The 121,896-nt window shown below is 37.5% G+C and overlaps 9 protein-coding genes across 15 annotated transcripts; 6 read left to right on the top strand and 3 right to left on the bottom strand.

Annotated features, from left to right (window-relative positions):
* The first annotated feature begins 8,938 nt into the window (after window positions 1-8,938).
* On the top strand, window positions 8,939-14,557 carry LOC128030537 (inactive serine protease 35-like). Its single transcript, XM_052618248.1, has 2 exons — window positions 8,939-9,170; window positions 12,225-14,557. Exon 2 carries the CDS (start codon window positions 12,238-12,240, stop codon window positions 13,519-13,521), a length of 1,284 nt encoding a protein of 427 aa, XP_052474208.1. The 5' UTR covers window positions 8,939-9,170; window positions 12,225-12,237; the 3' UTR covers window positions 13,522-14,557.
* Window positions 14,558-14,817: 260 nt separating this feature from the next.
* LOC128030546 (clathrin coat assembly protein AP180-like) lies at window positions 14,818-50,394 on the bottom strand. Its single transcript, XM_052618260.1, has 29 exons — window positions 49,568-50,394; window positions 38,927-39,069; window positions 37,051-37,126; window positions 36,743-36,845; window positions 35,540-35,633; window positions 35,277-35,388; window positions 35,061-35,167; window positions 34,926-34,967; window positions 31,997-32,058; window positions 31,839-31,844; window positions 31,218-31,230; window positions 29,971-30,107; window positions 29,780-29,862; window positions 29,331-29,345; window positions 28,792-28,977; window positions 27,345-27,425; window positions 25,073-25,312; window positions 23,555-23,635; window positions 23,242-23,310; window positions 22,732-22,803; window positions 22,168-22,239; window positions 21,014-21,196; window positions 19,031-19,243; window positions 18,911-18,935; window positions 18,533-18,626; window positions 17,322-17,408; window positions 17,115-17,222; window positions 16,448-16,542; window positions 14,818-16,364 (listed from the first exon to the last, which is right to left on the bottom strand). The coding sequence occupies exons 1-28, from the start codon at window positions 49,695-49,697 to the stop codon at window positions 16,456-16,458; spliced, it is 2,721 nt and encodes a 906-aa protein (XP_052474220.1). The 5' UTR covers window positions 49,698-50,394; the 3' UTR covers window positions 14,818-16,364; window positions 16,448-16,455.
* Window positions 50,395-52,498: 2,104 nt separating this feature from the next.
* On the bottom strand, window positions 52,499-74,924 carry dop1a (DOP1 leucine zipper like protein A). Of its 5 annotated transcripts, XM_052618238.1 has the most exons (39): window positions 74,559-74,915; window positions 73,920-74,050; window positions 72,961-73,153; window positions 72,661-72,842; window positions 72,409-72,579; window positions 71,442-71,631; window positions 71,206-71,304; window positions 70,833-70,932; window positions 70,062-70,171; window positions 67,651-67,765; window positions 67,430-67,550; window positions 67,210-67,329; window positions 67,024-67,135; window positions 66,553-66,582; window positions 65,748-65,981; window positions 63,157-63,709; window positions 62,571-62,842; window positions 62,336-62,488; window positions 62,125-62,225; window positions 61,738-62,003; window positions 59,546-61,643; window positions 58,584-58,695; window positions 57,890-58,072; window positions 57,649-57,774; window positions 57,428-57,562; window positions 57,256-57,311; window positions 57,075-57,179; window positions 56,666-56,732; window positions 56,399-56,543; window positions 56,202-56,281; window positions 55,830-55,939; window positions 55,581-55,730; window positions 55,415-55,476; window positions 55,138-55,290; window positions 54,660-54,796; window positions 54,409-54,464; window positions 54,118-54,282; window positions 53,715-53,844; window positions 52,499-53,351 (listed from the first exon to the last, which is right to left on the bottom strand). In XM_052618238.1, the coding sequence occupies exons 3-39, from the start codon at window positions 73,096-73,098 to the stop codon at window positions 53,049-53,051; spliced, it is 7,440 nt and encodes a 2,479-aa protein (XP_052474198.1). In that variant the 5' UTR covers window positions 73,099-73,153; window positions 73,920-74,050; window positions 74,559-74,915; the 3' UTR covers window positions 52,499-53,048. The 5 variants fall into 5 exon arrangements, with proteins under 5 accessions (XP_052474198.1, XP_052474197.1, XP_052474201.1 ...); XM_052618237.1 differs by lacking the exon at window positions 73,920-74,050 and having other exon boundaries at window positions 74,559-74,924; XM_052618241.1 differs by lacking the exon at window positions 66,553-66,582.
* A 1,353-nt stretch (window positions 74,925-76,277) lies between these two features.
* LOC128030545 (proline-rich nuclear receptor coactivator 2-like) lies at window positions 76,278-80,182 on the bottom strand. The gene is made up of 3 exons (XM_052618259.1): window positions 80,008-80,182; window positions 79,230-79,447; window positions 76,278-79,037 (listed from the first exon to the last, which is right to left on the bottom strand). Exon 3 carries the CDS (start codon window positions 79,014-79,016, stop codon window positions 78,549-78,551), a length of 468 nt encoding a protein of 155 aa, XP_052474219.1. The 5' UTR covers window positions 79,017-79,037; window positions 79,230-79,447; window positions 80,008-80,182; the 3' UTR covers window positions 76,278-78,548.
* Window positions 80,183-82,803: 2,621 nt separating this feature from the next.
* Window positions 82,804-86,009, top strand: LOC128030539 (cannabinoid receptor 1). Of its 2 annotated transcripts, XM_052618251.1 has the most exons (4): window positions 82,804-83,113; window positions 84,315-84,404; window positions 84,655-85,037; window positions 85,130-85,275. In XM_052618251.1, exons 2-4 carry the CDS (start codon window positions 84,326-84,328, stop codon window positions 85,145-85,147), a joined length of 480 nt encoding a protein of 159 aa, XP_052474211.1. In that variant the 5' UTR covers window positions 82,804-83,113; window positions 84,315-84,325; the 3' UTR covers window positions 85,148-85,275. The 2 variants fall into 2 exon arrangements, with proteins under 2 accessions (XP_052474211.1, XP_052474210.1); XM_052618250.1 differs by having other exon boundaries at window positions 82,836-83,113; window positions 84,655-86,009.
* A 2,479-nt stretch (window positions 86,010-88,488) lies between these two features.
* Window positions 88,489-98,524, top strand: LOC128030543 (akirin-1-like). The gene is made up of 5 exons (XM_052618257.1): window positions 88,489-88,856; window positions 95,829-95,975; window positions 97,456-97,590; window positions 97,684-97,755; window positions 97,859-98,524. The coding sequence occupies exons 1-5, from the start codon at window positions 88,652-88,654 to the stop codon at window positions 97,867-97,869; spliced, it is 570 nt and encodes a 189-aa protein (XP_052474217.1). The 5' UTR covers window positions 88,489-88,651; the 3' UTR covers window positions 97,870-98,524.
* Window positions 98,525-101,878: 3,354 nt separating this feature from the next.
* LOC128030542 (rhomboid-related protein 2-like) lies at window positions 101,879-105,877 on the top strand. Its single transcript, XM_052618256.1, has 8 exons — window positions 101,879-102,125; window positions 102,940-103,160; window positions 103,716-103,864; window positions 104,168-104,280; window positions 105,031-105,131; window positions 105,229-105,289; window positions 105,420-105,481; window positions 105,604-105,877. Exons 2-8 carry the CDS (start codon window positions 102,942-102,944, stop codon window positions 105,784-105,786), a joined length of 888 nt encoding a protein of 295 aa, XP_052474216.1. The 5' UTR covers window positions 101,879-102,125; window positions 102,940-102,941; the 3' UTR covers window positions 105,787-105,877.
* Window positions 105,878-108,333: 2,456 nt separating this feature from the next.
* LOC128030536 (gap junction alpha-9 protein-like) lies at window positions 108,334-112,100 on the top strand. 2 transcript variants are annotated; one of them, XM_052618247.1, is made up of 2 exons: window positions 108,334-108,815; window positions 110,023-112,100. In XM_052618247.1, the coding sequence occupies exon 2, from the start codon at window positions 110,031-110,033 to the stop codon at window positions 111,525-111,527; it is 1,497 nt and encodes a 498-aa protein (XP_052474207.1). In that variant the 5' UTR covers window positions 108,334-108,815; window positions 110,023-110,030; the 3' UTR covers window positions 111,528-112,100. The 2 variants fall into 2 exon arrangements, with proteins under 2 accessions (XP_052474207.1, XP_052474206.1); XM_052618246.1 differs by lacking the exon at window positions 108,334-108,815 and adding an exon at window positions 108,846-109,020.
* Window positions 112,101-114,672: 2,572 nt separating this feature from the next.
* Window positions 114,673-121,762, top strand: LOC128030538 (ras-related GTP-binding protein C). The gene is made up of 7 exons (XM_052618249.1): window positions 114,673-115,029; window positions 116,086-116,289; window positions 117,149-117,348; window positions 119,048-119,162; window positions 119,414-119,556; window positions 120,027-120,175; window positions 120,256-121,762. Exons 1-7 carry the CDS (start codon window positions 114,844-114,846, stop codon window positions 120,405-120,407), a joined length of 1,149 nt encoding a protein of 382 aa, XP_052474209.1. The 5' UTR covers window positions 114,673-114,843; the 3' UTR covers window positions 120,408-121,762.
* The last annotated feature ends 134 nt before the right edge of the window (window positions 121,763-121,896 follow it).

Raw genomic sequence — 121,896 nt, 5'->3', positions numbered from 1 at the left:
TTTTTGAATTGACAAAGCTTATTGTTCCCATTATAGACTTTTAGATAGTGTCACTGTGAGGCTTACCTCACTCACCTTACAGTTCACAAGGCCATTGAATTAGCTGAACTGTCTCGTAATGATAAGAGGGATCATGTTTCACAAATGAGCATGTCTGAGAGGAGTGCTCCGGCTGAACCCTGGCCTACAGTAGTGTGTGTGCAAATGTGCAAGATATCTTGTTCGTACAGTATGGTATGTGCATTCTTACAGACTTGGACAAGAGGTTTGGGTCCTCTTACAGAGACGCTTAGTCACTGTGACTACTTTGAAAAGCCAGAGCACTTGGCCCTGATCCAACACATGCCGGGACAAATATGTGGAAATTGCTCATGCATACCAATTACTGTCCCCATATGAACAAATATGTAGATAAGAAACCTATCTAGAAAGCTAGGAACCTGTCTAGGAAGCTAATGGATATTCTGTGACCTTCAGACACTTCCCTGAATGTATGAAGTGTGACTCAAGGGCACCCTGTTCAAGTGCATTCCTTCTAGCCCAAAGTATATAACTTTATCTTGGCCTTGCACAGGCTAAATGTGGGAGATACTGAAGTTAAGTGTATTCGGGGAGTGGGGGACTGACAACAGAGACATACTGTAGTTAGAACACACTGCATTTTAACACTTCATGCTGCATTAAATACACAGCCGTTTCATTCTGAATTAATGTCCTTACTTACAGAACCTATTTTTAGCCCTAAAAAGCTAACCCCTATGCATTCATAGCCAAACACAATATACAATAATACAAATATTATTTTATATATTTTTAATTCATTCCTATGAAATGCTCTTTATTACATTATTAAAATATATAAAAAATGATATAGAAAATGTGACGAGTGGGGCGGGGCCGAGGGATGTGGGAACGAGCGAGGCCGGTGGAGTGATTGGGAAATGAGCGACACCTGCGACCCACCACTGGTCTCGAGTCCCACAGAGGAGATGGAAGGATATAAAACTGGAGCGACGACAGTGAAGGACGAGAGAGGACCAGGCCTGGGCTGTAGTTTATGTTTTGGTTTTTATTTGTGCGCATCAGTCGTCCGTGAGGGGCTGATGCGCTGTTTTGTGTTTATTTTGAATTATTAAAGTTTCATTTGATTGTCCGCCGGTTCCCTCCTTCTTCTTCCCGTAGTAATGAACTTTTTATTATTACAGAAAATATTATAGAATATTAACTAGAGCTTTATCAGTCTAAACAGTATGAATAGGGCATCATTTGATTCTTCCATGTATGAAATGATTAAATATGTCAGAAATAGATTGGAAATTATTTACAAGAACCAGGAACAAACCAGACTCTGAAAGTGCCGGCCTTGAGATGATGTCACTCAATATAATCATAGCTTGCTAAATTTATCAAATATTTATTCTACTAAAAATATCGTAAACGTTTGTTTTTTCAGAGAGGCGTAGGCTTTGTAAATTATATGACAAAAAGACAAACTCTAGCTGTTCAAACACTGTCTCACACAGAGTTACAGATAAATGGAGTGATAAATTGGGCAAGACTGTGATATAGAGAGTCAGATAAAAGCACAATGAGGCTCAGATAGGAGTGCATTCGGTCCATTTTTCATTATGCTCTACACACCAACAGAGCAGGTTGACATTTATATTTACAGGGAAATTTATATTTACTAATTTAGCAGACACTTTTTATCCAAAGTGACTTACAAATGAGAACCAGCACATGCACTTTATTATAAGAGCCAAAAATATTTCCCATAAAATAATTATTATAAATTCTGGCCAAAATGCATAAAAATGTTAAACTGTCAAATGAAAACATATATGAAAAATTTGCTTCAAGTATCAATTATGAAATACATACTTTAAAATATATACATTTTAGAGAATATAAATATATATGCAAAATATGCAAATAAATATAAGTGAAATATATTTAGGTATATTTGGCCAATTCTGTATATTTTTAATATTTTAAAAAATACATCTAAACAAAATATTTTACAAAATGGGGTACACTGCATTGCGTAAGCTAGTGTACAGAAGCAAGGAAATAAATTTAACGCTATATCTATGGAAAATATGTTAAATGCCAATGAAACAAATGCAATGTCCAAGATATACAGTATTAAAGCAGTAAGATACTTTTATTAGAGAGCACAGAAGCTTTTTCTGAACGGTTGAATTATTTCAGTTAATTGTTTTACTGTTTGCTGAACTGTTTCATTCAAAACCATTAATTCTACCTAGCAACAGTCTATAGAAATAGTTTCACTGGACAGCCTTATGCAAACTAGACTACATCATTGCAAAACAAGACAATCTATAAATAATCTTACACAAGCAGTTTAGCAGCAAAAAGAAAAGGCCTCTGTTTCTTTTTTTCTTTATCTATCCTCTTCGCGCATGAAGAATGGCAGTTCCCAAAGTCTAAGCTAGTCAAGCTAGTACTGCCATTATTTGCACTTTTAAAACAATATAGAGAGGATCTAACATCATTGGTAAACATGCAATTTTCTGTGAATACTCTTTGTTATTTGGATCATAATAACAGGGCTTGCTTCCTGCTGTAATTATATTTACAGAGGTGTTTATTTAAAAAAATAGGTTTTGTGGTTCCATACAGGAATTCCATTACCCTCCTATAAAGCTCTATTCCCAGATGTAGGATGTTTTGAGCCCCCTGGGTTTTTTATACAAGACTGGACTCTTCAGACTGAATCAAGGAAACCACAACACTGTCCAGATAACAGCAGGGTGAGAGAAAGCTCAAAAAATTTCCAGAAATCCAGATTACAGAGGATTGCTTAACTTCCTCCCTAACCTCTGAAAACCAACACCTGGTGTAGCTGAACCTGTGATGTATGGTATTACCACACACACTCACATATAGTGTAGTGTGCACCAAAACACCCAGACTTCCAGGATTGAGGAAATTATACTCCTTGTGCCATGATATATATCTGCTAATACAAACTCTCTCAGTGGAGAATGTATTCAGTGAGATCCTGCTGTGGGAGTAAGGGGATCCCTCTGTGCTTATAATGGAAATTGCATGGGTAATTTGGAATAGGCTAGAACTGTGAATTTGACACGGCTTATGAGCTAGAAAGAAATACTGTTTTTAAAAACTTAGCAGTTGGACACAATGCACAAATGTTTAGTTTCACTTAGACAAATGCATAAACATTATGGCAAGCCGTTTTGACTTTTAATTCATTAGCAGGATATGAATTCTTGATGTCAACAATTCAAATTTTCACCAGTTAACATGTTAATTCTTGATTCTACTAGTAATGATGGCTATTTTTGTTATCAGGGATTGCATATTGTTAATTCTTGATATCAACAATGACATCGTCACTTGCCGAAATCACGAATTAAATTTCAACTAGTAAAATATAATTCTTGATATCTGTAATTGTATTTTCACTTGTTAAATGTCACCATAACTGTGCGTTCATACCGCTGGCGTCGATAGTGTCAAATTGGCTGGAAGTCATTCATTTCCAATGTAAGCCGGCGTCGAGCAGCGGCGTGGCGCGACTTGGCCGTTGATAGGGTCGAGGAGAGTTGAAATCAAGGCAATTTTATGGTAATGAGCTATGACGCGGTTGGGCAGCAACCAATCGGAACATGGAAGTCCACCGCTTGAGAGGATTCCAGAAAACACAGCTCCGACTATTAGTTCCCAGCACAATAGAGGACAGGTTGATTATTGCTGTTTCATGTTTGCAACAATCTATGATGTGTCCCTGTTTCCGTACAGGGACATAAAAAATCAATTAAAAGTGATACGTGGACCAAGGTGTCTGAGATTGTTCATTTTAAGTAAAGGATCTTAATATTTCGTCCACAACAATATTTAATGAGGTTAACTTAATAACGTTACCCTCCTTGTGTTAGTCTGTACGAGATCAACAAGCTTGTTTGCTTTGCGACCACTTTAAATACAAAATAAGCATTCGATCTACGTCAGAGCGTCTGAGCGCTCACAAATCTTTCTGCAGCGCTGTGAGCAGAGCGGCAAGAGTGATTTTTGACGCTCTCGATGCCGGTGGTGTGAACGCACAGTAAGCTTTATCATTGTCATACATAAAAAATAACTTTTGTCATGTTTATTTTTGGTTTCATTAAACTTTGTTTTAATGTTTTAATGCATCACATAAAAAATACAATAAGCCTACAAACAAAATGAAAAATAAAACCTTTTGTAAACATTAACTTTTGTGTACAGTTAATACTAAAAACCACTGATTTATATTTTCTATTATAGACCAGTGGTAAAAACAGATATGTAATGTGTCAAACATAGTGTGAACATTTTGCTATATGATTTCTTTTTATATAGTTTCATTTACTTATGTCTATAATTCAGAATAAGTTTTAAGCATATAGTGTCGCGGCAGTTATATACATTTTTATATATGAGTATGCACACTTATATGGGAAAGCCTAATGATGAGCCAAAATCAAACTCCTGGCATCAAGAATTAGCATTTTAACTATATAATACTGAATTGTTGATATAAAGAATTCATATCCTGCAAATGATTAAAAGTCTAAGCGACTTGCCATATAAACACACTGTCTTAATGAAACACATCACTGTGGTGTAAAGCCCAAGTGTCATGATGCTGGACCAAAACCTGTCCAGAAGTTACAGGAAATAGTGCAGAAAGATAGGAAGAGTTTTAAAATAAAATAAAATAAAATAATCGTTGCCATCACCTTTCTTATTTGAAAAAGTGTGTCATTGGTGAAATTTCATGTCATCAAACACAAGGTTAAAATGTATGTACAGTATACTTTTATTTGTGTTTAAAAAATAAGGTATTTGTTTACAGTTTATAAAAAAATGATGTCTTCATGCATGTTTAAATTAAATTAATTGTATATAAATATATGCTTCAAATAAAATAATAAATAACACTAAAAAAACATTCAAATGCTATAGAAACACCCTCAAAACGTCTTGTTCTTTAGTGCTCAGAATGTCATGCTCATCATTGACTATGATGCTTTGCACGTGTTTGGCAGGGCCTGACTGGGTAATTGAGCATGCTATCACACAAACAGGTGATGCAAAAAAAATAGAGAATGAGTCTTCGAGATAAGGAGAAGCACAGTGAAACAAGGCATACACCGTAATGTGACTCATCTCAAAAATGCAAGGCAGGTCAAAGGTCACACAAGGGGGAATAAGAGCTGCTTTTGAACTTGATTCTTTGAAGTGATCTAGGACAAATAGTGAGTCCAGTGTGATTTAGCAATTTACCGCTATATGTAAATACCTGACTTTATGCCAGACAAGTAGCTCATTGTCAGTTATGCAGACATCATAATGTTATTCAAGAACTTAACTTCTGATTTCTGGTATGGATACACTGAATTCTGTATTAGCATAGTGTGTTAGCAAAGCTTTTTTACATTTTTAAGCAAAGATTGTGTGTGTTTGCTTAAAAGTGCAAGTGCAAGTCTCCAGAGTCTGACCGTGTGTGGTTTGTATAAAAATCTTTTAAGATCTTTTAAAACATTTTTAAAAAATATATATTTTTTGTTTCAAGCAACTAACTGGAGAACACTTACATGTCGACTTGTAGACGGTGAGCGTGATTTCACCAAGTACAACATGTTCCTGGATTAACCTCCTTGTTGATCCGGGAACAACATCCCAATCAACCAATCAGAATTGGAATATAACTTTTCAAGAAATATCTGTTTTAGGCTTAAAATCAGGGTTAGGTGCATATACACTCTTATTAATCAGCCATAATTTCCTACTGATTTTAGGAATAAATTATGGGTAGGGTTAGGTTTAGGGGCAGGTATTGGGTTAAGTTTAACTTTGTGGACAATAATGTTGATCCAGGATCATCAAAAGATGTTGATCCAGGAACATGTCTTACTTGGCTAAATCACGGCCGTCAGACCAAGTCTGGGCCTATATCGGAACAGAATGGTTCCATGTGCCAAATCGATGTGTTTGCTTTGGAGCCATTTTTGTTTGATTTGTATTAGCTGTTTGCATGCTTGAAGTGTTCTGCTCCTCTCTTGTGTACGTTGGCAGCTTTGCTCAAGCACAGGGGGTCATGTCTCCTAGAGAAGTCTGTCCAAGTGTCTCAATTTACAAGCAGTTTTGGTGGGCTACTTTTATCAAGACAATGGACATCCTTATAATTTCCTGTATGTGTGAAAAACAAAAATCCTCCATAGGGGAAATGTGGTTTGAACAACCAGATCTTGTAGTTAAAGTACCTAAAATAGTCTTATATATATATATAAGTTGATCGTTAAAATTGTTTCACATCTCTCTACACAAGAAATATCTTTGATGCATAAATTAAATAAAAATATTATCACAGTTTCTGCAAAAAATATAAAGCAGCAAAACATTGTTTAAACATTGATAATGATAATAAATGAATTATTTCTAAAGGATCGTGTGTCTCTGAATTTAAGTAGTGGCTTCCTTAAAATTCAGCATTGCCATAACTGGAATAAATTCCTTTTCAAAATATATTAACTATATTAACAGTTATTCTAAATTGTAATAATATTTCACAATATTTTACAGTATTTATGAAAAAAAAAATAATAATAAGACATTTCTTTCAAAAAAATCTTACTGGCCCCAAACCTTCGAACAGTAGTGCATGTTTACTGTGCTGCTTGTATATGTTTGCTATATAATGACACAGCAGCCTGACCTTTGACACTTTTGAATGTTTCAAAATAATTGCTGTCAACAAATTCAGTGTGGCTACCCTAAAGTTATCTTCCAGCTCGTTTACAGCGCAGAGGGGGACTCTTTAATCTACAGTACATCGCCTTCATCAACTTTCAAAGGATGTTCCTGAGCAGCCACTCAACACAACACTCACGATCACTTAGACTCAACCAAAATGTGTTCTTTAGCATATAAATGGAATCATGGACAGACTGTCAGCAGCGTGAGTGAAGTCCGTTCGGTAAACTGGAATCTGGTCATGGCCAATGCAAACCTACTTGAGAGGAAATTCATCTGTTGTTTTGCCTAAAGACTATCAAGAAGCAAAAAAAAAAAAAAAAGCTGAAACTCAACCTTTTTTTTTTTGAGAGTAAAGAATATGTGTATATCTATCCATCTCTATCCTAATGGTTTAAAATGAACACTATAGTTGCAATATTCAGTGGCACAATCTTCAAACTGCAAATGCATGGACAAAACCTACTGTATAGTTTCACCCCAGATCATCATAGATGATTCTCCTGACAAAGAACCCTCTATGGAACCACTGTATCACACAACCATGAGCAGAAATATGACGTAAGGCCATTCCTTTCAGTGCGAGTTATGGAACCTGCTAGTTATGAAAAGTATCATTCATTTTAGATGTAGCAAAATCAGATCAGCTAGTGCTACAGTCAAAGGGAAGTGGCTCAAGAGCTTGAATCCCTCCACTCTGCCTCCATCATTTTGTGTCAAGTGTTCTGATAAAATAAAATAAAATAATGCCAATGTGCAGAAAAAAATAAATAAATATATTATAATGCACCTTCTATTGAGAGATGATGATCTATGAGCTCATGATGATCATTGTAAGGGCACATCTAAGCTGGAGGGTGGAGTCCACAGTCTAAAGCAATGAGATCCCCTTTCTCTGTTCAGACTTGACAGAGAACCTCACAGGGTACTGATGTGAGCCTACATTGTGGAACCTGAAAGACTGACCCTTTCCCTCAGTCTCTAAGGAAAAAAGAGCAAGACAGAAAGGGGATTTTAAGACTTGTGTTAGCCTATTGAACAAGAATTAGAAAACAGAAACAAGAAAAAAGGTAAAATATGACAAATCACATGGAAAGTCAGTTCTTGCATCTCAATGCCTGTTTCTGGTCCATTACTCTAATTCTATGAAAGGCATTTGTGCACTTTAGTGTGAAGACACACAAGAGTATTGTTTGGTGGCCCCAAAAAATACGACCCATTCAAATGCTTAGAGCTGCTGCAGCTTATTGAGCGGAAACAATTTTGATAGTGCAAACCTTTCTGAATGAAGCAATGATGTTACTTAGAACTATTCTAAAGACAATCAGCACATCTTAAGTGAAGGATAAATAAACACAAAACATTTACATTTGTATACATCAATGACAAAAAGGACGATATATAGAAATGTAAAGATATCTGAGTTCAAATAACATGAATACAGTATCATGAAAGGTTCATAGGGTTACACAATTTGATCTGACAAAACATGCTTTGTCATAAAAAGATCAAAAAGATTTATTGACCTTGACACACTCATTACAGTGTAAATAAATCCCTGTTTTCTTCTTGGTTGCCACAGTTTGATTTAGGAAACAAAGGGATTTAAAATATGAATACTATTAGTTTTATTTATTTTCCTTATTAATTTTAGTCATTGCTTAGGCCTTAAACCACACACACACACACACACACACAAAATCCTTTTTTAATTTAATTTAAACCAAATTCGCACAGAAAGACGGCTTTTGCGTGATTTTTATTTTAGTTTGTAAAATATCTAATAGATGCAGAAAGTGACGTCATTGACCCACACAGGAACCTGCATAAACGTGCACTTAAATTTGAAGGCGTTCTTTTAACTGATAGACCCCCTGCTCGCCTCTTTGCCACATCATGTAACAAGCACAAAGTGTCAGTGATGTGGGAACGGAACCGAACCACATACACGAAAAAAAATAATGCGCTAATGTGCTCTCAGTGGAACGAATCAATGGAAAGCCCCTTCGAATTCTGGATTGAAACGACTCTTGTTTGAATTGTCAAATAAAGATTTCTTCTAATCCCATGATTCATTAAGATCAAGTGCTGAACGCTCTCTCAACTTCACTTTCTCCGTCCATCGATGCAGAGCATGATGGTCCCTCCCCTGTACGAAACTCTTTGTGAAAAACTTGTTGGGACTTTTTTCCTCCCTTTCCCTTAAACGTCAAGTGTAATTCATACCAAGGGCTTTCGTCTGTGAGCTCTCCTTTTCTCGAAGGTGGAGCAGATATGAGAAGAAACGGACTATCAGCCCATCCAGCAGAAAACCCTCTGAGATTAAGTAACTTTTAGACAGTTCTTGCTTAAATAACAAGCAGCTGTTTGCGGATTGAACATCTCCATCAATCGAATGATAGCAGGTAAGGCGCATTTCGCTGCTGCTTTATTTTTTTATTGTATTATTATTATTATTATTATTATTATTATTATTTATAAATGTCTACTCTTTATATTAAAACATTAAGTTTCAAAACTTTTGGCATCATTCTAGCCTATTAAGTGTCATTATCTTTGTCATCACTTTAAAGCATCTCAAGAATAGTTATTGATTGCACAGCTTCCATGAAAAGGGTCTATAATTAAGTTTTTCGTGTGAAAGTTTGGGGATTTAGTAAAGTTGAAAATCCGTTGAATGCTTTAAATATAGACTATATCTGTACATCTGGAATGATAATGACACTTGGGTAGGTTGAAGACCCCTCATCTAAAAAAAAAAATTACTATGAGCCCTTGAGAAACATTTACAGCTTTTTGGGTGGAAAGTCTGATTATCATAGTAAATTTTGTGCAAAGAAGATGATTACCATGCAGATAACTTATACTGTTCATGCAAATATTAATGTATCCATAAATGATTGACGGTGAGTGAAAGACATGGACTTGAAGATCTGGCAACTTTGAATGAATTAGTCTTAAATTTAATGGGACCATTAGCGCCACCGATTGGTTGACAAAGGTGGTTGAAAAGTTAGCGAATGTGCAAGATTGAAATTTCTGTGCCCTTGTACTAATGGAAAAATGGGCCGATGCTGGCATTGAGGGGAATTTTCTACATCTACTACTACAACCAATTTTTTTTTTTTTTTTATAAAGGGGCTTATACATATACATTATACATTTACAACCCCACTAATCTAAGCATGTCACGATTTTTTAAGCAAGTCAGATGTATTTATTATAGAAAAGTCATTGGAAATGTCATAGCAATATTTCAGCAGTGATGGAGGAATGTCAGATTGCAGATGCTCATTTTAGCAAGAGTAGTGTTGAAAGAGAGATCAGATCATATGTCAGACTGAGTTAGCCTGAATCTGTCTGTTTTGCAGACTTTTTAAGGCTTGAACTTGTCTTCCTGGAATTTTTCGGACCTCTAAGTGTTTCACTTTTCGTGGCCCTCTCAAGTAGGGATACATCTGATTTGTCATTGCCTGGATCCATAACTTCCTTGCACACATTCATGCACACATATTTTCCCCTCACACTTCCACTGAGGCCGCACAGTATTGTCTGTACAGATTGATTCTTGCAGACAGAGCGGCTGATCTAGATGATCCTCGTCGACGGCATGTCATAGTGAAGTGGGAGGAGAGGGATTTCAGCTCCTCAGGGAAAGTTCTGGAACACGAATACAGTAGCAATCTATAACCTGTATAACCAGGGTCTGTTCAGGACCCTGAAAGATCCCATACTTCTGCAAACGTGGTTTCTCACTGACATGGAAATCCTGGAATTATAAGGATATTTGGATAAAATTATGTTTTCCAGGCCTGGAAACATCATTAAAATGTACACAATATTTACAAATTCATTGAAAATTTATTATTCATATTTATGCCCTGGTAAACGCAGTCTATATTGTTTAAAAAATCCTTAAACTGCACTCACGAATAAATGCAAAGGTCATAGAAATGCATTGTTCAAAGCTTTGGGAAAATTGCTATCCATTTAAAATCATTACTTTGTTCCCATTATTTATGTCCATGATTTATGTGGTGCTTGATTCCATGTGTGGACCTGCACTGAAGAGTCTTTTCATCTCCACGCAAACCGATGGTCTGCTGGAAAAATAAAATGCACTCATATCTAAAACTTTTTTCCAGTTAGTACCTGACACAAAAATGAATGCATAAGAATGCTGCAGATCACTTTGAGCATCTACTGTTTATGTGTGTGAGTGCATGTGTGTTTACAGTAAATTATCATTGTATACTCTGAATTGCTTTACCATCTGCAGAACCCCAGTATATACTTATTACTGACATTTAGCAAGACAGTAGGAAACGTTTCCAAACCACTGACTCGAGTCAGTGCCGACAGGGTCAATATTCTTAAAGTACCCACCACAAACCTCCCGTCTCCACAGGCAGCATCATTTTCCTCTAATGGCAGATATTTTCTGCTATCTGGTACGATTTAGGGACTGTGTTTTAAATGAGAGCACATTTGTGTGTTATTTGACTCATCTGTTTAGTCTCTAAAGCTAATGCAGCAAATTTGGCATTCATTTTGAACTATTTATTTTGGAATAAAATATTTTTGCGTGTCTCTTAAAAGCAGATTCAAAATTTTGCTTTGGAATCTGTGAGAAAACTATTGATGACTTAACAGGTACATTTGGACTGGATCTAAATATCTATGGAATGTGATGATGGAGAATGAGGAGAAATATACAATATGCACACTCAAAAATGCTCAGGGGTATTGAAAATCCTTATCCAAAGCCTTATTATTTGTCTCCCCCTAGTGGTCATGACTGTAGTAATAAAATCCTCTTGTCCCGAGCCTTCTCCTGCAGGCAGGCTTAATATTATTTTTGGATGCCTGCCTTATATGACACACGTTTCAGGTATTGGATTCTCTACTAAAGAGATGATTAAATAAATAAGATGTACTAAATAATCTAGATATCCAAAATATGTAGTGCTGGGACCAGGATTGTGATCCACTAATGCCCGAAAGATGTATACTGCATGCATGTTATTTACATTCAGGTCAAAATTATATGCAATGACTACTAAAACTTATGAGTGCAAACAAAGAAACAAACAATAAAATGGGGGCGCATGTTCTGCAGGGGGTTAATGTAAATTAAACTGCATGCACACAACTGTACGCATTCCCTAGTGTATGCTTTGGGATTGACTGGAAAGCCAGTCATTGCCATTACTCATTCCTTTGGTTATGACTGTCCTATGCTCTCTGGAAGCAAAGTTAATAAATGTTGTATCAAAAGAAAATAAATTCCCTCCCACTTCATTTGTTTGTACTGAAGAAATTAAAATTTTCACAAGTAGCTTGCGCTGACATTTATGCTCTTTCATTTATACTACATTGACATTTATGCTCTGTAAAATATGTGTTACATGACTATATTTTAAGTGATGTTGATTCTCTTTTCTTTCTGTCTGTTTTAGGGGTCTCTCTGCAATGGGCCCGGTACCCTTAACGCTCCTGCTCAGCATCTCAGCACTGACTGTGCTAGTGTCTGCAGCAGTGGACGATCCCACAGGTGATGATGACTACACATGGCCACAGAGGAAAGTACCACTGGTACAAGAAAAGCAAACAGTGCATCTGGGCAGTTCTGAGTTTTTGGCAAAGCCGCAGACTGAGCTCCATGGAATATGTGGCATTGAGTGCCAGAGGGGTCTCCCAGAGCCCAGCCTGGACGATCTGGAGCAGCTACTGTCCTATGAGACCATGTACGACAACGGAACCCGCACGCTCACCACCATCACCATACAGGAGCTAAACATCAGTGATGATTGGATGAGAGCTTCTGGGTCACGTTCTCGGCGCAAACGAGAAGTCTATGGCACGGACACACGGTTTACCATCACCGACAAGCAGTACTCCTTGAAGTATCCCTTCTCCACATCTGTGAAGATCTCCACGGGTTGCTCTGGAGTGCTGGTGTCCCCCAAACACGTCCTGACTGCCGCTCATTGCATCCACAATGGTACGGACTACCTGGATGGGGTACAGAAACTCAGCGTTGGAGTGCTGAAAGAACGTTCCCGCCAAAAAGGGAAGGGACGGAAAGGGAAAGGACGGAAGGGTAAAGGCAAGAGGAAGAATAAAGAAGAGGAGGAGGACGAGGAGGAGGAGGTAATCAATGAAAATATAGAGATTGGAGAGAAGCAGGAGCGTAAGGGAAAAGGCAAAGGCAGGAGAAACCGTAGTCGCCGCAGCACCAACTCCAAGCAACCCTCGTTCCGATGGACTCGGGTGAAACAGATGCAGGTGCCGAAGGGCTGGTTTAAAGGGATCTCGGAGAACGTTGTGGCTGATTATGACTATGCCATCCTGGAGCTTAAAAAAGCGCAGAAGACCAAATACATGGATCTCGGTGTCATCCCCTCTGTCAAGAATCTGCCTGCAGGACGTATACATTTCTCGGGATTCGATGACGATCGTCCAGACAAACTGGTGTACCGCTTCTGCTCCATTTCCGAGGAGTCCAATGACCTGCTGTACCAGTATTGCGATGCCAAGCCTGGCACCAGTGGCTCGGGTGTCTACATTCGGCTCAAAGAGCCTGGCAAGAAGAAGTGGAAGCGAAAGATCATTGGAGTGTTCTCGGGTCACCAGTGGGTGGATGTTAATGGGATGCAACAGGATTACAACATAGCCGTGCGAATCACACCCCCCAAGTATGCACAGATCTGCCTCTGGGTCCATGGGGACTCCAGCCAGTGTCTGGGCACCTGAGAGACTCTGTCTAGCCCGTCTGACTGCCACGGTCCCGGCTCTCAGCTACCCCTGTGCCTCCCATTTGTGCACAACATAAACTGCTGCATTCATCAACACTAAAGACTATAACACACCTACCATTGAACTTTTCCAGGCTATATTGATACCTTAATTTATTTTATTAGACAACTGTTGTTATGAATTAGTAAGAGCGAATGTATTCCTAGATTCAGTTGTCCTAACGAGAACTAATTCTGTTTCTGTCTTAAACTGTCATTTTAAATTACAAAATGCACTTCAGTCAGTGTTGTTTGATATGGGAGGCATTTGTTTTGTCTGGTAATCTGTCTGGATACCTTGAAGTAGAAAGTTAGATGACTAGTTGACATAAAAAAAAATGTTTATTTGTGGATTTTACTTCCCTTTTTTAATTTTGAAGAACATATTTGAGTATCAATGTGCTGGTGTTCTTTGAAACCTTTTGTTCTTGTTATCATTATTATTAAATGTTTAGATTGCGTGACTTAGATTGCATAAACTGTAACCGGTCTTCATGGGCTTCCATTTAAAATTGTTCTGCTTTTTGTATTACAGTGCAAGCAATTAGTTCTAGGTTTACCCTTCAGTCAGATGCCCTTGTTGACTTTTGGTGCTAATTTAATTTTAAAATATAAAACATCAGAGAACCTGTCAGAGTAACGTCTACTGTAGAACTGTAAGTATGTATTTAATGTAAGACTCGTATTATGAGTTTCATATGATTATGTTGTTCTTTAAACAAAATACAAAGGGTTATTTAAATTAAGATATGCTCAATGATACATATAATTGTAATTATGATAAAGAGAAAAGCAATATAGCTTGATAGAAAATATTAATTGAACATTTTAATTAAAAAAAAAATTATGTTTTCAAATAGATTGCATACTTTTTCAATTTGTACAACTGTTTCTAAATGTGTTTGAGGACCAAATAAACTGAGATTTATATGTATTGGTCTACGAAAACAAAGTAGTGATTATATATATATAAAGACTATATTGTTTTTCCAATTTAGGTTTGCTTTTCATTTTGATTCTTTATTTCTCTGTAAACCTATACAAGATGTTTTAAAGATGGAAAAAGTATATGTATGTATGTATGTATATATATATATATATATATATACACATATAATTTATTATATTGAATTATCATTTTTTTTTCTCCAGAAACTTAAACCTTAAACTTTGCAGTTTACAAAATATTTTTTTTAATTATCAAGTGTTGATATAAAGCTATCCTTGTGAAAACAGACACAGGGGGACAGAGGTGGGCGATTCTTCCCATCAGTGTTTATTGCATCTTAAATGGCTTACATGCACTATGTAGGTCTGTCAAATATAAATAAATAAATCAAAATAAAATTTATTTGAAGAGAATTACAAAAGAGAGATCCAAAGATCTGCCTTTGTCATTTCCATGAGAGATCTAACAGGGAGAGTGAGTTACAGAGGCTCAGCCATATACAAGGCTGTCAATCAGACCTGTCTGTAACACTGTTTAACAGTGATCTCCTGAAAACTTAGAGTCTATCTCTGCTAATGAACCTATGCTCTGTTTTCTATGAAATCAGGTATTTTCATCCAATGTATCTCCTCGATACTCTATTTAGCTGTGCAATCTACAGTACCACCACTCACCAAAAGAGAGAGCATGAATCAACCGTTACATGTAACAAACAAGGGTCAGGATTCATAATACAGTATGAGCAGGAAAGACTGAGAACCAGTCATATGAATGGGTACTTCTACAATTATACAAAATAACACTACATGTACCAGCTTCAGTTTGGATGTCGTACAAGCACAAGTAACTATGAGACTCAAAACACAGCATTCCACGGACTACAACTGTAAAATCTTGGGGGGAGACATCACCAGTTTAACAAGTCGCTGTACATTTGTTATTTCAAGATACTGCAAAAGGCTTTTCTTAGAGATCGTCTGAGAATTGTTGCGCTGAGATTAAGTGAATTAAAATCCAAATTTGCTGAGGTAATTTTCTTGGGGAACTCCAAAGACAGCATGAAAAACCATGAACTGGCATTTAAATTAACTAAAGAATGAAAAAAATACACACACACACACACACATATATCTGAGAAATAAATACCAGTTAAAATACAAAAATTATGTAATCACCAAGACAGGGTCATCTAGAACAGAGAAGCCTAGATATGTTGTTAATTTATACATAATTCATATATTTATTATTTGTAAACAAACATGTCAATCAATGATGGGAGATGACAACAGCATGTCTTATAATCCGAGTAACCAGGTTCACATCAATAAATCGTACACAGATAAAAATTTGAGCAGAGGAGAGACCTTTTTTGGTCAATGAGGATAAAATACACAGAGTACCTTCTGCGAATGATACATTGCACACTGCTCCAAAATGAACATACAACAGAAAGTGCTTCAACAACCTGTTTAGGACCTCTGAACCAAAAAAGAGAATTCCTAGAGGAACCAGAAGTTGAGGGGCTCAACATACACACATCATTAATTTCAGACATATGCATTTTCTTTTAATCCTTCATTTTCATTTACGTGTTTTTCTTAATTTTATTGTGTTTCATTCAAAACAAAGGATAACATTGAAATATGCATATCTTCATTTTGGCTTCTTTTCTCTATGATTCACTTCACGGTTTGTGCTACAATATACACGGGAAGGCTGCGCGGGGCAGAGTGGGCGGAGTTTGGGTTGGGGGTGGGGTCAGTGGATATCTAGCTGCAGGTCCTCAGGTGTCTGGGGGTGTAAACAGACAGCAGACTTCTCTCACTGGAGCTCAGTCTTTGAGAAAACAAATACTGCAAACAGAGCATGGAGAAAATGTCATGGTACTATGTGATTGAATGCTTCATTTAAGTAGCCACTAGAAAGATAATGATACCTGGGAAATTATAAGAAGTCCTTGATATTGAGATCTGCAAGGGGGTCCTTGGTGGGAGGTTTTTTGGGGCTCTGAGCAGCTGGTCCTGGAGACAACTGAGAAAGTAAAGGGTGCATGAGGAAATCATGATGCAAACTGATTTTAAATATATATATATATATTTTTTTTTCTTTTTTTTTTTTTTTAAGAAATAAATACTTTTATTCAACAAGGATGCTTTAAATTGTAAATGCATTAAAAAAAGTGTCAATTAAGACTTTCACATTACACCAGTGTAGTTGTTTTCAACACTGGGAATAATAAGACGAAGTTTCTTGAGCACCAAATCAGCATATTAGAATGATTTCATTACAGGAATTAAATACACTTTAAAATATATTAAAATATAGAACAGTTATTCTAAATGTACATGTAATAATTTGTATTAAATATAATATTTTTTATACATTAACACAAATAAAAAAACAACAACAGCAAATAAAAAAATTAATAAATAAATATTTTTTAAATCAAATGAATGCAGCATTGGTGAGTATAAGAAACATCCTTAAAAAACATTAAATGTTAAAATTGTAGTGTATGATTGAGTATAGTCTTCATTTTTATTTATTTTTGAATCTATGTATCTATCTATCTAAAATAAATAAATAAATATAATGTTATTTACTGGTGCTCCGGGTGTTCCTGTTGCTGCTGGCCCAGTAAATGGTGGTCTCATCATGGACTGACCCATCATCACGGGCTGGGGCATCATGGGAGCTCCTGCAGCTGGAGCCTGAGTAAAAAAATAAGAAATAAAGTATCCATCTGTAAGTACATACTGTACGTGCAAAATACAGACACTCTTTTAACATTTTAAACAGTGATTTCTCACCATGCCAAAGCCAGGCTGTGCTCCCATGGTCGGTGCCATTGCTCCAGGTGGGGCGGCAGCTCCGGGGGCTCCAGGGGCAGAGCCAGACTAAACACAGTCGCAACAGGACCACAATAAAATATACAGTAAAAATATTTTGTGTAGAAACTATTTTCAGAAATTGATAGAAAATTTCACAAATACATAGAAAGGCAAGTACACCGATTTAGTTCAAACTAATTTTACTCAGAAATTGCTAGTAAATTTAAAAGAATAAATTACAAGGAAACAGCAAGTAACATTGAATTAAATGTCAAATGTTGAAGTAGAAAGACTGAAACATTGTTCATTGTTTAAAGATTTGTTTTGTAAAAAAAAAAAAAAAAAAAGCACTATACAAAATAAACTTGAAACTTGAAAGAGATAGTTCACCCAAAAATTTAAATTCTGTCATTAATTACTCACCCGGTTCCAAAACTGTAAGACCTTCACGAGAGTACCACAACGCACACATGTGATGCTGCTGACGTAGAACACAAATGCACTGCACCTTGTTGAGAAGCAGAGGAATGTACACGTATGCATCATGGTACTCTCGTAAATGGCTGCGGTGACTGACTCCGAAAGAAGAAAATCGCTGAATAAAGTCATTATTTTGTTTTCTTTGCACACAAAAAGTATTCTCATAGCTTCATAACAATACAGTTGAACTACTGATGTCACATGGACTATTTTAACAGTGTCATTACTACCTTTCTGGGCCTAAAGCACTTCAGTTGCATTGCTGTCTATGCGGAGTCAGAAAGCTCACGGATTTCATCAAAAATATCTTATTTTGTGTTCCCAAGATGAATGCAGATCTTAAAGGTTTGGAACGACATGAAGATGAGTAATTGTGCTTTTCCGCTGCGTGGTACGGCATGGTTCGGCTCGGAAAGGTACACTTTTTGGGGGTTTTCCACTGGGTACAGCAGCTGGTATCTGTTACGTTTTTAGTACCACCTTGGTTGAGTTTCCAAGTGAACCGTACCGTTACCAAAATATGATGTGTAAACTCTGCTGATCACGGATTGGCCGGAAAGAAACGTCACTACCTGCGTCACTGAACTTGCGACAAGTAGAACCGAGAAAATATTTTAAATCAGCACAGCCAGCAAAGGATCGAACTCAACTGTTTTGAACTAATTTTCATTTTTGGATGAAATATCCCTTTAAGAAAGAAGTAAGCACACCTTCTGAGCGCCAGGTGTGCCCCAGCTAGTAGGGGCGAGCTGAGGGGTCCAGTTAACTCCTCCTGTTAGCTTCTTCTCATTCCACTGGTTGTCCCTGTACAAAACAAACAGCTGTCAGGCAACACACAGTAATTTGTCTAACTCATTCTCCTCAATTTATAAATACGGCTCTAGGGCCACACAAAGTGAACATGATTAAATTGTGCTCCAAGGGAGAGCAAATCAATCAAGCTTCCATAACAGTCCAAATGAATTGTCAATATGGGTCAGGTTGAGTAATTATGTCCGTGAATAGACATTATGAATAAATGACAAGATTAATAGGTGTCTGGAAACAACAGGGACACAGAGATACACTGCAACAGACACTGAACTTACTTCTTTTGGCTTCCTACCCCCAAGTCTACAAGAGAGGAAGAAACAAGGTAAATTAGAGTCGGCAATGATGATGTGTAAAATTACCCTTACATACTCAGTCCGTCATTATTCTATACGTACTTCCGACCAAATTGGCGAGTGAAATGTCTAAGTCTCCTCCAATAGTTTTGATTGGTTGGGCAGCTGCTGTGGGTGCCATTGTTGGGGCCATTGTCGGCCCAGTGGTGGGCACAACTCCAGGTGTCAATTGCATGCTCACTGCACCCATGGGGGTCCCCCCTGTGCTCTGAGGCGTTAAGACTGGCATCAGAAGGTCTCCTAATCCATCAAACACTGGGGATGGCACAGAGGAGAGTGTGTTAATATAGCCAGCAGAGACCATTTTAGCCTAGACTCGATTTGGATTTACTGCTGACAACTTCAGCAATTCCATAATACACAAGTCAGATGTAACAGGAGTAAAACAAAAGACAGAAACAAAATGATATATACATTCATACATACATACACCACTGTTCAAATGTTTTAACATTTTTGAAAGAAGTCTTTTATGCTCACAAAGGTTGCAATTATTTATCAAAATACAGTGAAATATGTTTACAATTTAAAATAACTGCTTTCTATTATAATCTAGGCTGAATTTTCATCATAAAGTTTTCAGTGTCCTTCACAAATCATGTTGGGGGGGGGGGGATCTGGATTATTTGATTAATATAAAGTTTTTATTTGAAATTAATTAAAAAGTTGTAATAATGTCTTGTAATAAAATCTTCACATTTGCTATTTATTAATTTAATGCATCCCTTTACTGTATTACTTACAATACTGGCCCTAAACATTTGAACAGTTCTGTATAAATATATATATATATAAACAAAAAATAGGTATTCATTCATGAGGTATTCAAAACTGCAGTCAGGAATAGTTACTACATGCATAGGAACAGGATTTCCATTTCATTATAACAGGGTTGGATGCATCCTGTCAGACAATGAAGAAAATTTCCTTTTTCCAACACCTCCCAGTCAATGACCCCGAACTTAAATGCAAATGTTTAAGGTCTTTAAAATTTGTTAAAGTGCACCATGTATTTTTTCAGTTTACAATGACTTTTGACTACAATGACAATGACTACAATGAGTTTTACATCTAAACCCATTAAGAAATTTCACTTTTTACAATTTTTTTTTTACATTTAGTAAAGTATCTAAACGTTTGTTCTGTAAAAGTTTGACATTCTCATAATTTTGCATGTGAATGTTATTTACATCAACAAGAATTGCACAACATTTTGTGAGACAAATAGACTAAAATGAATATAACATGACGAAACATTCAAAAATGTGGTAGACATTTTCTTCAAAATACAAAACCTATGACTAGAACAGAAAGTATTTAAAAAAAACAACACTGATTGTCCAGTACACCTACAGTATGGCACTAGTTTACAAAAACCTTTTCTTATAACAAGATCCAGGCCAAAAAGCACAAGTTCAAAACCACTCAAAGTACATAGCACACCAAAATGTTCCGTTACCAACAACACTAAGGCAGGCAATTTATTCTAATGCAGCAATGCACAAGACCTGTAATGTGGGGGTGAAGGGAAAAACTGCACAGAGTTGTCAAAGGGTGACAGTGCTGGAACATTCACACCACCCAAACCCTTCGCCGTGATCAGGTCAAACGATTCATGCTGCAAAGCCCTGAGTTCTCTCGCCAACTCACCATTGGCACAGCAGGAGCAAGCAATGAGCCAGATCAGTGTGCACGGAGAGGGTAATCAGAGACGACAGAAGAATGGGACAGATCATAAAGTTGAGAAAAGCAGTATTACAGCAAGAGAACAAGAATGGACAGAGCACAAAATGAAATGAAAAAGGGGGAAAAGCACAGGGAGAATGCATTTTATAAGCGCTGACACATCCTCTCTGTATTATTTAAGAAGGTCAGCAGATTCAGAAGTGCTCATGCAAGGCAAAAGTGTGCTGAGAAGCAAGCAAGCCTAAAAGAAGAATCGCTGTGTTTAAGAGAAACTAAAAACAGATTTGACAAATAGGTAAGTGTTTAATAGGAGTATAATTATATCATTTGATTTGTTACCTGACGCATCAAAGCCAGCAGAGGGCGCTGCAGTGGCAGGGGCGCTGTCCACCGCCGCTGGTGTGGTGGATAACAGCTCAGAGCCGAAGGCATCAAAAGCAGACTCCAGCAGGTCAACTGGGGCTGAGGATGGCACTGGTGCTAGGGTTGGTGTCACTGTGGGGGCGACCGGTGAAATCAACCCTGCAGACATCAACAGATGAGATGCCAAATCCATAGCACACTTTAAGATTCGTAACAGTTTTTAAATATGTTTGTTATGGTCCATCGTAAGAGCAATATCAAAATATGGTATTTCTGAACTATATTACTTTTAAATATACGTAAACAGTTTTTTAAAAAGTATTCTAGCTAAGGCTATCAATCGATTAAATTTGCCTTACTTAATAAGCAGTGGGGTCCAAAAGACTTCTAAGAAGCTGTGTTGTTTTAGTATTTTTGTAAATTATTTTATTCATGTTTTCAATAAGCTTTTATTGTAATATTATTTTTATTTAATTTGTGCTTTAGTAATTTTGTTATGATCAATTTTAAAAGTATAGTTTTAATTTTAATTTCATTTTTAGTACTTTAAAGTTTTTCATTTTATATTTTGCTGATTTCTTATTTTAACTTCATTTTAAATTGTAACTTATTTTATTTTAACTTCAACTACTTAAATTTATGTTTAATGTTTTTATTTTATTTTTTACAATAATGAATTATTATTTGTAATTCTTTTTAGTTAACAGTAACAACATAATTCAATTTAATATAAACTTCCTTTACAAAACAGAACCGAAGTGAGAACGGAAAAAGTGCATTAATTTAAATATGTTTTCTTTTATTGGTAATTTTATATATATTTATAATTTTATATTTATCTATATCCTAGTTTTAGTTTATAGAAGAATTATTATTATCATTATTAGGTAAATTATACATTTAACAACAAAACATCAATAATAGTAATAAGTAATTATTACTTTTAATTTTATTGATATATGTTGATTAAGCTAATTATTCATTACTATTATTTATTTATTTTTGTTTGTTTATTAGGCATTAACTGTATTAAATTAATAGAACCGCTCTTGGGAGGTGCCACGTCTAACTTCTCCATTTCGTCCTCAACAAAAAAGAGCATTTTCCTAATCAGGATATGTGACCCATACCTCCAAGCAGGTCACCTGATGGTGCTCCAGGAGCAGTGGACTGGGTTTCCCCAGTAGTGTCACCAAACGTGTCTGTTCCAGAGAGAGACGTCCCACAGCGCAGCATGAAGGAGGAGAAGCATTAGTCAGCTTTAAAGCTGCATAAACACTGAGAGAGGGGCAGATGGAGAGAGTGAGCCAAGATCATACAACAAGCAACACTCTCCTACATTGAAACAAACACTGACGGATATGGGATCGGTGTATCTTCCCCCACTTACAATAAACAGGACAGCCCAGCATGCAAATACACTAAACTCAAACAAATATCTCTCTTCCCAACTTCATTATTGTCTGCTCACTTAACAGACGAAACAAACCGCCACTATAACTGAAAAACTGGGTTGTGAAACCACTGGAGTATACTTACCAGTTCATTCATTTAAATATTGTACAGTCAGATAAAAAAAAAAAAAAACCCTGATCGTAATTTGCAGGGTTCTACCACAGCAGAAACCCTGGAATATGACAATATCTGTACTGATCTTCTGGATTGGTGTTTCGTATAAATGAGTTTAGACACACCAAGGAGGTCCAGCACAGGTCCAGGTTCGGCTTTAGGAGGAGAGACAGGAGCAGCTGGAGCAACAAATGAGTCTAAGTGGAATATGAAGAACAATATGAGGTTATTTTGACATTTCTAAATAAAATGTGACATTTCTAACTAAAATCTAGCTAATACTTGCTAATGCTTTGTGTGAAAAACAGACTGAAATGTAAGTTTTTAATCTTCCGTTTATCTGCTGTGATCAAACCATCGACTCTCAAATGAGATTCACTGAAAAGACTCAAAAGAAAATAATTAAATTCTAACAATTTGGGTTAAAATTAGAGCTAAAGATGAGCAACAAACAAAAAAATAAGAGAAAAATAATTATATTTATAGAAGATTGATCATTACTATTATTATTAGATAATATTATATATTTAGGATTAATAATAATGTAATGCATTATTAATTAACATGATTTATTCATTCAATATTAATCATAATATAATAATTCAGCGTAAAAGACAAAACATGCTATGTCTCACCAGACAAGAGGTCACCAGTCACACTGGCCTCAGGCAAAGGTGAAGGACCACGTGAGACAGCGGGAAGATCTTTCAGCCCAAAGCAAAGCAGTAAGAGGAAGTGGAGGAGGAAACGTAAGAGAAGAGAAATCACTAAGGAGCACAAGCATAGAAAGGACACAGAGTCGAGCTTTGGAGGGCGCAAACATGCACAAGTCCACGTTCCACTATGAGGACAAACCAAGACTGAGTGGGCCAAAAAACAGATGAGAAAGAAAGATGAGACTAGAAAAGACAAGATGTTCAACAGGACTACGGGAATCAACTCCTGTACCTGCACCAAATAGGTCTACACTAGGAGTGGTTGCTTTGGGCTCGGAAGAGGAGCTTTGCTCAGGCATAGAATCAAACATATCTATAAACAAGGACACACATATGCGTTACACTTTCAGTCAGAGCATATCAAGACAGCTTTAAGTGAGAGAGAGAGAGAGAGAGAGAGAGAGAGGAAACACCATTTAGACATCAAAACATTTTGTTTTGCTTGCTTTTTTCTATAATCACTCTGAACAAGTAGCACAAGAGCCTACTCAATCAAGTCTACAAATGCTAATGCAAATGAAAGCGTTCAGATTTGGTCAAAAACAGCAGGAAATGATTGCAGGACAAATGTGGTCACTGCAAATCCTGGATTTTTACAGATTGCAGTGCAATTTTAGAGGTCAAATGTGAATCAGTGACATTGACCACCCCTCTTTAATAACAACTATAATATTTTTGATATTGTTATACAATAGCATTATTTACAATTATAGCTATTATTTTATAAATATTTTAAATATTTACAATACCGTTCAAATATTTTTAAGTCTCATATGCTCATCAAGGCAGGAATTATTTGCTCAAAAACAAAGCAAAAACCATAAATTTGTGAAATACTACATTTAAAATAACGTTTTTCTATTTTAATACATTTAACTTAAATGGAATTTATTCCTGTGATGTCAAAGCTTATTTTTCAGCAGCCATTACTTCAGTCTTCAGTGTCATGTGATTCTTCAATATAACATTTTACTGCTCAAGAAACTATTATTATTATCATCAATTTTGAAAACAGTTGCTTAATATTTCTGTGGAAACTGATACCATTTTTTGATAAATCAAAAGAACTGAATTTATTTATTTTTTTACAATTTTATAAATGTTACTGTCAATGGATAGGTTCACCCAAAAAATGAAAATTCTGTCATTAATTAGTCACCCTCATGTCGTTCCAAACTCATTAGACCTTCATTCATCTTTGGAACACAAATTAAGATATTTTCGATTAAATCTGACAGCTTTCTGACCCAAGGCCCAGAAATGTAGTAAGAACATTATTAAAATAGTCCGTTTGACATTAGTGGTCCAACCGTAATTTTATGAAGTTACGAGAATACTTGTTGTGCGCAAAGAAAACAAAAATGGAAAGACAAGAGGATGAGTAATTTATGACTTTTAAATTTTTGGGTGTATTGTCCCTTTAATGCTTTCATGCTGAACAAAACTATTAATTTCTTTGCAACTTTATTTGAACGGTAGTGTACATTTATGTTTACAATTACAATAATTATAATGTTTTTCTGAGATAAATTACTTATTTTGATATGGTAAAGAATACTTCTCAGCACTGAAAAGGTGGTTAATGCCACCATTCACAAACTAGAATGATTCAAAAATAAAATATAAATCTAAATGAGAGAAATCAAACCAAATAGATTCTTAATAATGTTGGGGAACTAGCTCAGCAAGTTAATATTGTCACAATGCAGAGTGAAAGAAGACAGAGGCAGAATTGCAGCAGAAACATTACCACTAAAGAGGTCTAGTGTTGGCGGGGCTGTGGACTCAGTTGTAGCGGATGTGGTTATGGACGTGGTGGTGGTGGCAGTAGTGGTGGGAGGAGAAGGGGTAGTCGGAGCCTCTGTTGGCGAGATGCTTGGCTCGGCGCTGGTAGGGAATGCTGCGGAAGCAACACTCTCTACCGGCTTCATGGCAAAGAGGTCCAGCTCTGGGGCAATGCTTGCACTACCCTCCGATGGAGCCCAGGGGTCTTAATCAGGAAGGATTGGGGGGTAAAAATGGAATGTGGAAGGTTTGTTAAATAACAAACACTGCAAACAAAAAAAGAAACACACTGAAAGCTCATAACTTCAGGACCACTGAAGTAACGGAGGGAGAGATGGATTTTACATTCAAAAGCACACTTTAAGACACCATTAACCTTAGTACTGCAACCACCATTAAAACACTATAAACACTAAATGAACATCCTAGAATAAAAAATCTCTGTAGTTTTTATTTTGTTTTGTATAATTATACAGGTGCTCATCATATAATTAGAATGACCTTAACCCCATGTCTTTAATCGGAGAACAAAACTGTGGACCACTCAGCAGCAGTCCAGTCCTTTTTGAAGCGAGATGCTTCTGATGCTGTCTGTTGTTCAAGAGTGGCTTGACACAAGTAATGCGACAGCTGAAACCCATGTCTTGCATACGTCTGAGCATAGTGGTTCTTGAAGCACTGACTCCAGCTGGAGTCCACTCTTTGTGAATCTCCCCCACATTTTTGAATGGGTTTTGTTTCACAATCCTCTCCAGGGTGCGGTTATCCTTATAGCTTGTACACTTTTTTTCTACCACATCTTTTCCTTCCCTTCGCCTCTCTATTAATGTTCTTGGACACAGAGCTACAGTATGTGAACAGCCAGCCTCTTTTGCAATTAACTTTTGTGTCTTGCCCTCCTTGTGCAAGGTGTCAATGGTCGTCTTTTGGACAACTGTCAAGTCAGAAGTCTTCCCCATGATTGTGTAGCCTACAGAACTAGTCTGAGAGACCATTTAAAGGCCTTTGCAGGTGTTTTGAGTTAATTAGCTGATTAGAGTATGGCACCACGTGTCTTCAGTATTGAACCTTTTCATTATTTATAAATATTTGAACTGATTTTCTGAGATACTAAATTTGGGATTTTCCTTAGTTGTCAGTTATAAACAGCAAAATTAAAAGAAATAAGCATTTGAAATATCAATATCAATATAAAATACAAGTTTCACTTTTTGAATGGAATTAGTGAAATAAATAAACGTTTTGATGATATTCTTATTATATGACCAGCACCTGTACATACCTCAAGATGCTTGCTGTCTACAGAGATACCATTTGTCATAGTAGATTACACAAAAACAAGGAAACACAGTTAGGATGCCATAGGTTGCGGATTTTTAGAGTTCTAGCCTTAATGTGGAAGCAGAGCTAAGTTAATGTTACAATAATAACACATATAAAGGTAAAAGTAATCATTTTCATGTTATATGATAGTAGCTGCATTATGGAAATACAACCACTGAGCTTCTGAGCGCTAAGCTTTCTTCAGACTTCATGAAAATAAAAGTTAAGGTTGTTAAAATGAATCACTGATACTAAAAATATATGCTGGGAGGGAAATTAAAAAGATTAATTTAAGTGTGCAGCTGAATTATTAGTAAGGTTTACATAGCAGAAAGTAAAGGCAAAAAACAGGTTTTCTTGAAAATATTTTGTCCTGTTTTCAAGTAAAACATCTAAGCATCCTATAAGCAAAATAAATTTAACTTGAGAAAAAACTCGGCAAACATTTTTTTTTATCAAATCAAATTTGAGGTTTATGCTTAAAACCAAAAGAAAAACTAAAATAAACAAGTATATTCCCTGAGTATACTACTTATAAGCAACAGTGTTCTTTGTAATGTAAAACGAGACAAAAATGGTGAATACAAATTATTTTTGCCTTTTAAGGAGAGAAAGTATCAATTGTGCCTGGAGAGAACAGTGTGTGTGCTCAGGCAGCAGACAAAATGATTTTGCTGTGATGTGTGGGCAAAAGCAGTGTTTGGAAACTCAAGCAGCGCAAACAAATATTGCATGCACATCTCGGTCACACACATACACACACACAGAGAGAGAGAGAGAGAGAGAGAGAGATTGTAGACCATAGTGTTTGGTGGATTTTATGTTTCCATTCAAGCACCTTTCATATCCAACCATAAATCCACAGACACACACAAATAAAAAGCAGGGTGGATCTTGTGTAGATGAGCACCCACCAGATCCGGCACATGCATCGGCAGCAGCTGCTGAGGCCACACCCTCGCTCGGACCATCGCCTGGGGAGGGCGCAAATGCATCTGGGCAGAACCAGACCAACACAACCCAACAGAGAAACAGAAACAGGGATGAAGAGGCAATAGAGAGAGAGAGATTTTAATGCCAGTGATTACAAGTGAACAGAATCACTCTATATGACCCAAATGGCAGTAAAATGTACCAGTGTGGGCTATATACAGTTTAATTCCTCTGTGAAACATACTGTCAACGCCATCAGGACCAACAAGTGAGTAAAATAAAGGGTTTGGCTTTGACAGCATGGTTTCTATTAGCCAAGGCAGTGATGAACATTGTGGCATGTGATATTACAAACCCCATGTAGACCTGCACATCTAGGTATGAATTAATTCATTTATTAGTTGAGAGAAATAAAAATAGCCTGGGGTTATTTAACTGCTGGTTGATTTAATAAGAGGAATATTAAATCAACAGAATGCACAGATTTGGACGAAATGAGTCAGTGTCCAGAATTATTGTGCATTTGAAGGAAATGCATTAATTCCACACAAGACTTTTGCTTGTACTTTAGCGTCTTATTCCCAGTTTTACATTCAAGTGTCAAAGCTAAAAAGTTACAACTAACAACAACAAAACAAATTATGGATGATTTATTCAGTGATCTGTGTCTGTAATTTTGTTTGAAACTTTTTTAACTATAAAATTATTATTATAGTAAACTAAAACTAAAAAGAATAATAAGAAAAAAAACTGTTACTTCAAATAATAAAAAAAAATATATATATATAAGTATATATAAGTGCACACACACTGCGAACACACACCCTTGAGCAAGGCACCAAACCCCCGTGGTCTGGGTGCGTGTTCACGGTATGTGTGTGTGCACTTTGGATGGGTTAAATGCAGAGCACAAACTCTGAGTATGGGTCACCATACTTGCCTGTATGTCATGTCACGTCACTCACTCATGTTGTCTGCTATAGGCAATGTAAACACTACAAAATATGCATGCTAGCAAGGTAATCTCAAGTGAGCTAATCCTTATTTATATTAGCAATTTGCTTCATAAAAAAAAAAATTAATCAGCTCAGCTGTATAGAAGGACTGATAATAAGTCTCTTTTGGATTAAACCTTTCAGATTGTACTGTTTTCACTTGTATAAAAGCTTCTGATAAATAGATTGAACTAAACAGCTTTTACCTACATGAGGGTGACTTCAGGCCACATTTTGGAAACGCTATGAAAGAAAGGGTTGCCAATATGGCAAAGGGTGTTTACTTAAATAGAAGTTGCTGTACCTTGATGAAGTACCAAAATGTCAGTGACTAGTGACTAGTACCAGTATCAATCTATGTACACAAACCGACCAAATTGACTGCTAAACAACCTATGAACTCCCATTCTTCCCTGGAGATGACCTGACTGACCTCCAAACAGATCCATGTCTGAGATGGTGGCAGCAGGGGCAGGCACTGGCAGCGAGGTAGCGGCCGGGGCAGCGATGGTGTCAGCTGCTGGTTCAGTAGCAGAGGCTGCGGCAGAGGGAGCTGCGGAGGCAGAGTCAGCCTCAGAAAGGGGCACTTCTGAGCTAGCAGCAGCAGCGGCCAGAGAGTCTGGGACACCGCCACAGCCAAGCCACAACCAAACCACAGCATTCAGAAAGACGGAGGAGGACGAGAGAGAGACAAGGGTGTAGACAGGATGAAAGAAAGCTTTTTATGCCAAGATTTTAGCAAAATGACATTATAAAGCTACGACTGGATCAGAAAAGTAGAGTGAGGATTCGGAAAGTGAAAAGTTTGTTCAGAATGTTCCTTGTAGACGAGATGCAAGAGTGTCATGACCATTCAAATTCTGAAATGATTCAAAAAATAAAATAAAAATAATAATCTTTTATGATCAAATAAAAAAATATACATTGGGCAGAACCTGGATGTATTTGCAATCTGAAAATCATTTTACTCACCCTCACCAAGCAGATCTGAAACCAAAGCCAAAAAAGAGGAGTGAGGAAGAATGACAGTCCCTAAATTAGTTGAATGGAGAATTTTTCTTTCTAAAGAAAGTCCCAGCTTACAACTGGGACTTGACAAGCTTGGGCAGAAAAGCAGAAGGGAGGAACATTTCCCATTTGACTGTCATTATAATTCATTAGAGTGCCCACTCAATATACAGTATATTCCCCTAATTGGCCTGATTTGGAAAGAAAATGCTTCCTGCAGTTTAGCTCAGTGGAGTAACTCGTATATAATGGTGATATGAATCATATACACAGATAACAGCCTAAATCTCTTAAACCTGGGATTTTTTGCTCATTTTAACCTGAAATGTGATCACTTGACCTGACATGATAAACCAGTGTTAAAGAATGTAATAAAACATTCCTACAACACAAATTAAGTGACACCAAATTACCTCCCCATGATGCTGTGGGAGCCGCTGAAGCCCCTGTGGTTGGAGCCAACAGATCAAAATCCACTAGATCATTGAAGCCACTACTGTAAAGGGAAAATGACAAGAGAGAGAGTGATGCATCTACAGTAAAGACATTTCAAGGATGCTTGTGTTTTATGTATGAGACATTTTATACATTTCGTTGAACTTACTTGATGGTGGTTGTAGCCGGTGCAGCTTTTGCAGGCTCTGCTGCGGCGGCCTCAGTAACCGCAGCTGCTGCCGCCGTGGGCTCTGCAGTTTTTGCAGGGGTACCAGCAGGTGTTCCATTATTTGTTGGAGATCCCTTCTATATGTGTTATGTTGGGTTTACCATTTATTTTATTTAATGCACAATAACACGAATAATGTCTTATAATGCTGTATAATGTTATGCAGAATAATATAAGCTACTGTTCAAAAGTTGGAGGTCAGTTAGATGTTCGTCTGAAATAAATGTATATTTTTCATTCAGCAAGGATGCATTAAAATGGTCAAAAGTGACAGTAAATATATTTACAATATTAACACAATATTTCTATCTCAAATAAATGCCAAGTTCTGTCATGAAACTCTAGATGGCATATGCTGACAAGTCCTTACCGCAATCTAATGATATTCACAGTGTTAAACTTACTTGGCACAAGCTGATTGGTTCATGTTTAAATGGCTGCTTAGCATTCACTAGAACATCTTGCAACGTGCTTTCAGAGTTCCTCTGAAACTCAACAGCTTGATAAGTGAATGATCTATCTATACTTCTTATTTCAGTGCATTATTGTGTTCGTCAGCTTTAAATTTATAAACTTGCAAACATATGCAGTACAAGTGGTAAATTAATATGAGACCATTAATTATGAATTAGTATAATATATAAACATACTACTACTACTATTAATTAATCAGTTCAAATTAAGTTTGTTTCTGTGTAAAGTTTAATTATTATATAAGTTATAGTGATCATAAACAAATAATGTTTTGATAAAGTGAGTTTATTATGAATATGAGTATTTATTATATTTAATTATCACATTGCTAGTTTATTTATCTGGGATTCACTAGCCCAGAATACTGAAAAAACATCAATATCATGGTTTCCACAAAAATATCAAGCAGCCCATTTCTGTTTTTTTACATTGCTAATAATAAGAAATTATTCTTAAGCATCAAATCAGCTTATTAGAAAGATTTCTGAAGGATCATGTGACACTGAAAACTGCAGTAATGGCTGCTGAAAACTCCGATTTGCCATTAGTGGAATAAATTACATTTTAAAATACTTCAAAAACATTAAAAAAACAATTACTAACCTCAAACTTTTGAACTATAGTGTAATACTGCATAATCACATTTTAAAAAAATGCTTAAAAAATGCTTAAAAAATTAAAAAAATATATTTTAATTTTTATTAATTACTCACCTTAGTCGGTGACCTAGTGATAGAAAATGTAAAGAATATAAGAATGGCTTTTAAAATAACTATTCCAAAACATTAACCTATACTCAAAAGGTTAAATGATGGAATTATAATAATTCATGACAATTATTTTCAAATAGCAGGCAGGTCAACAAGACATTATTAATGAAAATAAAATATCTTTTTACTCTGGTACTTTTTTAATTCTTTCTTGTGGGAAAATATAAACAATTCTAAAATAACCCACACCCCATCAGGCATGCATTGGGGAATGTGTAGTATTCAGTTGCAATACAAATGTGCACACGACACTGAAATTAATATTGAGAAATTGATCAATTCATATTGAGAAATCAATCAATTTAGGGCTGGGGCTGTTAGTTTGTTAAGTTCAGTCTGATTCAGTTTGTACAGAGTGAACTTAATTATAAAGCTAGACTAAAAATGATTCATTCTATAAAGAGAGGGAACTTCAGCATTTTAAAATGCTGAAAATTAAAACTGAAGTTCAACCATCAGTCTATAGAACTTTAAACACCACAATGACGACAAAATCACCATTACAGTACGAAAATAATCATTTTAATCAGTTTACATATAAGTTGATTCTGCAGAAATACTTACTCATCACTGTTAACACAAGGAAAGGAGGTAAAATATTACTCTTTGTAATAAAAGTAGTTATTTTATTAGTAGTAAAAAGGCTTAGCTTATTCAAGAAAAAGCAGAGACTCTCATTTAGTTTATTACTTCATGCTATTCAAAAGAATTAAAGCACTTACACTTTCTTCCCCTCGAGCGTGTTGAGATGTGTCTCCAGAGATTCCAGAAGACTCTCAGGAGCCTACAAAGCCACAAAACAATGCTAAAGTGACCTACCACTAAGGACACAATGTTTCAGACTAAAAAACACAAAAAGACAAGTCAAGCTGCTAATACTAAGTGAAGACAAGAAGAGGACAAAGTGTACTAGAAAATGACTAACACTTTATACGTTTCTAAGACAATAAATGTATACAAGCAATAGACTTGAGGCTTACACTGGTTTGGATGCAGAACACAATGCTTTAGTTCTCGGCCCCAGTGGGGCCCACAATGCACTGCAGCATGCTCACTCATGCATTCAGGCACAGCAAAAAGATTCAGAGCACATTATTTGTTAGACATGCCACATAATCGCTGGTGGGTGTATCTCATGGGTAAAAATGTCATGCAGTAACAGCTAAATAGGCCAGACAAATCATAGAAATTAAAACAATATATAAAAACTGGAAAACTTTTGTGATTAATTCACAAAAAATAGCTAAATAAAAAGACTTTGACCTAGGGCAATATGAAATGATGTGCCGTAATACCAAAGAGCTGCCACCGGATAACAGTCAGTATTAGGAAACATACGTCTGCAGGAAGGTGTGTTTAAACTATCAGAATAGAGTATTTCAGAGTAATATGAATATACATGGCCTATTACTGTTCATCCAGTAATACCAGCAGTGGCAGCTAAACCAATCCTTCAGGGCAGCACTCTCAGACAATTATTCTGGTGCTCTAGCAGACAGATTAGTGATTTGAGAAGCACCTCGGAGGTTTGAGCTGAAGTGTTGGTAAAATACACCAATCCTCTCACCTTAGGTATACCCTCAATATCCCTCACCCCCTTTCCCATTCTCTGTCTCACCCACACACACAAACAAACTCACAGTTAAACACTGTCATACAAATTTGAAATCGAATTAATTTTCCCTGTGTTTTATACTGAGCTGATAAAAGTGATCTTTAAACAATGTGTTGTAGACACAAATGTGTGAGGTTGGGAACCTGGAAAGACTCTAGTGCTGTGTCTTTTTAGTTCCAGTAAGACATGAGAGTTTTTTGTTGGGGCACAAAGGAGATGATTTATCAACCTATGCGAAATGCAGCTATTGAAGGATTTCAATACACTAAATACCTTTAAATAGGAATATCTAAATTGTGTGTGAACTTTTGTGTGAAGATAAAAACATTTTTTTTGAGCTACCCAATTACAACCACTGCCAAATCCAGAACCCAGGCAGTCATGCACGTCTCCATCCAGCATGTCCTAAACTCAGCCGTTGATCCAGAATATCTGAAGTAGACAACCATCCTACCCTAACATCACGCACAGCATGCTTTCAGAGCAAGCCTCCCCCATTTCTGCCAGCATGAAAACCCCTCCTAATCTCATAACAGAGCTTCCACAATCATAAAACCATTAGATCATTCTGTTTTATAGAGTCTGATTAGTTTCACAGTGTTGACATTTTCCATGAATAGGGTGCAAAACAGGAAACTGAAACTACTCAACACAAATTAAGTCTTTTTCAATAAATAGGAAGATGGCAGGAGATTAAAAATGTTATGGATATTTTAGATTTTTAAAAATGGTATAATTTAAATGTGTATTTCCTATAAAGTAAAAAAAAAATATCTGATTTATTATTATGGGTAACAGTTTTGAAAGCGTGTCAAGAGGCAGTCATCACAACAGCATTTGCAAAAAATAAAAATAAAACAATTCATAAATATAATAACATTTAAAAAATGTGTAAAAAGCTGTAAAAAAAAAAAGTTTAAAATATGACTTATTGGGTGGCAAATTGAAACAATATTTGTAAAAATTGGAAATAAATTACTATAAAAATAGAAATACTTTTAAAAAATGGCATGCTGTACGAAAATGTTCAAATTGTACTTCTTGAACTAAATCAAAAGACATATTACATTTATTGTAATATGGTGAAAATAATGTTAAGTATGTGCATAAAAAGCCAAAATGACCCAAAACTTTACAAAAGAAAAACATTTAATTTGTGCTTGTAATGCTTCAATAAAATAAACAAAAAAAAATAAAAAGTCAGAGAACACCAAAGTGCTCCATATTCATGGAAAGTGCCTATTTTCATATTTTCCTCATTTAAAATGTACAGTAGAACCACTGATCTATATAGATCAGTGAGTAGAACCCATTCTTACATGTCACTGTTAAATATTCCATCAGAGAGAAATCTACTGATATTCCAATTGTCAGCATCTTTAAATAGTTCCTAAACAAATTGCTTTATTCTACATATAACATGGGTCTGAATGATTGTGGAAACTCAATTCTTGGCGATTCTTCAGCATTACTGGGATGCAAAAGTGACTGTGGCTTGAGTTCTCGTCTCAGACAGCAAGCATCACTGCTACTCTGCTCATGATCCTTCAGTCGCATCCAAATTCACTCTAAAATGAAATTTTGTGTGCAGTTTATTTGATGAGCGCTAATGAGTATTGACTGCTCTCTCCTGAGCTGCAGGATTCTCCAAAGTGGAGAAAAGCTCCACACACTACTCACACTCTCAGCCTGTGTGATCAATCTGCACCGCTGAAATTAGAAGACAGGTACAGAATCTGTCAATCGGCCTGAGGAGACAGGACAGAATGGATCCCTGGAACATGTGCCATCTGACAAATGCCCTATCATGAGAGAAGAATGACCTCTTATATGTAGCACATGGATGTCTGTGACTGGCCCAGTGGAAGAACAACCTCACAATTGGCTAAAACCACAGGGATTTGAGGGCTACGACACATGCAACACATATTAACACATCACCTCAACACAGACATGCATTGTTAGTACTGACATGGAGAGTGTTGGCATCATGAGGAATGTAAAATGTGGAAAATGCTGTTTAAAGTGAGCCTTACCTGTGTAAGTTCAGGAATATCATTTTTGTCAATTCCCACTTGCTGTTGAAAGACAATGCAAGAATCTTTGAATCACAAATGAAATTTTGATGAACATTTTATAATTAAAGCAATGATATAAAATACATTGTTTACCTCAGCAATTTTGAGGAACTCTGAGACTCTGGTCATTCGTGTCAAGAATCTTTTATAGATTTCCAATGCATCTTTGCATTGTCCTTTCTTCATCTGGAAAAATTTCTCTGAAAGTGAACAAGGAAATTATAGTAAATTATAGTTGTGCCAAATATTGCAGATGTCAAACTAAAGACTTTGAAATCTTAATGCATTCATAAAATTCCTGAGACTTGCCTAAGAGATTAATGATGCCATCATTGTAGCAGGCATACAACTTGATCAGATCCTTGAAAAGCAAAAGGAAGGCAGCGTTGATCACCCCATTGACAAGATCTTTTGGATGAACCTGAAAGTGCAGACTAAAATGTAAGCATGTGACAGATTTGTATCTTGTTAGAGTGTATCCTAACAAGGCATGATGCTAGTCAAGTTTGAACCCTGTGTAAAAGCAGCAGGGATCAAAAACAGCCAGTAATAATAACAGGAAGCAGACTCACATCAAACTCCAGCAGAGCATCAATCTGACTCTGCAGTGTGGGCATGCCTTTCAAGAGCTTGTCTGTAGACATTGTTCTCATCACACCATCAGCACTGAGAAACACACACACACACACACATTCACATGACATTCATTGCAAAGAATACATCATATGTAAGTGAACCCCAAAGAAGACTGTCAGGTATAATACAATTCTTGGGTTAATGATGTTAAATATCATATGATGTTAAGATGTTACATAAATGTTAAGATCATATGACTTTAAGTATTTTTGGGAATTTTACATATCATAATATAAACTTAATTTGTTACACTGACCATTTAAAATGAGCTCGTGAAAACTTTGAAAAATGTAAAGGAAATAGTGACCAAAGCATCTAAAATGTTGTATCTGTTTGCATTTTAATTTAAAATCTTAATGACATCTATTAAAGTATTTGGTGTTATCTAGCCATATAATGTATAAGTATATAGCAGAAATAAATTATACAGACAAATATGACCAAAGAGAGGTTGCCTTTAAGGGAACATGACTAGAAAGTTAACTATTTTTAAGGTCAAAAATGATAACTATAATGATAACTGATTTAGCGGCCACATTGACACTTCAATGTTCTGTTTATTATAAGCACGTGCTGTAGTTCTGTCATCATGCAGGATTCTGTTCGGCTGTCAACATTTTTATTGTTATCACCACACTCGGAAAGTAATTCCGTTGACATCATTCCACAGTTATTCTTTTCAATTTCAATTTCAATGATTTTCTAAAGTATATCTCATTAGTTTCCTTGATGTGAATGGCCATTAGCCTCTAATCATCTGTGGGTGGGTGTTTGAGATGTTAGCTGTTAACTGTTTGTTCAGGACATCTGAGGAAGCTAAATCAGCCAATTTATGTGTTGTAGCTCTTTCACTGTGCCTGAAATGAGACGTTGGTTGCCAACATACTGTAGAGTAAGCAGTCTGTGAGTAATGCCCCATTTTACTTAACAAGGTCTCGCACACAATAGTACCGAGGGAGCAGGAAACTTGGTAAATGTAAGTGCTTTTCTAAAAAAGCATCACAAGTCTCTTTACAGCGGCTAGAGGGTGTCCTTGATTTCCCAGCTTCCCACTCAAATCTGTTATTGCTCTGTAGCGTTCCAATGCACTGGGCACTTGTTAACTCAGGGTACAGACATGTAGCAGAGGATTAATTTACCCTTTCTTCACTCGGCCAAAGTCAAAAGCCATCTGTCTGTAGGCAAACGCTTTCTCGTTCAGGTATCTGCTGTAGCGTCTGATAAATGTTGACATGTCGTAACCTGAAAGTATAAGCATTTATGAATACATTCGTATTCATAGACATATTCAATTGGGCAGGACAACAAAGTTGACAAAACAAAAATTATCAGTGGCTAATTTAAGAACAGTGCACTTAATTATAGCTTACATAACTTTTCATGGTGATTTAATGTCAAAAAAGGAGATTTTGATCAGTATTATTTCACTGCATGAAATAATACTTACCATGAGAGCCAGTTTTGTCCAAAAAATTACTAAGATTGAATAGGGTGTTCCTGGAGGCCAGGTACTGGATGAACCTCTGAAAATAAAAAAATAATTTAAAAAATAGCAGAGGTTTTATCAAGAAAAACCAGCACATTTGCTGCATATAAGCATTGGATACAGCCTGAATCTAAAATCTTTAAAACATGATAAATTTACTTGAGAAGCAAAACTGTATAAGACAAAACATTATTTCAGACAAATATGTTGAATTATGTGTTTGTTTTTTTCTTAGCTAATTGTCAATTTTATTATTATTATTTTAATATAAATGCTGTTAGACTTTTGCTTAAATGGAAAAAAGGTAAGCTTATAGAAAAATAAGCTTAATTTAAGGAAAAAAAATCTTAATTTTTGGTATATACTACAGAAAGCCTTATTATGTAATGCAATTTGTTTCTACAATTTGTTTCATGATTAGATTTTTTCATGTTTTACTTGAAATTGAGAGACAACTGATATATTGCATTTTTGTATCATGAATTCTGGGAAGAAAAAACTAAGTTATATATTATTGTATTTACTCGTGAATGATCTTTTCATTTCTTGCAAACCTATGCCAACATTACACTATCTCAGCTGTGCCATTTTCACGCCTGCCTTTCAGAGTTTAACTGATGTGTCAGCTGATCAATACAGAGGCTTGTGGAGATGAAGCTATATATAACACTTTTAATCATCTAGGTCAGAATATTAACCATTTCAAATATCCATGTGTCAGGGTAAATACATACTTGTGTAAAGTATGAGACCTGTAGAGGCACATAGCCTGATGTAATAGAACACATCCTGCAGACTTTTTCCTCCATAGTGAGAGTATAACAATCACTTCCTGTCTGAGTATCAAGCTAAACCTCTGTCTTTCCTTGCTTTCATTTCCACAATAACAAATTAAACATTGGGGGAAGATTATGGAGCAGCACCTTTGTACCCTCAGAAAAAAAGCAGTCTGGCAGGTCAGTGAGGTCACATTCATAATTGAATAGCTCTCTTTAATTAGAATGCTGGGAGGTGAGCTCATCTGCTATATATTATTGCTATGACATATTTTTCCTCATTGCATATTCAGCAGAATGAAAGCCAATGCTTTTAGGACTAATCAACACTCTGTATTTTACATCCATCACTTTTAGCCAAGGATGATTTTATAGAACCCTCGTATTGAAACACCACAAGATGAACAAATCAGTCTCTTTCTGTTTAAATGTTAATCTAATCATACATCTGTTGCAACATATTTACTCAATTATCCTTAGCTGCAATTCTCCATCTCCATCAAGCTCCCTCATTTCATCATCCATTCTTCTCACTCTTTAAAATCATTCTGCCTTCCACTGCTATCTGCCTTATCTCTCTCCGGTGTCTCTGTCACCACACATCACCAACCTTGACAGAAAGATAAAGAGGGAGAATGTCTCTGCTCCTATTGTGCGTCTGATGGGTGTGATAACAGCGATAAGAGACAGCCAGAGGGCGTTGAGTGCAACAGGTGGTCAGCTGTAGGGATAAGCTCCTCAGAAAATTATTCCAATTCAAGGCAAGACTTCACAAACGTTTGTTTTCACAGTTGATGAAGATTAAATATTATGCAGACCCTGCATTAACGTCTTTCAGAAAGTTGTGCTGATTATATATATATATACAGCCCCTGTGACAACTAGCCCCAGTTTGACATATATGTACAGACAAGACTTCAGCTCAGCATATGCACCACAAACATCTATCCATAACCACACCTGACACTCTGTCTTCATAATAATAATTTCATTCAAAATATCAGGAATTAATACTCGTTTACCTCACAACTATCATATCAAGAACACTGCTTGATTCTCACCTCATTGCCATGGACCATCAGGTGGTGAGTGGCGACCAAAGCCTTGAAGACCACGATCCAGCTGGCATTTCCCGCTCTCTCAAACAGGGTATCAGCCATCTGGGGAATATTGACATTGGACTCCTGGGTTGCCTGGATCAAGTCTGCCAGGGAATATGAAATACAATATTCAGAGCTTATTTAGGTAGTACATCAAACATACTATTAAAAGACATTTACGATCAAAAGGCCAAATCAAGAGAGAGTTCACAACTTTAAGTCATTATGATTTAACTTCTCAATGTAGGTATGGCTATGGCATATAGTATCCATAAAGAGCAGCCTAGGCTTAATAATGCAGATATGAAAGGAACAGAACAGGTGATTTATTTTTACAGCACTGTCATAACATTGAATAATGCAGTGCGATGGGAATTCTGTGGTGCACCAGTGCGTGACAAAATGGCTCAATATGACATCTGACAATGCACCAAAATATTTTAAATGGGAGCATTAAACAGACATGGGGGAAAGCTAGAAAGTGAAGTAGAATAAATAGATAGACAGGCAGGCAGATGGTTAGTTGAAGAGTTAGACGGATATAGTAGACGGTTGGACAGCTAGACAGACCAAGAGACAGTTAGACAGACAGACTGATAGATAGTTACACTGTTAAACAGACAGGCAGTTGGATATTTGACTGTCAGTCAGATAATAAATAGTTGATACAATAGTCAGTGAGAATGCAAGACATGCAGATAGTTACATACTAAAAGTTAGAAAGACAGCTTGTTAGACAGACAGAAAGTTAGACATAAAGACAGACAATTAAACAGACAAGTATACACAGATAGTCAGGTAGACAGAAAGACGGATAAGTTTTCAAACAGAAAGACATATTTTCAGAGAAATTTCTCAGTCCTTCTCTTTTTCTTTCTGTCACACCTTCACTACAGGAGGAAGTGTGCACACACACACACACACACAGATTTCTATCAGTATCTGTCTCTAAGGAGATTCTGACAAAGCAGCCTGCTCTCCTCCTACAGACCACACATACACTACCCATCCTTCATCATGAACTACACATCACAACACATCCTTAAACCACTGTAACAGAGTCTCAATAATTCTAATACCAGTTAATATATGATTATAATCCAATTAAGAGACTATGGGCCCTATTTTAACGATCTGAAACGCAAGTGTCAAAGCGCGAAGCGCAAGTAACTTTGTGGGCGGGTCTCGGCGCTGTTGCTATTTTCCCGGCGGGATAAATGGCTCTTGCGCCCGGCGCAAATCTAAAGTGGGTTGGTCTGAAGTAGCTTCATTATTCATAGGTGTGGTTTGGGCGTAACGTGAAATAAACCAATCAGAGCGTCATCCAACATTCCCTTTAAAAGCAGGTGCGCAAGTTCCATTATGGATTGCTATTATTATGGCGCATTTACCAGGCGCACGCCAGGAGCGGTTCACAGCCGAGGAGACAGATGTTCTTGTAAGAGAAGTGAAAGACAGAGAAGTTGTGTTGTATGGGGATGGGAGAAACCCACCCAAAATACACCACAATGATTCCCGTCATCTCATGTGTTAATATTTTTTTTAGTGTAACAATTTATGATATGCAAAAATAACTGTTGCATCTGTGTAGATTACATGAGCAAAGTGTATGCGCGTTGTGCACGCTATACATTATGGTCAAGCATGCGCCCTTAAAATAGCAGAATGAACAACGCGCAACGCGCCACTGACTTTAGACTAGGTTTTTTCTGGTCAGTGGCGCAATTGTTTAATGGAACAGCAAAATAGCACCAGGGATTGTTTGCGCCGGAACACGCCTCCTTTTTTGCGCTGAACCGCCCAGGGAGCGCAAGTTCATTCACTAGTTTAGCGACGTGCTTCTGTGGAGGGAAAAGCGCGCTTTGCGCGGGTGCAAAATAGGAATGACACATGCGTCGGTGTACAAAGTCAATTGCGCTGGGTGCAAGATAGGGCCCCAAGATGTATATTTCACAATGGAACGACTTGCAGCAGCTTCTCTCACCACATAGGAAATTATTAATTATTTAAAGGCGAAATAGGGTAGAAAAACACCAGGGGGCTGAGGGATGCAGTCACCTTGACTGAAAGAGGAAGGGTACACTCACATTCATGTACAAGAAGAGATTACATAATTGCAGACCACAATAATAGGGCATCCTCTAAAAAGCTTAAAAATTGAACAACACCCTGGTTGGGCACCTTAAAGCACATCATCACAGCCTGCTGGGATGAAATGTGAGATCAGAACCACCTGTCACCTGAACTAAATGATAACAATAAAAACCTAGTTGTGCCCTAGTTCTTTTTCTCACAATATGACATACTTATAGGTATGGATTTAGGATACTTAAGGTCACTGTACTTAGAATTTTTACACTGATGTTTAAATGTTTTTTTTTTTTTGTTGAGAGAGAGAGAGAGAGAGAGAGAGAGAGAGAAAGAGAGAGAGAGAAAGAAAATTGGCTAAAACTAATTATAATAACATATGAGTCATAATATAATAAAGTTTTGTGCAGTAGTATTTAAAGAAAGGACACAGTATCACTGACTTAGCCTTCGCTTCCTAAATTATTTACAAAGAGAGAAAGCTGGGTCGGAGAATCAGTTGCACAGTCAGATATAAAGCGTCTCACGGTTCTCAATTTACACATAGTAGGAATGCTTACACATGCACAAAAAACTTTGAAAAAACAGCCAAACAAATAACTTGCTAAGCTGAAGCACTGCTCACAATATACAAATGGTATCAGAGTGCAGCAGTCACACTGTAAATGCAGTGAGATGCAGCTGCACCGTCAGCTAATATAGCAGACTGAAAAACTACCTCTGAGCTCCCCAACTATTATTGACCATCAACTTGGCCACTTTCCCTGTTCAATAACAGGAGCAAATTACAGTAACGGTGGCAGATGCATTTGCCACACATACATTTGTTTTTCCATTGAGGCAGGACTTTCTAGTGGCTTCTATACTTTTTATTTTGAGCTAATTTTCTATCCCCTGAACCTGTACTCCCCATGACCTTTGTAACTGGTCAAAGTCAATATTCAAAAAGTCTTTCTTTTTACAAAATGATAAAAATACATTTAAGAAAGAAAAAAAATGAATTTGTTGTCACTGTTTTGTAAATCTGAGCAAATAAAATCCCAAATTTATATTTTGATTTATGATCAGAGTCATAAACACGCTGGCTCATACTGTACATATTTTACAGCACTTTATTATTATTCAAGTTATTTACCTATAGTCGCTAATAAATTTACATTCAAACAAAATAGCTTACTTCTGCATTGCAAAATAAGGTGAAAAAATTTACTGGACACCTTGAGTATCATGAAGTGTCCATTAGCAGCAGAGAAATCTCTAGAACATGCACTTCAGACATTCAATTAACCTTCAGAGATGTCATTACACAAGCGTTTTCACCCTGTAAAGGCCATTGTTCAGTAATTGCTTCATGAATTTATACACACTGAGATAGCTATTACAAACTAGGCACCAACATAACACAGGTATCATGCCTTGTGTCAAAATGCACCGAGCGGTCCGTCACTTAGCCAGTAATTTTAACTCTTCTAAAGACATAAGTAGGAGGGGAGACAGACATGCTTAAACCGCCTGTTACCCAGGTAAACCAGGTCTCCTTCGTTGAATATTAAGACATGGCAACATTTAATTAAGCAATGTACACAGCCATGGAGTGAAACAAGAGGCCAGTTAAAAGCCACTTGACAGTGAGTGTCCTCCTAATAGAATAGCTAAAAACTGTAAAAGAAAACTTACTGCAGCTCTGATCTGGGTTCTGACTCAACACACGACATTATGCACAAATGCTATTGAACTTAAGAAAGACTATTTAGTTTGAACTGCAAATCTTCCAATGGGTGATTGACATTTAATCATGACAAGATCGTAAATAAGATTTTTATATATATTGTTTTGCACTAGTATATCAGTGAGCTACAAATCTAGTGGTAGTATTCTGAGTACTGTTCATTCGCTTTAGTGAATTACCAACCAGACATCGGTTATCTGTAATATATTGATAGTTTACAAACACCAAACTAGCATAAGGTGACTCTTTAGAGTTCTTGGTTGAACAAAAATTGTTTGTCCAACCTTTACAAACAATATAGTGTCTCTTCCAACTTTCTAAAGTACAACAAGGGCTTATTATCTACCTGTTTGCTGGTTTCCTGTGGTCATGTTCATGGATTAACCAGCGTCGATTGATCCCATGTGTTTCTTTAGTCATTATAGTGTTAATTATAAAAACCCACCAGTCAAAACCTGGTTACACTGACTAATGTCAGGCACAGGAAAAGGGAAATGTGTAGACTAGAAATACAGAAGAGCAAACCTGATAACTAGACAACTGAAGAGGATCCGATCACAGACCAAGAAAAAATTTCCAAATAAAAGTTATGACATGAGAAGACAATAAAGACACAAAAACTGAATACTAATAATCTAAAGTGAGATAGATTCACATTCGAATAATTAATGGCACAATCAGATATTGCTGCAACAGTGATATTTCAAACAAACACATTTCCATACAGCTCTTATTATTGTAGTGCATGCTCTGCGGCTGGGTGAGTTCTGACTAGGTTTGTGTCCAATTACTCAGAGATTGAAAAATTATGTGAAATGACTGTGTAGTTGCATTCTTTGTTAGTTAAAGTGACTTAATTGTGTGCAATATTGCATGTTGTGGATGCGAGTAACCATTGCTGAGATGTCTACTCCAAGAAGTGTCATTTTTCTATGTATTGTTATGTCATATCATAAAAGCTTGTTTAATGTCACAGAATGCTTCTGTAATTTATGCTGTCAATGAGGTGTCATGTGATACTAAACAAGCTTTTATTGCAAACTTGCACAATGACTGAGCAACCAAATATGGAGCCTGTTAAGGTACTGTACATTACAGTCAGCTTTTTATAACAAATGATTGTCTTAAATATTTCAGACCTTAGATAACCTGGCCATGCTGCACTTATTTTATTGTTTAAGACAAGTTTAATGTTTGCATATTTTTACCAATAATCCCCAGCCAAAGATGCTGTACTACTAGCTGCTTGTTTTTACAGAAATTGACGGTTTCTCCATTTCCATTCTGCAGAGCTCTGCAAACTGAGGAGCGTGATGGAATGAATATTGGTTTTAAGATAGAGTGTGTAATAAATGAGAGCTGAATATGTGTATTTCAAAAACAAAAACAGCCATAAACCACTGCAGATGAATGAAGCCTGAAAAGCTCTATTTATTTATAGGACGCTCCCTGGAGCAAAACAACTTAGAGCCTACCCATGTGCCCTCACTGGCAAGAAGCGTGGCGATGTAGCATCTAAGAAGAAACCAGTATAAACCAGCCTGTACAGGAGAATATCTTCCTTTCTGTCTTAAGACAATTTTGTTAATAATATTAGCAAATATATACAGTGTACATAAACAGTCTACAGTCAAATATATACAGTCTACACATATACAGTCTAATGCCCAAATACACAGAGTGCATACCCCAATAGTTTATTATAAGACTTTATTTTGCTTAATGTTTAAGTGTGATTCAATTAAAATCTATTTGCAGTAAAATCAATATGAAATCCAAACAAACCCCATTTTTTATAGAATAAAGTCTCACCCTACATTTTTAAATGAAAATATACTGTCACTTTTGCTACCAAAAAGTATTTTTAATTTTCTGTCCAAATGACTTGTGACTGTGGTAAAGATAAATAGACATTTTATGCACCTATATTTAGGGATGCATTAATATTACTAGAAGCTGGCCAGTAGCCATTTTTTAAGGGAGTATTAGATGATAGCAAAGGTATAGCAAAGGTACCCAATAAATTAAAATCTCTTATACCAGTCGATAATTTATATGGTATCATATGGTATTTCATAGAATTTGAATGTGTGTAACACTGAAATGAGTCACTTTATGGAAGCAAAATGCTTTGCTAACATATTTCATGTTGACTGAGCATCTGACATAAGATAAACACGAAAGTGCTATTATAATCACAGTGCTCTGTTTTACCTCTCCAGATTAATCTCTAGTCACTTTACCCATTGTAACCCCCTTCCTCGTTTGAAAAAATCTAATCTCAATATTTAGCATGACATTTTTATAATCTCAGTCTGTTTGACTTCTCCTCCAATGTGAGAATCAGTAGCATCCTATGTAGCCTAATCTCTAATGGCAGACTAGGTCAAGATCCTTGCCCCCTGCTCTCCTGGGGGCCTGGCAGTCAGATTACACAGGAAACACATCTCGTCTTGCATTATTTATGGCACAGCGGTGTACTAACAGCACCCATCGATGCCATGTACACGACTGCCAGTGTGATTGTAGCCTGATTAACCCAGGCAACAAATTTAGCACTTTTCCCCATTAAGCAAGCAGCACTACAAACATCTGTGCAATGAATGAGCAGAAGAGCATCTCTCTCTCTACATTCAAGTGCAACCATGTGCATGTGCTTGTACGAAATCATAAATTACTCATTTTGGAGTTTAAAATTAGCATGGACAATGACTAAGGCTCCAAGGACGCAATGACCTCTAAGTCAGCAGTGTAGGGGGAAGGGTGCTGGAATAACAGCAATTGGCAGAATATAAGAATTGAAGGTTTTAGTTTGGCTGCAGTGGTAGTGTCTCTGTCCAGGGTACTGAAAGCACTCTGCCAGCCACTATGACTTGTCGTGATTGGCTGAAAGCTACATTTTAATACTGTGACGTCACAGCACTGCTGATTTGTCTTTGCGAGTGGCATCAGTGCAGCACCATCTTTCACTCTTTTACTTTCACACACTGCAGACAGAGCATCAACAGTGTTGCAACATTTGATTTGTAGTTGCTAAAAGTCATGGACAGACAGAAAGAGCAAGCTAGAGCGATGCAGATGGGAAGAGACAAAGAGAAAGAAAAAGAGTGAGACTGATTCATAGAGATGCACTGAAAAATTCATCTTAGCCAGTATGCATTATTCTCCCTTGAGTAATGTGGTGAGTTTAATGTATCTCATAAGCTAACGTAAATTTTACTCTGATTAAGCTGTAAGAGAAGCTCTTTAAATCAGCACTTTGATTGAAATGACACCCTGGTGGCCTCAACAGCCTCTTTTTTCTTGTGAAAAGATTAACAATTTCCTTCTTTAGTCCCTCCCATCTAGCAGTCATATAACTCCTTATGGTTATTAGACAAAATGAATTTGTATCATAATACTGTTGATGCTTGACTCCCTGCCAATTGTCTGGCCCCACATTGCCATTCTACCTTCAGTATCCACAAATAGTATTGACAGAATGAACCAAATGCCTATGAGTATTTTTCATTCCTTTTTTCTTGACTCATCTATAAATATACATAGTACTGCAAATATGCATCCAATTAGAATTAGATTTTAAACAAAGCAGGGAAACAAAATATATAATCAGCAGCCAAAACAAACATCATGTTTTCATTTAATTTAGAAAATAAGCATCTTAACATTGCTAACATTTGCAGAAATTTCACCTATAAAATGCTGATATAATTGTCCAACAGCACTGGGTTGGTTCATTGTTTTGTGGTACTCTGCCATTTGCATGTTCTTATCAGTATTGGGATTTTTTTGTGAATCTTTCTGCAGGTAACATCAATAAATCAGTAGTAGGTGATGACAAGTGTCTTTATGAGTTAATCGTTGGAATCATTCATTCAACTGATTAGATCAAAATGCCAAATCATTCAAATTGGAAGATGGAAACAAGTGGCTGTCTTTGATTTATTCACTCAACTGAATCGTTCACAAACATTGGTTCAGGGACTAAACACCACCATTGTGTTACTAGAGGATGCGCTACAGTTTTGCTGGGCTTCCTTTGAAAACATTTTCATTGGTGGAGCAAACATAAAGAAACTGGCAGTAATTTACTAGCAGTAAGTTATTCAATATTAACCCCTTATTGTAAATTTCCTAAACAGTTTGTTCACATTCATGTATTAGGACATTTTTTGTTTGAATAAAGTTGTTTCAAGGTGCTATCAAATATCACACAGAGAAATATTTTGGACAAAAAGATTGTTTGTTTATTGTCAAAAGTGTAGCAATGTAATCAAAGCTCACACAAGTCACTTACAAACGGCCTTCTGTGTGAACATGCCAAATCTGAATGAACATTTAATAACTGAAGGAGAAATTTTTTATCCTCATATGAAATTCCTGATTGCATGGATTCCTGTTGAAATTACTGGATTTTGACTGGAAAATTTTATTGAACAGAGGTAATGAGCAAAAAAAGTTGTTAATTTTGAAAAGTATTTTTAAAGTAAAGTAAGACGATGACAAGACAATGATAAGGTCAATAAACGATACATTTTTACTATATCAAAATGCAATATCGTTGATTATAAAAGACGAGATACATTTTTTTTTTTTTAAATCTGTAGCAAAAATCTATTTTTATTTTTGTCAAAAAAAAAAAACATTATTGTGGACTGCTGTATATGCCTCTACCATACAAGCTTTTATGTGTGCGGTTGCCAGATATCAAGAGTTCAAATCCGCAAATCAGTGCTACTTATATATTTTCTTTTTTTATTAGATTAACTATTAAACAGAACGACGAAAATGTGATGAAAAGTTTCCATTGACTAAAACTAAACTAAAAAGCTTAGACATTTAGTCGACTAAAACTTGACTAAACAACAACATAACAAGATTGATTAAATATGATAACTATAAAAGTACATTTGACACCAGGACTAAGACTAAGACTAATTGAAAAGGCTAACAGTAAAGCTAAGACTAAATTAAAAATGGCTGACAAAATAAACACTATAGCAGAACAAGTCCATAGTAAATGTAATGATCTACATGGTTACTGCTAGGACACCTGTGTGAACTTAAGGAAAAATTACTACATGCATCCACTAATATCACCTTAATGACAGTTGGTAAGACATAATTGCAAAATTAGTAAAGAAATGTTAAGTTAGTTCTGAGAAAAGCTCAGATGTTTAAAATGATGCTAAAATGTTTAAACAATCCAGGAAGGATTTGGAAACAATACAAGTGAGGTGAAATAAATCATCTTATAGTCTACACAAAATCAAAAAAATCAAGACAAGCCACGTTATTATACTGAAATGAGTGTACATTACAAAATGGGAGGTGAACTAATGATGAGTCAGAACATTAAATAGATTGCTGAGGAATTGACTCAATGCTGAATGGTGCATACAAAATACTGAGGGGTTTGAAACAATAAATAAACAGAATAAATATGCAGCAAGGGGAGATCACATGGATCGAAACCAAAGAATAAACTTCTAACCATGTGATTTTGTCCCGAGCCACACAGTTGAATTGCTTATCCCTGATTTAACTGACTTGTTCTGACTACCCATGCTCCTCTGAGACAGATGTGGGTGTGTCACAGTGCTTAGGAGTTTGGGACACCTGCCACAAACGAAGACCTTTTGTGATGCTGATCAGGACTGTTTGAAAGCAATTGATTTAACACAATGCACCATATTTCAAAGAGAAAGTGCTCAAACTTCAGCATGAGCCCATTTTAAATGCTTTGTCCTATTTTTCATATAAATATGACATGCACTTTAATACACAAACTCTGCTTGAATTTGAAAGATTGTTTGCCTGTTTTGTGTCCAATTTCTTCCAACTCCTTTTACTACCAGTGTCCTGGGTAAATAACATGCATATTTTGTCATTCCATAAAATTACTTTACATGAAACACAGTAAGACATTTAGAGTTTTACACTATAATAGAATATCAAAGGGGTGGAAAGTCTGTATCAAATTCTTTACTTAATGTTTCTGGTGACATCCTCACCTTTGACCTGAATGAGGAATGTATAATTCAGCAGGGGTGAATCTGAGAAGCAATGAAAACGGACTGGGGCTACTGAAACCATTCCAGGCCACCGGCTGCGTAAGGTTGATTACTTTAGTCTAACTCTGAATACACTTCCTATTATGCTTCCAACATGGAGTACACTTACAGTAAACTTACAGTAAGTAGACAAAAGGTTATAGGGTATATAGTTAGAATACCTTGGCATTCAAAGTACATATTTCTTCCTATATTTTACATGCTAGACAGATGACAGACAGACAGACAGACAGACAGACAGACAGACAGACAGATAGATAGATAGATAGATAGATAGATAGATAGATAGAATTTTCCATATGAATGCATGAAATGCATTCAAACCAAATAAATTATTTTCCAAACAAATTACTTGGAAGACTGAGAAAAATTGTCTGCTTTTTTTCTCAGGCCATACAGTGGACGGAAGCCATGTTCTCTGCTCATTCTGTCATCTCTCTGATTTGTGACAGACACATTGTGAAATGAGTGCCCATTAGTCACAGAGCAATTGCACATCTCCATTCTACAATGCTGACACCAAAACATCACCATAGGCCCATCTAACCGATTCAATGGTATCTGATGACCTTTGAGGAGCCACTGCATGATCATAATAGGCAAAGGGGGCAAACAAACCATTAATAAGTTTATGGGTGAAAAGATGGTAGATATATTTGATAGGTATGAACAAGGTAAAGAAAGGTGTAATCTTAACCTGAACCCACTTACATTCGAGATGTTTTTTTTTAGGTGCCATCACTTCATGCGTGGTCGCTTTACACACCGCACGAGCCACCTCGGATCCCGTGAGGCTGTACTGCGCCGCGGCGATGCGGTCCGTCAAAGTCTGACCCGACATCCTCCGTCCCTCGCGGATTCAAACGCTCTTATTCCCGTGTAAAGAGACGCGTCGAGATGGTCCAAAGCGTCCACAAGAATGAGGCCCTTTAAATCGGATTCTCGGCCACAGTTTCCGATATTAATATGATGTGACTGTTATCGAGACCAAGCTGAGAAAAAGACTTTACCATGGATGATGAGCGACGGGCATATTTAAGGCAATACTAAATCATACTTTGTGTTTACTATAATAAATATTCCAGGTCAACGCCTGAGCCGTGTATTCGCCTCGTGTGGATGCGGGAGCATATAAAAGATGCGTAATGACGATTTATAACGCAAACAGGTATTTATAAAGAGTAAACGATGAGCATTAAGGTTATAGAAGACGATTTTTATGAAGTCTTAAAATATGTTCCTCGTTCTTTGAGCGTTGTATTGGAAGAGGCTGTCACGATGATGCTCGGCTCGACCAGTCGTCCTTCTCTCCTCCTCCAGATCAATGATTAATCTTCCTGACAAACACCGCTCGATGTGCAGTCACCCTAACATCCAAACGGCTTGCGTTGTTCTCCTCATCTCTAAAAAAAACGCTCGCCTTTCTTTTCCTTCACCCCGTGGCTATGTCCAGGTTTGGACAATTGCTGAACTAGGATGATGACACGCAGCGATAAACGGGAAGCCGCGGTCCCTGGCTGCTGGACTCAATATTTATTTATTTGTGCTATCACTCCGCCCCCACGCATGAGTCAGGTCACACGTCATTAAAACCCGATTGCGTTTTACCATCTGCGCTCAATGCAACTAATTGGGCTTTTTATTGCTGTTATAACTAGTGATGGGGATTTTGATTCGTATTCGAGCCTCGAGTCTTTTCAGTCAATTCGCCCCAAAAGATCCATTCAGTGGCTCTCCATGATTGAAAGAATGTTTAATAATCATGAATTTCCTTATCACGTTTGTCATCTGCTTGTTGTGACTTTTTTATGCTACATAAAACAACTAAATGTCATAAATAAATAAACTGTTTTATTTAAATAAAATAGGCTACTTGTCATTTATATTTTGTTGTACGGTCTCATTTTCCACATTCTTAACCCCCTTTCCTTTTAATCTGTTTGTTCAGTTCACACACAAACACTTCGGTTCATTCCGTTCGTTAACAAACGGAACACCGAGCACTCTAGCCGAAATTGTTCGAGTCTAACCACTAAAACACCAATTTATGAACGAACTAGAATCCTTAAAGTCAATGAATCGTTATAGGTGCAGTGTTCGAACTATACCGTGTCCTTAGGGGGAGCCCACTTTTTTTGGGGGGGGGGGGGGGGGGGGGGGGGTTAGAGGTCGTGCACAGGCGCATGCCTCAAATAAGGACTTACAACAGCTACAAGTGTATGCACTATTATACATTATCGACACGAGTGCTTCAAAAAAGGACTTATAATGACTTACAAAGATACATAACAGCTACAATATGCACTATTATACTTTATCGACACAAATTGATAGGTCAGGAAGACAGCCTTGAATGATGTTGCGGTCTCCTCCATTAATTTAGAATTCACCTCAATTACTTTATTTGGCAGAATCGCCTTTTGCTTAGTCAATGCCACTTCAATGGCCATCTTGTGTGCAATGCTGTCCCTGTATTTATATATAATTTTTCGCGACTGATTCTGAGCATTAATCATTAATCCACTCCTCAGACAAGTGCGTGCCAGGTACCTTTTCAGACAGAAGAAGGTTTTTTGCGTCCTTACAAGTTGTAACGAGTGGAAAAAAATGTGGCCCCTTTAAGAGCTGCGCGCTCCCTGTAAAACGGCATGCACTCTGTATGATAATGTATACAAGCGCGACTCGAATCCCCCATGTATGCGGGTAATCTCTGTTTGGAAATCATTTTGTTTTAATCTTGTTTGTTTTGTTTTGGTTACGCTGTGGACGGTGGAACATGGGACGGTGAGTTTTGTCTGGCCTAATAACTTTGTGAGCTACCCATATTTTGTCCCCCTCCTGACACAACGCGTTACAAAGTGATGCACCCCAAGCTTCCATCCTTAACACACAGCCATGTATGGCTCTTCCATTCTCTCCACTGCTGGCTGTTCCAGTTTAACGCGAGAGAGGACTCGAAGCAAGAAAGCAAGAGGGGTTAGGATCCCAGAGATTACTTTTCTTCAGCTTCATGCGTTTTCACAGTGGGCTTGGCTTGAGGTTTACCAGTGCTTTCAGCAAGTGAATCAGTCGTGCGTCATCACTACACAATTTCTTAATAAAACCAAAATTAATTGAACTACCTTGTTTTCTTTTTGCCCTAGCTATGATGCTATAACTGCATAATGGAAGGACTTTGCGCACGATAAATGGCCTCCAACGTTTATTTTTTCTACGAATCTATGACATACTAACATGTGGAATTTGCAGCGCAGCGCCCCCACACCTTCTGTAATCTTTATTGAAGTTAATTAGGTTTTAATCGCCGTCATGCATGAATGAATAATATTTTTGCCATCATAATCACATTACAAAACTGAAATTGCACTTAAAAATATTCACATTGTCAGTATTTTTTGAGACCCCCCAAAATTTCAGATTTCTCGTTTTCAGGGGAGCCCATGTCTTATTAAGGGGAGCCGAGCTCCCCCTAGCTCCCCCGTAGTTCGCACTATGTATAGGTGAATAGTTCACAAACTAACCTGAAATATTACAATCAGCGTGTTTTGATTAACGCAAGTATAGTGTAAAACTAAAGGCTTATTTCCTGGAGTATGTTCAGTTAAATCAGTTTAAAGAAGGGGGAAAAAAACAGCCGTAGCGCACGTGACACACTTCTGATTTATTTATCTCTCTCCCACTTACTCCAAAATGCAACAGTATATTTTTTTCATTATGGGTTTGATAATTTACAAAGCAATATCAATTATAACTGTCCATGTATTATTTTTTTTTCTTACACAAAAGGTTTTTGCTGACAACACTGAAAACTAATCAAAAAGGAAATAAATATTAGTGCAAGTTTGATTAGTTACTGACATGAGGTCTGCTACAAGCCTTTCTGTGGATGAGGGAGTTCAAAAATTTATTAAATTCACATGATATGTCTCTTTATTAGGCAAATCACCACAATATGGAATGGCACAGTATAATAATATCCTATGGGCTCAAACAAATTAAAGAAATAATCACAATGGGCTATATTTACAAGTAAAAGACTTAAAATTAAATAGTATAATTATGGGGACAAATACATCAATTAGAAAAGCAAAAAAATTTACAAACTTTTTTTTTTGTTCTCTTCTATTTTTAAAAGGTGAGGTGTTAGTGTTATGCCATAGCTCAATAGTTTTCACTTTTTGTTCAAGCCAGGTCACGTTTTGATGAGTCCCTCAAGGAAGTCCTTCTCAACCATTTCCTCAATGTTCTGTCTGGCCCGGCTCCAGAAGACTTTCTGGCTCTCCAGCTTGCCATCTTTGCCAGTGAATGGACCGTCTCTGGGAGTAGGGCTGTGATATGGTCCTGAGCGACTGTTGCCTTTACTGCTGAAGACATGACTGAGAAGGTTGAAGAAAGGGAGGAGCTGCTCCATGCTGCGGATCACGTAAAGGGTGAGCAGGAGCTGTCCAGGCTCCCAGGATAGAGTGCGTGTGGAGCAGTCTTCCTCGGGATTTTTCTAGAGTTAATGGAGGTATTCCCATGAGAGTAATGAACATCCTAGGCTTAAGAGCATTAGCAAATCTACTGAATAATCTATAACCGTTATAGATCCTATATGCTAATGATGTGGAATGAATCTCTATTAAAATCATAAGGCAACAATAGGACAAAACAGAACAGCTGTCCATAGTTTAAGGCTGATGATACATTGGGGCAACTTTTTAACCAATGTTGCAATGGCAATGGGAAACCAGATGAGACACATTCTCAATGTGAAAGTGCCCAAGCAACACTGCTTAAAAAAAGTTGCCCAGCAAAACTGCCTCATGTATCATCAGCCTAAGTGTATATTGTGGTAACTGTTTCACGGTTGTATTACCTTGGCCCTTTTTCTCAGCAGTTTGGCCAGTCTGACAACATAGGGCTTGAACTCTCTCTGATGGGTCCCCTGTCTGCGGACCTCCAGTCCAGAGTCATCAGAGGCTTCAGGGATGAAAGCCCAGCGATACCTGTGGTATACAGAAATATTATTTCCTTCATATTAAATATGCTCAATATTTGTGGTGGATTTTATCCATCCAGAAGAACAGAGAGCTCTGGAACAGTCTAAACTGAGGCTTTTGAAAAACATAGTCTTGAGAATATACCTAAACCGACAGAACAGCACTCTTACAAATAAAACCGCTATTGCATTACTTTTCAATGGATTTCAGAGTCTCAGGGTGATGACTCATTACAGGCATAAAATACATTTCAAGCTTTCGGTGTGTAAGGACACCCACATCTGGAACTGAGGCAGACTCTCAGAGGGTAGAGCGAGGGCCAGGTCCAGCAGCTTGCAGGCAGACAGGTAGAGGTTAAGCCAGCGCTGGCTGTTATAGGAGGTAGAGAACCCATTGCCCCCTGAGTATGTTGTCTCAAGCCCTGCAACCGAGGGACCTGAGGTCCTGAAGAAAAGCCAGAAACAACATTCATCAGTATTGCACAAATCACCAATAATCTCTTACATGGAACATGTAAATATCGAATAAAAAGTGACAGCCCTAATTGCTACAGATTTGAATAATGGATACCTGGTGATGTCCTCATCTGCAGTGAGTTCCTGTTCCATAAGTAAGAAAACCTGAACCTGAAGGAGGAAACAAACACGCCTATTGAACTTTGCCAAAAAAAATTGCCAAAAAAGTCCACCAAATAACTATTCCTCTTTAGTTTGTCCAAGTGAACTGCTGTTATTTCAGCATCAGAGCTTACAGATTTCTTGTGAGATGTTGCTTGTGCTTACATGTACTATGTAATTGTGTAAGGTGTTTCATCTCCTTACCAGCTCAGTGATCATCGTGGGCCAGAGTGAGGTCAGGTGCTGGGGGGACATGCGCAGTAGCAGCACTCTGAAGAAGAGGAAGACCTGAGCATGGAGGATGGGCACTTGAGGGAGTCGTAGGCTCTCCACAAGACGCTCTGAAATGACATCAACATATTATTTAGAACTTTTTTTCATGCTGTGTCAGGGTGCAAGTGCAATTGAAGGTTAATTTAGTGTCATGCTAAATGAATTCCCGTATCTCATCAGAAGATGCAACAGCACTTCTAGTGAACAATGTGCTCGAAGTGTCTAGGGATACAGCCCTAGAATATTACAGGCAAGTCTGTAGGACATTGGCAATCCAGAAGCAGAATTTGACACCCCTGATTAAAAGTTTGTGGAAAGAGCTGAGTCAGTTTGAAGTAAAGCAGGAAAACAGCAAAGTGGTTCTCCTGGAAGCACAACTGAACTCATTGAAATCAATGGATGTTTGTACCTTGGATGTCTGGTAAGTACTTCTGGTACTGGTCCACCTCGCTGCTGTAGATGGTGAAGGCCAGTCTTTTGAGTAGCATGGCTCTCTGCTCAAGCTCTGCATCTCGATTGGTGAAGAGACTCAGAGAGCTGCTCTGAGCCACAGCAACTCGGGCTGCACATATACAAAATGTTAACAAGTTCCTCTCTACAAAGCTCACAAAAAAAATGTATGATGATCATAAAGCAATAAGATGGATGCAGCTGGATAGCCCATTTAGTAGAAAGGGAAGACTCACTCATCAGGTCTCTGAACGTGGTTTTGTCATGAGTCATCAGGTGGTCTATGATTGCTCTCCAGCTGAAAGAGAAAGATGCGGTCAACTAGAGGTCACATTGCCCTGTGAGTGGCAGTAAAGCCACTGCAACAAGAAGAAAGGATACGTTGTGCGGTACAGTACTCACTGGCTGACGCAAGAGGAGTCCATCTGGAAAAATGTATGATCCATAAACAAGTCAAAGGCTTCTTTCTTCCAAGCTCTCCGGGTGTACTGATAACCACTGAGGCTGCTCAACAGCTGGATACATGCACGATAACTGGGGGCATTGTGAGCACTGGCGGAAAGGAGAACAGAGCAACAAGCTCTAGATCGCTACAATAATTTTCAATAACAAAATCTAAGACACTGACACTGAATTTTGAAGACTAAATACCTATGGTTGCGTAGGTAGGGCACAACATAATGCATAAGGTTGACCAACAGAGGAATCACTCTCTCCTTCTCATCACTATAGAATACCATATCTAATAGATGAGCCAGAACCTGCAAATACACCCCATGGAAACATGAGCACATTAATTCAACCCACAGAAAGCCAAATCAACACAACAAAACAAATAAAGCAAAAATACAAGACGCATATGGCAGGGCACAACCCTCTGGTGACCTGTGAATGTTTTTTGTGTGCTTGATACCAATACATTTAAATTTCCCTACAGATATTATCTGCTGCACTGGTTGATGAAGATTTAGATTATGTGTATTTAAAGACGAAAAGAGTGTGAATGTGGCATCCTGCCTTTACCTCAGCCAGCAATGTGAGGGCGTGAACGCTGTACACAGAAGGAGTGAAGCTGGAGGCCTCCATCACAGTGAGCATAAGATCTGAAATGCGCATACCGTTAGTGAGAGACTCGCCATACATTCATGCAGATGTGCATTCTAACATGAATCGACATACATGGGATATACTAAAATAAACATTGATTCACAGTTACTGACCTTCTACATCAGCTTCCAGACTTGTCCCGTCCACCATGATCTGAGGAGAGGGTTTGACCTCCAGGTTTCGCCTCAACCATGTGGTCTGTTCTAAGGACGAGCCAGCAATCGTGCCAATGGCCTCTACAATCTTATGGGTCACATCCTGGGGAATCATGGTATTGAGCAATTAAAAATACACATGTAAGAGAAACAGTGGACACCATGTAAATCATTTCAAAAAACACTTTTAATGGAAGTAAGGGAAGATAGTGAATGAAAGGTCACCTGTAGCTCTCGCTGGTCTTTCTTGCTCTCCAAGGTGGGATTCTTCAGAATAAATTCATTCAATACACTAAAGAAAACATTCAAATTAATTTCGAATACTTTTTGTAATCTTATAAGTGTTTATTTATTATTTAACATTAGCAGGAAAGGTTATTTTCATGGCAAAAACAAAGTGTAGAAATGTACAAAGAATACAACAATTATTATATGCAATATTTTCTAACAGCTATCTAATAGATATAGCATTTATATAAGCTTTTTCAGTTTCATAATTGATAGAATTAGATTTTTTTTAAACATCCATTAATGAAGTTTCTCAAAATGTCGCCTAATATATATTTTTTTAAATGATTCCAATTAATTATGTTTTGAAACTGGGATAAAACTGGGCAAGTAAGAAAGCACTTACCCTAGTATGAGGAACTGTCCTGGAGCAGGTAGACTGAGCTGCACAGAGTCCTTTAGCAATGCCAAGAGTGATGGCCAGCTATCAACAAGACTAGACACTGGAATCCTAAAGAAGATTGAGACTGAGAGGTTAATTTAAAGAATACATTTGGTATAAACCGATATTAGTGTAATTCACTTGCCTCTGCACATAGGCATAGAAAAACTGAAGCATGCAGACTTCCAGGGAAAGATGCTTCTGTAAAATTAAGAAAGACAATGATACGTCTTATAGCCACCTTCAAAACCAACAGCAGTGATAGACCGTGATTATAAAGGAATAAAGAGAGTAGTAAGGGTGTATTTGCTATTTACCTTCTCTTTGGCGATGGCTGGGGGTTGCTTTAGGACTTCCTTCACTGTCTGTATCACTGTCTCAGTGCGCATGGCACTTACTGAACGAACAAGTTCCACAAGGAGAAGCTGTTCCTCACTAGCTATGGGAATTACCTAAAACATAGGGACACACATGAAAGATGTTTGTTTTGTAGTTTCAGGCTACAAAATTAACCAATAACTTCTGGTGTAGTTCATACCTTGTTCCTAGATGAAGTTTTAGCCTGCTTCCTTTCATTCCACACATAGGCAATAGCGGCCATGAAGTGAGCTCCATGATTCATTGAGATTGGGCCCAGCAGCTCTAGGATTTGCTGCCTGAGATTCTGTGGACAACCCGTGAAAACACTTCTAGTTAACACAGCACAAGGGCTACAAGCAGGATTAAAGCACAGTCACCACATGTCTTAAGACACAAGTCCATTCCTCTCCTCATGGTACCTTTGTGGATCCTAGGTTGATGTTGGAGGTGGAGCAGGCAGAGGCTGCAGCTGGCCTGTCAGAACTGTCAGCCAGATAGAGGACGCCCCACAGCAGGGTTACGGAGGACATGATGGTGTGCAAGATGGAGAGAATCCCCGCACGGGCCTCTGCAAGGTGCTTCTGATCTACATTTTCCTGCAGCTAAAGAATACATGCACATAAGGATTAAAGGGTTAGTTCACTCAAATATAAAAATTATGTCATTAATAATTCAAAGAATAATCAAAAAATTCTAACTGACCCTCTGATGTCACATGGACTACTTTGATGATGTTTTTCTTACCTTTCTGGACATGGACAGTATACCGTACACACACTTTCAGTGGAGGGACAGAGAGCTCTCGGACTAAATCTAAAATATCTTAAACTGTGTTCCGAAGATGAACGGAGGTCTTACGGGTTTGGAACGATATGAGGGATTAATGACAATTTAAATATTTGTGTGAACTAACCCTTTAAGACACAACTAAGAACTGAATAATCCTGAAAAACTGTAAAACTCGTTGTTATATATACATAAATTATATAACATTAATAATTATTCTTATTATATTTTACTCTTATCATTCATTTTCTTATTTGTGTCCACTACATTCAGCATTTAAGCATTTAGGAGCCATGAAACACAAAGATGGCTAGCTAGCTCCCTCACCTGGTGATATTGTGATGTTGGGTCCAGCAAACAATAATGGATTATGGCTGTCATTCCTTCTAGTACAGTCAGAATCAGGTCAGGAGGGATACACAGTGCCATCCACTGGGGCCTAAAAATACACACAGCATTCACAAACACACACTGGCTTTCCCTTCATACATAAAGTATTACTTAAAAATTCGAATTATTTAATTTATACTCCCTAAAGTGCATTTTAAAACCTGCCATGACATTGTTAGGGCAATAACTGAAGAACTGATGATGAACAGTGCCCTCTTGTGGATGTAAATATACTACCACATGACATCAATCAACAATAACCAAGGTTTTTTTTTTGTCTGTTTTTGATATGTTTGTGATTATACTGTTTATTAACCATTTAAAATAACATTTAAAAGCTATAATCAGGTCCCTGGTGCATCTACAAACCAAGGAAACTTGAAAAAGATTAACCCAGTAACTTTATTTTGGTAAGCCTTTTCTGCATGCGTCTGAGAAAACGAGCGCATCAGATTTTGCTTCCTTGGTGACAAAGGGATCTCATTATAATATTACCGCCCCTTAATATTTACGTTTATACCCACAGCGCTGCCATTTTGATTTCGCAAGAAACAACGGTGTACAATAAACATGATAATCGGAACAAAACAGATGTTTTTTTACCAGGTTAGAGCTGTGATAACACAGTTCTATTCTGGAAAAGGGGGCAGAGAGCAGCAGCTCATTTGCATTTAAAGACACAGGCCCGAAAAACAGTGTGTTTCTGCTTCCACTTAAGCAGCCATTTTCAAAATATAATAAATGATCTATGGGGTATTTTAAACTGAAACTTCACAGACACATTCTGGGGACACCAGAGACTCATATTACACATTGTAAAAAGGGGCATAATATGTCTCCTTTAAATACAAACAGCTTTTTGAACTAGTGTGCTTTGTAATAGGTCACTGGATGAGTACCTGGTGTCTGTGAGGCCCGTCTCATAGCGGTATTGCTGTATAAGGTTGTCAAGGTTTTTGCAAAGTTGAAGTGCAACAGATGCAACTACTCGGCGGAGCACTTTTCCCATGTATGGCAGCGTGGCTGTGATAAGTCCAATCCACTGTGGGTGCATCTTGCAAGCATGGTGCTGATGTAGGGCTCGGATCACAGCACACAGAAACATGCCTTGAGCTGTGATGGGTTGCCCATGCAGGTATTGCAGGGAAGTCATAGGTTGTTGTGGGTTGACGTGCTCTACCTCACCTCCAATCAACTCAAACCCAGCCCCGGGGCCATTAGGTCCTCCACTAGACCCAGTCGACCCAAGACCTCCCTCACCACCCTCATCCACTGGGATCATCACACGGTGCTCCAACACCACCAGGCTCTGCAGCAGACGCAGGAGTTGTGACTGTATGGCACTGCAGTTGTCCAACTGGTCCTCTGACAGATTGATGACGCTGTCTTCTGAAAGACCCTCCTCAACCGCAGCCACATTGGTGCCACGGACACGGTGCTCATGCCACTTCTGTACACTAAAGATGGTGGAAAGCAAACAGTGTAGCACAACCTTCTGCACCTTGCATTTAGACAGTACGTCACAAATAAAGCTCGCAAAGCCCTTTGCTGAGCCCCCAGTGACCTTGACGAGCTCACTGAAGAGCAAAGTCAACACCTCCACACTGGTCAGCTGCATGGCATGGTTGCCTGCCAGGTCCTGTGATGTGGCGGCCACGTGGGCCGAGTAATAGCTGCGCAGAAAATAGAGGCAAAGGGAGATGATGATCTCCAGGAACATGGCACTTCGAAAGGAGTGGGAGTGCGAGTCCTGTGAGATGGGGCAGTAGAAGTCTTTCCCCATGACAGAGACGCGATGGCGTGCTAACAGGTTCTGCAAAAGAGAGAGCTGTGGCGTGTACGTGTTGTTTATGCTGGTGGTGGAGATGGCACTCACAAATCCTGCGGGTGAAGCACGTAGCATTGCTGCAATGGCAGAGAGCGCATGTAGAGTCCGAGAAGAGTCATAAAGCTGGAGATACAACAGCACATGCTGGTATAGGGGATGGATGTTAAAACGAGCAGGTGACCCAGAGGTGCGAGATCCTCCCGTCCCACCATTGGGCGAGCCTATGTCACTCTCAATCTCTGACACCTCCCCTTCTCCACAGCTGTACCAGTTTTCCAGGTCAAGACTGTCACCAAAGAATATGTTGGGTGGCCTGCTCTTCTCGGCCTGATTGGTCTTGCGTCTCTCTTCATCTTTCCTCTTGACCTTTTTGATTTTGGGCTTGGCTCCTGGGGATTTGTCAACAAGACGCTCCATAATCTTGCCCTTTAGGCTAAGCTGGGTGCTGCTATGGCTGCGTTTGCGGTGCGGGTCATTAACCTGGAGACTCTGCTCGTTTACAGTACTGCCACCTCCATCCGGCAGTGTAATGATCGAAGGAGAGGAGCTATGACGAGCAATGCCTTCCCGATGTTCCTCTTCCCCTGAAGCATCGATTGAGGCCACAGCCAGGAACTCCAAGGTACCCCCTGCAACCAGTTCTGGAAGCGTCCTAGGTTGGGAGCTGGAGAAGGGGGCAAGGGTGATGCAAGGCCCACTGGACGTATCAGTGGATGAGTTGGAACTGTCAGAGTCTGTCTGAGGCCAGCCATCAGGAGTTGGTGTCTCAGAGGATTCTTTCTCCACCATTTGCACCACCCTGTCCACGATCTCAAAAAGCACAGCAGACACTGCCTTGTGCAAGGACTCTTCCTCTAATGAAACAGATTGACATATTACAAGATCAGACATATTAACAGTGCTACCACCTCCTTCCAGTTCATCAAAGCTGCCATTGTCTACAGTGGATGACTGAGAGCCGCTTGAATCTGTGCTCTGGGGCTCCCCCTGCTGATCAGGAGGTTGATATTCACCACATAGCTGCAGGTTTTCACTGCTAAGGCTCAAGAGAGAAAGACTGTCACTCAAAGGATTAACTGTCAGACTAAAGGGTTCCATATCATCCAGAGGGAGGCATCTACTACATGCTTGGGCACTCCTGTGGCCATTCCCTGATATCTGGTTATAATCTGCAGAGGAGACAAATGTATGTTTGTTAGAATATACTTGTTTTGATAAATACATGTAGATCCTAAATCTAAACTGCTAGAAGAATCCTCTTACTTTCAGTACAGTCCATATCCCTCATGTAAATAGGTTCAGCACACTCATGTTCTGGTGGGTTGGGAAAGACCTGGGTCCAGTGACGCTGTGCTTGAACCCGTTGTATGGATACACGATGGGTTTTGGGGTGCAGAAGCAAAAGCAGTAGAGGTTCAAGAACCCGAGCTATGTCATGTCGCTGCAAAACCTGGTTCAGCCAGGCCCTGCCAACAGCACTTGCAGATCCATCCCAATAACTGAGACTATCTAACATGATAAACAGAGACCTACAAGAGGAAGGGAACAGTGATGTGATTGAACAATCAGTGAACATTGTCTTGAGATCATTCTCCAAGCCATATTGGTTTTTGCATCATTAGACTTCATCTACCATAGAAGTAATGTTACCTGTCAAAGGTCCGATTAAAAGGGGAGGACTTGGTGATATTCAAGTCTCTGGTTAAGTGCCAAAGAACTGAGAATTTGACATGTGCATCCAGACGTATTCTCTAAAACAAAAGTTGGTAATAGACGTGAAAACCAAATCTGTGCATGTATAATTGTGCAACTCTATGTCAATTGTTAGTGGGGTGTCTGTGGGGTGCATGTTATGACTGACCCTTTCATGATGCATGAGCTGCTGGCTAATAACATCTTCACAAATGCTTGGAGAGGGAGCCAAATTGTGAAGCTGGTAAAAAAGTTCCACACTACGCTTGTGGTGCTGGGGGGTCTCCTCTCCCAACTGATTCCATAAAATAAGCGCTACACTCTACAGGAGAGAAGTGAGAAGGTGTTCAAGACAGGAGGAAAAACTACAAGAGAATGCAAATGAGTAAGGAAATAATGCACACCTTGAAGAAATTGGTTTTCTCTGCGATGTACTTCAAGATACCCTGTGTGAGTGGCGGTCGAATCACCACTGCAACACGGCCCTGGCTAGGACTCATTGGCTGGCTCGAGTCTGGACTTGCCACACGCTCAGCTGTCACCATAGCTACAGACTGTGTGAGTCCAACAAGGTCCATAACAAGTGAGATAGCCACTGCTTGAATACTGAAATCAGCAGCTGAATGGCACGCATCCATCAGGGTCTGAAGCCACAACGCTGGCTGAACACTCTCACCTGTTGGACAAGCATTGGCACAATACAAATATGCCACGTAAAAGGATTGAGTGTAAAACAAACCCTGCATTTGACTAAATTTTACTCATTAACTGCCCCTAATAACATTTGCATTAAATTAATGTATAATCAATGTGAAAAACACAGATTGTGCATTTATGTATGTAAGGAAGGTGTACTGAAGTGACACCAACATTTTTTTTCTTGAGTTATGTTTCAGGGTGGCAGAGAGAATGACGGATAACACTGTCCTGATCAGACCTTGGTAAAGTTAAGAGTTAAAGTTAAGTAATGGCAGCAGAAGATCATTTTACCTGCCCGCTCCTCTTTAGTGGGTGATGACTTCAGGTTGCCCTCAGCAATGTAGACTGGAAAACTGGAACACTCCAGGAAGAGCTGGCAGGCAGCCGTGAATGCCGCCAGACACTCCATCTGCTCAGAAGATACCTGCTCCTCGAACCCACTTGTGCATTTTTTATCAGCCACCACTGTTAGAGTGTACATTTCTGCACTGCAGCTCTTCCCTGCCTCTGTCTGACCACCTGGGGTGATGTAAAGCCTCACTAGGCAAGAAAGAAACTGCTGGAAATGCTCAAGGCAGCACTGCATCACTGGCTTGTCCTGGGGCTTGATGTGGGCTGAACTACTGAACCCAGATTTGGGCTTAGGCTTGAGTTGGACAGGTACATCTTCAGGGCTGGATGCATCATCCTCGGGACGTTGCATGTTAGCCGTTTGCTCCCGACGTTCTGCCTGGTACTGGATGAAGTCAGTGAATCCACTTTCTGACAACTGACTGCTGGAAGCATTCTCGCCATCATCGAATACATCCGTACTGCCAGACACTTCAAGGGAGACTGGTAAAGACTGAGAAAGATAGGGAAGGAAAAAGTTTACATTCATTACTCTGCAGCAACGCATACAGAACACTGTCTCCTGAGACCACTGTGCAAAACCTAAACAGCTTCACAGTCAAGGTAATTTCATTAATTCAAAAGAAATATATTGGATTCATTTTGATATTTTTAGTGGAGGTACTTTGAGTTAGCATGCAGACAGCATGTTATCCTACACGGTTTGCACAGTCAAACAAAGTAAACATGTTTAAAGTTAACCCCCTTAAAGCATCGTGTTTCATCTCAGACTGTTTTTTTTATTTCCATCGCTCATCCACATGTTCAATTGTGGTAAGCTCTGTGCAGTTGTTGTTGTTTTTAATACAAGTATGCATCTTGCGTACACATTTGGTCAGGTAAGACTGTAAGCAGCCTAATTATAAAGTGCTTCCTAAAGGCTGACTATTCGGGAATCCTACCACAGAGTCGATTTTGAAAACGTAGTTTTGCAAATCCCTATTTACATCATTTCAAAAATACTGTACTGTTATATACTCATAGAGACAGCACACATGGCTGCAAGGATTTTATGCTTGTCAAATCAAATGCCATGTCTTGCCCAGAACACATCTCTCGCAGTCCTACACTTTTACATGAAGCCCTTCCCATCACACTGTTGACTAGAAAAAATTCAGACGTCCACAACTAAGTGGTTCCAACCGTGTAGCAGCACAGAGCCAGACTCAGGTGGCAGGCAGTGCACTGCATGAGCCCCAGAGGAGGAAAAGGCGAGAGCTTTAGAGGTTGGAGGCCAATTTCTCCTGAGTGGAAATGACAGACTCTTGGGCCTCAGAGGCTAGATTTGGCTCTCACTAGAGAAAGGAACCCAACTGTGCTTGAATGTATCATCCCTATGCCCTTGCTTGCTCCCCCTGTATGGAGGCACCATCCAGGAAGTCTGGCATAATTTTGATGAATCTTCACTTAAGATAGAGAAACATAGTCCTAGAAAGGTTGCAAGCAGGTCATGGAGCACACACACCCTAACAAACATATGTCAGGAGGAAAGACTATCCTGTCTATTGGCTCCAGAACTGGGAGTCACTGGAAGACACGCATCATCAAGCAAAAGGATGGTTGTTTCCAGGCCAGTGCTTGTATAGTAAACAGGCCATATTTGCTTGCCTTTAGCAGACTAATGCTGTAGGGACTGCTTTCATAGACTTGTTGACAGAGTACTGTTGATATTGGCAGTTACATAAAGTACTGAGTGATGTACAAAGTCAGATAAGAGTACATTTCAGCCTTGAACTCTTAACAATTAAGTCAAGCTACTGTTTAATCTGCACTACATATTCCCTGTGTGGAAAGCCTTAAGACACTGTACATGAAGCACAGGGCAGAGATGAGAGCGACTGTTTTATGTTTCAGTCAAACATCACAGACTGTATGTGCACTGGTGCCAATGTTTTTCCCTAGTTGGGTTTAAATCAAAGCTTCTCAAAACCACTAAAATTCAAACTGGATTCTTTTATTTTTTTATATTTATTTCATCAGTTACCAAGGGAGGCATAAATAGTCAGCATTTACATATAAAAAAAATACTAATAAATAACTCTAAATAACTAATAAATATTCATTACTAAATCAAATGTTCACTGAAAACTCACAATTCTAACAATAAATGTTCAAAGAAATTATAGAAATAAAGGAGGTCCATCCTGGTGTTACCTGCAGGTTTGATTACTGGACAGAGATATTTTTGTAAGTTTTTTTATGTATTTGTTCAAAAAAGAAAATTCTAGATGATGAAATATATTTTAGAGCTGCGCATTACAAAAAAAAACAAAAAAACATTCTATTGACATTTTGATGTATTTTCCAGGTTTGTCCCCAGTCTTTTCATGACTGTATAAACCCTGCATATATATTTTACTTTATTGTGCTTTATACTATGCTTAAGTTTAAAATGTGCTGTTAAAGATGAAATGTATATAGAAAGTCAGTCATATATGTGAAAAGGCTTGGAGTATGTACTCAATGAACATGTTTTAATTGTCTGCTCTCACCCTTTTCTCATCTTTGTCTTTAGCGGTAGGGGTAGTTGCGGTAGAAGTGGGACCAGAGGGCAATACAAGGGGTGACACCAGAGGGGGCTGGACTTTGCTGAGGATCTTCGAGCAGAGGCGCAGACAGTGAGTAATCTCTCTGAGGCCCAGGACCTGTAGGTGTGTGGTAAGAGCAGAAACCATCCGAAGCAGCAACTGAGGTAGGTGCTCTGTCTGGATCTCAATGTACGTCTCCTAGACAGGCAAAAAGAGAGAAAGACATGAGTGAGGTTCAGTTCTAAGTTAATATTAAGGCAGCTGGATACAGCTGCATACATTAAGAGTGATGGTTAACAAAACCGCAACAGCAAATGAGAAGAATTTAGGCTTTATGTGAGGAGTAAAGAGGGGTCACAAGCTTTTTAATTGGTGAGCACATGCAAGTTTATGGTTCTACCTTCTGCAACATCCATAGATAAACATGATGATCAATTTTATCTTAACATTTTAGAAGTATTATAACAGTATATCATTTAATATAGCAGCACAGAGACATTTTCATTTCTGTTTCAGTCCGCTTATCTATTTTCGTGGCATTTCAGATCAGAGTATGTGAGCAGCGTGAAGCTGAAGTGGTGTTTATTTTTATCTAGAGCAAGATGAAGGAATTATTTATTTATTTATTTTTTTAAAGTAAGCAGGGAGCAAGAAATAGAAAACCTGAAGTGATTACAGGCACTTTAAAATGGATGTTTCTGGGAAGGTAGCCAAACAATTAGAGTGAAGTGAAGGTGAGGTGAAGAGGCAAGTAAGAGCAGTACCGTACCTGGCAGATAACCCTCATGCTTCTAGTAGGCTTCGAGGGAAGAAAAAGAGAGCAGAGATTTTCAGACAGACAGAAGCAAGCAGAGGCCAGAAAACAGACTTCAGAAACCCTGATTGGTTCATTCGCAACCAGTGTTAGAGAAACTAAGACTCTAAAACTGATCTCTGAAACTTTCACAAGGACATCAACACACATAAAAAAAATGTACACATGTAGAAAATGTCTAAGCTATGAGGCTAAGACAAACTTAGCCACTGTTTAAGTAGTTTAGTTGCCTACAACTAACATACAGAAACACCAATGGAGATTAGACCATATAAATCTCAACATGTTTACACAAATGTCTGTTTCTGGCTGTCAAAAATTGACATTCAGGTTTTTAAAGTAGAAAATGGGTAATTGGGAAAGATAAGCAGGAATCTAAACATTTCAATTGCTAAATTATCATATCCAAGTGTAAAGTTTACCAACCAAAGATACAATGTCCAACAAGAAGTCCACCAGCTCACAGAACTCAACCAATGAGCGGGCTGACATTTCAGAGCTCACAGTCTTTCCAGGGTTATGACTGCTCTGAGTCCACCTACAAAAAGAGAAAAAGGTTAAGTAAGAATGAAACAAAAATGCATTATATTTTTCTCCCGTTATCCCACAAACCTGCAGCTCTCCTCAAACCAGCATGCAATATAGTCCCACATGTAGTAGGGCTCGAAGGAGTTAAACAAGAGGTTGGCGGTTTTAATGAGCTCTGCTGTTTTCTTGTTCTCTCTTAATTTGCTGAAAAAATAAGACCACAAAAGATAGTTACACTGAAAAAATTGCATTTCAACTGCATAACTGTAAAAACTATAAGTGAAACTATTAAAAAAGTGCGGACCTGCTAAGCTGAGTTTGGTCTTTGCTGAAGGGATTTTGGTTCTGAAGGTCCAACTCCGCTCGGCACTGTGTGTGCAGTGTGCGAAACACTTCGATCAGAACATCCTCTAAGATCGCTGGGCCTAAATAAAGTGGACAAAAATGTATCAAGGCAATTGCAAGCACTCTTTGCATGAGTCTAGGCTTTTCTATACCAATGTCATCATGTAATAACAGCTGTACCTAGCTCAGGCTTGTCGAGAAGGCTGATGAGAATGCGAAATGGCTTTAAGTCGTGCATCAGGATGCTCTCCTCCTCCCCTCCTCTAGCCTTCCCCTGTAAGATCCCCACCATGGCCTACAAACACACAGACAACTTTAGGCATACCCTGACGATAAAATCCTCGCCAGTAAGGGTAACTAAACAACAATGTACAATGTGAAAAACATTTATTTGAAATCTTGCTGAAGTGTACATTTAACAGTGTTATTATTTATTATTCAGTTGCAAAGAGGATTTTGAGATGATTTTGATTAAACATTACAAGGTTTTATATATATATATATATATATATATATATATATATATATATATATATATATATATATATATATATATATATATATATATAGACAAACACACACTAGGGCTGGTAAGCGATTCAATTTTTTTATCTAATTAATTACATGATGTGGTGATTAATTAATCTAATTAATCGCGCATCAAATTTGGAGAAATGATTCTGAAAAGATAAATTTAAAGTCAACAGATTCAGCAAGAATTTTTTTGTTTGATAAAATCTATTATATTCTTTTGACACATGTGAGTAAATGATGATATAATTGTTATTTTTGGTTGGGTAAACTATAATTGTAATAATTTATTTTCTTCATTTTATTATTATTATATCTGTGAAAATATTAAATTATGTCTTTAATGAAACGATACGCTAAATAATAAACTAAAACTGCCAGTAGGTGGTGGTAAATGTCTTAATGATTAAGTCATCGAGTCATTTATTCATTCGTTTAATTTGTTCAAATTGCTGATTAATTCAGGAGTGAAGTAAATGGTTCTTTATAAATGGTTAATTAAATCATTAGGCTTGTTTGACTTGAAGAGCATCATCACCATCAGACCAATCGGTGTGTGTGACATCAAAGAACCACGAGAGCTTTAGAGAGCAGACTACTCCTTGTCCTTTTGAATCGCCCTTGCGGTACTTTGATGTCATACACCGATCGGTCTGTGCAGCGCCACTTCAAAGCCAATACAACTATGACCAATGGTTCAACGTGCTAAATGGTTGACCAAATTGGTTCAAAACGTGGATTAAGAAATGAAATGCCACTGTGGGTTGCTCGGAGATTAACAGTTCTGATTTGTCTTTATATTTTGGTTGGCAAAATTGAGCAAAACAGACAACACTGTGTCTAAAATAACACAATATTAACTTCTTAATGAACTGTTGTATGAGTATCACATTTCGCTCATGTGATTTTGCACTTAGCCTACTTCTCGTGTGATATTTCTTAACTATGTGATGTAAATATGAGACAAAATTTCAAACAGGGGCATTTAGCATATCTTGAATTTTAGCTATATTCTCTAGGCTCCATCACGCAGTAAGTTATTGCTCTGCCTCATATTAGTCATCAATCGATTGTATGAAATGGCAGATGATCCACATGATGGCAGGACAAGGGCGTTAAATCTGTTAATAATTTTAACGTTATTTTTCTCCATAATTAATTAATCGAATTCATCCGTTAAATTACCAGCCCTAATATATACACACACATTAATTAATCAATCAAAATAAGATCTATAAAATTCGTTTACAAAATAGACATTTCTTGCAGACTTAAAACTGTAACTTTAAGTGAGCATTAGATGACAGCAAAGTTAATCTGAATGTGACAAAGTATTCAAGATAGATCCCTTGAGAAAAATAGTTGTCTCCATTATACTGTGAATGCCTGTGCAAGTCTTTAGGGATTTCACATTTGGTCTAACGCATGGCTGCACAGGCAGAAGAACAGACGGTCCCTGCTATAACCTACTACCCAAACAAGGGAGATCCAAACAAGTGGCCCGAAACAGATGGCACACAATCAAACAATTCCCCCTCCCATAAAACAAGAGAGGGAAATGCCATAAACAAAACTCCCCCAAATGAAGCCCCAAGCTCAACCCTAGGGGTAGCAGGATGTTTTAAACACATGGAACTGAACAGGACTGTCCGTGCTTGCACTGAGACCAGTGTCTCACTGCAAACTAAACCATGCACACAGACCATATGGAGAGAAGTGAAGCCTCAGAGTGGCCTATTGAAAAAATGTGTGCATGCACCTGTGTGCCACTGCAGACATAACAAAAACAGTTTGAACTTACAACATAAGGAAACTCAGACAATTAGGAAAACTTTTGAAGTTTCTCCACTGCTTTTGATTTCTCTATGTCTGGGAATATTTGTTTAGAACACTGTGAACCACCGGGTTTTCTGAAGTCCCATTAGTGTTCAGAGGAGCCCAAAACAACTAAATTACCCACATCAATCCAAAATTTGGATTGCACCACTAACACAAAAAATGGGTGATACACGTGTGGCTGCACTTTATATTCTGCTTTGTACTTATACATTTGACTTTACCTGAATGAGCATGTCCTTGGAATAAGTGTTGAAGTAGTGTGTGACGTGCTCTTCTGGGTTACTGAGTCGGGTGCTACGAGGACCTGCTTGCACACCATTGTTATCAAAGCCTGAAAACACCACCAAGAACACAATTAGGACACTGACATGAGCACAAAGATGTTCAGTTTTCCTAGACACTTTTCTTGACTTCCAGAATATGATACCAGGCTACTTGTAGACATACAAACTTACCGCAATGTACATCCACAGTGTATAGACAGCAAGTAAGAGAGACAGAATAAGATCAACCAAACAAAATCACAGCAAATTTATGTTGTTTCTATGAAGTTGTCAAATTAAGTACAGTGTACCCTGCAACTAATTAGTTTGTTTAGTTGTCTTTAGTGAGCAAATTATTTCATAATTGCTCATTGGTTGGTTTTCCAAGGAATTTGGTTAAGTTTGTTTGCGCTAATGTACATCACCATTCAAAAGTTTGGGGTCAATAAGATCATTTTTAAATAAATGAATACTTTTATTCAGCAAGGACACATTAAATTGATAAAACATTAAAGAGATTTACAAAGTACCAAAAATTTATATTTCATTTAAATGCAGTTCTTTGGGATATAACATAAAACGGTAATTTGTAATAATAATTCAAAATTATTATGCAAACACACTTGTTGGCATATCGTTGGAAAGGAATGGCATTTCATTAGAAACAGGGACAAAAATAAAAAGGATGGATGGCATACAGTTTGTGCGTGTGAAGTGTAAATATCTCACCCAGCAGCCAAGCATACAGTCTACGGTTCAGGGACATGTCTCTTCTTAGAACGACATGAAGAGCTGCAGACAGAATTCTGATCATGTCTGGACGAGTAGCCTGAAATGAACAGTAACAGGTACGGTAATTCATCTTAGGGTTTAATTTCTATGTCAAATACTTCAAATTAACATTCCTATTTTCTGACTAGTGAATTACTCATAATTTATACCAAATCTACAAATATCTGTTTCAAAGGTGGACAGGTCAATTTTTGCCACCTGAGAAGCAACACAGCAAGGTCTTTAAAGGTTGGTTCTCGGAGAGAACTATTAGGAAATATCATAGGGACACAATGAGAGGTAAAATAATTTTGAAATCAACATTTGTTACCTGACTCATATGGAAGGGAAAACAGAAGAGGATAAGATCCAGGGTGCTCCTCTGCACTAGCACACTGGAATCCTGTACAGATGTGCTGACTGCTTCCACCTGATGAAAACAATATTATAAACATCACGTTCCTTGTGAGAGAAAAACTCAGTGGTGTGCAATGGTACAATTTCTGTATTTTGAATCATTCATTATTAAGGCTGTTTTGCTTGCATTATGTCTATTGATCAGCGTACCATCAGTTCGATGTCACTGCCAATGATGTACAGCTGGTCCTCCATGGATAGTTTTCTGTTAAGGTGCAGTAAGACGAAGGACACTCCAGGCAAGCGCACAGCAGGGCTGGTTAAGATGCTGCCCCACAGGGCACTGTAGAAGGCAGGCTGCTCCACTGCTGCTGCCACCTTTTCTAGCAGGGTATTGGTCCTTTAGACAACAAATGAAATGGGTTTAAAGATTAATGATGCACAAACAATATATCAGGAAACATATCAGTCAGCTGATAGTAGAGATTGTTTTTCTGTATTATTCAATATAGCATATATTCATATTTGTTGAAGACTATTTGGGAGTATTAGAATGTACAATACAGTTCAAAGGTTTGGGGTCAGTACGTTTTATATATATATATATATATATATATATATATATATATATATATATATATATATATATATATAGTGAGAGAGAGAGAGAGAGAGAGAGATCACATGACACTTAAGACTGGAGTAATGGCTGCTGAAAATTCAGCTTTGCCATCACAAGAATAAATTACATTTTAAAATATATTAAAACAGAGAATAGCTATTTTAATTTGTTATAATATTTTACTATATTACTATTTACTAAATTTTTGTCCAAATAAATTAAGCCTTGCAGATTCTTAAAGATTTAAAAGAAGCATGACATTTTTTTCTTTAAATGGCACAGTAGTGTAAATATTAAATAAACACGAAACTTGTATATTCTAGATCAGGGTTCCTCAAATCTGGACCTCAAGATCCACTTTCCTGCAGAGTTTAGCTCTAACCCTAATCAAACACACCTTAGCATGCTAATCAATGCCAATCAATGTCTTTGGGATGATTAGAAAATCACAGGCAGATGACTTTGATCAGGGTTGGAGCTAAACTCTCCAGCGCATTGGACCTTCAGGGCAAGATTTGAGGAAGGGAGTTCTAGATTAAAAACCTTTTATTTTACCTGTCATAATACTCTGAGCCCTCCTCCAGACCAGGCAGTACACCTGTCAGTAGTCCCTGCAGGCCTGGTTTAAGAGTCTTCCCCAAGGGCAGATAGTAGGTCTCGTATAAACCAAGTAATACTGGCTTCACAGACATAGCAGCATTGGATAGTAAAGGGAAGAGGCCAGAACTGAGGAGGAGGGTGAAAAGGATATATTAGGCACTAAAAGTCACTGTAGCAAAAAATAAATCAATCTTGCACAATCTCTACCTATAAAGGAAAAGATCCTTTGCCAGGCGCTTTGGTCCAATGATCTTGAAGATGATTTCATAGGTCTCCAGGGCCTTGCGGTGAACTCCGCTGGGCAGCGCGGGGTGGAGACATTGGGCCAGACGCTTTCCAATGGTCAACTTCTTGGGCACAACCTGATACTTGCCATTGTTTTGCAAGACCTGTCCACAAAATACATTTAACTAAGATCAGTAAAGTAACTGCTACATTTGGAAGTGCTCCTAAATGTGATCGGGGTTGGGGTTGGGGTTGGGGAGTGGGGGTGGAGTAGAAAAAGACCTTGTTGAGCTTCCCGAGCGCTGAGATCAGATCGGCCCATTCGCTGGAGTACTCAAAGTTTTTAAGGGCCTTATCTACAGCTGCTACATAGTTCCTGTATTTCGAGTCACCGAGGAGCTCCAACTCCTCTGCATTCATCGTCCTTCACAATGGGACTAAAAGCCAACTCCAAGGTCACATACGAACATCACACCTTCAGTGCAAAGAAACAAAGAGAAAAAGGTTTGCACAAAGGTTAAACTCAATCAAAAGGACTGTACTCAAAGAGAAATATTATAGTGTAGATCACATGCTTGATAATGGAAACAAAGAGGTCTCACACCCAGATTCCAATGTACTCAACATCATCATTTACTCATGCTCACATTGTTTTGAGTTTCTTTTTACTGTTCACCACAAAAGAAGATATTTTGAATAATTATGGTAACCAGTTGACGGTAGCCATTGACTTCTACAGTAATTTTTTTTTTAAATACTATCGAAGTCAATGGCTACCATCAACTTTTTGGTTATCAACATTATTCAGAATATTTTCTTTTGTGCTCAACAGAAGAAACCAATAGAGGTTTGGAACAACTTGAGGGTGAGTAAATGATGACAGAATTTTCATTTTGGGGTGAACTATCCCTTTAAGCTTCAGTGCATGGTATATTTTTACACTCAACCAAACACATCGGCCCTGTTCATTGTCACTGGTGAAAATACTGTGAGAGGCTGCTGAATTATTAACAGGTGCGACTCAGTTGCAGGTGATCCACTTTAAAGCTATAAAGGGCAAAGCATAACAACAATAAAACACTGACTGGGGGAGAATATATACTGCCATATTTTTTTACACTCTAATCCGCCCTAATGTTATTTCCCATGTTACTGGAAACATTAATTTAATAAAAAATAAACTACAATATAAATGAAAACATGCATTAAATCGACAGGTTAATCTCCAAAACATCACTTACTCATACTCATATTGTTCCAAACAATAGGACATATAAAGAGCAACCTCTGTCATCATTCACTGTCATTTTCTACACAATAAAAATGAGTGACGACTGAGGCTGTCGTTCTGCTTGGATTCTCCTTTTGAGGTCTATTAAAGAAACAAAATCATACAGGTTTGGAAAACACAAGGGAGTGTAAATGATAGAAGAATTTCTATTTGGGGACAAACTGCACCTTTAAGTTGCACCATAACATCCCACAGGTTTTACTACAGCCAAAACCAAAACAAGATCCTAAGCTTATCAGGCTGAAGCCTGAACTGAATTACATTAAAAAATCCAACAAACTGTGTATAATATCAATGCATCTGGGAGGCTGATTGTCATCGATCAGCTGACACTAGGGAACAAGGATCCATTATGTGACGAGAAGGCCCCTTTGTGACCCTCAAAAGCAGTTAGCTAATGTAAGAATGACGAATGAGTGGTTCATGGTAAACATATCTCTAAATCTTTCCACTTGGTACGATATTTCCCTCACACAGTGAGAATAACCATCCAAACACGATCATAAACACACGCTAACAGCTAAGCTACTGTGCGTTCGTTCGCTGTAGAGCTGCGGATCCTCTCCGGTGAGCTGCTGCCGCTGCTTACCGTTGTCAGTCGGACGGAGACTTTTTGAGAAGTTCTGAGCTGTGAGGGGCTGTCAGTTTTTGTTAGTCTTGTGGGCAGGTGGATGGATGGATAGATAGATGGATGAATGGTTGAACGGATAGGTTATGGACGATGTTACGTTACGGCAAAATGCGACGTCGGTGGTGGGTATACTGACAGCAATACACGCTTTCCCGGATGCCGCTGGCGAGATCACATATCTGCTTTCAGTAAAGCCATCTGTTAAACTGCAGCGTTAATGTTGACAATCTGCGGATGAAACCATTTTTGATGAAAGTCGTTGACAACCAGGTGAAATGTTTTGTTTTGCGCATGCGCGAGCAGTTCCTGGTTAAAAAAAAAAAAAAAAAAGAAATACGTCACTCTTACATAATAAAAGTCCCCACGTTGCATTGACCAGCCATGACGTCACTTTGTAGCCAGACACCGGAAATCTTTTTTTTAACGTTTTTTTTTCGATTTTCGATTTATGAGTAAAATAAGATATGTGGGTAGTATTACTGATAGATAGTTTCACGTTTTGTTCTACAATGTAAATCATACACAACATATTCTTACAGCAACGGTGCTCTTTGAATACATTGTTGTTTAAATGTGGATTACAAACCTAGGAGTTGTAATATACATGTACTACTGCTTTTAGCTTTAAAAAGTCTTATTATTCAGACTATATTGAGTGATTTGAATCCAATTCAAATATTGAAAGGTTGTTTCTTCAATTATCGTCTGTTTAATCGAAACCAGTAATATAGTTTTGTTGCCAGCTGATGGTGCTGTCGAAAAACAAAACAGAAACCACTGCATTCGACGTTGCGCAGTTTTATTTTAAAAAAAGTCTAAAAGTTAGGGTTGAACTGAACCAGGAAATAGTTAATATTGCCCCCGACTTATTTATAACATATATACTTATAATACATTTATTTACCCTTCTTCTTAAATCAGTTTGTGTGTTTTTTATTCATGTACTGTGGCTATCAGGGTAAATCAAATACTTCATGCTAACCATAGAATGTAAACAACAGTGAAAACGTAAACACTGGCATATGTAAATAATTTTACAATAGAGAAGTTGACATTGTCGGCCATTGCGAGTTGGGTGTTCATTATACAAACCCGTTTCCCCGCAGCCCGAATTTTACGTTCGTAATAAACACGGCTTTAAACAGGTTTATTATTATTCTTAAGCAAACACAAACAATTTATTGTATTTCACTTATATGTTGTAAATTTTTCCATCTAATTTTTTGGTCTGACATTAGTACCTATTAACAGATATTTCATTAATCATCTGCCTGTTTAATAATGATGCAATATAAACATTTAAAAAGTTGTACCCAAGTATATTCAAATATTTTCTCAGATTATTAAAAATCATTCTGTTAATGACGTCACAACATAAATCACCTTTATAAAATGTTTCCAATGGGTGCCATCGTCTATGTGAGCAGACACTGAGTTCTAGTCTGAACAGATAATCAGTTTCATGGGCCACACGGTAAATGGTTTCAAAACTCTGGACCAAATTCTGTTGTAGATTACTGGCAAAAACCAATACTTGTACATCACTAAAATATTATTTGTTCACCTTTAAGTGGGGTTAATTAAACTCATTTTTACTGCAGGGTTTGGGTGAAATTTCCTCCAAAATCTTAAAAAAAATATATATATATATAAGAAAAAGGCACACAAACACAGTACTGGGGGGGAGGGGAAGGAATTTTAATTTTTTTTTAGACAACCAAATTAAACAATCTTTTAGTACATAACCAATTCTTACCAAAAGGGCCTTCAGCTTCCATTTCAAGTGACATTTTTAAAGTTGGGATAAATTCATAGCCAATTGTTCAGGTTAACCAAATTTAGGAAAAGGACTTTTACACATTCCATTAAATATATTTACTTTTTACTTTAAAGGGTTAAACTATAATCTGGCAGTTCTGGAGGTAAACGCAGTTTCATTGGCTTCAAACATTGGCCCACGGAGGAAAGACCAATGACTTGGGGCAAATGTAACTGCTTTATGGACTCTGGATAAAAAGGCAAAATAATGAGTTATAACAATTGCAAAAATATTAAAATAATCTTTTTTACTTGCATAGGCAACTCAAAAACAATGTATAAAAGTCCCTTTCGATTTCAAAATGTTTTTTTTTTGCCAATTTTTTTTTTGTTTACTTGCACATAAAAGTTCGTTCTGCCCCTACACGGTGCCTTATATAAAATAAAAGTATGTGCAAGATCACTGGCAACAAATCACACAGTGCAGGGGTTTTGACGCACTATAGGCAAAATTATCTTTTTTTTTAATCAAAATATTCTTCAGCAATTTAAAACAAGCCACGTCCTTAGCGTGACTTTTACATTCAGTGTTATTACTAAAAAATACTTTATATGCAGGTTTCAAACGTTCCTGCACAAATGTACAATATGCTACAACATTTTATACATTTCATTATTTACATGGCTCTATTATACATTAAATCTCATCAGCTTTGTTTTGTCATCTTTAAGATAGCTATTAACATCACGTTCTGCAAGAGAGGTAGTTTCCACCACACTCATAACGAAGTGGGAAGGGGTGCTTCCATGACATATCCACAGTTGAAAAAGCAACATTGTCTGAAACTTTTGAACACAAATGAACAGCAGTGCAAGAATAACAAGTGAGAAAGGGCAGTGTGTGTCAGATGTAAGCCGCCTGCCTTCTTATAAAACAATGTAAACATGTCCTCACTGGACTTGCGCCCTATTTCTCAGTTCCCCTGTGCCATAATACACACATTCCATAAAACAATGCTTGCATCAAAACAATTACAGAGCAAACAAGGCTATGAGATGAGACCAGAGGAAATATCCAGCCTATGTTCTCGCATCATAACCCTCCTCCGTATGTTTGCTCTGTAATCGTTCCAAAAGTACAGCGAAGTATTTAAAAAAAAAAAAATCCAAAAGTGATTTGTCAACCAGAACCTTGATATATGCTAATGCCTTACACGATGATTTATGGCACTTGTAACCAGATCTGGTTAAGCAAAGGGGGGTTTCCAACAGAAAATTGCCGATTGCTTAGCTTTGGTAAACATTAAAAAAAAAAACATCTCACAGTTTTCTAAGCTATAAAATAAGGGATGCAAAAAAAAAAAAAAAAATGCTGCAATAGAGCTTCTGAACCTTGGTGAATTTCAACACCTATAGTGCAATGCGCACAGCGCCATTAAAAAAAAAAGTACAGGTGTTGAAAGCACAAGGTCCATTGTGCCACCTCATTAGGCTTAAGGGTTCGTCAAATAACCTATGTTCACTTAAGTTTGTTCCCCTCCGTATTCTGTTTGCTTAGGTCTCCCTGCAGAACGAAGTCGTGTGGCTTTTACTTCCCAAAAAGCAAAATTAAAATAGATACCTGGAAATGCAGTATGCACTATGACGCTACAAATGCTGCTGTGCTTAGCACCAAGAGGGTTCGGACACTCCCTGCATGATTAAAACTCAAGCCGAGAGTGTGCATCAAACCTCAGCAAGCGAAAAACTATGCGAGAAATGTTCAGAAAGCAAATGGTGTGTGAATTTAGTCTACTTCTAGGCATGGTTGAGAAGAAAAAACACACGGACTGTCACAAACAGCCATCAAAAAAAGAACAAAACAAAACAAGAGCATAACAGAGCAATGAGTTATTAAGGATGACTCCAGTTCATTTGTCATGGCATGCGGCTCCGCTAAAAGATCTCAACCGCCCCATAAGGCCACAGCGACGTAATAACTGGTGGAGTGGTTTCCGTTTTAAAAAAAGTTAGGTGATGGACATCAGGAGAAACATATGCCTGCCAAATGGCCATCACCCAATTAAGATGCAAATCTAAAAATAGCTGTAAAATATATTACGCAGCTGGAGCATTCAAGAGGAGGGCGAGATGCCAAAGCAGAGCCTTCGTTCAAATATTGGCTTAAGAAAGCAGCACTGACAGACCTTCTTAGGCCTGAACCTTCAGGAGGCTCTTTAACTGAAAGGTCATCATCTCACGGTGATCGCAAGTGCCCATGGGAAGAGACACCCAGTGGCTCGGGGGCTTGGGTAGCACACTTGGGGATGGGGGCTCACTAAACTTGGCTCCAGCATAGTTCTGACCACACTGAGCTGATAAAAGTTTGCTCAGATGGGACACTGTACCCTCCCAATTCTGATCATAAGGTGTGGCAAAACGAACTGAGGCGTTCTTCATGTCTACAGCCGCGGCCTGCCACGCCTCAGGAGACCAAGAGTAGTTGGTGCCCTTCTCACCCCTGCGATGGCTGTGGTGATGGGGCACCCCTAAGGCTCCTGAGGAGGCGGAATGCACCACTCCATTCTGGTCTCGACTCCTCGGCTTGCCCCTGCCAATCTGGTGGCTCTTCTTGGACGCTGTGCGATCTGGAATGTTGTATCTCTCGCCACCTCCCATACTGCTTTGATTGGATGTCACCTATGGGAAGACAAAGAACTTGTTTAATTAAAGGGCAAGACATAGATTTAGAATTAAAATGTTTAAAGAGTGCAAACTGCTTTAAAAACGGGCCTCAAATTACGACTAAACGGCCAACGTTGCAGACTGACAATAACAAAGGGCTAGAGGCAGCGCGTCGCCGCCCATCCCCCACGCGCTTCCTCCACTTACCTCACTGTTGTAGAAAAGTTGAGTGCGTGGTTGTCCTCAGTTTTTAATTTCTCTTCACCAATCGGGCTCCAGGTCCTCGAAGTAGTTGATCTACTTCTCGCTGCACATCTGTGTCCAGCAAGATCTGAAGTTTTCATGTGCCAGTGAGTGTTGTTTTGTCGTGAAACCGAGCTGAACATGAATTCACCTCGGCGCACGGTTCTTTAGAAGCCGTGGATCTAACAAAAGAAACCATGTAACGTTAAATTATATAATATATATAAGTTTTTTGCTGAATGCATTCGATTTAAATATAGAGAAGTAACGTTGGGTTTCTTCACCATTATTACGTCGCTATCAAAACTAACGTTAGCTGTTTGTGTAACGTTAAACAGTGAAAATGACGAGAGTAAACAATATGTTCGGGTCCAACAATAATGCATATAATTTGTAATTTAAACAATTATATAATAAACCTACGGACAGTATAATATCTTTTGTGTATATAGTATTACATAAACATCTTACGTTACTATTGCTCTTTTATGCTCAATCAATGTCTTAACGGTTTTTGTCGATTTATAAAAATATATATATAATAATAAAAAAATCTGTACGTTCAGAATTACAGATCATTTCTATAATGTTTCACAAAAAAAATAGCTCCAAATGATTTTAGAAAAGGGTATTAGGTCGTGATTTCTGGCCCCGGACCAAAACAAAGACTCTCGTACTCAACATGGCGTCTATGCCGTCGACGACTCCCTATGTTTATAACTCAGTAAAAAAAAACACCTACCGACTTCCTCGGGCTTTGATGGAAAAAGCCCTTCGTCTTCCCTTGGTACAGTCTGTCAGCTGTAGCTGTTTGTGGGGAAAATGTTTCCCAATATGTGAATCTTTATTCGAATCCGAGGCTAAAGCGGATCTGTATAACTCTCCTCCAGTTTGTCTCCGTCTAACAACAAAATGGATCCTCGACAAAGCCTAAGTAGTTCAGGCTTGTGGTGTGCTGACCAATCAGGGAGCAGAACTGCCGACGTGTGACCAATAGGAGCGATAAACACGCCTGTTGCCATCCTTCCTGCGTCACTGAGCGTTACGTGTTTATGGGGAATTTTGGTTTTCGGAGTTACTGTAATAACTCGAAGGCATAAAAATGATAATATGGTTTCTTCCGGTTGGTTTAATTTCAAAACGCAAACACTTAAGCGTTAACTTACTAAAAAATACATATGACACGTCATATACTGTATAAGTGTATATGCCTGATCAAATTCTATAAACAGTGAAGCAGTTTTTAAAGGATTAGATGTCCAATTTACGTATTCAAGAAGGGTTTATTTTTTAGAAATATTACTTTTAAGGAACACCTACAACAAGGACTCATCTGATCTAGTAAACCTTCAGACACTCCATATGTTGTGGAAAAGATTAAAGAACAGATAAGTGATCGAAGATAAAAGACAAAAAGAACATAATTATGAGTATGTCGAGATGCTGTCAAATCCATCGTATATAACCAAATAAAATATTAGACACTTCGCAGGCAATACCATAATCACTGGAAAGCTGTGAGTGGGATGCAGGAAATAGGCCTAGTAGTCTGGTCTTGAACCAAGAAGAAACTTGGCACAATCTTTAAGAAGTATCACACGCTACCTGCTGACATATGACAACATGTGGATAAAAAACCTGTGAAGTGGTATCTACTGCCAGTGACAATGGGAGTAAAGGTGTTTGAAAAGCTACAGAAATGCTAAAGGTGTTATTTTGGGGGTGTAGTATCTTCATACATCAGAATGGCTTGGAGGAGGCATATGGGCCATTTGGTGTTCTTGAAACTAAATGGGTGCTCAGTTAGATTGTTTATGGCACTCCAACTCTGAGCTGTTAGAGACGTAAACATTATTGTCCAAATTTAAACCTTCCACCTGTTAACCTGTTTCCAGCCTCGTTTTATCTGAACAGTTCTAAAAGATTCAAACTGGAACAATCTAAGCTAGAATAATACAGTATGTAGGCCTATAGAGCTTTGTTGTTTGACAAATATATTAACAAAACATTTTTATCCATGTGACACAGAACTAGGTTTTGAAGCATGTTTGGGTGAGTTATTACATTTTGCAGATATGCATTTCGATGTCTCATTAAACCGTTGTGAAAATTGCACAGTTTAGAGAATAAAAAAAATTTACTATAGCGGTTGAGAGAAAAACATTTAGTTGGCTAGCTTTTATTGAAGTAGACTAATCTTGTTTTAAGCATTTGAAAGTTTTCAATGTTTACATTACTATTTATGCTATACAATTTATTGCTTTTTTTCATTTAAAAATCCTTCATCTGTGGATTAAATAGCCCACTTCTGCTTATTCCTTAAGCAAACCTGTTGCATAATGTTGAACTTGTTTGCCTGTTTAATGAAAATCCGTATTTGGTGACGGAAGTGCACACCCTCTGGAAGCAACCTTGGTTAAGCTTTCCGGGGGCTTGGCCTAGGTTTGTATCCTATGTTTGGAAAGTAGGTCGGGTGGGAGGCTCTTGACGGTCAAACGCAATTTGAGAAGAGGTCAAATGACCAAATTTGACAGTGTTGTGGGAGAAACATCTACATACACACATAAAGCAAATACTAAATATGATACTACTGCTACACTCGAAGGACAAATCATGAAAAGTATTTATTATGCAAATTTATGTTCTAGAGCTATATTATGGTATATATTACTCAACTTATTCAGATAGATAGATAGATAGATAGATAGATAGACAGACAGATAGATAGATAGATAGATAGATAGATAGATAGATAGATAGATAGATAGATAGATAGATAGATAGATAGATAGATAGATAGATAGATAGATAGATACAAGCTTTCGATACATTCTCATACTTGAGCCAATTTGAAGTACTTCACAAGCGCCACCTGTTGCTTAAAAATAACATTACACTCAATATAGTTAGAGAAAATTAAATTTCAAAGCCATTACAGGCATATAATCATTTTTCCGTTTCGATAGCATACTAATGACAATAAATGTTCAGTAGCTATATTGTGGGTTACACTCGCCCAAGAATAAAAAAATCAACATATTTCGTTCTTTATTCATTAATACTGTGTTACTGGGAGCTCAGAGTGTGTTTTTTTTTAAATTTACAGTTCCTCACAAAAATTGCTTAACAACCAAAGACTTTCAGAGAATAAGCAATTACTGGGATGAACATGTAATAAAAATTGTGACAGCTGCAGTGAGAAGTAACCATTATTTTCCTCCACCGTCTGCTCTCCGTGATAAAATTTGTGAAATAGGCCAGCGACAAGATGAGGAAGATGTAGTAAAGAGACTTGTTTCACAATTTTTTACACGTATGTCATCCTGTTTGTGATGTGATACTAGGGTTCCTCTTTGACTGCCAGTTTTCATCTCAGAGAAAAACAGCTTTGATAATACATTTAAGAACCTTTGAGACACACTATTGTTAAATTCTTAAAATGATTAATGACAAAGGGAAGCTGCGGTAAAAAAAAAAAAAATTTCAGCATTTATTATACGTATGTCATCTTGTGACACTATGGTTCCTCTTTGGTTGTCAGTTTTCATCTTGGAGAAAAACAGCTTTTGTACTTTCCATCTCTTTTGCTTTTCTCTCCTCAATAACGTGTTCTCATTACTTCAGTCTTTTTAATCATCTGCTTGCTCAGAAATACAGCGGAATACCAGAATACAGCACAGTGCATTCCCTAACTGCTATCTGGAAGGACGTGATATTGAAATTTTTGTTCTCTCTTTCACTTACTGGGGGTGTGGCATATGCTCTAGTGTTGAAATCAGAGGCTTGAGATTTGCGAAAGACAATATCTGCCAACAGCAGACAATTTTTACCAACAGCAAAAACCGAAGGTAAGAACCCCTTCATATGATCAATGTGTAGGCTATGCAAAAATCTGTGTGAAATTAAACAACTCTAATGTGTGCTAATGAACAGCAGTTTCTCCTTGTCTTTATTAGTAAGACATAGTGTGTTATTAAATGACAAATTTGTTTTTGTGACTGTGAAAGAGCTTTAGCCTGATTACGTTTTTGTGACAGTATGTTTTTTTCAGTGTTTAAGTTTTAATATAACAGCAGCTTCTGAAAGCAAAACTTTTTTTAAGATACACATTGTTCTAAAGCAAAGTAAAATAGAAACTTAAGAAGATAGGAGAAAGTAAAATCATGGCTTTTGACCCCCAGTGAGCCACCAATGGTGAAAATGGTTAGGAAAAAAAACACTAGGAAGAAATATTGGGAGAAACGAAGGCTCTGAGGAGAAGCCCTTCTATTGGAGCTAACATGAGAAGTAGCTTTAATAGAAAACTTTCCAATATTTTCTGAAATTTTAAGAACATTAAGAGGCATCCTAGAGATATCATGGAGCTAATATGAATTGTGATGAATATGTGGGAGGAATAATATTAGTGCTTACTGTACAGAAAGGATAAATAAAGTGATAGTGGAAGGAGGGAAACAAAGAAAAACAACCTCTGTATAGAGAGCAGGTGTTTTAATTTAACTAAACAGATTAGTCTTTATTCTATACCTAATCAAAGAATGTGTCTACCTATTAAGGTAATTACAGAGCAAAAAAATAAATAAATCTTAATCCTATTCTTAATCTTTTTAATGCTCTTTTTTTTCTCTCTAATGGAGAAATGTGGAAATACAAATGATTTGTCAAGCGTTCTCTTGTGTCTTCTTTTGCCCAGCACGGGACGGTATCTAACATTCTAAACTATTTAACAGCTTTAGGTCACAGTTACCAGTAGTTTGTATTCAAAAATATTCTGAATAGACCTGTGGGATAGACTTATTATTTTACATTAAGGATAACATCGCTTCTCTTCTGAATATAAGCCTAATACAATTTTGCTTTGAGACATGTTTGACTTTAAATTTGTTTTGTGAGTGTGGTTTATCCCTCTTAATCATGTCATATTCAGAACTTTCAGAAAATTCAAACAATACCCCCCCCCCCCCCATGTTTCTATTGGCAATAGTCACATGTGGCACGTGAATAATTGTGTCTGCTGTTATTTAACCATTTGTCATTTATTTATTTTAGTTCTGGGGAAAATGCAGACGCATTCGGAACAAAATCAAGAAGTTACCACACCGCTTTATTTAAACGGAAGTACACCAAGCAAATCAACAGGTATTATTTCTCATAAAGATTTTAGAAGGTCTATCTGTGACCATGGCATGTCTTTTCAATTTTTGTTGTGATCTTACAAAAACATAAAAAACCATACTGATTCAAAACTTCTGAATTTAGTTAAAAACTATTTTTAATTAAAATATTATATGTTAAATATTAATACAATTATTAAAAATGACATTCATTGTTCACCCTAAAAAGGGAGTAAATTGATTATTTTAAATAATTTTGATCCGTACTGTTACAGATGCAAGCTTGTGCGACAGCCTACAGTGTTACATGGTCCTGAACATAACAGAGAAGGCAGCTATTAGCTCAATATGCTTCATAGCCGGCCCTGTGACATTCCTGGAAAACATTTTGGTCCTTTTGGTCATTGCAAGCTCCACTACTCTGCGCAGACGGCCATCATATCTGTTCATCAGCAGCTTGGCACTGGCCGACACCTTTGCCAGCTGTTTCTTCACCTTCGCTTTTCTAGATTTCCATGTTTATAATCAGAGGGACGGCCCTAATATCTATCTGTTCAAGCTGGGTGGCGTCACAATGGCTTTCACGGGCTCTGTGGGAAGCCTGCTGCTGACAGCGCTGGACCGTTATCTCTGCATCTACAAGCCTTCCAATTACAAGGTGCTACTCACACGCACTAGAGCCAAGCTGGCTATTGTATTATTATGGTGTGTAACGATTTTAATTTCATTTCTTCCTCTGATGGGTTGGAGGTGCAAAACCAAGTTTGATCCTCCATGCTCTCGTCTCTACCCTTATGTGGATCGTCACTACATGGCCTTCTGGACGGGCTTCCAACTTGTGGTGCTATTCACTATCATAGTGGCTTATGTTCTCATCCTGTGGAAAGCAAATCGTCATGAAACCGCTATGGGTGGACCTAAGTCCGGGAGGCAGAGCGTGAAAGGACAGGCTCGAATGCGAATGGACATTCAGCTTGCACGTACCTTCAGTCTGATTCTCCTTATCCTTGCTGTTTGTTGGCTGCCGGTCCTGTGCTTTATGATGGTGGATGTCACAGTGACCCTTACAAAAAAACAACAACGAATGTTCGCTTTCTGTTGCACACTTTGCCTGGTCAACTCATGCGTAAACCCGCTTCTATACGCCCTACGCTGCAAAGAACTGAGGGCAGAACTGTTTGCATTGTTAGCATGTCGCAAGGCATGCAGGCAACCTATGTTGGGAAACACTAGTGGCCAAAGAAAGCAAAATGGTTCTGGGATTAGCAAGAAGGTTAAAGATCAGGCTGTTAGTGATAGTAATCCAGATACTATTTCTGAAAGCGTAGACAAGCAGTAAAAGATCACATAAATATGATTTAAAGTCCTTTTGTATTAATCATTTTCCAACTTTTAATACATTTGATATATTTAACAAATGTAGTACTGCAGGATTATAATTTAGGTTAGCACACATTGTATTAAATATTATAGATGTATATACTTTTTGTACATTTCAAAATTCCAGAAAACATTGTTTTGGGATATAAAAATGCAGGATATCAAATAAATAGCAGTGAAATAATCAAATGAAGAATGTTTGTATACTAACAAAGAACTTAAGAATTTTGATGTGTGTGTCAGAACTATGGACATGTCTGTGTGTGTTTTTTCCCTGTGACTATGGAACACCAAAAGGGACAAAATAAGGAGGAGGATCTTATAGACTGGCAATTGTTGACCCGCCATCACCTCTGCGTAGTCGCTCCTCCTGCTCCTGCTTTAATTTTACTTTAGCAGTGGTGTATTAAGTACCCGAAAGACATACTCAAGTAAAATTACAGATATCTTACCAGAAGATGACTATTGATATTTCTTGAGTATAAATCTTAAATTATATTATATTTATTGTACTTAAGTATGAAAAGTAAATGGAAAAGGAGAAAATACATGTTCATACACAGCTTGAGCAGCAAGATTGTGTTCAGTTTTAACTCTTTCTTCCATTTTGTATTTTTGGGTAAGAATAAAAAGCACTTCATTCTGGTACTTAGTGTCTTTCATTCCAACATAAGAAAACGTTTCTGGAATCTGCATCTGAAATAGCATACGCAGTTAAATGTATCTCAGAGGGGACATGGACGCATTTAACCTCCAGTTACAGTTGCATAAGTTATGCTTTTAAACATAAAACGTTGAATACTGATATTTATGACATGAAACAAATAGTCGAAATGTTAAATTAAAACCGCCAGTAGGTGGCAGCAGGTGACTGTAAATAAGTGAGTCATTGAGATTCAACTGATTCATGCAAACGACTGATTCATTCAGGAACAAATTCAACCATTCATTCAAAAAGCTGATTCATTCACTGAGTAAACACTGTCCATTGCTCAGAAAGGCATAACAGTGTTGTGAGCTTTGTTTGGAACTATTTACGTTAGCAAAATTGAGCAAAAACAAACAATATTGTGTAGGAAATGTAAGTCATCCTATTAAATGATTATTACATTTCTTTTCATGCTAATATCTGGAGGAAAAAAAGGTACTCTTTGTGTGCTATAGATTAAGTTTACTATATAAAATTCTATAAATATAAAAAACATAGAAGCATTTTTGTACAATTTAAACAAATGGATTAATAAATCACGTGTGTGCACTCTGTGTGATGGTGATACACTCAATAATGTCAGATTGTCGTTAAAACAACAGTACTTACCATATTATCGCAGAATATATAGCCTACTGTATATTGCAAAGTACACCCTAGCCTTGACTTAAGTCTTATGACTTAAGACTTTATTTTGTACTGTAGTAGGCTAAGTAACGAATATGCCTCAGGGAAATGTATCAGAGTAAAAGTATACATTTTAATTAGGAAATGTAGTGGAGTAAAAGTTGGCAGAAATATAAAAACTCAAGTAAAGTAGTCCTACAGATACTCCCAAAAATACTTAAGCAATGTAACAAAGTATTATTACTTTGTTACATTATGCCCACTGATATTTAGGAGAATAATACTTTACTCTGGCTACTTCATTGTAATGCATCAGTAACATTTTCTGGATGTCAACCTTCAGTTTATTTAAACAGTATTGTTTGAGGAGCTCTGTATTGTTTTAGACACATTCATGAAGAGTGTATTAATATATATCAATTTATCTATTTATCAATAAGGCCTACATCATTATCTGCTATTTTTCATGTTTTACTTTTTATGGTACTTTCATTGGATTGGGTCAAAATTGACAAATATTGGCATGCAAAAGAGTGTGATATTCATAAGGAATCAACAGTGTGGTGGAATGACCCCCACTTTGTGTCTCTATACATGTAGGTGGTTTAAATGTAAAGAGACAGTACGGAAATGATTCCTTGTGAGTTGAAAGACTGCTTTGAAAGCTAAAACAAACAGAAACCAACATGCAAATCCTTCAGAAAAATGGCCATTTGCCAAAAAACTATTGCACTCAATAAATGTTGATCAGAGTCAAAAGACTGTAAGGCACCAATCAGGATTAGGTAGTTGGAGGAGTGGGCATATGAGAACAAAGCTTCACAAATTGAAAGTTTTGTTTCTAAGAGTTAATGAAATACTGATCCACAAGGTGTTTGGGTAAATTGAAAGAGTTCAGTGTGCGTGTAAAGATGTTTTAAATGCTATAATGATTATATATGGAACTTATTGTTAATATTATGTTAATTTATAGTAAAAGTATTATATGCAAATAACATGCACATTAAACGTCGTGCAAGAGGCCTGTTTATACAGAAGAAAATTAAACAATGGCAAGCATAAACCTGAGTAAGTATAACTATCACTTTCATTATTTGGATCAATACATCACTGGAAACTATGTTTAAAAAAGAGGGCATCCGTATGGACCTAGTATCACAGGTTGGGATGATTACTACTATAGTAGATTTACTAAAAAAGTAAACGATTTTTATATATGTTTTACATTTATGCACTATACTTTGCACTATACTATACTTTTTTGTTGCTAAGTAACAATTTAAATATGATTTAATGATACTGGGTGAAAAAGCAAACTAGTTTTTAACATAAAACCCCCTCTCTGCGAATGGTACAGTCCTCTGCGTTGTCGCTTTAGCATTTTTGCTACAAATCTGGCACTTTGTGTTTAAACTGGTGCGCGATCAGAGGGGGAGCCAGCAAGAGGCTGCGAAGCACAATAAAACCCCGAGAAAGTCGATTCTGAAAGTATTCGACGCATTTTAATATCGCAAAGGTGTTGTTTACCGTTGGTTTGGTCTATTAAATCAGCGATCATGGCTTGTGGCGCGACACTGAAGCGATCTATGGAGTTTGAGGCCCTTCTCAGCCCGCAGTCCCCCAAGCGGAGGAGGTGCAATCCTCTACCGGGGACTCCGACTGCTCCTTCCCCGCAGAGGTGCGGTCTACGCCCGTCAACAGAGAGCCCGGCACACTCGATGTCGCCCCAGTCCATGGGTGGAGAACACCGGTTAACCCCAGGTGACAAAATACTTGATTCTCGCCATTTACCGTCGTTTCTTTTTCCTTTTTTACATGGTGGAGGGCAATGGGGGGGTTGTTTAATCTCAGCTAACCAGCTAACGTTAGTGGGTAAGTTATTTGAATTTCGACAGTTAATTTCATTCCTCCTTAAGCTGTTGTGAGTAATGATTCGGATGTATAAGGTTGTATCTTGATGGATGTTAAAGTAGTGGGTTTGGGCTGTAGTTAATTATGCAGTTCGGATGAATAGCTGTTTTGAGCTCGGCTAGCTAGGCTGAAAACGGCCTTTAATACAGACTGACTGACACAGAGCTTGATTTAACTCCTATGGCTTAACGTTAGTATAAACACATGCACACACAGTCGTCGACCATTACTACCTTAAACAAGACAGAGTCTTACTACAAACGCATAGCTCTGGCCTGGATGGTTAACGTTTATCTATGCGTTCAGCCAGTTAGTTTATCAGCAGGATTGAACCATTATGTCCAAACAAAGAGGAAAGGTGGGAACGTGCGCGAGCGTGCGATGGCATTATTTCATTTTGAATACAGCATATGACTATGACTTGTGGCGCTCATGGTCTATTTTGTTCAACGACATTGAAGAGCAGACGATACTTTCTTGTGTGTGTGTGTGTGTATATAAATAAAGTTGCACTGCTTTGTGTACCGGGGTAACCACTGTATTTCAGTTTTTCTGTAAGCCGAATAGGGGTGTGAACCTACACTGGCCTCACGGTTCGGTTCGGTTACGATTATCATATCATCGATTTGGTTAAATTCGATATCAAGATGCATCACAATTCATGGACAATGCAGTGCATCCTCAATTTATGTGAATTTTACCTCACATTTACAATTTTGTCTTTAAATACAAGCAGTCAGATATATAAACTCTACCTGACCTGGTTTCTTAAAGGTTTAGTTCACCCATAAATTAAAATTATGTCATTAACTCACCCTCATGTCTTTCCAAACCCGTAAGACCTTCGTTCATCTTCAGAACACAGTTTAAGATATTTTAGATTTAGTCCGAGAGCTTCCTGTCCCTCCATTGAAACTGTGTGTATGGTATACTATCCATGTCCAGAAAGCTAAGAAAAACATCAACAAAGTAGTCCATGTGACATCAGAGGATCAGTTAGAATTTGTTGAAACATCAAAAATAAATTTTGGTCCAAAAATAAAAATTATGACTTTATTCAGCATTGTGGAGGACTGATTTGGAAAGACATGAGGGTGAGTCATTAGTTACACAGTTTTCATTTTGGGGTGAATTAACCCTTTAAAGGTGCAGTAGGGGACTTTTGTAAAAAAAAAAAAAATAGTTTTTTTTTTACATATTTATTAAACCTGTCATTATGTCCTGACAGTAGAATATGAGACAGATAATCTGTGAAAAAAAATCAAGCTCCTCTGCCTCCTCCCACTGGTCCTATTGCCATTTGCAGTTACTGACGCTCCGGGTAAGAAATCAACCAATCAGAGCTGCGGTCCGTAACTTTGTGTTCAAAATGTAGAAAAATGTATATAATAAGCGAGTACACCATGAATCCATTTTCCAAACCGTGTTTTTGGCTTGTCCTGAATCATTAGGGTACACCTATAATAAGTGTTTTTATATTCGTACTATTGTAGATTGCTTCGGGGATACCGCGGCGGAGTAACCCAGTACCTTTGTGATTCTTCATAGACATAAACAGAGAGAAGTAGTTCCGGCTACGATGTTCTTCCGCAAGACGCAAGCAGTTCTGTTTATTAACCGCTAGAGCATCAAAAGTTCCCTACCACAGCTTTAAGTAAGTGGTATTACCCCCTGCTAGTGATGTGACAATTGAACAGAAGCATCTCAGAGCTTGTCAGGCTTTTATTTGTGCATGTAACTTGAATCGATCTGTGGAATATGTGGTTGATCCCTCGTCCTATGAAGGGTCTTTCACGGACTTTTGGCTGCTATATTTTAGAAACCACCAGATAACGCTGTTTTCGAGAGACACACATGATTTACACACAGCCTGTGTCTTCTCCAGGTCTTGCTCAGGTTGTTCATAAAAGGCAAAATGTGGCCAGATGTCGGCTTTTAAAGTAGTTGTAGCATTTTTAATAAAAATGTTTTGCCTTGCCTCCCTCTGGCATTAAGTGCATTCGATTTGAAGCAGCACTGTGCAGGATGAGTGTATGATATCAACTCTGTACATGAGGATCCGTCTGCCGTTCTTGATGTCATACACTGATCATTCTGCACAGCGGTGCTTCAAGCTGAATGCCCCTAATGTATGCTACCACAACAAAGAATGAATGCAACAAATGACTTCAGAAAAGCGTCAGTGCGTTATAATCCGTTATGATCTATTACTAAACCCATACTGAATCGTCCTCATCTGCATCGAAGAAACAATTAATTTCGACACCCCTAAAGTAGAACCTTTTTTTTTTTTTTTTTTACTTGTTGATCTGAGTAGTCAAATTGAATGTGAAAATGAGTAAAAAAAAAAATTGTGCAGAACGGTGATATAAACAGGCCTTAATTCATTCATTCAGAAGTGTTCATGGCTTTTTTTTCCCCCCCTTGTACAACAAGAAGCAGCCTTTTATAATGCCTGAGATCTTTTATTTTATTTTTTATTCACAAAATCGTGTTATAGTATTAGTAACCTGTGTGAATACATTAAGCAGGCTAATGGGGTGTTAGTATGTGAAGTTTGCTGGTGAATCTGTTATTGTTATTCTGAGATGTTAAAATAATTGGTTAGCAATATAAATAATAATTTACATCTGGTGCTAAACTCAATTCCTGGAGGGCCAGAGCCCTGCATAGTTTAGATTCTACCCTAATTAAGTACACCTGATCCAAATAATCAAGTCTTTCAGGCTTATTTGCAAGCTACAAAGTATGTTGTTGAAGCAGGGTTGGACAAAACTCTGAAGGGCTCTGGCCCTCTAGGAATTGAGTTTGACACCCCTGGATTAGATGCAACCCTAATTAAACAAACCTGATTCAACTAATCCAGTCCTTCAGGCTTATTTGAAAGCTACATAGTATGTGTGTTGAAGCAGGGTTGGAACTAAACTCTGCAGGGCTCTTGCCCTCCAGGAATTGAGTTCGACACCCCTGATTTACAAGTTCATTCAGTTTTATTTTCATAATGTGATTTGTGACAAATAATTGTTAAAAATCAGTAACCTCTGTCTTTATTTCATGCCATGTTTGAGGTTGCTACATCCAGTTTGTTGTTCTAAGACTAACATTCAAACACAAATGCCATTTGCTTCATACTAATTAACATGATCATCTACAACACACTGAATCTCAAACAAAGTGAATCATGCTCCCTGCAGGAAACCCCATGGGCATGAGTCCCTAAGCTTGAGGGCACTTCCTGCCATTTTGGGGTTTTTAAATTCCCTCCTCAAAGCCTCAGCAGTGTAATGAATAAGATGCCTCAACTTAGGTCTGCAGGATAAGTCGAAATGAAATCATAATCGTGATTAGGCCAAAACTGAGATTGTCAAGCGTATCTTTAAGGCTGCATTTACACTGCAGGTCTTGATGCTCAAATCCGAATTTCTGACTATATCTGATTTTTTTTTTGACGACCCGCTTACATCATCTTTTAAAAGTGACCCCTATCCGATTTTTGCATTTACACTATACACTGCTGAAACTACCAAAAGTAGACATCCTGACCCGGAAAAGGAAGTAAACGGCACGAAATACAATGGATGCATATGCAAATAAAATTATTTATATAGTGTTTTGCTTTCTACTATATTTGGAAAATTAAAAAAAACAAAAAAATCTGTAAAACTTTGGTCTCATATAGTGGTGAAAAAAAGAGGAGAGCCCTTTATTTCTGTAACAGCCCTGCATTTTTTTTTCTTCGCCCCAAAGACTTAAAAGACATGAAACCTCCGCATTGCTCAACTGTGTGTATCCTTCGGCCTCCATCACGCTAATAATACGTCATGTGATCTCAGTTTGTGGTGTCCACCTGAGTTGACGTCACTTTTTTTTAATGATGTACGACTCTCATATAGTGGGGAATATCCGATTTGTCTGCTTACATGGCACACGCAAATGCACGTATCCGATTCATATCCGATTTATTGCCACATATGAATGAAGCCTGAATCCGATCTGAGAAAATCTGAATCCATGCGGTTTTTTCCTGCTTACACATTCACCGGTCATATCCGATCTGTGCCACATGAGAGGAAAAAATCGGAATTGGGTCACTTGAACCATGAAGTGTAAATGGGGCCTAAGTGAAGCATGGTTCTGTGATCAGCAGTAAATCTCCATCCAAAGGCCAGAGGTCGCTGCAGCTGAATAAACAGATTTTTCTGCTTTTATTGATTCAACGTGACTAAAAACACACAACTATCACAATATTTGGTTTATCTGAGTTTGTCTTACAATTTTCATTATAATACAGTATATAATAATGCAGTGCTAATCGACAAAGACTTTATTTATCACTGCTTCGGATACGATTCAATATTTATTGCATGCCTTATTCTGTGTAAGAAGCCATAATCTCACAGAAGGATTTATTTCAAACACTCTGACATTAAAGTCAGTTTGGAGTAAAAACATATTAAATGTGGTATTTTCACATGCTTACAGATGAAGCAGAAATTACTATACAGAGCTGTAGTTCATTGAGAAGCTACGCAAACTTTGTATGATTATATCATCCGCAATTATTATTATTTTTTTTTATATATACTTTTTTTTGAGTAAGTTGACCGTGAACTATGGCTCTGTGTAGTATATGCTGCTCCATCTGAAAGCAGGTGATGGAGATTTACTACTGATTATAAAACTGCCATTACTGACAAGATACACATGATAATAGCATTCCAGCTCTAAATCAAATCTGCACCCACTTATGCATACCCCCCCACCCCCCAACAGTCCAGTTCATCCCACACCTACATTGTGGAGGTATTATCCCTGTTCTGTGCTTTTGGGCCTTGAATCACTCCCCATCCTCTTAGGAAGCCACTGTTATTGATTGCTTGGTCTGACCATGTAAGATTACAGTTGCTAAGTAACCTGTTCGACCTAGTCTCAGCATCTGATGTAGGCGAAGGGGCTCAACTGTCATTCAAGGGGGCTGGTGTAGCCCAGTAACTGTCACTGACAATTTCTTGCACATTTCTGTAGCTGTAGTATCTCAAATTTATTTTTGCATAATCTGAAAAATTATTTTACACTAAAAATTGATCTCTTTCTCATTATCATGGAATCCAAAACCTGTTAGAATTCTTTGGACTGCAGTAGGGTTTCAACGAAGGATTTTTTGATAATTGATTAATCTGTTGATTTATTTCTTTAAAATAAGTTGTTTGTTTCAACCCCTCCAAAAAATAATAGTAATAATAATACATTAATTACAAGTTATTTTAGAAAAATTTATATTTGAGTTTTGAATTAATACGCACTTAATATTGCGTTGTCTGTTTGATGTACATGCCTGGCACATATTTACTAAAGTGTGGGGTGTAACAGATTTAAGTGACTTACTGATATTTACAGATAAGGATACAGTCATAAGTTTTTGTGAAAACTCTTTGCGCGCTGAGGAAGAAAGATCTTGAGTGAGAGGGCAATCGGGTTAAACTACATGCTTTGTTTGAAGCACTTATATTTAAGTCAACTTGGGTTGTGGCTTTTCTCGCAACAGATTATTTATTTATTTATTTTTTATATAAAATCTTGTTCCACAGAAGGGAGTCATACAGTTTTAGAAGGACAAGAAGACGAGTACCTGCTGAAAGAATAAAAAATTTAGGGTGTCCTATTTAATCGGTCTTATTTTTGTCTGTTTTGGACCAAAACCATACAATGTTCATTAACAGCGCTGTTTTCAACACATCCATCTATTGTGAGGAAGAACCCTCATTACAAGATTATCTACACTTCATTAGTGAGTCCTTTGCTTCTATTATACTCCTTTCTATAGATAACGCTGGTGGAAAGTTGTGCTTGAGCCCTCATAACACCTCTTTATTGGGAACGCTAAGCCTTCCTGTGTTTAAGCAAATAAAAAGCAGATCAGATGAGAGCTATGCTGTAAACACAGGAAGTCCCTTCTGCAGTGGTTTTATGTTGTATCCACACTGCCTGCTTTGTTGGAATGAATTGATATCAAGACAGAGAAGCTGGCACACCTGGAGTTGTCCTCCTTTTTTTCGTCCTTTAGTTGAAGGCTGATGCTAATAGAAGGGGAAACCCTGAGCTTTCCACCCAAGTTAAGTGATGAAAGCGTCCTCCAATAGATCTCCACCCTTGAAGCTTTGAATGACCTACATTCAGGAAGTTAAGATGCTCGCCCTCCAAATACTCATCTTTGTGATAAATTAAGACGACTATAGAAGATCATTTTATAAAGAGTTTAGCTTATGAAAGTCATGCTGGTTTGTAATCGTAATTTTGTGCTGTCCATTTATTGAAGGTTAAGACTAAACACAGTTTTTCTAGAAAGAGACTCAGTATGTTCCCGGTTGCAGTGCTCCCCTCCGCATTGCAGTCCTGTTACCCAGATTTGGTTTCCAGAAATAAGCCTGACCCACCTTAAAGCCAAACCAAACTAAATTTCATACCATTTTATTCCCTCTTGTATGTGTTTGCTTATGATGTTGTCAATGTACCCTTTTGGCTGATTATAAAACTGAACTGAAACTTATTTCTTCACTTTTTCTTTTCATCATGGGATCTGTGCTGAAAGCAGGATATCCTCTGTGCATTGTGTATGTTTGAAGTAATGCAAGTGATTTACTGGTGTCCTCAACTACTTTGTTTTTAAAGATGATTGAACACAAGGAAGTTTATTCCTTGGGATTGATGGTATTCCAGAAATACTTTGGGGGGGGGGCGGGGGGTGACTTTTTTTCTCTCTTAAATTTAAGCTCCGTTATCATTGTTATTAACTCTTGATTGTGTTTATTTGACCCCCCACAGAGCAGATCTTCCAGAACATTCGTCAGGAGTACAGCCGTTATCAGAGGCGACGGCAGTTGGAAGGGGCCTTCAACCAGACTGAGCCCTGCAGCTCCACTGATATCCAGAGCTCCAGTCCTGCCCTCACCTCCCCCAGCTCTCCAACAGGTCAGCCCACTCAAAACATATGGCACTTTTACACCGCATGGTATGGCTCGGTAAGGTTCACTTTTGGGAGGGGGTTTCCACTAGGTACAGTACCTGGTATCTGGTACTTTTTTTTAGTTCCAAGTGAACCGTAAAACCTTTAAAAAAAGTCACGTGACATTCAGCCAAGTATGGTGACCCATACTCAGAATTTGTGCTCTGCATTTAACCCATCCAAAGTGCACACACACACTGTGAACACACACCCGGAGCAGTGAGCAGCCATTCATGCTGCGGCGCCCGGGGAGCAGTTGGGGGTTCAGTGCCTTGCTCAAGGGCACCTAAGTCGTGGTATTGAAGGTGGAGAGAGAACTGTACATGCACTCCCCCCACCCACAATTCCTGCCGGCCCGGGACTCGAACTCACAACATTTCGATTGGGAGTCCGACTCTCTAACCATTAGGCCACGACTTCCCAAAACATGATGTATAAACTGCTGATCACGGATTGGTTTGAGAGAATTGTCACTACCTGTCTCACTGAACTTGTGACACAAAAGACACCTAGATTTAAATCAGCAAAGGATCGAACGCAACTGCTTTGAATGAGCGCACCTTTTTTTTTTTTTTTTCATGAATTGGACAGGAGATATTCACAATAAGTGTTGGCCTTGTGTGTGGTGTGTGAGGCAGGATTCAGTTGTGAGGAAAAACTGGATCAGTCCTCTACTATGTGTGTATGCAAGATTCATTCTAAGCAATGTATAATTTTAAGGAGAAAATAAGTTGATTTTAAATTACATGGCATTAACACATCTCAGAAAAGTTGGGACAAGGCCATGTTTACCACTGTGTGTTAGCCCCTCTTCTTTTTATAACAGTCTGCAAACGTCTGGGGACTGAGGAGATAAATTGCTCAAGTTTAGCAATAGGAATGTTGTCCCATTCTTGTCTAATACAGGCTTCTAGTTGCTCAACTGTCTTAGGTCTTTGTTGCCACTTCCTCTATATGATGCGCCAAATGTTTTCTCTGGGTGAAAGATCTGGCCTGCAGGCTGTCCATTTCAGTACCCCGATCCTTCTTCTATGCAGCCATGATGTTGTAATTGATGCAGTATGTGGTCTGGCATTGTCATGTTGGAAAATGGCATGACATTTCAAAATGTCTCTTTCAACATTTGATATGTTATCTGTTTTTTATTGTGAATAAAATACAAGTTTATAAGATTTGTAAGTTATTCCATTCCCTTTTTTTACTCACAATTTGTACAGTGTCCCAACCTTTTTGGGATCAGGTTTGTAAAACACTGTTCCCCTATATATGTCAGGATTTCTTCAAAATCTCTTCTCGTCTCTTGAACCCAGTCTTGGGTCTCGTCACACCCCTAGGCGATGCGGAATGAAAAAGTTTTTCTTTTCTTATTTAAATTCTACATCCAAACATGTTGAAAGTAAAGTGACATGGTCAAGGATGGATATTCAGATTCATGTATGTTTTTAGGTGCCTCATCATTGAAGAAGGATCAGCCACTGTTCACGCTGAGGCAGGTTGGCTATTTGTGCGAGCGCCTTATTAAAGATCACGAAGAGAAGATGCGTGAAGAGTATGAACAGATACTGAACACAAAGCTTGCAGGTTCAACACATTGTGATTCCTTACAGTAATGTATTAGCTGAACTGACTGAATTATGTTCTTAATGTACTGTTTTTCTTTCTTTCTACTTCAAGAACAATACGAGTCCTTTGTGAAATTCACACAGGATCAGATTATGCGAAGATATGGCGCCAGGCCTGCAAGCTGTAAGTATATTAAATTCTTCTATTTTGTTTAGTATAAAATGTTTTACTGATTTCAGCTGTAATGTGTTTGTCCAAATTCTGATTATTGTCTCTATATTTTCAGATGTGTCTTGAAGAACGTTATAGATGGTACTACCCACCCCTCAGCAGCTGGTTGCTGTAGAACCAGCTCCCTTCACTTGAAATTTCCTCCTTTTGATTCTCTTTTTTTCCCTTTAAAAATGCTTGGGTGCCATGGTCTATCCACATTTAACTCATTTTTTTGCTGAACTGTTACTGATGGCCCAACACCAAACATGCAACTATAGATGCATTCTAAGGAAGTTTAATCTCTAAAAATTTGTGGGAAAAGATGTCAAACTACCGCTGTAAAAAGCTACCCACCCCTCAGCAGCTGGTTGCTGTAGAACCAGCTCCCTTCACTTGAAATTTCCTCCTTTTGATTCTCTTTTTTTCCCTTTAAAAATGCTTGGGTGCCATGGTCTATCCACATTTAACTCATTTTTTTGCTGAACTGTTACTGATGGCCCAACACCAAACATGCAACTATAGATGCATTCTAAGGAAGTTTAATCTCTAAAAATTTGTGGGAAAAGATGTCAAACTACCGCTGTAAAAAGCTTGGCTGATGCGATCATCTCTGTATAATGTAATGTGACTGACCTGCAGCAGATATACCGGACTCTTCCTCTATCCTTCAGTCTGTTTTTTTTTAACTCTCCAACTTTTTTCTTCTTTTTTTGACAAATAAAAGATCTGTGATAAGTCAGCATGTGTATTGAGTTCAGTTTCTTGGAGATATTTTGTAATTCTGTAGGTTTGTTTGAATGTCAACTTGAATTAGTTCACTCAAAAATGAATATTCTGTCATTTACTCACCTTCATGACGTTCCAAACATCTGACGTTTCCTCTGTGGAACACAAAAAGGAAATTTCTAAGAAAATCCTGATTGGCATCTGCTGTAGATTTAATAATAATGGGGCAATGAAGTTGTTAAAACTCCAAAATAAAAGTGGCTCCGTTGTTATTTTTAACTTTTTAACTGAATGCTCTTATTAATGAGAATTAGTGAAAGTTTGCTAATAGACGAAGATTATTAGTAAATTAAAACTGTCTAAAATAAATGTATACAGGTTTGCTCACAAGTAAGCAAAAATAAAAATGTGGTAACTGCTGGCTGAATTGGACAGGAGATATTCACAATAAGTGTTGGCCTCCTGTGTGGCGTGTGAGGCAGTATTCAGTTGTGAGGAAAAAAACTGCATCAGTCCTCTACTAAGTGTGTATGCAAGATTTATTCTCCGCATGTGACAGCTGAAATGGATCTTGCAAAAATGTGCTATGACATCACCGATCACTCTTAAGAAACGTAAAGATGAAATGGGCTACCGAAGGACAAATATCAAAAATATTCAGACTACTGTAGCTTGCAAATACTGTTACTACAACCCCCCCCCCCCCCCCCCCCCCCCCCCCCCAAACACTGTTTCGGCTATAAAAGTGGATCGGTTTTGTTTGTAATGGAAAAGTTATTTCATTTAGTTTTTGTTTTTTAAAGTAACCACCAAGGGTCAAGCAGTAGATGGTGAGCCTGTGTTTAATCAATTAGCCTTATCAAATCATCTTGACTTGCCTGAAATAAAATCTATAGATCTGAAACAGTTCAAGCACATAATGTTTAAACGTTAAATATATATATAGATGTGCATATCCAATATTTTGCAGAGAGTGGAAGATGAAGCGCAATTTGTAGGACGTGGAGGCACCAGTACATTTTTTCAGTGTATACGCATAATTTTTTCTCATAAGGTAAGAGTAATACATCATTTGAAACTGTAAAAGTTCTACTGTTATTTGTGTGCACTCACAATTTTAACAAAGCGTTGTGCTTTTATAAAACAAAAAACAAACATGATATGCTTTCTGCCGTCTAGTCTTGAACTGGAGCGCTTTGCAAAAATTAACCGAAACTCAGCGAACATGCTTCACAGACATGATAAATATATATCTATAGGAAGGGTAACGAAATAAAACAAAAATTATTTCATTTATAATCATAATCCGTAAAGATCCACTTCTCTTTAAAGGCCCATAATGAGGAGATGCTGAGTGAGGATCGGCAACTTCATCCTTGCCAGCTGCGACATTGACTGACTCAGAAAACACTATTTACTAGTAAATAATTAAAACATTTCCACACCCCAAAACTTGACTCTGAACAAAACGAACAGTGATTGGTTGTTTGACATGTCAGTCAAACGGCCTCATAGGCGGGCCTTGGCCAATATTCAGCCGTCAGTCCGAATGTCTGGCTCTGCTACGCAAGACTAGGCTACTTCAGAAATAAGTTTCTCAGTTATGAAGAAATAAGGAACTGGCTCTGATCTAGCACACTTAGAATGATCTGACTGAAATATTCCCAGAAAAGATGAAAGATAGTGGTCGCCTATTCTGTTCGGAAAAAGAGGCGGCTTTTCTGCATTGTTTTTAACTCTTTGTACAACAGTTATTGTTCATTCTAAATCTATTTTTAATATAGAATATGTGTTACATAAATACATGAAATGTAGAATATATAAAAAAGTTAAAGCTCTTCTGCGTGTGAGTGCTCACCCTCCCGATTAAAAGCGAAACTCCGCCTATGGTTTAAGCTGCACCTTATCTTTTCAAATATTGTAGTTAGTACTTTATTTTATTCATGGTTTGTTGTGATTAGAACATATCGTTTTAATTATGAAGGTTCGTTTGGTCGAAGTGTTTAAAATGGATGAATGCTGATTTCGTCACGTGACTTAAGGTGTGTTTTTTCGTTCAACAAAACTAAACACAAAACGATCCCGCAGATGCTTCACATAGAAACCTTTCTTTTACTGTCTATGATAGAAACTGAAGGAAGGAAAACTGGAACCGGAAAATCTGGTGGAAGCCAGTATATCATCCATGGAGAGTGTATTTTAGTTAGTGGTGATCTCAGGTTATTTTACTGACGTGTGTGTGTGTATTAGCATACATTAAAAAATAAATAAAATAATTGGCACTATTTTGCTCCGTTTATTAACAATTTGTATCTGGACTATCCTACGCTCTCCATTGACTTTCTATTGCGGGAAATTGCAATTTCCATAGACTGTATAAAAACAGGTAGTAATTTCTCATTACAAAAAAAAAAAAAAAAAATGGAAAAAGAACAATACCTAAAAGCTGCTATGTGACAATACAGTAAACAAGCTACACCACCCAGAACTACATTTTTATAAGCTGTCGAACCCCCCACCCCCCTCAATTTTTTTTTTTTAATATATTTCTTAAATCTTAATATATTTCTTCCTCTTAGACTCACATAGGGTGGTTAAATAATCATTTTTCGTGGTTACAAATCCTGAATGGTCTTGTCGCAGATAAGCCTATATGTTTCCCTCCAGTGGGCACAGTCTGGCGCAGTTCTCAGAGTAATATCACATGCTCTATTTTTGTGTCCTAAATGCTTGTTTTTTTGGTCGACAGCTTAAAAAACTTTTTTAGCTTGTTTACTGTTTTCCTCGTCACATAGCAGCTTTTAGGCATTGCTCTGCTTTTTGTTGTAAGTCAGAAATGACCAGGAGGCAGCTTCCAAGTAAATGGAAAGCGTTTGGACTCCCAACCCCGGTGGGCGTGGTCTTCAGAGTATGAGGCGTTGCGCTGTCTCACCACGTCAAAAAATGTGACTTCATCAACACGATGTAGATTTTTAACATGGAAGATGAAAATAGACAATTTAGAACTATTGAATGCCAACATTGTATTTTATGATATGCAACACAAATAAATAACTCTAATCTCAGAAAAAGTAGTCTGGGGTTTCATGACCCTTTGCTTCACCCTTTCTTTTCAAATACTGTAGTTAGTACAGTATTTTATTCATGGTTTGTTGTGGTTAGAACATAATATTTTAATCATCGAAGTTTCGTGTAGACTAAGTGCTTAAAATGGATGAATGCTGATTGCGTCACATGACTTAAGGTGTGGCGGTTTGGGCAGGTAGGGTCAACCAAAAATGGGCGGGTCATAGGTTGCTTTTTTTCGTTCAACAAAACTAAACACAAAACGATCCCCCAGACACTTTACATAGAAACTGGAGGAAGGAAGACTGTAACTGGAGAATCTGGTGGAAGCCAGTAACAATCTTCAAGGGAGAGAGTCATTTAGTCCGTGGTGGTCTCACAACTATCTTATGGTTATTGTATATACATATATATTTAATTATTTATTTTTAAATATAGACTTTATTTAGTTTTTATTATTTCAAAACCAACAACATTAATCAGCAGTGATCTGTGCGCGCTCTCAGATAAATCTTCACAAGCCTGAGGTGGTGGATCAGAAGAAAGGGGTAAGTTGATTGGAGTGTTGTTCTCAAATTATCTACATATTCAAAATATTTTCGGGCATAAAAAACTAAAATTTGGCACCACATTTTGCTCCATTTAATAACAACTTCTAAACGTTTATAGAAAGCACGTGCTCGACATGATAAAGCGACTGTTGCGCATCATTTTGTGTCAGTAACCTTAGGGGGTCAGTAACGTTATCAGTGTGCGATATTGACCAAAAATTTGCATCATATTTTACATTTAATCAGTCGGTTATAGTAAAAATACATGAAGGCTGTTACTAAACAAATGAAATCAGTATCAACAAAATTTATCTTTGCAGAAGTTGCATATAAAGTGGCATTCAAACCGAATCATTTAAATGGTTGATTCATTCAGGAACGAAACACCTTCATGTTGCTCAGAGATGTAAAACTGTGCTGGTGTGGTTTGTAATGATTTTTGTTGGCGAGATAGAGCAAAAACAGCCAATATGGTGTCTAAAACGTAAGTCTCTTGATATTAATTTATAGTCCCATGAGGATTATTTTTCATAGAATTGTTTCTAAACTGAAGAGCACATAGCCTGTAAATAATTATATATAGGATGAGTTTGTTTATACAGGAAGAGCTAAACAGAGAGAGAGGGGAAAACTAAATAAATGTGAAGCTGAAATATAAATGCTGGCCTATATTTTAGTATTCTTATGATTTTGATTTTATTTTGCCTAATGCCAAGAATATGAATAACTTTCATCTCAATGAAAAAACTGTAATTTCTCAGTTGATTCTTGTATGAATGCATAGAGACCTTTTTTGATTTGCATTTTTAAGAAATGGGCGATTATGGTATCGAAGAACAGGACACTTTTCCCGTGCAGATGGGCGAGGAAGGTGGCAATCGAGGAAATCCCAAGAGAAGAAGTCGGAGGGTAGAGAATATTCATAAGAATGTTTCTAGGTGGATGCTTCCCGAGGAGTTACGGGAGACGTATTTGGAGCGCGCGAACTGCTGTCCGCCACCTATCTTCATCATCCTTGTCAGTTTAGCGGAGGTACGATAAAATGTTTGCTGCAAAACATTTGTACGACCCAACTCGTACGATTTTATACGGTTTGTCTAAACTCCTGTGTCGGTTAGGTTTAGGGGCGGGGTTAGGTGTAGGTCATTCGTGCCTCACTATGAAAGAACTGAGATTCTCTTGAGTTTAGCGTTCCACTTTTCCATTTCTGTTTAGCGAGTCTTAGCCACAGAGGTTAAAAGGCCAAATTCATCCTTGTTTCCATGGACATTCATCAAAATAGACCAATTGTCACTGACAATAAGTGTCTTGAAAATTAAGAAACGTATGAGACCTGCCATTAGAAAGAGTGATTTTCATTAAGTGATTAAGAAATTAATTTAAACATTGTTAATTTTATTTATTTTGTACTAACAAGATGCATCTAAATATGTGTTAAATTCTGCAAAGCCAATGTTTTTTCCCGTTCTTACCTGAAATGTTACTGCTACAGTAGAAATCAATGACTTTTGAGACATTGGCACAGGTTTTGGACACATTTTTTTGGCAGATGAAACAATGAAGTCACAAATTTTCAATCTTTGACAGTTGGGAGTGTTTATCTACTATGCAGTATGGAAGCCTCAAAAGCAGTGGATAACCCTGGGAACAGGGATCTGGAATAGTCCTCTTACCTATAAACCTGAAAACCGTGGTGAGGCTTGGCGGTTTCTCTCCTACATGTTTGTACATGCCGGGTATGCATTTTGCTTCCTTTCTTCAACTGTATTTGATGACTAATGAATAATTTTGAGACAATTATGGTTGTCTACATGATAGTGCTCAATAAAAAAATTATATTTAGCCCCTTTATTTTGAAATTTGATTGACCCTACTTTTGAAAGAACAAATAAAATAATAACTTTTCAGTGACATAATTAAACTAATGTTCCACTATTGAAAGACAAATCAATGTATTACTGGATCTGACATCCAAGTTAGTACCCTGTTGGTAACTTTTAAATATATCTCTCTTATTAAATATATCTCTCTTGGTTTAGTGTGGAGCATATAATGGGAAACCTGATCATGCAGCTTTTTCTGGGCATTCCCCTGGAGCTGGTGCATAAGGGCTTTGAAGTTGGCATGGTCTATATGGCTGGAGTCCTTGCAGGTGGGTTATTGCCTTTTGGTAAATTTTATTAGGATACAGTATACAAAAACAGTTCACTGCATAGGATATGGTATATCTCACTGCAGTGCACTCTGTTTGACCTTTCATTTTGACATTAATGAAATGACACAAAATAATATTATCAATCATATATATATTTATATATATATATATATATATATATATATATATATATATATATATATATATATATATATATATCATATATATATTGCGTCTTGCGGAAGAACATCCTAGCCGGAACTACTTCTCTCTGTTTATGTCTATGAAGAATCACAAAGGTACTGGGTTACTCCGCCGCGGTACCCCCCGAAGCAATCTAAAATAGTCCGAATATAAACACTTATTATAGGTGCACCCTAGTGATTCAGGACAAGCTAAAAACACGGTTTGGAAAATGGATTCATGGTGTACTCGCTTATTATATACATTTTTCTACATTTTGAACACAAACAAAGTTACGGACCGCAGCTCTGATTGGTTGTTTCTTACTGCTGGGAGGAGCCAGGGGAGCTTTTTTTTTTTCACAGATTATCTGTCTCATATTCTACTGTCAGGACATAATGACAGGTTCAACAAATATGTAAAAAATATATTTTTACAAAAGTTACCTACTGCAGCTTTAAGAGTTGATTATAATCTCAATTGGCTTCATTCATTTCAGTCTTTAGCTCTTGCCCCTCTTCTAATTCTCATGGAATGTCTGTTTGTGTATCAATCCTCTTTCAGGCTCTCTCGCCAGCTCCATCTTCGATCCTTACAGTGCTCTTGTGGGTGCTTCAGGTGGTGTTTATGCCCTCATAGGAGGTTACTTCATGAATGCTGTGGTGGTGAGTAGTTTTTAAAATGTAATGGGATATCATAAAAAAATGCAATTCAGATAATCTACTCAAGTTCCAAATGTATAAGGTTGTCTTTTTCTTCTAGAATTTCAGGGAGATGATGCCACTTCTGGGAGTGTTTCGCATCCTGGTAATTGTTCTGATTGGTGCGCCTATTTCCACTTTCCATAAATGACATCTGACATATTTTTTAATATCTACTATTAATATTTGGAAAAAATTAAGCACGGTTTACTGGAAAATAAAATTGTATTATTCTTTATATATTTTTTCCAGTTGGAACAGATGTTGGATTTGCTATTTACAGAAGATTCATTAACCACGAGGCTGGGATGAAGGTGAGACCATAATAGAACCATAAACCATATTGAAAATATATATATTTACCTATACCGTGGAATAAGATAAAAGTCTTGATAATTAACTAGAATGGTTGTTCATATTTGGCTTTTTTTGTTAGGTCTCTTTTGTGGCTCATATTGCCGGTGGGGTAGCAGGCATGACCATTGGTTATGTGTTTTTCACCAACTTCAATAAAGAGCTCCTGAAGGATCCACGCTTCTGGATGTGCATTTTGGCATACATCGCTGCCTTCTGTTTTGCTGTAGGTTTCAACATCTTCTTGTCCCCAGTGACTGCATGAGGAGGATGTGTGTGTTAAAGTTATATGTCAGAATATCCTGTTGGTCTTTTTTAAAGGTTGAATGCTAATACACTATATGTAAAGGAAACAAATGTTTATATATATATATATATATATATATATATATATATATATATATATATATATATATATATATATATATATATATATATATATATATATATATATATTTTTTTTTGGTGGGACCATTCATTTTATATTCACAAATTCCTGAGCTTTTTTAAGGCTTGTTTACAAATTTCTGTCATGACTAAACAGATCAATTTAATTAGAGTTTGATTTGTATGAAGCCAAAAATGAGCTTTGTGTTTAAAAAGATAAACTTGGCATGTAGTTGTTATTATTATTATTTATAAAAACTCTAAATGTATTTCACATTATTGTCATCTCAGAATATTTGAGATGTCATAATAATACAAGTAGAGGGCAGCACTGATCAGCATGTTGACAGAACTCCACCTGAGGTCACAAATGTAGTTAAATGTGATATTGCATTGCAAGTTATTGACCTTTAATAAAAAGGAAATGTCATTTCAATACTAATGATATGCATATATAATAATGCATTTACAATTGATTATCACATCATTAAGATTTAGAAATTGGTTTAAGGCTGGAAATGTGGTGGCAATTTGAAGAATCATGTCATATTGTACAACACTTTAAAACCATATTGGTCTATTTCATTTAGTAGTATTTATGTGTTTTTTACATATAGTTGTTTTATGAACTGGTTAATGAATTTGGATGTGAAATAAATGTTGTGCTATGCTGAACCAAGGTGAAGTGAGTTTACAACGGAAAGCATCCTGTCCTCTGTTCCTCTGTTTTAATTAGCTGATAGTAGTTCTCCAAAACAGAGCATTGATTGCTGCCCAATATGGATACAGTGTTCTTGCCAGTCTAAACAACATTCCAGGTATTTTCAGTTAACAAAACTAAATTTGAACGGTTTTCATTACAAATGCGCTATTTTGATGGCAGTTGAGTTTTCACTGAGGTCCTTCATATTTAAATGGTGTGTTTGCTACAGGGAATTTTTTTTTCAAATGACTAACAAACTCCATCCACATGGTATAAAATAGTTCACTGATCGTTAAAGCATTATTTTGTGAATTGATCCTATATACTAATGCTAGTCCTCACTTGCTGCACAATAAACTCAATATCTCAATAGTGGATGTTTCTGAAATTTACAGAACTATTGTTTACCTGGTGTGACCTGTAAGTTCTCAAAGGGCATTTAAGGATGAAAAGAGGAGCTTTTGCTTTGAGGCTGATTTTCCACTTTACTGACCAATCACATCAACTGGGTAAATTTCGGACTAACAAAACATTCCAGTACAATCCAGAATTTGGGTTGTAAATCAAATCAATGCATGAGGCTCCCACCCCTAATATGTATTAATCTAATTCTGGGTTATTTTTAGAACTTAATTGACACTGTCTGGGGCTGTGTTTGCAACTAAATGTTCATCAGAAGTTTAGTTCTTTGACCCTGAGTAACACTGACATGTGATTGGCCGCCACCACATTCCCCAGCTGACCCCACCAGGTACTTTGTTCCAATCTATTGTTAGTAGCAGAAATACATATACATAATATTCACTACACTAAGATTGTTTTTGAAAAAATAAAATAATAATACTTGGATTGAGCAAGGATGCATTCAGTTAATCAAAAGCGATAGTAAAGACTTTTACAGTTTTACAAACAAATCAATGCTGTTCTTTTAAACTCTGTTTATCAAAGAATCCTGAAAGAAGTCTTCCACAAAAATATATAGCAGCATAGCTGTTTTCATCATTGATAATATGTTTCTTGAACACCAAATCAGTAGCCTATATTATAATGATTTCAAAAGGATCGTGAAACCCTGAAGACTGGAGTAATGGCCGCTGGAAATAAGTTTTGCCCTCACAGCAAAAAAAAAAAAAAAGTATTATGTAAAGTATAAATAGTTGAATTACTGTGTGTGTGTGTGTGTGTGTGTGTGTGTGTGTGTGTGTGTGTGTGTGTGTGTGTGTATATATATATATATATATATATATATATATATATATATATATATATATATATATATATATATATATATATATATATATATATATATATATTAATCACTATAAATTCATTTTAATCTGGGAGCACATCAGGGAGCATAAAACGAATTAAATGAAACCTAATATGATTCTCTTTTTAAAATACAAAAGCTTTAATTTAGTTATTCATTAAAATCATGCCTGAATCAGATTGTGTAATAAAGTGGCTCACTCGTTACGTTAAATAGGGCTTGCCTGACATGCCCCTAAATAAATGTCTCAGAATGTATCAACCAACAGCAGTTAGTGAGTGTAAGGGGATTGCACCATTGATTTATTTTAAATGGAATAAAATATCACCACGGCTAACTGAGACGACTTTAATTACATTGGGCTGGACCTAGCAGAGTATGAAATCGGACATGACCGATTGATTACCTCCCGAAGTATTGACTACAAAAAGTAGTGCCAACATGTGACCAAATGCCATTAGAAAGCGTTGCGCTTAGCTCTGAACATTTGAATGGAAAAAAGTACAATAATTCTCAGCTTTTGCGGTTTTATTTAAAATTTCACCAAATAAAATATGTGTTGCTTCTCTATTTCTCTGTAAATCGCTCCACAAGTAGAGAAGCGCGCGTGAGTTTACCTATTTTTACAACTCAGCATAAAACGGGCGATAAATAGCATCAAACATGCAAGACCGTATACTGTGAAAGAGCGTGTACATACGAGCATGAACGTAATGACATACAGAAGCTGTGCGCTTGCCAACAGACCCTTGCGTATTCGGAAAACTACTTTTGGTGCCTACAGAGAGAAAAGAAGGGGTCACAAAAGTTCAAGTGATATGCTGCGTCAAATGTGCAGGTCACCAACGATTTTTTTTATATTTTGGCGGCCTGGTGGCGCTTGTATGACCCGCGGGGATTTCAAGCTCCGACCGTCTGCACATACTGCTGTAAGGTAAATGGCTTCTGTTAGTGTATTGATTTCTCCTGCATGACTATAAGTTGGGACAAATGGACCTGCTTGTTTTGCGTTTAGTCGAGACCTTTAACGATGACCAGTCTATGGCACGAGTCTAGCTTTTTGTACTTAAAGTGTAGGCGTTGGAGTAGCTTTTGAGTTACTATGAAGATTTACTTAACTTCCTCCTTGTTTCTTTAAGGTACGTTGGTGTTTCTGTTTACTTTTAACAAAACTGCAAATGTATGTATAATAATAATAATAATATTAAAAAATTAATTATAATAAAAATAATTATATCCAAATTAAACCATACACCTAGTACCTTTTGTAAACATTTTAAAAAAATCTTTCATTGAAAAACTCATATCGTCATACCGTTTATGACTGAATTTTACCATATACCTGACTATTTTTATGCGTGTGATGGAAACTTTGTGTTGTTGCGTTAGTAGTTTCAGTCTCGCATTCAAATTATATTTCTTATATTATTTCTTACTAGTTTTGAAATAAGTCTCCAATGCTTTATGCATCTATATAAATATATTGGGCTGCTATAAGATGTTCATATTTGCTCTGGGAAAAGTTTAAAACAAAAGTGACAGTATGAAAGTTATGTATGAAAAATTATTTTACATATGTTGTAAAATAATTTAATAATCTGATACTTAAATTTTTTTTCTCAATGCATGTTAATATTAAAATGCAAACCAGTCTTTTATTTATTTATTTTTTCTGGAGGTTTTCAGATACAATTTAAAGACAACTAACAAACACAAAATATATAGAGGGGACATTAAAGTAGAATGCATGTGGTGACACACTGTTGTCTACTGGTATTATGAAATAAAAAATAATTGTAAATATATTTTAGGGTTTGATGGTATGTTGAAATGCAATGAGAAATCAAGTCTCTAAGTATAAAAAGAATGGGGACCAAATTTAGTTGTTAACTTAAACTGAATGTTTCAGTTCTTACAAATAATACAGCATAGTTGCAATTTTTCCATATTGAAGTATGTTGTTAGCAGTTTCCGCCAGAGGTTTATTGAAAAAACAATTTCTTGGTGTTTGGATATAGCTGGTTTAGTCAAGTCTCAAAGCTACTTAAGGACATACTCCAACCAAAAGTGTTGTTGGTGGTGTTGGCAGAGCCCCACAGTCCATTTTCATGATTCTTGCTCCTTAATCCCTCTCTTAACAGACACAAAAATGGGAGACTGGAACTTTCTTGGTGGGATTTTGGAAGAGGTGCATATCCACTCCACCATGGTGGGGAAGATCTGGCTGACTATCCTCTTCATCTTCCGCATGCTGGTGCTTGGTGTGGCAGCGGAGGATGTGTGGAATGATGAACAGGCTGACTTTATCTGCAACACTGAGCAGCCTGGTTGCCGCAATGTGTGCTATGACAAGGCATTCCCCATTTCCCTCATCCGCTACTGGGTGCTGCAGGTCATCTTTGTTTCTTCGCCCTCGCTGGTGTACATGGGCCATGCTCTCTTCCGACTCCGTGCCCTCGAAAAAGAACGGCAGCGAAAAAAATTGGCACTGAGACGTGAACTCGAGTCCGTGGATGTGGAGATGACAGAGGTAAGACGCAAAATAGAGCGTGAGCTTCGGCAGATTGACCAGGGGAAACTGAACAAAGCTCCATTGAGGGGGTCTCTTCTGCGCACCTACGTGGCTCACATAGTCACCCGCTCGGCCGTAGAGGTGGGTTTCATGACCGGACAATATATTCTGTATGGGTTTCAGCTAAATCCGCTCTACAAATGTGAGCGGGAGCCCTGCCCGAATGCGGTGGATTGCTTTGTATCTCGACCCACTGAAAAAAGCTTCTTCATGGCGTTCATGCAATGCATAGCTGGCATCTCATTGTTTCTCAACATCCTGGAGATCATGCACCTGGGCTACAAGAAGTTTAAAAAGGTCATCTTGAACTACTACCCAGAGCTGAGGGATGATCTCGATGACAGCTACTATCCCAACAAACTGAAGAAAGATTCTATGGTGCATCAGACATGCATCGGCACCTCCACTGGCCGCAAGGCCACCATTGCATCGGCAACTAGCGGATACAACCTTCTTCTCGAGAGACCACCTGATGGAACCGCCTACCCTCCTTTGATTAACCCATCCTCTGCTTTCTTGCCTGTTCAGGGTGATTTGCCAGCCAAAGATGGTTCTGATGCACCAAAGTTCTCGCAGAATAGTCACACTGAGCACAACAGCAATTCCAACAACACCAGCAGTGATACGTGTTCACCACCTTGCAACTCCGTCACACCACCGAAGCAAGACGAAGGGGAAGATTCCGTCCACCTTCTGTCTCTGCTCAAGAAAGGCCAGGAGTCGAAGACTTCAGACTCATTGAGCCACACCAGGGAATCTCCTCACACATCATCCGGCATGGGAAAGAAGCCATGGAAGGTCAGTGCACCATGGAACTGCTCAACGGTTGTAGAAGGGAATGGCTCAGACACGGATTCCCTGGAAGGAGCTAAGGCCCGCTGTCCTTACGCCGCTGTGCGGGCACGTACTTCATCCAGGTCTGATCCCAAAATGAGCAGGCCTACCTCTCCTGATTCAATAGAGGAATCCAGCTCTGAGTCACGGCATAGTCCACGAGCATCACCGAGCCATCGAGCCTCATTGGCCAGCAGTTCCAGTAGCCGACGAGCAGCTCCTACAGACTTACAGATATGAGAAAAATTCATACATTCACTATTGATGGTATCCATGTCATTTGACCAGTTGTATGGTGATGGAAAATGACCAGAGTGACTGTAAAATGACTTTAATCTCCGACTAATGTTTTATTTTCATCGCTATAAAGTTGTGGCACTCCTTAACGGATTGTTTAGACTCTCTTTTTAAATACATATCAAATTAGCAGTACAAACTGACAGTAATGAATTAACAATAGTAGTATGACTACACTAGAGAGATTGTGCATGTGTTTATGTATGCCTTGTTCTCACCTGGACACCTTGTTCTCTTTTTTTCGGTACTTCCTGCATCAGAAGTCAAAATGATGTAATTGTAAAATAAATAAATAATAATAAATAAAATTAAAATATTGTGCTGGAATAGAACAGCTGTAAAAATCGTAAAAAATAATTGTTTTATGTGCATATGTCATTTTAACAGATAAATACACTGCGTTCCAAATTATTATGCAAATTGTATGTAAGTGTCATAAACATATTTTTTTTTGTTTTTCAATTAAACTCATTGATGGTTCTTGTGTCTCAGGGCTCTATGGACCACTGAAATGAATCTCAGACACCTGTGATCATTATTTTGCCAGATTAACCCAACTGAAGGAAAAGTACTTAAGAAGGACGTTCCACATTATTAAGCAGGCCACAGGTTTCAAGCAATATGGGAAAGAAAAAGGATCTCTCTGCTGCCAAAAAGTGGGAGGCAGTTCTCATCAAAACAGCAGCTCTGTGAGGCTATTCTGACATCCTGCAAACAAATTCAAGAAGAAACTCTCCAAAAACTCTAGTTCTATGGATGTAAGAATTGCTAAGGTGATATCTAAGAAGGGGTCCTATGTTGAGATGTAACTTGCCCTGTTAGGATGTTTTTGATTAAAATGGCTTTTGATTTCAGTAAATATGACCACCTAATGCTGCAAATGCCCATCTAAAATATTTTAACTCCGTGCACAATAATTTGGAATAGTGCATTTTCAGTTTTCTTTTATTTTTGAAATAAATACTCTTATCATAAGAAGGTTTGTTCAATAAAATTAGAATTATACCCTAATGGTTGATGACGTAAATTATACGGACTGTCATTTGCATTGACTAATTATGAAAATCAGAGAAAGATATAATTTGGAACATGATGCAAACTGGTCTGATTTACAGTGCAATTAAAACCAATATTAAAATGGATCCTTTTTTTCGAAGAGTATGGACACCAGTTTTTCTAAATTAAGATAAGATAAAACAAGCAAAATGAATATATTTTGCTAGCATGTATCTAATAAATGCATAAATAAACATACTGTGCATTATTTAACCATGCACACATGCTTTTACCAGTTAAATGAAGCTGGTTTAGAACCTTATAGGTAAAACCAAAGTTGTAAGTACCAAAATATCCAACAGTTTCGACTTAGGAATTCACCAAATTCAAATTTTAATATTTCTTGTATTTAATATGGTTTTGTACTTTATCTATGTTGTCTATTGCTGTTATTGTCCGCTTAACATTTTTTGTCATTGATTCATGTCATACTGTCACTAAAAAAAAGTTTCTTTAAGAAACCGTTCTTGTCTTACACTTAACTGTAAAGAGAATTATCATAAATGCTAAGTGTTACCTCACATTAAAGGGAGACAAACAGCCATTTGAAAATTATTTTAACAACAGTCCAGTGAATTTATAATACAGCTCAAAATCAGAAAATTTTAAGTGCTAACAGCACCATCTTCTGGAATAAAGTGAAAGTGAAAAAGTGAAGTGAAAGTGACGTGACATACAGCCAAGTATGGTGACCCATCAGAATTCATGCTCTGCATTTAACCCATCCAAAGTGCACACACAAACCGTAAACGCACACCCGCAGCAGTGGGCCTATAGATATGTATTTTGAGTCCTCACACAAAATATACTTTATACTATGACTTGAGATATTAGCAATTAAATGCTGCTCTAGTTTTAAGAACTAGATCAGTTATACTTTCTTGGTGTTTTAGAAAAAAAAAAAAAACATAAAACAAACAAAACACAACCCATCTGTCTTCCAAACAGTTGTTCAGATGAACCTGTTTCGTAAGAGCTCTACATTCCTACTCAACTTCTGAATGGAAAGCCTTTGCTATTTTTATTTCAAGAAGCCTTAATTATGATCCAGTCCTTTATAATTTATTTGGTGGTGTCCTAACCATAAAAAGATTGTCTTTCCAACATTACGTTGATTAAATGTACTTTTAATATTTTATCAATTTAATTGACCTCTGCTGCTAAAAACTGAACTAAAGTGAAACGGTTTCAGCACAGCTGTGCATATACAGTAGTAAAACTGAACAATGACAACACTGGCTTTAGCTATAGGACACATTGGTCAGTCAATGTTGTTATTGTCTGAAGACCTTACCTTTAATCAGCCTATTGTTTAACTTTTACACATGTTAATTATGTGTGGGATAACTTTCATTATTACATTAAACAACAGACTGTTTAAACCTTTTGAAGTCTAAATATAGTTGTCCAAATTAAATTACTGTCTTGATGTCATATGAACATATTTACATGGTAAATAGATATGACTTGAGCATAACAAATTACAAGAGATGTTAATTGCAGTTTACCCATCTGAAAGAAAGAACTAACATATAGGCTTATATAATGTTAAAATTGTATATTAACCAATGATTAAAATAATAAATATAGTTCAACAAACAAATATTTTATTGTTTGCAGATTTCTATTTGGTCAACAATTTTAAAATAAGTAAAACATAACAGAAGTTTCCCCACTAGATACTTATTGATTCATTTATTTACTACTTTTATTTTTATTTTTCTTCTTTTTTAAAAGGGCATACTGAGCTTGGAAAATGGGATTTAACTAACATTTATAAACGAACATTCATAAACAACATTTAACATTTACCAACAAATCTTAATCAGCATTTCAAGATAACAAATACCGCTTCAGAAGACAGGTCGAAAAAAAATATCAGGTGACCATCAGGCACATGATTTGCAAAGATCCCACCCACATTTTTACAGCTTAGTAGAGTGACACTTTACTTATCCAATCAGCGTACGAGTTACCGGACCGCCACCCAATTACACACGAGTATCGATTTTAAGTGGGCGTTTCATTCAGAAGGGAAACACAAGAGGCTGAAGATTTAAAGGAGAATCCATAATAAGTTTGCTCTCACGTATTTATACGCTAACGCGGTTTTACGTTTGTTCACCGAGCATTAATTTCGTCTTGATTGGATTAATAAAAATCGGCCAGGTTATATTTTAAAGGGGTAGGGGAGGGGGTTAACATGTCGATCCAGTACGAGGCACCGCTGGCGGACAGCTTCGGGGTGGCGGACTCGTTTCCCAAAGATTTCGGATATGGAGAAGAAGAAGAAGAAGAAGATATTGAGGATAATCCCACTCCCTCCGACAGCAAACCGAGGATCCTGCTGATGGGATTGAGGAGAAGCGGAAAGTCATCTATCCAGAAGGTAGGAGGAAGAGATGATATTTAGACCATCTAGGTTGTCGTTTACATATGGTCGTTCCTCTACTGACTTCTTATCGGAGCGCGTTTGAACCGGGTCAGAGCCGTTCCGGGCCGCCTAGCTGTCACTGGACACGGACAAGAGCACCACTCAGAGCACTGACAACCAACCTATTTCTTAAGCAGCAGTGGGTTTATGGAGTTGGATGCCATACAGGCCAAAATACATCACCCTCATTAATTTTGCTAAGAAGGATACATGTAGCATTATGTGCGTGCCGTGTTAATAGTGTGATAACTCACCCGGCATTGATGTGACACGTGATTTCTTAATGAAAACATTACTATAAAAGTACCAAACAGTATAACAACAAACACCATATAAACAAGCAGTTTCTGTCTGTAGTTATGACTCCCCACAGTTTCCATGCCACCAGCTGAAGATAAATGCTGCATCATCAAGCACTGAACACAAACACATGACAGTCATAACTTCTGTACCGCGAAACCCACAATTGCTTCAAGGAGAATACTTATAAGCATGCATGGAGGGGGAAAAAAAAGTGTGAGCAATGTGTTGTTATTGTTATTTTTCTGGCAATGTGACAATGTCTATCTGGCAACAGATGAAGTAAGCACCTTCATTTGTGATTTCACTTTTATCACTGAGACAACAGAAAACCCTTTTTAAACTTTTATATCATTGTATAATATTTATTTTTTGTCTTTCATCCATAATTTCACACCCATGATGTCACTAAGTCCATAACCTTATGTTACTATTGGGACAGTTATTGCCTGATAAATAATAAAAAAAAACGTACACCGAGTGCAACTTTAAAATGCCTATGATAGGCATGGCTATACAATTAAAGAATGTACAATTTGAAGCCTCTGAGACTTCAGTCTTGCCACCAGTAAGCTCCTCAGAGTCCATGAAACATGTGACTTGGCTTTTAGTTTGATTTCACAACTGTCTGACTTTATTACTCTCCCACTGGAGGTGAAACAGGGTACTTTGAGAATGCTTTTAATGTATCAAATGTCTTTGACTTATTAGGTGGTGTTTCATAAGATGTCCCCCAATGAGACCCTGTTTCTGGAGAGCACCAACAAGATCTATAAAGATGACATCTCCAGCAGCTCCTTTGTCAACTTCCAGATCTGGGACTTCCCTGGACAAGTGGACTTTTTCGATCCAACCTTCGACTACGAGATGATTTTCCGAGGAACCGGGGCCTTGATATTTGTCATCGATGCGCAGGTGAAACAAGAAATTCAAAGCTGTGACACTAATTAATGTGCACACCTAAACGACATTTTGATGAAGTTCTGTCAGTAATTCGAGACGGCTGGATTCTTTTGTGAAACGTTATAATTATAAATACTGACCAGCTTTGTAAAGTTTTAAGCAGATACAACTGGGTTTGTATCTGCTTAAAGTATCTATGTTTGTTTATATGATATTTCAAAAAGAAAGTCATTGTTATTAGGCTAATTAATCAATTAAATTGTCTTTTTTAACTTTCATAGTATGGAAAAAAAATACTATAGAATTCAGTGGGGACCAGAAACTGTTTGTTTAACCACATTCTTCTAATATCTTCATTTCTGGGTGATCTCTTTAATGGTTGTAAATCTTGGCATTGAGTTTAGACATTCTGGTTTTATTTAATTGAATGTTGTTTGTCATTGAGGCTTAGCTCATTGGATCACATTGACCTAAAGTAAAAATAGATACAAGATTGACTTTGTTTCTGCTGATACAAGGAAGTCCGTGCTGTTTTCCCTCAGCCCTTCAGTCTTCCTTCTAGCTGAAAATTATTTTAAAGTATGGCCGATTAGATTGCAGATTTGCAAACCCCTTTACCAATTGAAGTCTCAACTACAGCAGTGTGATATCACCCCCCCCCCTCCCCCCCCCCCCAAAAAAAAAAAAGATCAAGAAGATCTCTTAAAGTTCTGCAATTTGAAGAAATATTCTTGCATAATTTATGTGTATAGTTCTGTTCTAAATGTGTTAAATTGCAATTTAAAATTTGTTTGGTAACCCCAAGCACAGTATTTTCTCTAAACCTGGCCAACCTCGACATTGTACGTTGCATTCTTCCTCTGTATCACAGGATGACTATGTGGAGGCCCTTGGTCGACTCCACCTAACAGTATCACGCGCCTACAGGGTCAACCCAGAGATCAACTTTGAAGTCTTCATCCATAAAGTAGACGGCCTGTCTGATGACCATAAGATTGAGACCCAGCGGGATATACACCAGAGGGCTAACGATGACCTGGCAGATGCCAGTTTAGAGAAACTACATCTCAGGTATTAAACATTTGCATTTTTATTTTGAATGCTGCTTATTGATTGAAATACTCCTTGACCCCTAATATTTGTCACTATTAATGCAATTTGAGAATGTGAATATGAGGAAAATTTGTGTGAATGATATTTGTTTCTCGGTTTGTCTTTTACATCATTAAAAGCAAAGAAACTGTTAAATCAGAGCCACTCTGTTGACTTGATAATGGGTGTAATGGATTCATGTCGAAGAGTGGTTCTGTAAGGAAATGGTGATTATTAGTGTTTTTCATGAGCTCAGTGTTAAATCTCAGCGATTTATAGGAATTTGCTAAATTAATTTGGTCAGATTTTAAATGAGTGCCACTTTTGGATGAATCCGATTACAAGGTATTTTTTCTCCTGCTTTCTTCACTAATGCTTTAGAATCTCCTGGTACTTTTTTACCAAATGTAGAGATGAATATGCAGCTCTCAATTCTAAAGATCTAGGAGTGTGTGCTCAATGGTGCATTATCTGAAAATATTTGCATTTACATTTGAATTATTTATCTGTATCAGTCCGGCTATGGTGTCTCTGATCACCTCAAATAAATACACATTTTTTTTTGTTGCATAAAAGAGTGAAACCTTTTTAAACGTTTTAGTTGTCCAAAAGGTTGAAAAAGTGAAAAAGCATTTTTTTTTTTTTTTTTGCCTTTTAGGTTACTATGGTTTTTGTTTTCCAATATGTGTATTTGGATTTTGGCATCTTGGCATCTTTCTAGGAATTAACACTTACACAAATGCATTATTTACATGCTGAAGGCATATTAGGAAATCCAGAAGCTTGTTTTCCTTCAGCTCTGTTCAGTACAGCAATATGAGTGTGCGGTTCCAGAAGGCTTGAGCGGTCAGTGCCCACAGGCAGTGGAAGTTTCAGATATCTCTGTGGTTTTTATAGCTAACACAACCCTGGTAATACAAATTATTTTTTAAAAGTAGGACAGACTAATGTGTGCTGCTGCCTCATTTATTCAGAATTAACCATAATAATATAATCCTTAAATTAATAGGAATATTAGAATTACTCGCACTGCAGTTTTGTCACCTTTCATAATTGGCACCAACTGTCATTTGATACAAGTTGCTCATTATATTTGCACATTAGACCAGTGCGATATTAGAAGATGTTTTAGTATGTTAAAGGTTGCTGTCAAACACTGCAGAACCTTCATGCCCCTTCTGTTCTGCCAGATTTTGTTTTCCCTTTCTGTTCATTTGGCAGCAGATCTGTTTACACTGCAATGTTTGTGTCCCAAATATATAGTCTATAACACTGATTTTACATAAATATCCTACTAAGACGAGCATTTTGATCAAGAATTGCCTTTAACTGTTCGCCACTCACACATATCCATGTGATACTGCAGCTGTCAGGAGTGAGTGTTCAGGCCTGAGAAACGTTTCTTTAGCTACCCTGTAATTTCGTTTGAACAGTTGTACTGTTTACACATGTGCAACAAGGTTTGATCTGTGCAGATAATGGAATAAAAAAAACCTTAATTGGTTCACTGTGTAAATATGGCCATAATGCACTAAAAAATAAATAAAATAAAATAAGAAAAGCATTATCTGCAGTTTGGACCACCGTGCTAATACTGGTAAAATAAAAATTAGGTGTATGAGCTGTTATAAATCTTACATGCCGGTCTAATCGAATGCCTTTTTTCTGTCCTCTACAGTTTCTATTTGACTAGTATATATGATCACTCCATCTTTGAGGCCTTCAGTAAAGTTGTCCAGAAGCTCCTCCCTCAGCTCCCCACGCTGGAGAACCTTCTCAACATCTTTATATCGGTATGTGTCTCTACGCTTATCTTAATCATATTTACACCTTAATAAAGTTCCATTCCCTCTTTGGTCACTCATTTATCATCATTATGAAGAATTTATAGTGTTGTTGCTGCAGTGGAAATGGCTTATTCATTTTCCATCTCTGATTCAGTCATGCTCATGCATGTTTTATTATCCTCTCTATGCTGTAAGCTCCCATATCAAACCCTGCAGGGCATTATGCAACATGTTTGTGTATGTGTGTCTGCTAATAGAATTCAGGGATTGAGAAGGCCTTCCTGTTTGACGTCGTCAGTAAGATTTACATCGCCACCGACAGTTCACCGGTGGACATGCAGTCCTATGAACTCTGCTGCGACATGATCGATGTGGTCATCGACGTCTCCTGTATTTACGGGTGAGCCTTGTATATTATTTCTGCTTGGGGTACATGTGCAATGCATACAAACACAATCGATCCATCCATCTCTCTATTGGCTCAAATTTATTTTGCTCATAAGAGCGCTTTAAAACTTTATATTCCCCAATTATCTTAACTTGTAAAACCTAATTATTTCCTTTTTATTGTGGATGGTTTTCTGTCCTGTAAATGAAGCAAGTTGCATCCAAATGTAATTCTATGTTAATTCCATTTTAATAATACATGTTATAACTGCTCAAATAACTTCATGTAACATATATACTAATATACATTTCTTCATACTGTCTAAAATATGGTCATGGTTTTAGTTTTCATTTAAAAAACACAACAGTTTCAGAATATGAATGGTAGTTTTCCCCTCAAGCAGAGGAGTTGACATGTTCCTAACATAATTTTTAGTACGCTTGTTGTCAGTTCTGCATTCTGAGTGTGTTTTGATCATCTAGATTAAAGGAGGATGGCACTGGCAGTGCATATGATAAGGAGTCTATGGCCATCATCAGACTCAACAACACCACAGTGCTGTACCTGAAAGAGGTCACCAAGTTCCTCGCCCTGGTCTGCATCTTGAGAGAAGAGAGCTTTGAGCGCAAAGGTACACCACAGCAATAGTTATGTCGTTTTTTTCATACTAGCTGTTTTCGATTATTTTTAATTCTCCTATTTGTGCCACAGGATTAATAGATTATAATTTCCACTGTTTCCGGAAAGCCATTCATGAGGTGTTTGAGGTGGGTGTTTCCACCTCAAGGACAAGCACCCAGCCAGCTGGCACCCCTCTCATGAAGACTGTTGCCTTAAACGGAACCCCCAGGAGCACTGTGTAGACAGATAGTGATTAAGACAATGATAAAGTGTGGAGACGAAGGAAAAGGTAACAAAAGAAAGAGACTACGGGATGGGTCGCATTCTGTATGCTGACCATCATTACTGCTCCCAAATGTTTTATAAGCAAAAGAGTTTGAAAGTCGCTAAAATAAACTTGCCTCAGTGGGTGGGGCAGAAATGTAATGTGGGTAAGCTTGCAAAGCTGCGGATGAATGGAAGGGAAAAGGCACAAAAAAAGGTGGACCACTTTTTTTTGTGATTTTAAAAGGCATTAACCAACTGTTCCTCAAGAAAACATGTAACAAAGTGCAAGTCACTGAGAAAAAAAACAAAAAACAAAAGCACAGAAAGGAACCTCTCACCCTTTCAGGTCAAACCGCCTGACAACTTGGACGAATGCTGTATTATACTCTGCTGGTCACTTAACACGGTAGCCAAGTTTAAATGCATACCCGGTTTACTCCTCAACACGTGAATGTGGCTGACTTCTGTGAAAATTTGTGGTGCACAAAATTTGAGCGTACACTTCTGAAGCCTTATGTAGAGGAGGCCTGTCTGATGCAAGGCCCTAGTGGAAACATACACATTTGGTCACCTAAACAGCCCATGTATTGTGTATGAAAGGTTAGTAAAGGGATTGAAATGTGGTTTTGTATTTGTATTTGTGTTTGTGTACATGCATGTATGCAGTGGAAAGGGATATGCACCGGTTTGGGGCACAGAGATCTTATGAAGTAACACAAGTTTGCGACTCCGAAGACTGAGAAAGAGCTGTACTGTTCCATTTAACCTCTGGGACACTGTGATTGCACTTACCTCGGAGGATGTCAGGGATCATAACTAACTAAATTCAAACTGCTATGCTGTACTGTTGCCGTCCAGTTATATTACGGCATCCTTGGTGTGTAGCTCATGCAATCTGAGGACTTTGTAGGATGAACTTTAATTACTTACATTCCGGTTCTGAGGTGCCAATGCAGTTTTGCTCAGATTTAAAACTCGCTAATCTTTACTTTCACTCTTCCAATCACCAATCAGCATGTTGTTTGTGATTCGGAGAATCTGCTATAAAACAAAGAAATTAAGGATAACTAAAGTGACAGGACATTTGCATCAGTTAAATCCATTCCAAGCATTTCTGTAGAGATGCTTCACATCGTCTTGCAATCAGCTGTCTTTTCTAATGTCATTTAATGATAACTAAATGAAGTATGAAAAACACAAACTGATCTTCAGGCTTGCTTGTGATTACTGTTTCTCAGACTACATCTAGGACACAAATTATGCGTGTCTTGCGTTTTGCCAAAGGTGTTATCATTCACAAGAAATAAAACATGTACACACACACCGGAAAGAGTATTAATGTGCTGTCATTGATTTGGTCACACATTTAATTTAGAAATACCTAGGTGACGTTTTGTAATTAGCATATATTATTAAATGCTTATGCTTAAATTGTACCTGTCATATAATTGGGACCACACTTCC

This window comes from Carassius gibelio, chromosome A16 (genome assembly GCF_023724105.1).
Source record: "Carassius gibelio isolate Cgi1373 ecotype wild population from Czech Republic chromosome A16, carGib1.2-hapl.c, whole genome shotgun sequence".
In the NCBI taxonomy this organism is placed as follows: domain Eukaryota; kingdom Metazoa; phylum Chordata; class Actinopteri; order Cypriniformes; family Cyprinidae; genus Carassius; species Carassius gibelio.
The sequence above is the reverse complement of the archived record's forward strand: the minus strand, read 5'-3'. Positions and strand labels throughout refer to the sequence as shown.

Bases quoted from the DNA above. Each gene is read 5' to 3' on its own strand.
- LOC128030537 (XM_052618248.1), top strand. From the start codon at position 12,238: ATGGGCCCGGTACCCTTAACGCTCCTGCTCAGCATCTCAGCACTGACT.
- LOC128030546 (XM_052618260.1), bottom strand. From the start codon at position 49,697: ATGTCGGGTCAGACTTTGACGGACCGCATCGCCGCGGCGCAGTACAGC. The intron at 27,426-28,791 runs GTCAGTCAGGTC...GGTTCTGCCCAG, and splicing joins AGACATGGATCTGTTTGGAG to ATGCATTTGCGCCCTCCCCA. The intron at 18,627-18,910 runs GTAAGTTCAGTG...TGTTTTGTACAG, and splicing joins GGGGTAGGAAGCCAAAAGAA to GGACAACCAGTGGAATGAGA.
- dop1a (XM_052618237.1), bottom strand. From the start codon at position 73,098: ATGAATGCAGAGGAGTTGGAGCTCCTCGGTGACTCGAAATACAGGAAC. The intron at 71,632-72,408 runs GTAAAATAAAAG...TGTTGTCTAAAG, and splicing joins GGCTCAGAGTATTATGACAG to GACCAATACCCTGCTAGAAA. The intron at 61,644-61,737 runs GTAAGAGGATTC...TCTCCTCTGCAG, and splicing joins GGATATGGACTGTACTGAAA to ATTATAACCAGATATCAGGG.
- LOC128030545 (XM_052618259.1), bottom strand. From the start codon at position 79,016: ATGGGAGGTGGCGAGAGATACAACATTCCAGATCGCACAGCGTCCAAG.
- LOC128030539 (XM_052618250.1), top strand. From the start codon at position 84,326: ATGCAGACGCATTCGGAACAAAATCAAGAAGTTACCACACCGCTTTAT. The intron at 84,405-84,654 runs GTATTATTTCTC...GTACTGTTACAG, and splicing joins TACACCAAGCAAATCAACAG to ATGCAAGCTTGTGCGACAGC.
- LOC128030543 (XM_052618257.1), top strand. From the start codon at position 88,652: ATGGCTTGTGGCGCGACACTGAAGCGATCTATGGAGTTTGAGGCCCTT. The intron at 88,857-95,828 runs GTGACAAAATAC...GACCCCCCACAG, and splicing joins AGAACACCGGTTAACCCCAG to AGCAGATCTTCCAGAACATT. The intron at 95,976-97,455 runs GTCAGCCCACTC...GTATGTTTTTAG, and splicing joins CTCCCCCAGCTCTCCAACAG to GTGCCTCATCATTGAAGAAG.
- LOC128030542 (XM_052618256.1), top strand. From the start codon at position 102,942: ATGGGCGATTATGGTATCGAAGAACAGGACACTTTTCCCGTGCAGATG. The intron at 103,161-103,715 runs GTACGATAAAAT...AATCTTTGACAG, and splicing joins TCCTTGTCAGTTTAGCGGAG to TTGGGAGTGTTTATCTACTA. The intron at 103,865-104,167 runs GTATGCATTTTG...CTCTTGGTTTAG, and splicing joins TACATGTTTGTACATGCCGG to TGTGGAGCATATAATGGGAA.
- LOC128030536 (XM_052618247.1), top strand. From the start codon at position 110,031: ATGGGAGACTGGAACTTTCTTGGTGGGATTTTGGAAGAGGTGCATATC.
- LOC128030538 (XM_052618249.1), top strand. From the start codon at position 114,844: ATGTCGATCCAGTACGAGGCACCGCTGGCGGACAGCTTCGGGGTGGCG. The intron at 115,030-116,085 runs GTAGGAGGAAGA...TTGACTTATTAG, and splicing joins GAAAGTCATCTATCCAGAAG to GTGGTGTTTCATAAGATGTC. The intron at 120,176-120,255 runs GTACACCACAGC...TTTGTGCCACAG, and splicing joins AGAGAGCTTTGAGCGCAAAG to GATTAATAGATTATAATTTC.